The sequence below is a fragment of the Erythrolamprus reginae genome, chromosome 3 (genome assembly GCF_031021105.1).
Source record: "Erythrolamprus reginae isolate rEryReg1 chromosome 3, rEryReg1.hap1, whole genome shotgun sequence".
In the NCBI taxonomy this organism is placed as follows: Eukaryota; Metazoa; Chordata; class Lepidosauria; order Squamata; family Dipsadidae; genus Erythrolamprus; species Erythrolamprus reginae.
In genome coordinates this window covers 154,579,679-154,688,862 of record NC_091952.1, presented here as the reverse complement: position 1 = coordinate 154,688,862, position 109,184 = coordinate 154,579,679, and the positions used below count along the sequence as shown (strand labels likewise).

The 109,184-nt window shown below is 39.3% G+C and overlaps 4 protein-coding genes across 9 annotated transcripts in view; 2 read left to right on the top strand and 2 right to left on the bottom strand.

Moving 5' to 3' along the window:
* The first annotated feature begins 8,347 nt into the window (after positions 1-8,347).
* Positions 8,348-20,502, top strand: SNRNP48 (small nuclear ribonucleoprotein U11/U12 subunit 48). 2 transcript variants are annotated; one of them, XM_070747073.1, is made up of 9 exons: positions 8,348-8,713; positions 9,943-10,056; positions 13,287-13,347; positions 14,352-14,417; positions 15,276-15,464; positions 15,911-16,032; positions 16,905-17,026; positions 17,859-18,017; positions 20,346-20,502. In XM_070747073.1, exons 1-9 carry the CDS (start codon positions 8,645-8,647, stop codon positions 20,377-20,379), a joined length of 936 nt encoding a protein of 311 aa, XP_070603174.1. In that variant the 5' UTR covers positions 8,348-8,644; the 3' UTR covers positions 20,380-20,502. The 2 variants fall into 2 exon arrangements, with proteins under 2 accessions (XP_070603174.1, XP_070603175.1); XM_070747074.1 differs by lacking the exon at positions 8,348-8,713 and adding an exon at positions 8,914-9,003.
* Positions 20,503-22,654: 2,152 nt separating this feature from the next.
* Positions 22,655-35,493, bottom strand: ROPN1L (rhophilin associated tail protein 1 like). Of its 2 annotated transcripts, none has more exons than XM_070747072.1 (6): positions 35,044-35,493; positions 30,731-30,897; positions 30,103-30,226; positions 27,035-27,196; positions 24,173-24,348; positions 22,655-22,857 (listed from the first exon to the last, which is right to left on the bottom strand). In XM_070747072.1, exons 2-6 carry the CDS (start codon positions 30,859-30,861, stop codon positions 22,797-22,799), a joined length of 654 nt encoding a protein of 217 aa, XP_070603173.1. In that variant the 5' UTR covers positions 30,862-30,897; positions 35,044-35,493; the 3' UTR covers positions 22,655-22,796. The 2 variants fall into 2 exon arrangements, with proteins under 2 accessions (XP_070603173.1, XP_070603172.1); XM_070747071.1 differs by having other exon boundaries at positions 35,310-35,493.
* A 1,467-nt stretch (positions 35,494-36,960) lies between these two features.
* MARCHF6 (membrane associated ring-CH-type finger 6) lies at positions 36,961-101,474 on the bottom strand. Of its 2 annotated transcripts, none has more exons than XM_070747070.1 (26): positions 101,306-101,474; positions 87,090-87,186; positions 82,418-82,491; positions 78,148-78,291; positions 76,492-76,564; positions 74,383-74,551; positions 68,930-69,122; positions 68,301-68,362; positions 67,543-67,575; positions 66,622-66,673; positions 65,737-65,795; positions 64,702-64,782; positions 60,940-61,008; positions 60,730-60,804; positions 59,843-59,977; positions 56,834-56,953; positions 53,524-53,624; positions 52,436-52,573; positions 49,644-49,845; positions 48,408-48,477; positions 46,373-46,554; positions 44,233-44,367; positions 43,179-43,268; positions 41,205-41,337; positions 39,392-39,527; positions 36,961-39,069 (listed from the first exon to the last, which is right to left on the bottom strand). In XM_070747070.1, the coding sequence occupies exons 1-26, from the start codon at positions 101,322-101,324 to the stop codon at positions 38,979-38,981; spliced, it is 2,733 nt and encodes a 910-aa protein (XP_070603171.1). In that variant the 5' UTR covers positions 101,325-101,474; the 3' UTR covers positions 36,961-38,978. The 2 variants fall into 2 exon arrangements, with proteins under 2 accessions (XP_070603171.1, XP_070603170.1); XM_070747069.1 differs by having other exon boundaries at positions 64,711-64,782; positions 101,306-101,421.
* Positions 101,475-108,102: 6,628 nt separating this feature from the next.
* The window catches only part of LOC139164656 (carboxymethylenebutenolidase homolog), a 10,422-nt gene continuing 9,340 nt past the window's right edge, over positions 108,103-109,184 (top strand). Inside the window, exon 1 of one of the 3 annotated variants that reach the window (XM_070747066.1) lies at positions 108,103-108,236. Coding sequence is in view for 1 of the 3 variants with exons in the window: in XM_070747065.1 (XP_070603166.1) it covers positions 108,399-108,425 (27 nt within the window). In the remaining 2 variants the exon portion in view is untranslated. Of the gene's footprint in view, positions 108,426-109,184 lie in introns of all 3 variants that reach the window. The other 2 variants (XM_070747065.1, XM_070747068.1) reach the window with 2 other exon arrangements.

Sequence of the window (109,184 nt, the reverse complement as noted above, 5' to 3'; positions counted from 1 at the left end):
ACGTTTCGGCCGGCCAGGAAGGACGTCTTCGTGATGTCAAAGCTCCACCCATGGAATTCCCTATTGGGATTCCCCACCTCCGTTTGAGCCTCCTGACTGGCCCAACAGCTCCAAGGCTCTTTTGCAAAGCTGACAGCCGGGCGGCGGGGCTTCTCAGCGTCCTCCTGAACCCGAATGCCCAACCCAAACTTTTGCCGAACTTCCGGGTTCGGCGTTCAGGAGAACGCTGAGAAGCCCACCGGCTGTTTCAAAAGACGACAGTCAGGCGGTGGGACTTCTCAGCAGCCTCCCGAACGCCGAACCCAGAAGTTCAGCAAAAGTTCAAGTTTGACATTCGGGTTCAAGAGGACGCCAAAAAGCCCCCCCCCCCGGCTGTTTCAAAAGGCGACAGCCGGGCAGCGGCGCCCAGCAGAGCGCCATTTTGAGGGGGGGGTTCTTGCACGCATTAATTGACTTTACATTGTTTCCTATGGGAAACATTGTTTCATCTTACGAACTTTTCGCCTTACGAACCTCCTCCGGGAACCAATTAAGTTCGTAAGACAAGGTATTACTGTGTTTGGATTCATTGGTGTATTTTTTTCAATGTTTAGTTTTTTCTTCAAAGAGATTTATTTTTTTATTTTTTTATTAAATTTGTATGCCGCCCCTCTCCGTAGACTCGGGGCAGCTCACAACAGTAATAGAAAAAACAATGTACAATGCAAATCTAATAATTAAAAGTAAAAACCCATAATTTAAAAAACACGCACACAACATACCATACATAAACAGTATAGGCCTGGGGAAGTTATCTCAGTTCCCCCATGCCTGACCGCAGAGGTGGGTTTTAAGGAGTTTACGAAAAGCAAGGAGAGTGGGGGCAGTTCTAATTTTAGGGGGGAGCTGGTTCCAGAGGGTCGGGGCCACCACAGAGAAGGCTCTTCCCCTGGGACCCGCCAAACGACATTGTTTAGTCCAGCGTTTCCCAACCGGTGTGCCACGGCACACTAGTGTGCCGCGAGACACGGCCAGGTGTGCCGCAAAGCTCCTAGGGAAGCTCCAGCTGGGCGGGGCGCTGCTGGTGCAGACCTGGAGCTCCCGCTCACAGCTGTCCCCTGGCTCCTGCTCGATGCCGCGGTTTTCGGCGCTCTCCTGCTGGGCTCCAAAGAAGGAAGGCAGGAAGAAGGAGAGCTTCATTCTTCGCGCCTTTTTCTCGCTTTCCTTCTTTGGGGCCCAGCAGGAGAGCACCAGAAACCACGGCATCAGGCAGGAGCCGAGGGACAGCTGCGAGTGGGAGCCCCAGATCGGAGGCACAGGCAGCGCCCCGCCCAGCTGGAGCTTCTCTGGCGTCGGCGGCAAGTGTCCTTTGGGGCCCGGCGGGAGGGCACTGGCGGTGGGAGGGTGTGTGTGGCTGCAGCAGTCGCGGGGAGATGGCGGCGGCAAGAGGGAGCTCCAGGCAGCGGCGAGAGGGAGCTCTCTCTCTCTCTCTCAGCTGACTGCAAGCGGGAGCCCTGACGGTGGCGGTTGGACGTGCTGCTGGACATGCTGGCGCTGCGGGCCTGGCATATACGGCGTCCAGCAGCACGTCCAGCTGCCGCCGTCAGGGCTCCCGCTTGCAGTCAGCTGAGAGAGAGAGAGAGAAAGAAAGAGAGACATATAAGAGAGGCAGAGAGAGAGAGAAAGAGAGACATAGCAAGAGAGGCAGAGAAAGAGAGACAGAGCGAGAAAGAGACAGCGAGAGGCAGAGAAAGAGAGAAAGAAAGAGAGACATAGCAAGAGAGACAGAGAGAGAGAGAAAGAAAGAGATAGCAAGAGAGGCAAAGAGAAAGAGACATATAGCAAGAGACAGTGAAAGAGAGCAAGAAAGAGAAAAAAGAAAGAAAGAGATAGCAAGAGAGACAGAGAGAGAGAGAGAGAGCAAGGGAGAGAAAAAGACAGATGAAGGGAAGGAGGGAGAGAGAAAGAGAGCAAAAAAGAGAGGAAGAAAGAAAGAAAGAGGGATGGAGAGAGAGAAAGAAGGGAAGGAAGGAAAAGAGAGAAAGAGGGAGAAATAGAGCAAAAGGGAGGAAGAGAGAGGTTTTTTTGTCCAAACCTTTCTTTAGCCCGTTCCCCCGCCCCCCCCTTTCAATGTTCCCCAGGATTTTGAAAATATGAATAATGTGCCGCGGCTCAAAAAAGGTTGGGAAACACTGGTTTAGTCGACGGGACTCGGAGAAGGCCAACTCTGTGGGACCTAATCGGTCGTTGGGATTCGTGCGGCAGAAGGCAGTCCCGGATATATTCTGGTCTGATGCCATGAAGGGCTTTATAGGTCATAACCAACACTTTGAATTGTGACAGGAAATTGATCGGCAACCAATGCAGACTGCGGAGTGTTGGTGTAACATGGGCATACCTTGGGAAGCCCATGATTGCTCTTGCAGCTGCATTCTGTACGATCTGAAGTATCCGAAAACTTTTCAAATGTAGCCCCATGTAGAGAGCTTTACAGTAGTCGAATCTTGAGGTGATGAGGGCATGAGTGACTGTGAGCAGTGAGTCCCGATCCAGATAAGGCCGCAACTGGTGCACCAGGCGAACCTGGGCAAACTTCCCCCTCGCCACAGCTGAAAGATGGTTCTCTAATGTGAGCTGTGGATCGAGGAGGATGCCCAAGTTGCGTACCCTCTCTGAGGGGGTCAATAATTCCCCCCCCATGTTATGGATGGACAGATGGAATTGTCCTTGGGAGGCAGAACCCACAGCCACTCCGTCTTATCCGAGATGTTTCAAAATGTTCTATTAATCAACTATTAGGCAATCTATTGTCTCATTATTTAGTACAGTGATCTCTCGGTTAGCGCGGGGGTTACGTTCCAAGACCTCCCGCGCTAACCGATTTCCGCGTTATATTGGATGCGGAAGTAAAACCACCATCTGCGCATGTGCGCCATTTTTTTTCATGGCTGCACATGCGCAGATGGTGGAGTTTGCGTGTGGGCGGCGGGGAAGACCAAGGGAAGATTCCTTCAGCCGCCCAACAGCTGATCTGCTCCGCAGCGCGGAAGCAGCGAGGAGCCGAAGATGGGGTAAAGGCAAAGGGGAAACCCCATCTTCGGCTCCTCGCTGCTGCCGCGCTGCGGAGCGGATCAGGTGTTGGGCGGCTGAAGGAACCTTCCCTTGGTCTTCCCGCCAGATCACTTGCCGCTTGCCGCTTGCCAGTCCACACACGCCCCCCTGGATGAGCGGCCCCGCATGGCCCCAGCGCCGGACTCCATTGCCGAACGGCGAAACCGGAAGGGGCGAGGTGGGGGAGAACGGGAGGCTCAGCATTCCGGCAGTCGCAGCGCTGGCTGTCAACTTTTCTTTTTAGCACTGGGGAGGCAAGTCAGCTCCTGCCCAGTTTTAAAAAGAAAAGTTGACAGCCAGCGATTGTTCCGCTGCCGCCAGCATGGAGCCCACGGGGGATTCGCCTTCCTCCCACCCGCAGCCGAGACTGATCGTGGGCTCCTTCGCAACCTCGGAGAGCTTCCAGGGCATGAAAGCTCACGAAAACCAGGAAGCTCTCCGAGGTTGCGAAGGAGCCCACGATCAGTCGGCTGCCGGCGGGAGGAAGGCGAATCCCCCGTGGGCTCCATGCTGGCGGCAGCGGAACAATCGCTGGCTGTCAACTTTTCTTTTTAAAACTGGGCAGGAGCAGACTTGCCTCCCCAGTGCTAAAAAGAAAAGTTGACAGCCAGCGCTGCGACTGCCGGAATGCTGAGCCTCCCGTTCTCCCCCACCTCGCCCCTTCCGGTTTCGCCGTTCGGCAACGGAGTCCGGCGCTGGGGCCATGCGGGGCCGCTCATCCAGGGGGGCGTGTGTGAATGCCACGGGGCTGGGCTCGGCTCCCCCCTCGGCTCCCCCCCTTACCAGCCCCGCCGCGGAAGGCTCCATTCTGTTCCCTGCTGGCCCGATTGAGCGGCCGGCGGTCTCCATTCAGGGAACAGACGTCCACCCCCTCCTCGGAGTCCCCGGCACGCAGCGTCCCCACGCCGCCTCCACCTCCCGGTAATGCGCCCGACCTCTGCCTCTCTCTTTCTCTCTCATATACCACGCCGGCAACAGGGAGAGAAAGAGAGAGAGAACTAGCGTGGACTTATTTTTTATTTTTTAATATTTTATTTTTTTAATTAATATTTTTTGAAAAACCGCGTTGCAGCGTTTCGCGCTAATCGAGAACGCGCAAATCGAGGGACCACTGTATTGTATTCTACTAAGCTCCTATAACTCAATGAGGATCTTGATAACTTCAGGTGGATCAAACTTTAGGTTTCTCTAGAACTTCCTATTTAATTCAATCTCTGAAATGTCTGTAACTTCTCTGCATTTTGATTCCTACTAGGAGGAACTCCAATGCAGATTGCCGTTTTGCTTTAAGAAAACAATTCCCTTGACAGATGTGGGAGTAACATTTCCAGATGTGGCCAATTCTGTTCATCCCGCAACTGCTTTGCTTACATCTGCTGCACCCCATTTGGGAAATTACAAGAACATAAATATTACTCTGAAGTAGCAAGAAATCTTTAATATATTTTTCAGTGGCTACTGTAAAACCATTAAACAAGAACAGAAATTAATTATCCTCATGAGTAATTAATTCTGAAAAAAAGAATAACAATTTCTTTCCAGGCAGAAAGCTAGCTTTATTCTTACTACAAATCATTTTTCAGGTAATGAAAAGCATAATATTAATTTCAACATGTAAATATGGTTTCAGGGGTTTGAATAAATGATTCTTGGCAGATTTAATTTTGTGCAGACTGTGTTGTAGACCTGCAGATTTTCTTATATAGGATTTAGAATTCACACCGGTTCTCTTCTGTTTACATAATTTCTTGATGTACCATTGCTTTTCAGTTTATCAGTTAGAATATTTCATTATTCCTACCCAAACATTCATAGATATGATAGATATTCAATATCAATATCACAGATATTCAATAACAGCTCTGTATATTCACCAATTGAAATCAATTCCATTGGATTCTAACACCAATTACAATTCCACTGGAAATTAAATACAAAGCAAGAGTCTAGCTAGATAACACAATTGTAAAGGATTAGGGTAGGACAGTTATAAATGTTGATTCTAAAGTTACTTAGCATATTTGAAACTTTGAATTGTTTGTAGACATAAAATAGAAACCAGTGTCTTGTAGGGTGCACAATATTGAAACTTTCTTAGAAAAGGCAGTCACCCCACATCACAGCAATTTGTGCCAATTGAGAGGAATGTCCACATATCTCATTCTTCAAACTAGCTGAAAGCCAGTCATGATTATTTTCACTTTTTTTGACAGGATAGAATAATGCTATGCTAGCTAAACTTCTACAGAATAGTTAAAAGAGAACTGCACTGAGGAAAGATTTCCCAAGACAAAAAAACCTCAGAAGCTCTGCAGAACTGTATCATTTCAACTTTAAAAAGCCCCAGTTTTACTGCAGTGTCAAATAAGCCTCGGCCAAGCCAGCTAAAAATGGGTTCAGACGATGCTGTATAAAATACTGTATTGTAGATTCAGAACCGATTTTGGACAGGCTTAAAGATTTCATTCCAAACTTCACCTTTTATAGGCAATTCTGCATAAAATATGTGAAAGACAAACTTTAGACGGAGACGCTAGAGTTGCCCTTGAATAAATAGCTCAGGACTGAAATTTATTTATTTATTCATTTGTCCAATACACAAATACATAGGAAGAAAAGTAGACATGTAGTAATATATATAAGGGTAAAGTGAACTTAGAGGAAAGGATATATGAAAGAAAGAAAATATACATGATAAGTGAGAGAAAGGAAAGACATTTGGACGGGATGAAAGGCACACCAGTGCACTTATGTACGCCCCTTAGGAACTTGGAGAGGTCAATCATGGAGAGTCTAAGGGAGAAATGTTGGGGGTTAGGGGTTATGTTGAAATGATGTTGTTGGGCGTTAGGATGATCATTCCTGGGATAAAAATAGTATTAGGACTGGAATTATTGTTCATGAAATGAAATACCGATGCTAGACCTGAAGGCCTAGCATGCTGGAGCAGGCTTGTGAGAATCAATCGTTAAATTTTCAGCAATTTCATGAGCTGCTTGAGAGCACAGCTGAGTCGTGATGCCCATTGTGCTGATCAACTGTTTTGAAACTTGTGGCACATAGTGGAAGTGGTTGTTAAACATTTATTAGCAGGGCTTCTGGAAACAGAAAAAAATGGACAAGCAAATACCTATCCGTTATATTGCTACCTTTTGAGCTGAACAATATTATGAAAGCAGTGACCAAAAAATGGAGATAAGAGATAGACAGGGAATAAAACTCAAACTACTTTACACCAGTGCCATTCACAAGGAGGCCATTGAACCCACGATTATTTCCAGAGGCTTGTTGCTCTGTTTGCACCATGTTGGTTGATGAAGCTGTTGCCAAAATGCCCACCTGAGGAAACAGGGAGGGCTTCCTTCTCTCGCAGAGGCCATATTTCTTTTGGGGACTATGGACTGAATGATTTACAGACTGGCAGCTTGTATCTGATCTGTGGAATTTGCCAAACCATACCATTCACTCTACCTTTTCATTCTTTTCTGCACATGCAAACTATTTTTGGTTCCAGGACATCAAAGTATATGTTGCCTTTGGTTTTTTAAATATCTCACCCCTTTCTCTCCAGCATTTCATCAACTTTATCCAACCATGATTTTCTCAGTTGTCCCCTTCCTCTCCACCAGTTCATTCTCCCTTCACATTTTTGTTTTATCATACATATTTCATTGATTCCTTATATATGACCAAGCCACTTCTTTTTCACATCCTTTTCTTACTCGAAAATTAAATCATCTGCTAAGCATTCAATTCATTCCAGAGATGCTTTACTTCCATAGTTTATCTCTCTTATTGCTTTTGGTCATAGGCCAGCTATTAGATAATATAAATCACATGAGAAATTAATACTTGTCATATACTCAGGGTATAAAGCTCATACCTTCACTAATAAGGTCTGCCTTAGGAATTTTTTCCTGATTCATTCAGCTGGACTTCAAAGATTATCCTTCCATCTTCCAAGAGACCAGACTCTAGCTTAACATTTAGAACACATAAATATTCTAGCTAATTAGAAAGTATTTCAGCAGGTGTCATATATTCCATCTCAATTGCACAATGGGAGTAAGCTTCCATTACTTCCTAAAGACATTTTCTTTTCCTCTCACTCATCATATTGTTCTTTTGTGTGCAGAAGTGCAATTTCCTCATCTCCAATTATCAAGCACCCTGAGTATATGACAATTAGGTACAAGTATATTGCCCATGTCAAAAATACTATAATCAAAATAATATAATTCTCCATCTGATGCATTCCAAATAGATAGATAGATAGATAGATAGATAGATAGATAGATAGATAGATAGATAGATAGATAGATAGATAGATAGGTTGGCATTGTAGACAACTCAAATCTCTTGGTTTCTAGCCTGATGCTTTAAACATTAGCTCTCTTAGTATTACGTTATACACTGGTATGATAACATATTAATTCATATCTTCTGTTTGTCATGGCAATATGTGTTGTGCAACTATTTTGGATTCTCTCCCTGCACACACATACGCACACACACTATGCTCTAGAATTCAGTGAATGTAATTTGCATTTTTAACAAGATGCTGTTAAACATTCATTGCCTCTATAAATAAAGGAGGGGGAGAATTTAGGCACCAAGCATAAACAAGAGGATTGTATGAATCCGGCAGAGAAATACAATTTAGAGAAATAATACATGTATTAATCATCTTTTTGAAAATATATTTTGACCATAAATTTGCTTTCATTTATAGTCCAATAAGAAAAAAAAAGTATGAAGAATGGATATTAGTTAAGTAGAAAATGGTTATATTCAATCTCAAAGATCTAGAGAAAAAATGTTTACTTTTGATATTTTATTTATTTATTTTGTCCAATACACAATACATATTGAAGAGAATAGACATGAAGTATTATATATAAAGAAAATATATAAAAATAGAGAAGATATATGAAAGGAAGAAAAGATATGATATATGAGATAAGGAGAGACAATTGGACAGGGGACGAAAGGCAGGCTAGTGCACTTATGTACGCCCCTTAATATGCTTTTTTGAGCGTATTTCTCAACGGTTAAAGATACCATAAGAAAACAAAGAACAAGCGTTAATCACTAGTGGAATTAAACCCGTTTAGATCTCAGGAAAAAAATCGAGCATTTAATGCATCGGAAACGCTTGACTTGCCAATGATCATTATTAACTCTGCTCGCTTGTCTCACTTGCATTAATTTAGTCCTCCGACGGGGGTTGTCCTTAAGAGGGCGACCTTCCGTTTCTCTCACGGTCGGGCATAGAACAGAAAATATCGCGAGACTCCAACGCGGAATGTTTTGAAACCGGGCAACCCGAAGCTTTGCTCGAGGTTTCTTAGTTATCGAAGTTGCCTTCTGTTTAAACGTTTTTTTAAAAAAAATAATAACGGCCGATGGTCTCCTAGACATCTCTAAAAACGATTCTCTGTCTCGACCTAGCAAAGCTTTCCAGGTTCAACGTAGGACGTTATCATGCCAGAACTGAAGATGGTGTCACCTCTTGAATTTGGGCGAAATTGAAGCGAGAGTGCCCTATTCCAAAATGGCTGCCGAGACAGACAGCCTGGCGGAGAAGCCTATTCTTTCGTGTTCGCTGTGGTTTGGGACCCCGGTAAGGTTCTCTTGGAGCGGCGGTAGGTCAGGGTCAGCAATGAGCCAAGTCAAAGGTAGTAGGCAAAGTTGGCTCTTCTATGACCTGTGGACTTCAACTCCCAGAATTCCTGAGCCAATCACGCTATCTCAGGAATTCTGGGAGTTGAAGTCCACAGGTCATAGAAGAGCCAACTTTGCCTAGCCCCGAGCTAGGTTAACCCTCTGCCCGGGGAACGAGCAAGAGTGCACATTCAGCAAGAGCTTTTATTCAGTTGCATGCAGCACATTTTTGAAAAAACCTATTACAGGGTTGGCCTGCGCAGTTCTGATCTACTCCGAGACAGTTAAAGTTTTGCTGTATCTCTCGACTGCCATCGAGGGAACATTCAAATTTTTTGCAGTACAAATAAGGCAGTGTTGTATTGGGGCATTTCTCGTGTGATTTTACAATGTTTAATGTTACTATATATAACAAAGAGCCAGTTTGGGGTAATGGTTAAGACACGAGGTTAGACAGCAGGAGTTCTAGACTTTTAGCACAAAGGTGGCTGGGTGACCTTGGGCAGATATTAAGTAAACCTGCAAGACAAACAAAAATTCCTGAAATTTAACAGTGGCAAACCATTTATGTATTGTTGCCCAGAAAACTACCTAGGTTTTCATCAGGAATTTTCAGTTCAGTTAGGAACCATCTGTTTAAGTGTTTGTTATCTTAAAGAGGAAAAGAGAGATAGCTAGGAAATGCTTGTGAACATTTCATTCATCGAATTGGAACTTGCTTTCTTTGTTTTCTGGAAAATAATTATCCTGCTAGTTTTAATATTTATTTTTAGGGTGTAGAGATTGTGCCTGCAAGTCATTGTTAACTCATGGCAAATCCCTGGACTAGTCCCTGCAGATATTTGGCAAAATTTGGGAAATGGCTTGCCATTGTCTTCTTAGTGCTGAGAGTGAGTGGCCAAAGGACAGCCACTGGCTTTCTGCCTAATAATATATTCGCTCCTGTTTGCCCTACAAATAGCAGCTTTGTAAGGAAGATTGGGCCGAGAGAATGGTTGGTCCTTTCATGCCTAAGGAAGGATTAGATCTTGCAATGTCTGGGTTTTAGTCTTGCACCTTAATAATTTCATCAAATGAGGCATGGGGAAAATGAAAAATTGAAAACCATGTTTTATTGTCAAATTTGCCTACTGTTCTAAAGTCTTGCCACTGCTTAGTGCTAAAACCTATTTTCTTTTTTTTCTCCAGAGTGAGAAAGTGACCTGTCCTTATGATGCTAATCATCAAATGCCTAAATCATCCTTGGAGAAACATATGATATCCTGTAGATTGAGGAAACTAGAATATTCTAAAGAGGAAGAGGTAATACTTTTCTCTTTTCCTCCTTTTAAAAAAGTTATTCATATTCTGAATATGGGAAAAAAACATTTGCTCTTCTTTTGAAAACAAGGCTGGCTTTAGATTTTTGAAATGGACACCAAAAGTTGTTACTGCAAAAATCTGTTAGAGCTCCATTAGCAAGTTAACACAGATACTAAAATCAAAGTCATTGATGAACAACTTGGGTTATTCTACCCGCAGCTCATTGAGAGCTCCCCACCTCTCATTGTTAGCTTTTTCCAGCTGATGGGGGGGAAAGGATTTGATAGCTGCCAATGCAGAATTCCAAAAGACTTCCAATAGTCTCAGAAACTTGCATTCATAAACCAGGTTCTAATTTGCTATATTGTGATTCACTTTTATATACGGACACATGACAAAACAATTACAGTAATACCTCATGATACGAACTTAATTGGTGCAAGGAGGAGGTTCGTAAGACGAAAGGTTTGTAAGACGAAACATTGTTTCCCATAGGAAGCAATGTAAAGTCAATTAATCTGTGCAACAACAAAAAACCCCCGCAAAAAACCGCTGCCGCCCGGCAGAAGATTGCTCTTGCCCGGCTTCCCCGCGAGGTAGCAGGTCAGCAAGAGCGATCTTCTGCCGGCCATGGGCGACTCCCCGCCGCTCGCCCATGGCCGGCAGAAGATCGCTCTTGCCCGGCTTCCCCGCGAGGCTTCCCCCATCCTCGCCCGCCGCCCGCCCGTCCAGAATGCTGACCTGATGCCTCGCGGGTAAGCCGGGCAAGAGCGATCTGCCGGCCATGGGCGAGCGGCAGGGAGTCGCCCATGGCCGGGATGCAAAGTGCTGGAGTGGGGGGGTGTCCTGACAGCCCCCCCACCCCAATGCGAGCGGCGGGGAGTCACCCATGGCCGGCAGAAGATCGCTCTTCACCGCGAGGCATCAGGTCAGCAAGAGCGATCTTCTGCCGGCCATGGGTGACTCCCCGCCGCTCGCATTGGGGTGGGGGGGCTGTCAGGACACCCCCCCACCCCAGCACTTTGCATCCCGCCGGCTAAGAGCAATCGGGCAGCAGCTTCTGCCGGACACGGGTAATGAGCGGGACAGAGAAGCGGGGAGAATCAGGAGGCTCCTTTGGTGGCTGGAGGCTGCCTGGCTTTGTGTTTTTGGCTGGGGGAGGAAGCAGTAGGACCTTCCTAACTCCCTCCCCCCCAGCCAAACCCCCAAAGCATGTTTGCTGCCACAGGATTTAGCGGCGAAGTGACGTGGATGGATGGAAAGCTGAAACCGGGCTGTTTCAGCTTTCCATTCCTTCACGTCCCTTCGCCGCTAAATTGTGTGGCAGCAAACATGCTTTGGGGGTTTGGCTGGGGGGGAGGGAGTTAGGAAGGTCCTACTTCTCCCCCCCAGCCAAAACCCCAAAGCATGTTTGCTGCCACACGATTTAGCGGCGAAGTGACGTGAAGGGATGGAAAGCTGAAACAGCCCGGTTTCAGCTCCCCATTCCTCCACGTCACTTCGCTCCTGTCCTGGCTAAATCGTGTGGCAGCAAACAGGCTTTGGGGTTTTGGCTGGGGGGGAGAAGTAGGACTTTCCAGCAGCCTCCGAACTTCGAACGTGGAAGTTCGGGTTTGTTCGGCTTCGGGAGGCTGCTGGAAAGCCGCCCGGCTGTTTTAAAAGGTGACCGCCGGGCTGGGGGGCTTCCCAGCAACCTCCCGAACCCCGAACCCGGGTTCGGGGGGGGTGCTGTCAAGCCCCCCAGGCCGGCTGCGACCTTTTAAAACAGCCGCACCGCTTCCCATCTGTCTCCTGAAGCAGAACGCGGAAGTTCGGTTTTGCCGTTCGGCTTCAGGAGACAGATGGGAAGCGGCGCGGCTCTTTTAAAAGGTCGCAGCCGGCCTGGGGGGCTTCCCAGCACCCCCCCCGAACCCCGAACTTGTGCCGAACTTCTGGGTTCGGGGTTGGGGGGGTGCTGGGAAGCCGCGCCGCCCGGCTGTCACCTTTTAAAACAGCCGCGCGGCTTCCCAGCAGTCTCCGAACACCGGTTCGTAACTCGAAAAAAGTTCGTAAGAAGAAGCAAAAATTTTCTGAACCCCGGGTTCATATCACGAGTTGTTCGTAAGACGAGGGGTTCGTATCTTGAGGTATCACTGTATAGGCAGTTTTTATTTTATTGTTCCCTTTGGTTTATTCTCTCACAATTCTTTTACCTCATTCTAGCATTTCTGCTAGTTTCAGAGAGTGTTTTAGATTACTTTCTTAAAGATGAAGTTTTACTTTAAGTACTTTCCACAGTTTATATTGATAAATGTTATTGCATTATTGGATAAGGGATAAACATCATGCTTTCTGTAGATACCATTATACTATCTTAGTCCCCAAAGAACTTGTCTCACCTTTTTAAAAAAAATAAATAAAGATAATTAAAATTAGTTTCTAACACAATCTTTACTGGTAAGAATTTCTTGGTTCCACAGCCACAGATGTTAGCATAGAAAATTAATGTCCTACATTGCTTAAAGTGGCAACCTCCTCTATGCAAACCATCAATAAACTGGTTTTGGACTATTTTTTTCATGTTTCCAACATTCTTGTGTAGTTTGAAGTTGGGAACATGTTGTTTTAGTAGTTTTCTTCATCCAGGGTTGATGCCAGTAGGTGAGAGGGTTGTCTCCCCCCAACCCCTCTTGTATGGGGTGCTACAGCTGCCTCCCCACTATTTAATATCTGCATGAAGAATCTAATAAATAAATAAATGAAGCCGCTATGTGAGATCATTTGTTGGCACAAGTATCATCAACATGCTAACAATGCTCAGTAGTATATTTCCACCTCTGATCAGCCAGGAGGTTTGGCCTTAGTGCCTGAAAGCTGTGGGGTCTGGATTGGGAAGAACAAATTTGAATTCAATCCCAATAAGATGGTGGATTTAAGTTTTAGGCCTGTCTGGAACTGGAGAGATGTTGTACACCAGTGTGAAAAATTATAAAGGATGTGAGAAGTGAACAGGATTCTACTACAATTTTGGAGCTGAGATGTCAATTTTAAAGATCTACAAGATGATTTATGAGGATGAATTAGGAAATTATTTTATTGGGGAAGTCCAATATGGTGTGTTTGTTTATCTGCTACTTTTATATCTTTGAATATTATCTTATCTCTTATCTATTTTCTATTAATTTCAAAGGCTGGTGGCTGATCAGTTACATTTCCATTTGATATTATTTTCCATATATTTTGCCTCCTAGGCTGAAATGTATGATTCTACTTTTTTCTATGACAAAGGCAAAATTCCTAAAGTTCAAATGGGTGAGTACAAATTAATACTAAATACTAAAGTACCAGTACTAAAATGTAACATACAGTACTAACAAGTGCTAGTTGATATTTTTAGAAACAAGAATAAAAACACCAGATCTTGTATCTGCTATCAGTATAAAACATTGATGCTATGCAGAGATGAAGTATGAATATATGTTTAAGAGCTGTCTACTAGTAGTCTTTAAATTACAAAGATTGCTTAGTAGCTGTTCAAATTTATACCATAGATTTCTAGAGGATTATGTATAACTAGGAATTGAACACATATGTCCTATGACTAAGCTGAGCATTTTGGATGGCCTGTATTTATAACTGTTTGCAGCATCCCCCAGGCATCTGAACCATGATTTACAATTTTTTTGCTGTAAATTGTTGTTTACTTCTGGTTTTTGATAAAACAACAATAATACTTATTGCAGGCAATGAATTTGTTTAATAACTGCAGCATTTGTTTAATAAAAATGGTGATTCGCTTAACTCTTACCACAAAAAAGGTCATAAACTCAGATGTAGTCGCATCAAATTACATTTTTAAAATGCTTTTATTTTCAAGGGTTGGAATTCACCATCTTCTGAGGAGTTATTTGTATTGTAAAAGAGATAATTGTTGATTATTTTTTATAACTTGCTTAACAATAATAAACAAGATATAATTAGCTGCTTCATAATAATTTTCATAAGTGAAAACTAACAACCCAATCATAGATAAACACTGTGACTTAACACAATATATGAACAATATTAGTTTATCTACCCCAATTCTTATTTTTTCAAAGTCTTGTAATTTTTCTCTTAATTTTATAAGAATCAATGGGTCTGGAATACTAAACAGAATAAAAAAAGAAACACATGATTTCCAATCGTGCAAATTTATGAATATATTGTTAACATTGCTCAATACTGCAAAGTATAGCCTTTATTTTTCAGGCACTACATTTAATGATTACAAAAGTATACTTAACATTCCTGTATTATGTTTTGTTTTTCTACAGACAAAGATTTGCAGTTTGACATTATTAAAAAAGCCATGGCCAAAGAATGTGGGAATTATTGCCCAGGTAAATTAAAGCTAAGCTTTTTCATTGGGAAACCCACAAATATCCACTTGGTATAGAAACTCTAGTACTGACTGAGATTCTGAACACAAATTTGATTTTTATTTACTTGCCTTGCATATGCTGAATAATGGTCTGATATAAAGAATTATTAAATATCTCATTTTCTCTTCTCTGGAAATTTACTTAAAACATTTGCATTTATAGGGCTCAGTCACTCTGTTTTGCCTACATGCAGCCTAATTCCTAACTGGGAAATCATTCCCATTGCCAAATGCAAAGTGAGGGCTGTATTTTCAAATATATTATTAGCCCTGCTGAGACAATTAGATGTACTATAAAAAATAGTGAGAAGCCCAGTTTTGTAGGACAAGAAAACTATGTTTTATAAAAACACCTTGTAGTCCCCAATCCTCAAGAAATTGCTACTGAAATCTAAATTTTAATATGAGAAAGGAGGAAGTTTAATAAAGACATGGGAATAATTTTTATTTGAATGTAATATTAAATGTAATATTTAATCTCATCTTAGTTTTAACTCCCATTTTTCTAAGTGTGAGCTCAGCATCACATTTAAAGGTGCAGTGGAGCCCTCAACCCACCCATCCTACTCCCAAATTACATCTCACATTCTAAAGTTATGGGCAATTCCTTTTTCTAGCCAACTGCTAGTTTGTCCTTGGTGTAAATAGCATTTTTGAGTCTAATTATAGTAATAATAGGTCAAATGAAGTCAGTACCTTCATGGAAACACCACAAATTGCCATTGGTCTATATCAGGCCACTTGCGACATGAAACTTCAGAATATTGCTGTTTGTGTTGGTTTTAATTGATAGATTCAAACTGTTCTCACATTTTAGGAACTTATTCATCACAGCCTGCAGAAGTTCCACAAAACCACAAGCGTTACATCTGTGATTTGACCCAAGCTGACCGTCTTGCAATTTATGATTACGTCCTTGCAGAGACAAAGAACCAGAGGTCAAGATCTCAACCGACAGAAAATGACAGTGATCTGTTTGTAGATTTGGCAGCAAAAGTCAACCAAGGTCTAGAAGAAAATTTTATAGCTATGCTCTTTTATATCTAAAAATTACAAAACATGTAAAATGTCTCTTGCTGAGGGATCCTTTTTTCTGTTAAAGGGGGATGCTAATAGTATTCCGTTTTCTTGTAACACTGGCATTCCCAGAATAATGAATTTGAATTAAAATTAATAGGACAGAAATTAGCCTGAATTGCACCCAGTAGCTATTGCCGGTTATCAAAATAGGTGATCAACCCCTTTCCTCCATTGCTGAGACAGATTATTGTCACAGCAATGACATTAATTTACTTTACTTGTTATCTTGAAAAACCCCTTCTAAAAGTAAGTCTAGATTAAAGGTGTCTGTTGAAATTATCTATCATATATAGACATCGTTTCTGTTCTTCTATTACTGAATACATCTACTGGAATTATTGTTTCTAACACAGCACATTTTTTTCCTTTTAGATGATGGCCAGAAAGGTCCAAAATCTCATCTTGAAATTCTTGCAGAGATGCGGGATTATAAAAGACGGCGGCAATCGTACAGAGCTAAGAATGTTCATATAACAAAGAAATCTTACACAGAGGTCTATATGATTTGGAAGTCATATTATCTCAAACTATTTTCTTCTTAATTTAAAAACATCCGTATACAAAATAACTTAAATAGGCAGGAATATTTAAATTCTTGTTTTCGAAAAATATTGTTGAGTTGAAACTATCAATGTATACATGCTGTCATTGTAGTTAATATACTGCAGTAAGTAAAATTTGCCTGATCTTAAAAAGTTTATAACCTTCAATACTTGGTGTCAATTATTGTAATATTTAGCTTTACTCCAATTCAAATTTTTACTATTGCCAGTTTAGTTGGGATATTAACTATAGTCAGCACATGGTGAAAAATAGGAAAAATATTTGCATGGATAAATGAAGGACAGGCCTGGTGATTATCTTTTTTATGCTATTTTTAATATTTAGTTCTTCCTTTGCAGATATTTACTTTCACTTTCAAGTTATGCATTTTAATTGCTTAAATTAAATGCATTAACAATATTAACAGCTACATTACCTTTCCATATGCTTTTTTTCCATTTGTTTAATTTTGGGCCAATTATTTTACATAACTTTATAACAACTGGAAAACAGTAGTGACCAAAAGAAATGAGAGAAATGGGTTAAAGGAATGAATATACGCAAGGTACACATAGACCAGGAGTGTGAAACTCGCATCATGCCGTTGTCATGTGACATATCGCAATCCCCCCCCCCCTTGGCTAAACTGGATGTGGGCAGTGCGTGATGCATCCAGCCCGCAGGCCACAAGTGTGACATCCCTCTGACATAGGTCAACATATTAGTGACATTGTGTATAAGGTGACTTTCCACCTGAATATTATTTAGCCTGTTCTGGCATTTCTTAATATTTTATCTAATTTCTATATTTCTGAATATTCAGGTAATCAGAGATGTGATTGGGGTACACATGGAAGAACTTACCACTCAGTGGCAGGAGGAGAACAAAAATATTGGGGTTCATGAAGATGAAAAATCCTCTTTTTCAGCAAAGTCATCAGGAAGGTATGATTATTATTGCCAAATCTGTTTTCTAAGTTGGCAGTAACTTAAGAAATTGTACTTTTTGTTCCTGTGTTAATTCAAACGAAACTGGAATTACTGACCTGCAGATTAGATCTGCATATCATGGTATTGTCCAATACCCAGTGTCCAATACAGTTTACTTTTACTCCTTCCAGTGCCTATTTCCTTTAATAATGTTATTGACTTCATATTTTGTAAAAGTTGTAGAACATCTATTCCTTTGTAGCTTAGAGCTGAATTGTTGGCCAGTTATTGACAACAAATAAAATTATCATTTGATAGTTGTTAAATAATCAGAGAAGTTATGAATGCATTTTTGAGAAGTAGGGCTTTGTTTAAATATTGTGTCATGTTGAGTGGCAGAAGCAGGTTGTCTTTGCAAAGCACAATAGCATTCAGAAAACAGTGTTAAATATCAGTTGTTAAAAATAATGGTTTCCTCCTTGAAATATTTTACAGAAAGATTTTTCATAATTTAAATTTCACTAGAAATACAACTTTATTCACTGTCTAGCTTCCTAAGCATTGCTATCTTTAAATGGAAATACAAAATTCAAATGATAGCAAACAATACAGTAGTTGACATTCCCCTTGATTTCCCGTTAATTGATAGCTGAGATCTGACAGCAATGGTGATGCAGTAATTTCAGCTGGGCTAAGTTTTGAAACCCAGTCCTCTCTTAAGATGATTCTGTGCAGTAATTGTTTTACCATTAGTGGCAATTTTCACCCAGAGAAATTAGCATTCCTTCCCTCCCCCAATATTAATGATCAAGACTGCTGCTACTGTCTTTTACTGTCTTTTCTTTAGTAAGGAAGAGCAAAGATCTGCATCAGCTGATTCAAGACAGTCTTATGGAAGTTCAAAAGATATGGATTATTCTCGACATAGGAGGAATTCCAGCAGAAGTCCAGGCAGACGGAAAAGAAGTCGAGAAAGAGAGAGAGATTCCCAAAGAAAAAGAGATAGGTAAATATTGTCTTTGATTTTTGACTTGTGTTGAATTAGAGTGATATTACATCAAAGGTTGGGATTTAGGACATGTTTGTAGGAAAGAATTTCATAGTGATTTTCATCCAGCTATTGGCTTTAGGTCTCCCTTTACTTGCCCAAGATATTAAATAAAAAGATGTATCAAATTAGTAATGATACCAGAATCAATTATAAACTCAACCATGTACTTTTTAAAAACAAAGTTGATTTCATAATTGTTGTGGTTGGCTCTGGCCCAGCTCCTGCCGCAAGGAATGTGGAGGTGGAGGTGGGGGAAACATGTGGATGTTTGTTTTGCTCCCGATAGAATCTCTCGACGAAGGCTCCTCTGACGAAGGAAGCATGAGTAGCAGGGAAGGGGGGAACAATAATAATAATAATAATAATAATAATAATAATAATAATAATAATAATAATCTAAAAGAAATAACAATATGGCATTTAATAATTGCAGTGATTCACTTAACAAATATGACGAGAGTCATAAAATGGATAAACAAATGTTTAACAAATGTTTCATTTAGCAACATAAATTTTGGGCTCAATTGTGGTTGTAACTTGAGGACTACCTGTAACTTTTCCCCCCATAAAACCAGGGTGAATAAATGTAGCTTTTAATAGGGAATTGTTTTATTCAGTGTAGGATTAAATCTTAAATGGTAGAAAGTTTTTTTAAAATAACAAAGTCCAGTTGCCTCTTCAAAAGCATGTTTGGAACAACCATGACCTGGATGACTGAGAATCTCCATAGACATTTTTAAAAATGAGTTCTTTACTAGTCTGTTACTACAAACCTGTTCTATGACCTGGGTAATTAATCTACTTAGATAAGTTGCTAAACTACTTTAAAAAAAAAAGAAAATATGCAATATATAAGCAACTAGGTTGTATGAATGTGAAGATTAGCTGTTTTGATACTGCTGTACTTTGGGGATAACTGAATCGATTAGCTGTCTTAATGTTGATTAATATACACAGTGTGCAGAGTAAGATATTACTTATACATTACCATATTAAAAATAGTCATCATTTGCTCTTGTAGTAGCAGCATTATATAGGATGTGTTCACACAACCAAACTAAGCCAAAATGTAATCTTCTTATCTGTTGTTTATCTCAGATTGCTTTCAAACAATAGTTTGAAATTATGAAAGTCTTGAAAAGGGTGCTTTACATCCTGTAAAAAATTGTACAGACTATTCCACGCCCTGCTGCCACATAATCATGACCGGAGTGTCTGGCAATGTATTCGCACTTATGATTGTTAACAAATGCCCCATGATCATGTGATTGTCACTTGCAATATTTCCTGCTGGTCTCCCCAGAACTTTAATGGGGAAGCTGGGAGGGAAGGTTGTAAACTGCTGCAGCCTACCAAGACAATTCCCTGTTATCATTGAGGTCCCTGTCATTTTGTGCTTGCTTAGATTTTAGTAGCCAAAGTTCAATCACGCATGGAGCCCAAAATCCCTCTTTCCCACCCCTGCAGAGAGCTCTGCAAAGGTGGAGAGAAGGATGCTCAGCTCCATGCCAACTTGTACCTTGGCAGCTGAAATTCCAGCATGAACAGAACCCAAATGCTTCCATGGGCACAGTCTCTATTCATTTAACAGCTGATGAGATCATTTGATGACCACAATGAGGATTGTTGGATCATGGTCATTAAGTGAAGCAGTCAGGTGGGTCATTTTGTTTAACAGCCCCTTCACTTGATAACAGGTACAAGAATTCGTTTCCAATTATGGTTGTTAAAGTGAGGACTACTTGTTTTATAAATCACACTTTATGAGTTCAGACATTCTGTGACAGCTTATTTAGTAAATTGTAGCTTTTAGTATATACTAAAAGAACATATTTACCATGAGTGCAAGAGAAGGGATAGAAATTTTTAAAATCTTCTCTATCTCCTTTTTGCATATTGGTGAAGAATAACAGAAGGGTCTCAGGAGAAAGGAGAAACTGAAAACAGGAGATGGAAGAAATGCTGTAAATTAATTAGCCTTTATACAGCTCTGCATCACACTTCTATTGTGATGTCATTCATTTTGTGCAGTCCAGTTAAATTTAAGATTAAGGAGGAAATATTTATAATATTCCCTCAAAGTTTATATATTCTAAGTAGCTGATGAAAAAGGTATGAAAAGATAAATATCTTTGCAACAGCATGTATTTCAATTTCATTTCAGTATGCATGAGCATTATAAGAATAAGCACTAGTTTCATGAAAATATGAATTACAGTATTTATTTTTTTTTTAAATGGCAGGATAAGCTCTAACATAATACTGGCTTTCATTTTATTTCAGAGATGAAGGAAAGCATCATAAAAGAAGAAAATAATACTTGCATTTCTATTACAAGAGATGTGGAGCCAAATCAAGTTGTATCTGTTTAATTCCAGTAACTTATCTCACTGACAACTAAGATGTTAGCTACTTTAATAAATATCATTTGAAATCTCTATCACACTTGTAAACTGGATTTTTGCTACTGAGAGTCACTTTGGATTGTGAAAGAAATAACATAAAAATTTAATAAATAAAATAAATACATTTAATTATTCTCATAGACAATTACCATCCTTTAAATCTATTGTTGTTGGTTCTAATACTATTCTTAAAAAACATTCATATTAATAACATTCATCAAAATATTCTGCCTTTATTTTAACAATAAATATATTTTATTGTAAAAATAAAAAAAAATAGTACAAATAAAATTTTGCTATAAATATCTAAGTGGCGAACATATTCAAGGTGAGTTGGACTGAGAGAGAGTAAGTGGCCCAAAGTTACCCAGCTGGCTTTCACGGCTAAGGTGGAATTTGAACTCCCACTTTCTAGCGTAGTGCTTTAACCATTAGACCAAACCAAATTATTTTGACGGTGGCAATAAATATATGATCTTCAGTGATCTCATGATTTTGCTGATAGTAAATTGATACCATATTATATTCAAATATGGACAACTGTAGATCATCATTTTTCATTTATATGATTGTTGCCCAGACATTTTATATAAGGAACTCAAACACAGAAGGAGAAATCTAGAAGATACTTATTAAATTCAGAGTCTGAAAGAAGCCCTGGGAGAACTATATAGTGTTCCCTCGATTTTCGCGGGTTCGAACTTCGCGAATAGCCTATACAGTGGTACCTCAAGATACGAACCCCTCGTCTTACAAACAACTCGTGATACGAACCCGGGGTTCAGAAAAATTTTGCCTCTTCTTACGAACTTTTTTCGAGTTACGAACCGGCGTTCGGAGACTGCTGGGAAGCCGCGCGGCTGTTTTAAAAGGTGACAGCCGGGCGGCGGGGCTTCCCAGAAGCCTCCCGAACGCCGGTTCGTAACTCGAACAAAGTTCGTAAGAAAAGGCAAAATTTTTCTGAACCCCGGGTTCGGTTCGGGAGGTTGCTGGGAAGCCCCCCAGCCCGGCTGTCACCTTTTAAAACAGCCGCGCCGCTTCCCAGCTGTCTCCCGAAGCCGAACGCGGAAGTTCGGCTTTGGCGTTCGGCTTCAGGAGACAGCTGGGAAGCGGCGCGGCTCTTTTAAAAGGTCGCAGCCGGCCTGGGGGGCTTCCCAGCACCACCCCGAACCCCGAACCCGGGTTCAGGGGGGTGCTGGGAAGCCCCCCAGGCCGGCTGCGACCTTTTAAAAGAGCCGCGCCGCTTCCCAGCTGTCTCCTGAAGCCGAACGCGGAAGTTCGGCTTTGCCGTTCGGCTTCAGGAGACAGATGGGAAGCGGCGCGGCTCTTTTAAAAGGTCGCAGCCGGCCTGGGGGGCTTCCCAGCACCCCCCCGAACCCGGGTTCGGGGGGGTGCTGGGAAGCCCCCCAGGCCAGCTGTCACCTTTTAAAACAGCCGCGCGGCTTCCCAGCAGTCGCCGAAAGCCGTTTTTTTTGCGAGGTTTTTTTTGGTTGCACGGATTAATTGACTTTACATTGTTTCCTATGGGAAACAATGTTTCGTCTTACGAACCTTTCGTCTTACGAACCTCCTCCTTGTACCAATTAAGTTCGTATCATGAGGTATTACTGTACCACGTTTTTTCAAAAAATATTAATTAAAAAATACTTCGCGGTTTTTTTCCTATACCACGGTTTTTCCCATCCGATGACATCACACTTCATCGCCAAACTAATAATTTTTGCAAATAAATAACCAAAAAAATAATTATTGTTAATAAATAATTATGTTTATAAATATCAGGATCACTAAGTGCCTTATTCAATGGTGAGTATCAGTAATAACGGTGAGTAAATGGTTGTTAAGGGAATGGGAAATGGTAATTTAGGGGTTTAAAGTGTTAAGGGATGGCTTGTGATACTGTCCATAGCCAAAAATGGTGTATTTACTTTCACATCTCTACTTTGCGGAAATTCGACTTTTGCAGGCGGTCTCGGAACGCATCCCCCGCGGAAATCGAGGGAACACTGTACTTGATGCTACATGACTTAGAAAGTTCTCTTCATTGAATGGATGGCATAGCCAGGTTGGTTCTGGAAATAGATGTTTCCATTCATTTAACTGCTTACTGATTAGATTTTCTACTTTAAATACTGCTTGTTGAAGGAGCAATCAAGTCATAAAATACCATGATCTGATTTCAGACAATTAGGTGGTACAAATTTTATTGGTAGTTCACAAACTGAAAAGCACATTAGTGATTCATTAATGAAAACTCTAATTTTATTACACTATTTGACATGGCATTTTGCTATGTACTAAAAATTTGTTACTTTCAAATATTCCTATTTTAAGACATCAATTTTACAGTGGAGAAATCTGCAGTGCCAACCATATAGTCCTTACGTGACCTAAATGAGAAAATAATTATTTTTCATTACTATTATTGAAGGAATCAATATTATGCATCAAACCCATCTCACCAGGCATGCAATTTATACATGATGGAAAAATTCTAAATTTCTTTTGTTAAAAAAATACATTTCTATCATACAAGATAGATTTCCAATCTGAAGCTTAACTTTATTTACAACATCTGTAACATCTAGGTGTCCAAATGAGACAGGAAAACAAAGACAAAAGGGGAAACTAGTAATAGGATCCTATCTATTCTTTTAAATAAGGAACATTAAAAGGTAAGCTGTATTGACAACATCCATCATTTACAAAACTACATTTAAGATGGACAAAAACATGGTTTCGTTGTCCTTTCCTCTAATCAATATATGTAGAATAAATATTACATAAAAACTAGAATTTATAAAATGATTTCATTTTGTATTAAAGACTCGTTATTGGCTCAGCCCCAAATATATATTTTTTTTAATGTGGCCAAATTTTGTTATACAGTATGCAGAATTAGGCAGATTCTAACTACCCATTGATAATTGTGATTGTAATTGTGATACACTACTTTATCTTTTTTTATTTTTGTTTTTTATTATTAATTTTAATGCTTTTATTTGCAATGCTGGTCTGTGACCATAATAAAAATTGATTGATAATTAAAGCCTTAGAGCAGGCCAGCACATCTCAAAAACATGCTGCTCAGAATGTTGAAGTTTTGTTACTAGTTTGCATGGCTCCACAGGTTTCGTAGCCATAAAACAGCTGCTAGCATTCTTAAGCATTTCTTTGTGGCCCAGAAGGATTTTTCATTTATCAACATGGCATTTTCCCATCAACAAATTGGGCATTCCTGACCTAGATCAAGCTAATAATTTTCTTTCTTAGATTATCACACTATTCTCCCTAGTTTTACTTTTCACCTTCGACCATGAAAGTTTTATAAACACAAAATTTTAAAAATATATTATGAAATCGCTTTGTGAATCCTGGTTAAAGATAATATAGATATAGATGCATTCTAACTTGTGTTGTAAAAAGAAAGTGAAAATTGCATAGCTTATAGAGCAGGAAACAAAGCACTGTACTGGATTCTCCTTTCTCTATTACACTTCTCAAAACTGCTTCAGAGAATTATACGGTCCTTTGGAGATGTAAGAAAGGAGAATTAGTGGAGTGCTCTGCCAAACTGATATAGACTTTGAAGTATCATGATCAAAAGGTTCTGGGCATTTGGGATGAAGTAAGAAGAGGTAAAAACTGATGTTCAGATTGCTGAGGAGAAGGGAGCACAAAATTCATATACCCATTAATACTTACACTTGTTCTTTAAGAGACTTGAGAAAAGACTCAGACACTTCCTGTGTTATTTCATCATCTAAGCTAGCCAAATAGGAATAGAGAAATTGAAAAGTCTCATATGGAATACGGGCTGGTCCACCCTCTGGATCCTCCGTCAGAATTTCACATGCATGCTTCATTGAACTGAGCAGGGTCTTTAAAAAGCCAAAACAACAAACAACTATACCTAAGAACACAAGGCAAGTACTAAGATTCACTTGTAGCTATTCTAATACTGTATTTAATTAGACTCATAGCATCTCTTTCCACAGAAATGTAGAATAACAGTAAAATGTCACTAGGGCAGCAAATGTGGAAAAGTAGCACAGATTTTTATAAATAGCCCCAGAATGAAAAATGCATTTATTTTGGTTTTCATCCCAGGTGCATTTATAAAATAAAATAAATTGGGAAAGACTATAAAATACCCAGAAATACCACTTCAAACAATATGCAGTTCTTAGTGAAAAGCATGCAAACCATCCACAGGTTTTAATGCATGTTGATTGCACATATTTAGTGAGGAAACCAGAATGTTGGCAATTTCTCATGGTTACAGCAGAAAATGTCACATATAATACTCCATAGGAGATTTATGTATTTTTCTTTACCTCTGCATGAGGTTAGTTCTCCATAATTCACCAACAGAAAACATGCTGACACTTAGGAAGAAATTTAGAACCATTCTCTTCCATCAGGCTTTTGATCTTGGGGGTGGCTATTTTATTTTATTGTATTGCTGGGTGCATTTATTAATTTTATCTATTTGTTCCAAATAAATGTTCTATGGCTTTGTGTTTTAAAGACTATAATCTGCCCATAACTATGCTTGGGGTGGAAAACAGATAGTACAAAACGTTTTAAATATCTCTTTTTCAGTCGAAATGGAAATCACAAAATATTTAATATGAAATGCTAGCAAACAGGAATTATTCAGTTTTAACACTATATTATTCATTTATTTTTATTTTAAATTTCTATCCCACCTATCTCACTATTAAGTGATTGTGGGCTGCTTACAAAAACATAAATAACAGAATAAAACAATTTCTGAATCTGCACCATGGCGCCCAGTGGCCCTATTCAGGATCACCTAGTCCCTCAATTGGTCATCTTTGGGGCAGAACAGAATAATTTGTTCGACACCTGGTGGACAAAATTTTAATGGTTTTATCAGTTTGAATCCTAAGTCATCCAGAGTGGTCACTAGACAGGCTGGGTGGCATATAAAACTAATAAATAAAATAAATTGAACCCATGTCATAAAGAACTTTAAAGGTGAAGACCAATATCGTTTTCAACACTTCCTCTAAAAAGTAGAGGTAAGAGTCTGGATAGAAATTGTTCAGAAAGATAAAATTTAAAGTTGATTTTTAAAGAAGGGGATATACCAAGGCCTCCTGAAAAGGTTACAGTCCCTTCTTGCAGTGATGCATTTTTTCACTGCTTGGACCCACATGCAGTTCCAATCCTGGAGGTTTTCACAACTAGGAGGGGCAATGATCAAGATGGCAGATTGTTGTGCTCATGGCAGAGGATCCTGTCCACGTCATCAGATCCAGCAGGACCAAACTATTCCCAGATAACTAGGCAAGACACTTGCAGACATCTCCAAGGAACTTGCTTAAGACTTAAGACGCCAATTGGGAATGAAGCCAAGCCATTTTGTCTACGAAAGGTTCCAGCTCCCTCCAGAGATTAGAATTGCCCCCACCCTCCTTGCCTTTCGCAAGCTCCTTAAAACCCACCTCTGTTGTCAGGCATGGGGGAATTGAGATATTCCTTTCCCCCCAGGCCTATGCAAGTTATGCATGGTATGTTTGTGTGTATGTTTTGTTTTTTAATAAGGTTTTTTATTGTTAGATTTGTAATATATTGTTTCTATTATTGTTGTGAGCCGCCCCGAGTGCAGAGAGGGGTGGCATACAAATCTAATAAATAATAATAATAATAATAAATTCCTCCACATGACCCTCAAGATGATCACCCAAGCCCTCCTTCCCCAGGAGGAACCAGGTGACCCTGAATAGTTCCACCAGATGACACTCTGTAGATGTAGTAAAAGCGGAGAAATATGTTACCATTCTTATCACGAGGTAGTCCTTAATAGTAACTCTGACCCATGTCCAGTTGGATTGATGCCTGGGTTTCCTCCAGCGGTATTCTAAGTTTGTCTGGGTTCTTTTATATTAGTTAGCACTAATAAAGTGGATTTCCATTAAATTCCTCTCAATTTCGAAATTAAAGACTTAAATAATAAAAACCCCTAGTATAGGTAGTCCTTGACTTGCAACTATATTGGAGTCTACCTATCACAGTCATAAGCCATTATGGGCGAAAATGAGTCAGTCATGTGACTGAATCAATTTTACAACCTTTTTTCTGGTGGTTTAGTGACTGCTATGGTTAAAGTGAATATCAAAGTTATTAAGTGAATCAATAGTTCGCTATGGCTGTAGTTTTGCCAAAAACTGGAAGGATGGACAAAACTCATAAAATGTAGTCATGTGACTGCAGGACCCTCAAAGAGCATAAATGAAGCTGAGCTGCTGAGCTCCAAAAGTTCAGTCCTGTAATCTGGGAGAGGTTTCCATTGTAATTTTGAATCAGGATTGTAAGTAATCCCAAAATAGGTCCATCATAACTTTGAACAGTTGCTAAATGGATCTAATTTGATCCAATTAATATTGTAAACGTATCACGGATCCTATCTTCTGAACCTGTTTTTTAAAATTCTCTTCCTATATTTAATTAAAAATAAAAATTATCTTTAAACACTTCTACTATTCATTTCAGTAGAACAACAATTCTATACAAGAAAGGCTTTTATATCTTACATACCCCACCAAGTGCACTACAGCAAAGGGCAAAAAATTTCATCCATTCTATTCCATCTTCAAAGATGTCTAATCCAAGAAGATTGCGCAGTTGTTCTAATGGTAAGCATAAAAACTTCCACTTTTTACGGAGATCTGTTATATCCACAGTCTTCTTATGAGACAACTATAAAAGCATATACATCATAAAGAAAATGTAAGAAAATTGGAAATTAACTGTTAATTAGCTAGTTCAAAACTAGTTGCTACCAGACAGACATGATTGCCTCCTGGTCATGAGCCATGGCCCATATGGAAATTGCCAAATAGACTGTGCGCCAGGATAATAACATCAAAGGACAATCTAAGAAAATGGGTCTTACCTACAGAAGATACAGGCAAGAACAATCTATCTTGCATATACTACAGTACATAAGAGCCATTCAATATCTATGGAGGAAAACCTCATTTGGCAAGAGAAAATGCTGTCAATGTGACCTGATATAGGTGAATATCATTTAGCTTTAATCTTATTTATTTTTCATACTTCTTAAAATATGCTTTATTTCTGTGACCTATTTTATATTTATTTTACTTGCCCAGTGTTGAATGTTATATGCAGGGCCGCCATCAGGAATTTTGGGACCCCATACAGCCTAAGTGTCTGGGCCCCCCCCCTCCCCGCCATTTTAAAACTACTTTATTTTGCGACATACCAATTATGTATGAAATTTACCTTCTTTGGGGAGGGGTGAAAGGGGAGAGTAAGAGAGGAAGGAGTGAAAGAAGGGAATGAGGGAGGAAAGAAGGGAGGAAGGAAAAGGAAAGCAAGAAATGGAGGGAGGAAAGGAAGGAAGGAAGGAAAGAAAGAAAGAAAGAAAGAAAGAAAGAAAGAAAGAAAGAAAGAAAGAAAGAAAGAAAGAAAGAAAGAAAGAAAGGGGGAAGGGACAGGAACAGAGGAAGGAAGCAAGGAAACTTATGAAGCAAGAAAGAAAGAGAATGAAAGAGAAATAAAAATAGAGAGGGGGAATGAAAGAAATGGAAGGAGGGAAGGAGAGAAAGAAAGAGAAAGAAAGAAAGCAAGAGAGAGAAAAAAGAATGAAAGAGCAAGAGAGCAAGAGAGCAAAAGAAAGAGAGAAAGAAAGAAAGAAAGAAAGGCAACTTCAAAGAAAAGCTCACTGAGCATCTCTCACTCTCTTTCTATCCCTCTTTCTTTCTCTCTCTTCCTTTCTATCTCTCCTCTTCCTTTATCTCCTCTCTCTCTCTCCCTCTCTTTCTCTCCCCCCTCTTTCCCTCTCTCCCTCTCTTGCTATCTCTCCCCCCTCTCCCTCTCTCTTTCTCTCTCTCCCTCTCTCTCTCTTTCTCCCCCTCTCTCCCTCTCTTTCTCCCTCTCCCTCTCTTTCTCTCTCTCCCTCCTCTCCATCTCTCTTTCTTCCTCTCCCTCTCTTTCTCTCTCTCCCCCCTCTCCCTCTCTTGCTATCTCTTTCTCTCCCCCCTTTCTCCCTCTCTCTTTCTCTCTCTCCCTCTCTTGCTATCTCTTTCTCTCTCTTTCTCCCCCCTCTCTCTTTCTCTCTCTCCCTCTCTTGCTATCTCTTTCTCTCCCCCCTCTCTCCCTATCTCTTTCTCTCTCTCCCTCTCTTGCTATCTCTTTCTCTCTCTTTCTCCCCCCTCTCTCCCTCTCTCTTTCTCCCTCTCCCTCATCCATCCCGGGGGTCTTTTTCGGACTTCCCAATCCAAGTCACGCAGCCTTGCGGAACTCCTGGTGGTCTCTCATCCCCGAATCAGCCAGGTAAACACGGCCCCCTCTTCCCTGGCCCGAAACCAGCGAAGGTCGGGGGAATTTCTGCGCAACCCCGGCCACTTTCGGGGTTAAATTCCTCTCCCCGCCCTCTCCGCACCTCCGAAGGGAGCAGGGCAGCGTTGCTGGGCTGGCCAATTCTGGGCGGGGGGCGAATTCCTCCTGGGGGGGGTGGAGGTGTGGATGTGTGCGTGCGCCCGGAAGGCGTCCGAACTTTGCCCGGCGGAGCTCTGCAAACGGGAGGGAGGGAGGCTGTTGCCCGGCCAGCGGGCACCAAACAGGGCAGGGCTCCATGGGAGGGGGCGCCCCGCGTGGGACCCCCCCGGCGGGCTCCGTCCGGTCGGGAAAAAGGGGAGCAGGGGTTTCTCGGCTGGGGCAGCGCTGGGGGCGCTCTGCACACGCTCAGGGGGCCCGAAGCTGTGTGTGAAAGGGAAGGGGAGGGGGCACCTCGTGTGGGACCCCCGATGGGCTCGCCTGCCTGCCCTGCCTGCTAGCCCCCTCAGGCGGCATATTCGGCTGTGGCTACGTGGCCGGCTTTGTCCCACGGGCTGGCGCTGGCAGAGGCGACAGTGACGGATTTAGGGGGGAACGGGGGCGGATAGACAGGCTTGGCTACCTCCCCCCCTCGCCTTTCTTTTCCTCAGCCAGTTCCGCGGCACCACTGAGCAGCCCCCGGGATCGGGTTGTTCCCGGGTGCGCCTTTTTTTTTTGGTAACCCCCATAAACGGGCGTCTCCTGGGGCTAGGGGGCCTCTGTTCGGCAGTCCACCCGTTTTTCTCGCGGAGTGCCCCCCTCCCCGATACTCTGTCTCCTTACCTGGCCAAATTGGCGCCTCCCTCCCTCGCCGGAAGAGCTGCCCATCTAGCAGTCCCGCTGCCCCATTGCCCAGCAGGGGATGATGGGCAAGGGACGCCTCGGGGAAGGAGGGCGGGAAGGAAAGGAGGGGGCTGGTGGGGGTTTAGGAAAGGGGAGCCCGCCGGGCACGAGGGAACGCTGGCCGCGCAGGGCTCTGAGGCCAGCCTTGCAGCTCCTCGGCGGGAGGAGCCGAAAGCCACCGGGAGAGGACTGGGCTCAGCAGGAGAAGCGCCGGGGGCCCCCCCCATTATTCAATTTTCCCGGGCCCGGTATGCCCCTCCCAGTAATACCCGTCTATCGGCGGCCCTGGTTATATGTCTATAATTCGAAGGTGCTTTTACACAAATAAAGAAAAGCTAGTTCAAAAATCATTTTAGTACAAATCATTTAAAAATCTATAGTGTTATTGTATTGTATTCTGCTGTTTAAAAATATTTTACCTGTTTATGCAAAACTTTAAGGAGGCCAGGGGTCAAACCAGTATCATTTTTCTGAGTGGCAACTGGCATTTCAACACGATCTTTTACAGGAAGAGGCTCTCCTCTTGACAATGCATAGAAGTACCTATCAGAATGCCATACCAAATACCGAAAAACAATTCAAGTTAAAAACATGATGCTAATGTATTAAGTTTTCAAAATCAATACCACAACTTACACTAAATAGGAAAAAAAGTATATTTTCATTTACTCCCTTCAGCTAGGGTTTGACAGGGATCAACTCTTGCTCTCTCAAACAGCTTTCTATTTAAGTGGATATATTTCCAAATAAAATAAAATAGTGCAGCTATCACCAATTTTAGGAATATCTCTGTAGGCTTAAAGGCATTTTTGAACACTCAGTATATCAGATTTCTTAAAATAATTTTAAATATCAAAACATATTGTAAAAGTCATGTGGGGCAGGAGGCTAGTTCACTTAAACAGCTATCTGTGAACAGACTAATGATATCTGTCTATGGTGATGTGTGAACACTGACATAATTACTCTGAACACAGATATACGTGTGTGTGTGTGTTTGTGTGAAATCTTCTTAATCAAGACACTTTACTTTGGTTTTCTATTTACCCATAAGACCATTGGAGAACATCACGTGGTTGGGTCCTGATAGCTGCTTTGGTAAATTGTTTCATAATATCTGGCAGTTCAGGTGGAACATGAATCTGCTGTGCACAGAACATAACATCTGGAACAGGCATGGTTATTCAAGATTCCAAACTAGAATCCTATGAAAACTAAAAAAAAAGTGTTCATTAACTAATATATTCTAAAATAAATGTGAGATGTATAAAGGCTTAATATATGTTAATATCATTCTTTATCACATACACTTCACTTTTCTCTTAACTGCTGTTCTGTTCGGGTCGTATGTGACCCGAAGCCAAGTTTGAGTCCCTGTAAAAGTTTTTCCCTGCATATCTGAAACTTGAAATTTCATGAGTTTTCATCATTTCAGGTGTTCTCTCTATGAGAATTTTTTTGGGGGGGTGGGGGGCTTAGTTTTTGCTGGGCAAAAAAACTTCCTAATGTTATGTTCGGGTCACATACGACCCGGACCGAAAACTCTTCATTTGAAGTGCTTATGTTTGGTCAATTTGAAAACTTTTTTCACTTGGAAGGTAGTCTGAACATTTCTGCACACAATGATATGAAAATTGAAATGAAAAAATTAATCCTTATTGGTTTATTTTGCACATAAATGTGTCTCCCCCCCGTTTTTGTGAATTTTTTTCAATTTATGGATAGTTTTGCTTGCAAAATCCATTCTATTTTACTGGAGTTGGTGTGGGATTGGTAGCTTGAACATTTCTGAATATAAGAAAAATATAAAGGAACTGAAAAAAATGATTCTTACTGGTTTTTTAACATCAGAAATAAGCCCCCCCCCCTCGGCTGCTTGCAATCATTTTCACTTTTTATTTTTTTATGCTCCAAATCCGAAATATTCTTTAAAATCTTAGGCATTCATTTACTCAATTTAACAATGCTGATCATCAAAAAATATTTTTGGGGTGGTGGCTAATTGTTTTCTGGGCAAAAAAAAATCATAACTTCGAGTCTGTTTCTGTTCGTATATGACCGGACCAAAAATAATTTTTTTAGGTACTTGAATTTGATCTTTTTGAAAACTTTTTCAACTGGAAAACTAGTTTGAACATTTATGAACATAATGATATGAAAATTGAACTGGAAAAATTGAGACTTATATTTTTATTTTGATCAAAATGCCCCTCCCCCCATCCTTTCTGAATTTCGTGTCAATTTCTATTTTTTAAGGCTACAAATCCCTAAGGAATTTCCCCCCAAAAGGTTTGATATACTAAATTGAACATTTCTGAATATAAGAAAAATATAAATGAACTGAAAAAAATGGTTCTTATTGGTTTATTTTTGCCACAAAAGGGACCCCCCCCCGGCCTTGCTGTGTGCCATTATTGTCACTGTTTATACATATTTGTCTAGAAATATTTGGAATATCCTTTCGAAAATCAACCACATTGTAGCCAGATAACTAATTTTATGAAAGAAATCCATTTTACTAAAAAAAAGTATGTAAGTTTGAAATTAACAGCATAATTTTTATATAAATTGAAATAACTTTATATGCAAAATAAACCAATATGCATCAATTTTTCCACTTCAATTTTCATATCATTATGTTCAGAAATGTTCAAGCTACAAATCCCACACCAACTTTAGCAAAATTGAATGTATTCTGCTAGCAAAACTATCCATAAAGTGAAGACTATGTCACAGAAACGGGGGGGAGGCACATTTATGTGCAAAATAAACCAATAAGGATTAATTTTCTCAGTTCAATTTTCATATAATTGTGTGCAGAAATGTTCAAGCTACCAATCCCACACCAACTTTAGTAAAATAGAATGGATTTTGCAAGCAAAACTATCCATAAATTGAAAAAACTTTCACAAAAACGGGGGGGGGAGGCACATTTATGTGCAAAATAAACCAATAAGGATTAATTTTTTCAGTTCAATTTTCATTCCATTGTGTGCAGAAATGTTCAAACATGTTTCCAGGTAAAAAAAGCTTTCAAAAAGACCGAATATAAGTACCTAAAATGATCAATTTGCAGTCCGGGTCAAATAGACCCGGGAACATAATATTAGGCAGTTTTTTCGAACAGCACACAAGGGTTAAGGAGTTAAAGACTATCCAACTTCACAGGAAATTAGTAACATCTCATAACTTTGGGTAGACTAAGGAATTATTTTTCCCAAGGTGCCCAATAAGCTTATACGGCTAACAAAATTTACTTTTATATTTTATTAAGCATTATCCCATCTTTTATTAAGCATTAACAAGCTGGAAATCCTTTTTCATATTATAACAGCTTACTCTGAAAATATATAAGCGTAAGCAGCACCTATTGATAACTGAAAGATGGTTATATACACAAACATAATTCAAAAAAGTCTTCTGATGATAGATTTGGTAGCCAATAAGTAGTAATAACAAAAACAATGCCAAATTTTCTAGTACAAAATTTAAAACTATATTAGGCTACATCTAAATTACAAAAGGAAACATTTGCTTGTATCAATATATCACTTTTGGTCATTTGCACATATTCAAAATGTTTTCCAGAACAATCCTTCCAACTTCCAGATTATAGGAGGGGAGGGGGAAAAGTAAATACAAACCACTATAAGTAGGTGATATATGCTTTGGTGGATTAGAATATCACTTCATAATTTGAGAGTGGATTCTCACATGCACTTGTTGCTCTGTCACAAAATATTTTGTATGTGTTCTAGTTCCTTTATTCTATCTTCCCATATCTGGCACTGATTATTATTGTCTTGTTAAAAATCAAGATTCTGGTAGCATTTGTCAAGACTAACAGATTAAAAGGCATTAGAAACAATTTATTCCTACTGTTGCTTAAATTTTAAAACCCTCTGGTAAATAGCCAAGCCTAGGTGTAACATGCTCCAGAATTCCCTACCTGAGAATTCATCAACCTGAGAACTTTCATTAGTAAGATGGGATTGCCACACATCATTAGATATCTACACCAGCTAAGCTATGCTGGTGTTTGTTTGTTTTGTCATTTTTTGTGATATTTTCTGAAGCAACTAGTAGTTACATAATTGTGTACAGAAGTCAAAAAAATATGCATGTAACTAGGTAAGTCAAATTGTCTCCCATTTGTTTTTCCATACCACTATAAAAAGTATTTTGAAAATAAATAAAACCTTAGAATAATGACTGCAATGGTGCCTGGTAAATCAGGTTTTAAATCTGTATTTCGTGAAATCAGAATTCTTATATTAGAATAAACATAGATTTAAGTTCTGCATATTAATCAAATGATTCTCAGGGAATTTAGAAAAAAATATATTGTTCTTAAGAATACAATTTTCCAGCAATAATATCCAGAGCCACAAATTAACGTTTTTCTCTTCTGAGGGGTCCTTGGTGTTCTCTGAGCTTCATTGTTTTCTTGCAGGCATTTCTTGCATTAGCACTGATGATGTTACTTAGTTTGGATAATGAAATGTCTACAACAAAACAACGGTGCTCAGAGAGTAGGACCCCTCAGGTACAAATCTCTTTTATTGATTTTTCTCTTCCAATATACAGTTTAAGTATCTACTAGATTACAGTGCGTTACATACTGCTATTAGTTTAATGCAAAAGTGCAGAGCATAACACACAGCAGAATAGTTTTCAATATACAAAATACTAAAATTACAATTAATGTTCATAGCAGCCTTCCACATCATCTTTGGTGGACAATATATGTCTAGGAAATACACTTTCTCTAAGGTAAATGTGATGAGATTGATAGTTTTAACATAGTAGTTCTCAAATATTTTGCTCTCAGGACTCCTTTATATTCTTTAAAATGTTTGAGGATCCCAAACAGTTTGGATTTATGTGAATTTCTCAGAGATCCCCCCCAGATCCCCACACCACACTTTGATGAAATTATTGATCTAACACATCTAGTTTAGAGAAAAAATAATTTATAGAACTTGATTTATAGAAAAGACCTTTGTGTGTGAGGAAAAGCAACACTAGCCAAATAAGATGATTTGGGGGGCAATTGCAGAAATACAAAGGCTTTCTTGTGAAGAAGGTCCTTTATTTACATATAGACATTTCTAAATCCACTCCCTTAAGGAATTCAGTTTTATTAAATACATTATTATTTATTAAATAATATTTAGGCTTTTACTTTTAGGTACTGCTCGCCTATTTAAAACATTGCTAGCCTAAGATTCTCTTCTGGGTTTTTTTCGGTGAATAAGATTAAATCACGAAGTGCAGCCTTGACTGCAATTACTGTGTAGGTTCTTTTAAATATATATTTTGCAGTCCACCATGTAACCCATACAGTATTCATAACTCACTGTGGGGGTAGCAAGTGTAATTCTACTTCTCAGATTTGTATTGAATAAACGCGTTTTCAGCTGATAGCGTGATGTAACTAACAATAAATATTCCGGATGGACAGGAGCGAGGGAGTCTAGTTTAAAAATCCTTTCAGGTAGGAATTTAACTGGGAGGGTGGTGGTCAGTCATTCATAAGTATATACACCTCCTCTCTCTAGTTGCGGGACATCATAAAAAGGTATCCTAAGCACTCTATAGAAAGGGGAGCATAAATGTACCGTACCGCAAATAAAGCAGTATCCCCAACTAAATACCCCTCCCCAGTCCCACGCTTGAAATGGCAGCTTCGTCCCCGTCCTCCGGCTCAAGCGGCTCTTCTGCTCTAACGGCTAGTTGCCGTTCAACGGAAAAAACAATTGGTGGAGGCGCCGCTACGCCAAAGGCTTCGTTTCTCCGCTTGAAAGGTCTGAGCTAGTTAGGTTGCCATGGCAACGCGCGCGCGCCTATCCCGTAGCAACGACGAAAAGAATCGAGAATTGACAGCCGTGAGCCGCCGTTGGTCGTCCTATTTCGCCGAATCTCTATGGTACTTCCCCCCCCTCCCCTCGCCTCCTGCCCTAGAATTTACATCAACTGTCGTACTGTAGTTTCCTGCGCCGACTTACTTTTTACGTCAATCTCGGTAACACGAGGCCGCGCGACCCTTGATGACGCATGCGTAAGCTGAAAACGTGGCGCCCCCAAGCAGGCGCGGTTAGCATTGCACAGCGCTTCCTTCGAAACTGCTCAATATTTGAGGAGGAACTTGTTAAAGATGTCCTCTGGGATAAACTTTAAAGCACATTTTAAAATGCTGTTTAATCTTTAATTTTAAAAAGGAGAGGGTAGATAGGAGAGCGTAGATACACGGTAAATTTTTCAAAAGGAGAGCCATAGCACACTTTTAAATATTACTTTTATTATTAAAAGCTTAAAGTATTAAAGCCAAAGACCCAAAGATTGTACACCAACATATGAATACCAGATGTTGGATATTCTCTTTGGTTAAATAAAGGGCTACAACGCAACACTGTTCGGAAAAAGATTATTCTACTGGAAGTTAGAAAGCATGCCACTTAGTTTCTCTGAAATGCTCATAGAAATAAATTGTACAGGAGAGACTTCTTCAATGAAAAAAAATCACACCTCTATATGGAAACAGGGATGCACCTTTGTACAGTATGTCTTCTCTTAACAAACAGCAAAGCCTGCTTGAAAAGGAGATGTGTCTGTATTAAAACGCTCACTTCTAGACCTACAAGGAACTAGAAAAGGTTTAGAACTGCAACACTTGTCAAACTACAGGCCAAATATTTATGCATATATGTAGCTATAGAAACTTAATATTCTAAATACTTACACATATATGTAGCTACAGAAATTTAATATTCTATTAGAACAAATATTTTAAGAAATTAAATTGATTACAAATGAAACAAAGTTAAGCACAATTGCTAATTTCCAGCAACTTTGGACAGATACAGATTTTCTAATAATATGTACTTTCCTTTGGCAGTTTTAAACATATTTTGCAATTTAATCACAGCAGACAGACTTCAATGTTTGGCACTGTGGTTAGGATTTGTATGTAAATTTTCTGGATCTTGGGGCCTAAAAGAAAGGCACAAAAGTACGGCATATACACAAGAATGTAAAAAATAATGAAGTGAAATGGAATAAAACGTATGTTACATACAAGTCAGTTTCTATCACTGAAATAATACAGTATACAATTCACCTTTTGGGCAAACCAGGACATGTTAAATAAAACATTTTGTACATTATTTTAAGTTATCAAATACACATGAAGATGATCAAGTATAAAAGAAATGTTATAAAGCAAACTATTTATAATTACTGTTAAATAGCAGCAAAAAGAAAACAAGTACCAATACTTTTTCTTAACAAATTTTAATAATCATTGAACACCAGGTTGTCTGGGATAAAAACACAAATTACAAGTTACCACATTTCTGCAAAATGCTACAGGAAGAAGCACAGCATTGCTGGCAATATCCTAGTGGAAAAACTGGACTGCTTTGTCTTTTTTTAAAAACAAAGATGTCAAGGATTAATTTTGTGCAACTGAAAGTTTGTCGCTAGAAAATGCTGTAATTGTGGGCAAACTATACTCTTGCACAAAATACTGAAATTGTAGTATCTGCATTTCCAAAAGAAATAGATACAAAAACTCAGAAGTGAGATCTGTCTAAAGTACAGACAGTTAAAAGCAAGTGGAGGATTTTGGCTATCTTTTCATTACTATGTTTTTTACTATGTTTAACAGCAACAAAATAAAAAAGCATTAATCCTTGCTTTACTCAAACTGCTAAAATAGAGGTAATGCTCAAATTGTCAATAGTGGAAAAAGAACATAACCCCATCTCTGTACTTTAGCAGTGTGCATGAGTATAAATTATTGGAAACCTAGACTCCTAATCTTCACCCCCATCCTAAAATCATGGAACCCAAATAACTCTGTTTAGTACAAAAACATGCTGAAGACAGCAAGCTATTTGATAACATAATTTAACTACATTATATTCAGGGGTGCAGTCCTGAGTGGTAACACAGGTGCATAGCATTTTCTGAATGCAATAAATCTAAAAAAACCTCAACATTTTTGAATAGGATATTGCATTTTCAAGCACATAAAGAAATCGAAAGGTTTCATATTTCATCTTGTGTTTCAGAAGTAACGACATTAAAATATATTACTTGCATAAAAGAATTATACATATAAAAATAACTTGACTTGGGGGATACTTTTGGTGCAATTACTGTAAAAATCAACTGATTCTTTAATGTTTCTGTTTCTTGTACTAGCTGTTAATACTATAGTATTTAGATTCCCTCCTCCATACACAAATTCATAAATCCTTTAGAATTAATTGCCATGCAGAATGCTGACCATTTCTAAAATTGCAGATGCTCATTTTTAATAAAACGGAGTATCAGCTCCATGGTATACTTTGTGATTTTGGTTGCAATAAAGTTCTAGCAAATCAGAAAAAGTTGTAACATTTTTTTATCATTTACTTTTTCTGTATTTGGTAAATAAGTCAAGAGCCATTTCTTCTATATTCAAATGTAAATAAATTTATGCACATTTCAATTCATAGTAAAGGAAATATTGACATACACAATGGAAATAAACTCTTACACAAACTTCTCAATTAGCTGGTTTAGGTATTTATGTCACTTGTAATGAATTATAAGTGCATAAAATTTCATTAAAATTCTGTCTTCCAGTTCCAAAAAATTAATGCTTCACAGCCAAGCAATTAAAATTGTCTGAAGGAGAAAATTTGTCCTGATCCATTCTTCTGTACAGTATTAAAATGAAGTCACATGAAAAAAAAATCAGGCAATAGAAAATGTACAACAGCTTTGATGTTATACAGAAATATTTTTTAAAAAATCAAATGAAATTCATGTTTTCTTATCACAGCCACTTCATTGCTGACTGTAATGGTTATTTCATTTTCATATCCTTGATAAGCTAGACATTGCTATAAAAATGCAATTGATTCTTTTGAAATATATATCTTGCCTACAGCAATATTGTTTTGTGGCACATGTCAACAGAACAACAATCCAAAATAAAGTGACAACTAGATTTAATAAATTAATATTCTTTAAAGATGTACAATGAACATTCATTTTAATCCAAGGTTGTAGGGTATTGGGATATTGCTATTTACACATTTACAGATCTCAGGACTGGTAAATTCAGAAATTGCAGATAGTACACAGCCTTAACTGCTATCTGAATGCCATGAGAAAAGAAGCCAAAATTAAAATATAAAAACCCAGCTGAGAAAATAGTTTGGAAATACCCAAATAATAATGACCAGTCTATGACAAAGAACACAAAGGCAAAGGAGGATCAAGTAATTCCATGTGACCATTTCTATTCTTGTGAAGACTGAGGAGGTGACGGTGATGTCCCTTGTTTCCCAGTTTTTCGTTCATAATTCACAAGTCGTTGCCCAACAAGATATCTAGGATTTAAAAGAGGGTTTTTAAAAAAAAAAAAAAGTCTTCATTTCAGTTTGGTTCTGAAATGAAATACTAACTGAAGGAACATTTCTTCATTTCACTGTAGTTTAAAAAAAAGAAACTTCCATTGTTTTCAAGAGATACAGGAAGGCAGCATTACCACTATAATCTAGTCAAACCACAATAATAAAAAATTCTGACACTATGAGTGATACTATGAATGTCAAGAATTCTGTCCATGGTTCCCAAGTATTCCAGCTTCCTAAATATTTAGAAGATTGTCTCTTTACTCTGGGGTTAATAAATGTTAACTAGAATACTTACTTATCATTTTTAATATGTTCATAAAGGCGCTTGAATTGACGGACCTGAAAGGATAAGATTCCCATCAAAACTACTACCATGAGTAGAAAAGGATAAATCCGTCGTTGTACTAAATTTTGCATCTCAGGAGTGACACCTGTAAATAGTAATAGAAGAACAATGAAAGTAAAGATCAGATTAATGCAAATTCTAAACTTTTCTATTACTAATGTGAAACGTTAATGTTAATTACCTTTTCATTTGTAATAATCTATAACTATAAACAATTATAAAAATATTACATTTCAACTAATGCATTCTTTTAAAGTAAAGGTTATATGTTTATCTTTATTAATGCCATTAACGTATTTTGAAAAAGCAGTTAATACCTGTGACATAATAGCATATTCTTAAAAATTAAGAAATTGAGGTTAACCCAAGAGCTCAACAACTAGTCTCTTTTCTATTCATTCAAAATTGATTCTTTACTATTTCTCCCTTACTATGGATTCTTGGTAACACCAGGACCTTTGTGTAAGATTCCATTTCCCTGCTGAGATCCAAAAAGGCAAACAATATCATTTGCCTTCTTTATATTAAATTATTTAAAAGTTTTTATTTAATATGCTGGTTCTGGTACTTGAGTAACCACCAGACCATATCATAAGATTATCAGGAATTCACAGCTGACATATATCCCTAATGAAAATTTTAAAGGGTGTATGTGTCACATATATAGGATAGATAGGTCAAACTGATTTTCATACTGGTATAGCAGCTACATTCTAGACCAGTGATTTTTAATCTTTTTTGAGCCGGGGCTCATTTTTTACATTTACGAAATCCTGGGGCACATTGAGCCGGGGGGAGGGTGGGGGCTAAAAAAAGTTTGGACAAAAAAATTCTCCCTCTTCCTCCCTTTCGCTCCCTTTCGCTCTATTTCTCTCTCCCTCCCTCTTTCTCTGCCTTCCTTCTTTCTCTCTCCATCCCTCTTTCTTTCTCTTCCTTCCTCCCTCTCTTTTTTGCTCTCTTTCTCTCTCCCTCCCTACCTCCCTCTAAGTCTTTCTCTCTCTCTCCTTCCCTCCCTCTCTTTCTCTCTCTCTCTTGCTTTCTCTCTCTTTCTTGTTCTCTTTCTCTCTCTCTCTTGCTTGCTTTCTCTCTCTGAGCTTCGCGGCACACCTGACCATGTCTCACGGCACACTAGTGTGCCCCGGCACACTTGTTGAAAAACACTGTTCTAGACTGATAAGAGTGAACAAGTGAAGCAGACTGTACTGTCCACTGAATGCCAGCTATGCTTCCAGTCTTCAACTTCCCAAAGGAAATTCAACAGGTTCTTGGTCACCTGCTGGCCAAATTCATAGAAATTAGAACTATTAAAACTATGGCATATTTGATCCCTATTTTATATTGATTTTTATATTCATTCATCTCAAACTTGCTCCAGATTCAGAAAACACTTGCAAACATGATAGAAGCACAAAATAATTTTCTATATTCTATGAACTCTCATTTCAATAATCTATTGAAATCAACAGTTGAAAAATAACTGAAGTGATTATTTTGGGGTTGGTACAGATGTTTATGTTGTGATTACTGAACTTATACTACTTTGTAATAATTTTTATTATAATGCAAATATGACTTGTCTTGAGGTAAGATAAATAAAGCTATACACTTTATAAATAAATTTGAAAAAAATGTCATCCCATCAATCTTTCGTTCTATCTTTCTGTCATTCATTTAAATTGTACCGTATGAAGATTTGATATTTTAATATAATAATGATAATATATTTACACTGTAAATCTTAACCATTGCCATTTGCACTTACCTAACAAAGGTGTAACACCAGAAGCTACAATATAAGGTACACAGAGAGAAAGCAGTAAAACTGAAATAACAGGTGCTGCAAGCTTTTGGATTATGAAGTGTAAGTCAATATTTCGAATTCCATTTGCATAAACCTGAAATATAAGATTAAAAATATATGAATGATTGTCCAGCAAGATTATATTTGGTGCAAAGCTTATATTCATAACTGGAAGAGACTGCCAACATAAACACAGAGATGAGAGGTGCATTTCATTTTTAGCTATATTGGTTTTGGCCTCCTATCAAACATGGATTTTACCAATAGCTGCAAAAAAGAGGTAAAGATTAGGAATATAATTCATATTGTTAAGCAAACAGAATGACCCAGACAACACAATGTTTATTAAGCACTAATTAAATATAACAGTAGAAAATTAATAACACTTTATAAAACATACATATTTTTTCTTTCCTAGGGTTCCTATGAGAACTCTAAGATGGGCTGAGAAATAATGATTGTGATAAGCTTCCCAGAATGAGGACAATATTTCACTGCCTCAAAAATACCTAAACAAGGCCACAGTAATCATGATCTAAATTAAGGAAATGAATGATTACCATTTAGTTGATTTGCAAACAGAATATTAAAGTCTTTGGAGAGGGGCAGCATAGAAATCCAATAAATAAATAAAATAAAGTACAATATGTCTCAGAAGTGAGTACGCCCCCACACATTTTGTAAATATTTAAGTATATCTTTTCATGTGACTACATTTAAGAAACAACACTTGGCTACAATGTAAGTAGTGAGTATTCAGCTTGTACCCTGTTTCCCAGAAAATAAGACAGCGTCTTATATTAATTTTTGCTCCCAAAGATGTGCTAAGTCTTATTTTCAGGGGATGTCTTATTTTTTTTCAATGAAGAATTCGCATTTATTGCTGAACAAAAAAAAGAACATTTATTATATACTGTATAGTAGTCGTCATCACAAACCATCACGTAGTTGATGATTTTACGATATTGATTATGTTATATTAATGTTTTTTAAATTAAATTTTTAAATTTTTTAATATTAGATTTGTATTGCATTGTACTGTTGCTATGTTGTGAGCCGCCCCGAGTCTTCAGAGAAGGGTGGCATACAAATCTAATAAATTAAATTAAATTAATAAATTAAACCAGCATAACCAGATAAACTGTGAATCCTATCAAGAATTTCTTACTACTACCGTACCATTATTTCCATGTACAACAAATATATTTTCTTCAAATATGCGTTATATATGTTCTGTTCGGGAATGCTGCGAAATGAAACGTCTCCTGCGTCTTACTTTCGGGGGATGCCTTATATTACTACGAAACATCTCCTATGTCTTACTTTCAGAGGTGACTTACTTTCGGGGAAACAGCGTATAACAGTATAAATGTGCTGTTCCCTCAAAATAACACAACACACAGCTATTAATGTCTAAGTTGATGACAACAAAAGTGAGTGCATCCTTAAGTGATAATGTCCAAATGGGGCCTAAGTAGCTATTTTCCCTCCCTGGTGTCAAGTGACTCATTATTGGTACAAGGTCTCAGGTATGAAAGGGAAGCCACAATTGTGAAGTAAATCTGGCTTCCCCATTGACTTTGCTTGTCAAAAGATTAGACCCTGCAACTGTCATAAATGAGAGTCAGTTCCCAAAAACATTCATGTCCCTTTTTCCAGCGTCACTGTAACTTCGAACAATCACTAAATGAAGCGTTGTAAGTTGATGACTACATGTATTTTCTCCTTTCCTTTTTTCCCCTCCCCTCAGGATACTACATGATCTTCCAAATTGGCTCTGGAACAGAATTCACGGATGTGCAAGAGAAAAAAATTATCGCCACTCAGTTTTCCGAGGAAAACAATTCCAACTAAAAAGAAATGCCATTAATTATATCATACATTGATATATTCCATCAATATTATGGTCACTAAAACAAGGTAAATATTTCTAACCTGTTCAATGACTGTTTTCAGCCACCATTGTGGCCCCATTAAAGTTATGGCAGCAATTATTTTAGCATGCAGAACACCAAGGGCCCAGTCCTATTTAAACAAAAGCAAATATTGTAGCTATTATTTCAATAGAGCATTTTCTCAGTCTAATTAAGTTAGTTAAATTAGGAAACAAACGTTGTGTGAAACATATTTATCATCAGTATAGGAATGTGAATTCAGAAATTCCCATAAAAACAATTTTTCAACTTTTGATGAAAATCCACACGGAACATCTACCTGATTTGCCAAGTGGCTGTCACTTAGTTATGATATTAAAATTGTCCAGATTAATGAAGTTGCTGATCCTATTTATAATAGATTTCTATACAATATCAAAAGTGATTACATAGGAGGCTATTATTATTTTTTTTTAAATTGCCAATCTCTTCTAACACTGAAGATAATGAAATGTCTGCAAGCAAACAACCAAGCTCAGAGAGTACTAAGAATTCCACAGGTAGGATTAGAACTGAACACAATTATGTAAGCAGACATGTACAGAGATGTTTGGTGAAAAAAGCTAAAATATTTTATGAAAGAATAGAAAGCAATTTTCTAAGTCCATTTTCAATATTATTATTTCTGTATGTTTTGAAAGATACATTGATTTAAGCCTAAATTTAGGATCAGAATGTCTCAAGAAGAGCATTATCTGAAACATATTATTTGGCACCTTGAAGTTTTCTTTCAGGGTTAGCCATCACATAAAGTAGATAAAGAGTCAGCATAAGGTCTTCTCAGTTCTGAAATCTAGAATATGAAATAGCCTTGAAAGGAGGTGTATTTTGAATGACATAGACTATTTCTTTAAGCAGACTTTTTCAGAACCTTAATTGCATTATATGCTTTGCTGCTTTTAAAACTCTACATTTTAACTGCTATTGATTCTCCTTGCTAGTTTAAATTTTTTGATCATATTTTAATTTCATAAGATATTGCGTTCACAAGGTAGACCCTTTATGTGTCTACCTTCAATTACAGATTAGCGATTATAGAAGCAGCAATAACTGACCTGCCAGGGGTAGAATAGCGGGGTCTGATCCAAGGGAACTCTTAGGGGAGCAACAATGACTAGCTCAAACAAAAGTCCAAGCAGGAGTGGAACTACACCAGCCAGCAATGCAGCAACAATTAATGTCTTCATTATCTAAAGAAGAAGAAAAGTTTCATTTATTGAGAATAACATAATATGCTGTTTTTAAATAGATAAGTGGGTACATAAATAACATTAATACCAAGATAAACTCAAACATATATAAACTTTTGCAGATGCATAAAACCAGAATTAAAAGAGACATATTTTTTACTTAAATCAGATGTGTGACAAAATTAGCATGTCAGCTGGGTGTCAAAGCAATACCATCATGTCATCAAAAAGGGTGTATGTTTCTGTTAATTTTTAAAATGTCCTTTCCCCCCTCTATGTTAAGCTTACTAGACTTATGACTAACAGTGACCCAAAATTGTGAAATGATTTCTGTTGAATTTCAGAATTCACACAGAAATTCAGCAAAAGAACTCCATTGTTTTGGATTGTAGTTCAGAGAGGAAGAGTACCGAGGCAAGCTTGATATTTCTTGTTGTTCTGCCTTTTTTGCCTGGGAAATTAGATAAAACTGAAAAAATACAGACCCGGTGAGATGTCAAAGGGTTGAAAAGTATCACTTTTGTGCCTGTTGTTGTCTGTCCATCCAATGTTTTCGAATTTTTTTAAATGATTGCAATAGTCCTTATTTAATGACCAGTTGCTTAATGACCATTCAGAGTTATGATACCCTTGGAAAGGGTGTTTTATGGCCTGAAAAACACTTCTGACTGTCACAAAATATTGTAAATCCCGCTCCCATTACATCATTGCAATCTGGACACTTGGCAACCTGTTCCTCCTTATGTCTGGTTGCCAAGCGCACTATGGTCACATGATTATCATTTGTAATCTTCTCTACTAGCCTCCATAGAAAGTGAATGGGAAAACTAGCAAGAAAGGTTGCGAGCTGATGCCCACAAGCTGAAAGGATTTTGTTTCATTGCTGGAGGATGACTGAAAGAGCTCTGTTCAAGCTGTACCTGTTTGGATCTTGACAGTCAAAATCCAAACAGACATAGAACTTAAAATCCTTCTGTAGAGCTCTCCGCAGAGCTGGGGAGAGAAGGATCCCAAGTTCCATGCATACTTAGATCTTTGCTGCCAAAATTCAAGCATGCACAGAACTTAAAATCCCTTTTTTTTCTACCTGTATTCCACAGTGGTGGGGAGAGGAGAGTTTTGCGTTCCATGTATGCTTGGAAATCCAGGCAGAAATGGAGTTTGGGGCAATCATCTCCTTCCCTCCGCAGAGAGCTTTGCAGAGGAGGGGAGAAAGAGATTTGGGATTCTGGGCATGCTTGAATTTTTGCAGATCCAGACATGTGCAAATTTGAGAGCGAACAGACTGCTTCTGGGGAGAGGAGGAGCCCAAACGCTGTGCTTGCCTGAACCTTAGCAGCCAAAATCCAAGCATGCATGAAGCTGCAAATTCCTATCTCATCATGGAGAGCCCACAGGGGCAAGAGAGATGATTGTAAGCTACAGGCACAGAGCTCAAAATTCCTCTCTGCTTACAAAAGCCCCACAGGCATTTTAAAAAGTAAAACACAAAAAAATATTTTCTAGGGGTTTTTAAAAATATTTTTTCTTTAAGATTAAAAATTGTCTTGTTAATTATATAGGTATAAAATAAATAAGAAAATAAAAAGAGAGAACTGTTCTTTTTCTGATGCTCAACTGGAATTATATTAACTGCTAACATTCATAAATTAGAGTAATGGAGAATATCCATGGCAGTTGTGGCAAGTGGGTGATCAGGAGCATTTAATCATTCATTTAATGGTAAATGGATATTGTCTCGTCAAATCCATATCGGCACTGATTTTGTGAATGAACAGCTTATAAGAACTTCCAAAATTATACTCTTACAATTCCAATATTGTAAATCCTTGCATTCAGACTGTGTGCTTTTTCAAATTACTAATATTAATTTTCTTCTGTAGCTTTCCTGTTTCCAAGGAAACATTTGTTATAATTATAGCATGATCCAAGTGACATGGTCTCATTGCATTTATTGAATTCTCTTCCAAATTAAAAAAAAAGAATAAATGTTCTAACAACTTACCATGAGGGACCATTCCTTTACCTTCTGAAAAATCACTTGACGACCTTGTGGCATCCAAGCAACAAGTACCGTCACAGCCCTAATTGTTAGCCAGCAAACATACAGTCCACAAGCAGCTGTATATAATTCATGGATTTTAGCAGTTCCTGTCCAAAAAGACATCAGCCAGCGGCCAGCAAACACTAAAAGCAAAAAAATATTAATTATTGCAAGTAAGAAAGCTTTGTACTATCTTATGGTCATAAAATATTATGGATCCAAAAAACTTTGTTTGTTGGCTGCAAATATTTAATGTAATTGAAAACAATTTTTAATATTTGGGAATCCATTGTTTAATAAAGGAATGGATGGATGAAATTCTAGCAAGTTATTGTAAAATTACTTTTTATTGATCCAAATAGTATGCATTGCAAGGGCATTGCACAGTTGCATTACCCAAAAAACAATGGGTGGTTACAAAAACACTTGTCACTCTTTGTACTACATTGTCCGTTTCTTATAAAGTCAAAAGCACACTGAGTTTTTTTCTAGGAAACTGAATTGTGTACCAGATAGATTATATATATAATTCGGTATATTATGATTTACAAAGCTCTTGGAGGTTTGCAATAAAAACAAATTTAAAATCCATACATTTAAAGTAAAACAAGTGATTAATACTAGCAATTAAAATCAACAGCTAAAATGCTGAACAAGAAAATGTACGTATTTTGAAGGCCTTTTTAGAAGCCAATAAAAATGTTAGGCCCTTCAACTCTGCAAAAGCAGCATTCCCAGGACTTGGAGTGGCAACACAGAATAACTTGATTCCAACTTGCCACCAAACTAGCAACTGTGGGGAAAACAATAAATGCTGATATTCATAAACAGGCATTCTCTAATATAACTTGGGCTGGCATTTATGTCTGAAGAAAGATTCAGAAATAATTCAGTTTCTATTCTATCACTCTAACTACTGAATGTATTGGTTTCTATCATTTTAATTATTTTTACCACTAACTTAAGACAGCAAACATCCAACACAGCTTCTCTACAACATCAGCCCTGTGAGGTGGACTGGATTAACAGAATGTCATTGGTTCCAGGTTGCCCAACTGGCTTTCATTACTAAGGCAAGAATAGAACTCATGATCTCCTGCTTTCTAGCCTGGTGCCTTAACCAATAGATCAGTTGCAGTTGGGAAATCACCTAAAACTGATAAAAATCTTTTGTAGCCATTGCCTCAATTGAGGTAAGTAGATTTCAAATGTAATGAAAATTCTCAATGTATTTGCTTATGAAAAAATAAAATCTGATTCAAATAGGCAAATGGACTATTTCTCTGGAATTATGGTGTCTCATAATAAGCTCCTGGATACCATTTCAATATTCTTATTTTGGTACTGATTGCAAATACTATTTTCTGACAGCATTACAGAAAAATAAATATGGGTATCAGCATATTAAAGCACTCAGCTCCAAATTTTGTTGATGATTTCCCCCAATAGTTTCATATAGATAGTGTAAAATATTGAGAGTTAACGGAATCCTAAACACAATTTAATAGCTCCCATTTGAAATAAAAATTGTCTCTGACCAATACAGTGTATTATCTTAAGTCTGACTATGGACTAGGAATGGAATTATCATAAAGTAATGTCTTCCATTTCCAAATTTCTCTAGGGTTTCAGAAATATACCATAATTAATGGCACTTAGAATTGCTAATTAATCAAGCAAAATTAATAGAATTACATCTCTAAACAGAGATAATTTATCAGATTCGCCAATGTCCACTTAGGGATGTAGTCTTCCACAAAACAAGTATGAAATGGATCATGAAATCTGCTTCCTACAGGACTGATTCAATTAAGAAGCCACCACACTTCCCAACATTGTAGTTTAGAAATTTGTCTAAAGTTGTGCATCTCTGAGGGTTCAAAAGGAGGCATCTTAAGAAGAGGCCTCTTATCATAGAAAGCTACATAGAATAATATGCAAAATTAATGAAAAGTTAAATGATAAAAATGGATACCTTTTATTGTGCAATACATACCTGGTAATGTAAGGCAGATAAGACTTGCAATTAGGAGTGTTATACACATGAAAATGATCAGCAAAAATATCTGAAATATAGAAATAGTAACAATTTAATATAGGTATACAAAAAACAGTATTAAAGAAAGTGATCGTTATCTCACAAATCTTATTATTTCAAAGTGACAAATCCCTGTAAGCCCTATTAGTGTGATTTACTGTCTGGATAAGTATGCCTTAATTTATAAATCAAAATTATGTTTGATTTTATGAATCAGATCATTAAAGTTTGTTCCATAAACCATGACTGAGCAAACTGTGCTTAATCTGTTGTATGATTTTAGTTGCCGTGAACTACTGTAATTGTCATGTCTGATTATCTGAAAATCCAGAGCATAATTAATTCATTTTATCTTCACTACTGCAATTTCAGCGTTCCATTTCTACATATTATATTCTCCCAGCATTCAAAGAATCAAAGTATTTTTTCATACAAGAAGGATGGCAAATTTGAAACCTTGTCAGAAATACATAGACACACTGATTAATACAAGGTTAGAGGATTAAAATACTATAAAATATGATGCAGGCTTTTTTCTGTGTAAGAAGCCAATATGAACTACCTAAGTGCTATCTTAGCCTATAATTTTGTTAAGAAGTTATCTAGATTTTTCAAGCCCAGTTCTTACTGTCTCAAGATAGAAATAGTAAAGTTTATCCTATCCAGTAGGGTCCAACTGAAGGTCATCTCTGTTTCTTAGCCAAGGGATCTAGTGTCGTCTGAAGAGTCTTCTGTGGTCATGGGGCCAGCATGACTATATACACTGATATGCACGTAATGCTGTTACTTGCCCCCTGAAATGATATTTATATACTAGCATTTGTATGCTTTCGAACTACTAGCTAGGCAAGAGTTGGGACAAGTAACAGGACCTCATCCCTTAGTGTGGTGCTCAGGTCTGAAACCTAGACTGTCAACTTAACCCAAAGCCTTAACCGCTGAACCACTGCACCCCTCAAGACAGAAATACAGTACTCTCTTTGTAATTGTTTCATTATATATCCCATAGAAAAAAGGCCCAGCCAATGATATTGTATCAGTCCTATCACAATGGGATTCAAAGTGAACATAAGCCAAAGAGACAGATATTATACCCTCTTAAAACTGCAACCCTAAGAATTAGTTTCTGCGGATAGGAGAAAGACAGAATAAATTAGACAGTAATTAGTTATTTTAGGTATTAAAATATCCTACCCTGAGTGGAAATTTTAAAGGCCGGTGATAAGGCTGAAAACCAACAGGTCCTCCTTGTTGTAATATGGCTTGGTGGGCTGCATGCAGACCTTCTCCTACAACTGGAATGGCATTATTATTGCGAGCTGGTTGGTTATTAGGCTGCTGGTTTGCATTGTTTTCATTCTCTTCCTGGTCTCCCAGTAAGTAAGAATGAAGATCCCTAATACAAGATTTAATAGTATTTAATTGAATATATTAACATGAAAAGAACAAGAATGGCAGCAAGCAATAAAACATGAATAAAATATTTTCATATCAGATTCAAATATATTATATTCATTTATTTATTTAATTTCTATAGCAATCCATCTCAAATAAGTGACTATGGACACCCAAGGTATCAGCTTAATTAATTAAGTGGAATGTTTAAAAAAAGCAATGTAAAACAAACAATAACAAAAAAAAAGTAAACTAAATGTATGTAATATCAGGAAAGCACGCCCGCCCCTTTATTTTGTGCCTTCAAGTCAATTTTTTACTCCTGGCTATTGCGTGGAAAATCCTTTGCGGTTTTCTTGTCAAGATTTCAAAAGTGGCTGCCACTACCTGTTTTCTAAGGCTGAGAAAAGGTGACTGGCCCAAAGTCATCCACTTGCCTTTGTGCCTAAGACAGAACTAGAACTTATGATCTCCCAGTTTCTGTCCTGATGCCTTAACCACTATACTAAGTAAAGACATGATCAAAGAGATAAACACATGAGATTGCTTCTTTTTACTTCTTAAGATCAAAATTACTAAAGTTGCCTAAGTCTGCAACTGCAGCACCACACAGGATAATAAATGACTCTAGCCATTAGCATTCAAATAGTTTTCAAAAATTGAGCAATATATGCCCAGTTATATTCCATTTAAATTAAACAAAATGTTGCTTTCATTAAGTGAAAGTAAATGAAAGTTGCTTAACCTTTACTGGGCCAACCTGAAGTCCAACGCACAAACCAGCAGTGGTTCCCAACCTTTTTTTGGCCATGCCCTATCTAAGCATCTCTAAACTCCTGAGGTTCCCCCTCCCCCCCAATAATTCTTATTATTCAAAAAGTGAACTACTCACGCGGAAGAAGCCTAAAAAGTCATTAACTAGATTTAAACAAGGTTCCAGTTGCCCCCATTAAAAATGAAATTGCCTCCATGTGGAGCGTGGGCCCCACATTGGGAACTAGTGCATTACAGGCAGTCTTTGACTTACAAATGAGTGCAAAATTTCTGTTGCTAATTAGGTCTTCGGAAAGCAGCTGGTTTGTTGCTCATCCTTCCCACACAGTGGAGGCCATGTGTGCCATCCTGAAAGCAGTTGCCATTTTGGAAACAGCTACATTGTGGCCACTCTGAAATTGCACCCACTTCTGGGATGGCACCATGTGGTCTCCACTGTGTAGAAAGACTACACGGGGGGGGGGGGGGGGGGCTGCTCAAAGATCTAACACAAAGGTGATGGTTTATGATGGGGAGGAGTGTGTAGGACCTAGCAAAGTGGGAAACAGGCCCAAAGACTACAGGGACCCAGTGAGAGGAGAAAGTGGAGCACAGGCTGCCTCAGAGTTGGGGGAGGCCTGGGCCAGGGCATGTGTGAACTGGAGAGGTACTGCAGTGCTAGGCCTCCCGGGGCCTCTCCACTCAAGGTACCCCATCTGCACAAGGACTGCAAGAGGAAAAGCGCAAATGGGGTCATTAAGCAACCCAGTCACATGGGTGCTTTGTTTAAAGATTGTCAAAGCCTGTGACCATAAATGGGCAAGCTCCATTATGGTTACAAGTTAAGAACTGTCACTCATGCCCTTATCACCTCGAGGTTCGACTACTGCAATGCTCTCTACATGGGGCTACCTTTGAAGAATGTTTGGAAACTTCAAATCGTTCAAAATGCAGCCACACGAGCGGTTATGGGCTTTCCAAGTCATGCCCATATTTCGTCATCACTCCGCGGACTGCATTGGCTGCCGATAGATTTCCAGACACAATTCAAAGTGTTGGTTATGACCTACATGCCCATAGGACCAGACTATCTCCGAGACTGCCTTCTACTGCACAAATCCCAGCGACCGGTGAGGTCCCACAGAGTTGGTCTCCTTAGGGTCCCGTCGACCAAACAATGTCGGCTGGCAGGACTAGGAGAAGAGCCTTCTCTGTGGGGGCCCCGGCCCTCTGGAATCAACTCCCCCTGGAGATTCGCACTGCCCCCACCCTCCTTGCCTTCCAAAAGAATCTAAAAACACATCTTTGCCGTCAGGCCTGGGGACATTAGACCTTCCCCTGTCCAACGAATGTTGTTAGCGTGATTATTGTGTGAATGTGAATGAATGTTTTAAAATTATAATTTTAAGAATTCTTTTTTTTTTTAGCATATTAATTGGACAAACTATTGTTATGCATTTTGGTATATGTTGTGATCCTCCCTTAGTCCACGAAGAGGGGCGGCATACAAGTCCAATTAAATAAATAAATAAATAAATAAATAAATAAATAAATAAATAAATAAATAAAAATAATAAATAATAAACAAACAAACAAACAAACTGCCTGTACTTATCCTCAATGTATATTTTAAAGGTATAAAACAATTTCTCTCTTGCATAAACTTAAAATATAATAAAAATGCTGCTTCATTTTTAACACATGCTAAGGCCTTATATGTATGTTCTTTTGAGTTGGACTGTAAAAAGATAAAGCAGACAAATATTGAACGCTCAGCTTCAATTATTTAAGTAATAAAAGGTTTAACTCAATAATTTGAAAGGACTCTTCACACTTACAATAAGTAGCCAGCAGTAACAGTCCATCCTCGTACAAGCCCCTTCAGCCACTGCCTTGTGTGCCCTTGTTCAAGCAAAGCTGGCAGAACCACTTGAAGCAAAAGTAATTCTAAGGAAAGTTCACTCACAGGAGCATCACTGTGGGAATAAAAGAAGCTGACATATTTTAAACAAACTCACTGTTACTGATGCAAGTCTAATTGTACTGATGCAACTATATCATTAGTTGCATTTTTTTCTCCCTTCCTTTTCACTTAGCAGCAAAAATATGTTACATATGTAGATTATAGTTTGTTCGGCTATAAAAAAAATATCTGCCTTGCATATTGTCCCTGGTGGGACTGAGAGACAAAAAGGAAAGCAGTATGCTTCCTCCCATATTTGGGTATACCAGGTTGATTCAACAGAAAATATATATATATACGTACACACATACACCCACCCCCACACACAAACACACAAGCATCAGCCTGAAGATGAGTGGGATCTCGTAGAAATGTTGCCAAGATTCTATTAAGCTTACACAGGAAAAGACGTGAATATGCCAAGACCTACATACATATACCTATGAAAATCTACGAAAACAAACATACATACAAACATACATGGGTTATGGCTAGCTGATGAGAGCAAAATAAGCTTGAAATAGATCTATACTAGTCTCCCTTTTTTTGTTATCAGCAAAAATATGTTACACACACAAAAAATATATTTCATTAATAACTGTTTGGGTCAAATATAATGTTAATTGCTCATTGGAAAACTTGAGTTTCTTCTTTTCCTTGTTTTCATTTTGGTTTCAATTAACCACATTTAGGCTTATATATGATTTAGTGAGAAAGCCAAGATCAGAAATCATGATTTGAAGAGTTGCCTAAAACCGCATTTTGTTGTGGGAGAGATTATGAAAGGGAAAACAGATGACTCTGAGATCCATTCATATATTATTACATCCACATTTTATCATCCATCCAAACTAGATAAATATTAATTATTTCACTGTTATCAGTTCACAATTATAATACCAGCAGTTCATTTCAAATAAATATACAATGTTATCAGCTATCGAATGAATTAGTTTTTCTTACCTGTAGAGCATTACATTATATGGTAGAAAGTGAGGCAGCAGATATTTAATAATTCGTATAGGAAGCCAAAGCATGAGCAAGACAATTGAACCAAAGACAATCTGAAACAACAATAAAAAAAGATTCTGTACTAACTTTTTTTTTTAGCTTCAATTCAAAGCAAATTAAAAATGAGCATAATTCGTACTATGTTTGAAGATAGCAAACTTCTTTTTCCTTTCTTTCTTTCATTACCATATTTTGCCCTGACTTTAATATTTAAAAAAATGTTTGATAGATTTTAACAGAATCAAAATCCTATGCTAAATTGTAATTTATTCTTTTTAAAATTTAGAAAGACAAGTTTTAGCCATACTATCCTTTGCAAACAATGTTTAGCAATGGACAGAAACTAATTAAGAGACGAAAAATGTAAATGCACAGTGAGTTTTCTCTAAGAATTTCAAAAACTATCAAAATCCAGGTATTAATCTGTTATTTATAAGTGGTCTGCTCATATACAAAGCCACATTTATGAACCAGTAAGAATTCAATTATTATTATTTTGACTTTGAAATCAGGTTCCCTTAATTTTTAAAAAAGTTACTGTTAGTGTGAGACTACTCATATAAAACACAAAAAAGTCAATGTAGTACCGTATTTTCCGGCGTATAAGACGACTTTTTAACCCCTGAAAATCTTTTCCAAAGTGGGGGGTTGTCTTGTACGCCGGATATAGGACAGTGGCGCCTATTTGCGATGGCTGGGAGGGGCGAGAACACCGCCTCCCAGCTGGGCGAGCCTGAGCCGAGCGCAGGCCCGCCCACACGCTGCCTTTGGCAGCACAAGCGTGCCTGTCCGGCCGGGGAAGAATTGCCCCGGCCGGACCTCAGTTTCAGCTGGGGGGGGGGCGAGAACACCGCCTCCCAGCTGGGCGAGCCTGAGCGGAGCGCAGGCTCGCCCACACGCTGCCTGTCCGGCCGGGGAAGAATCGCCCCGGCCGGACGTCAGTTTCAGCTGGGGGGGGGGCGAGAACACCGCCTCCCAGCTGCGCGAGCCTGAGCGGAGCGCAGGCTCGCCCACACGCTGCCTGTCCGGCCGGGGAAGAATCGCCCCGGCCGGACGTCAGTTTCAGCTGGGGGGGGGGGGCGAGAACACCGCCTCCCAGCTGCGCGAGCTTGAGCGGAGCGCAGGCTCGCCCACACGCTGCCTGTCCGGCCGGGGAAGAATCGCCCCGGCCGGATGTCAGTTTCAGCTGGGGGGGGGGCGAGAACACCGCCTCCCAGCTGGACGAGCCTGCGCAAAGCGCAGGCTCGCCCACACGCCGCCGTCCGTGCCTCGGTTCCGTAGCTCCGCCTCACAGCTGATCACCCTGCTGCCGCTGCTGAGAGAAAAAAAGAGGGGGAGAGAAAGAGATAGCAAGAGAGGGAGAGAGAGGGGGGGTTAGCAACAGAGGGACAGAGAGAAAGAGAGAGGGGGGATAGCAACAGAGGGAGAAAGAGAAGGAGAGAGAGAGAAAGAGAGAGGGAGAGGGGGCAGAAAGAGAAAGAAAGAGATAGCAAGAGAGGGAGAGAGAGAAAGAGAGATGGAGAGAGGGGGAGAGAAAGAGATAGCAAGAGAGGGAGAGAGAAAGAGAGGGGGGGAGAGAAAGAGATAGCAAGAGAGGGAGACAGGGGGTTAGCAAGAGAGGGACAGAGAGAAAGAGGGGGGATAGCAACAGAGGGAGAGAGAGAAAGAGAGGGAGGGGGGGGAAAGAAAGAGAGAAAGAGATAGCAAGAGAGGGAGAGAAAGAGAGAGGGAGAGAGAGAGGGAGAGAGGGGAGACAGAAAGAGAGAGAAAGAGATAGTAAGAGAAGGAGAGAGAGGGGGAGAGAAAGAGAGAAAGCAAAAAAAAAGAGAGAGAAAGAGAGATAGCAAGAGAGAAAGAGAGGGAGAGAGGGGGGGAGAGAGAAAGACTTTGATCATTTCCCCAGGTATTTTTGTACCTACTTGACCAACATTATTAGTGGTTGCAAAATTGAATGTATGAACTTGTTCATTTCAATAAAAAGAGCCAGGGAAATGATTGAATGTTAAACTGGATGCATTTATTTCTGCCTGTTTGTATTTGTTCTTATGTTTAACCATTGAAAATGTACTTTTCCTCCAAAAAGAATCATCTTTTCATATTTCTTAGGCAACATTTTAAAATAACTTTAAAAGCTGAGGTCATATTATTCACCCTGCTCTGTATCATAGCACACTGCACAGTACTGAAAATTGGCAGGGTCACTAATTAAACCCGACAAGTTAAAATCTGTTTAAGTGACATTGCAAGAGGATAAAGACAGAAAGTGCGGAAAGAGGAAAAAATGGATGGGCTGTTTGGATTGCCATATCATGATATTACATACAGATTCTCATTCCATAATAGATTCTCACATAGGTGTCAGCATGCTGCATGTTAGACTGAAAGATACCTACAGAATAGATGGTAGGAGAAAGGAAAATAGCCAGGTTCACCTTTTTGTGTTGACAAATTATGATGAGTTATAATAATAAACTTAATTGTGGTGAGGAGAAATATGAGATGCAGACAAGACAGATAGACAGAGACATATGGAGAGATAGACAGAAGAGTGCTCCCACTTGGCTCTCTCTCTCTAAATAATTCATTCATAATTTTAACAATAAGATCTTCATCATTAGTAATTAAAATATTGTGTTATCATGTTCAGAAATGATTTTTTTCTCAATGCAAGTACATCATAGACCTAGACTCAGTTTTTGACAGTCAGAAGAGGGGTAGTCTTATACGGCGAGTATATCTCAAATTCTATATTTTAACTGGAAAAGTTAGGGGGTCGTCTTATACACCCAGTCGTCTTATACGCCGGAAAATACGGTATATACATTGTTAAAGATGTGGATTATATTGAAAGAACTGAAATTATCTATGAAAGCTTTTGTCAAGTTCTATTAGTGTAAGGTACAAAAATGAACCAGACTACTGGTGATTTACAACACTTTCCCCTAGAATAATACAAAAAGACAGTTATAAACACATATATATAACATTTATCACACTGAATTCCTATAGATTCAATGTGACAAAAGTCAAGGTATTAGCCGCCCCGAGTCTACAGAGAGGGGTGGCATACAAATCTAATAAATAAATAAATAAATAAATAAATCATCAATGCTTATTAAAGTCTTAGTGTAATTACAGTTTGTTAGTTGACATGCTGAGCATAAGAGAAAAACATATTTAATTATTTAAAAAATTTGAATGCCCAGTTATGTGTTACAATAAGAAAATTAATACTATAAAGAAAATGGAAATGTAACTTTACCACTGACAAAATAAACCTCCTGAGATGTCTATAAATGGGCAAGTGAATCATTTCTTGAACTGGATTAAAATCTGGATCATTTAAATTCCTCAAAAACCAGAGGACACCAGGTCTCAGTACCTGAAAAGGAAAATTAACACTTCAATGTTTTGAAATTTTTGAAATAATTTAATATACTAGAAACCTGTAATGCTCCATATTTTCAATATAATAATAGCACCCTCAATCTGATGAAAACAAGTGAGACAGTTTTGCTGCTAATCAAAGATACCATGTTTTAGGAAAGGGTGACAGATGATTCTGATGTAAAAAGCCTGCTAGTTGAATGTCATCTTCAGGAGTTGGAAAACACTCAAACAGCTGAGGCTGACTCCACTAGGAAACATCTGGAATAGTTGGGTTACATGTTGTGTGTCCCAAACCTGAGCAGACATAAGTCTCTGAAAGAGTCACAAACTTCAGAAAGTTGAAAAAGAGTTGCTTGATGTACTTCTTCTAACAAGGCAATAGCCCCATACAGTAGATAGAAGGTAACCACTAGCCGGCAGCTCTTCAATGAGAATAATTTCTCCAACTTAGATTCTATGTACAGTACTCATGTCTTGTAGGCCATGTATCCTGGACTTCTGTTTCTCAGATCCTGGGCCGACTGGTAATCCTCACAAGAACACTAAAATTTGGATCATTATCTTATTATGCTACCATTTTGCTGCTCTAACTTTGGACTTCTTCACAATCAACCTCTTGCATTTCTGTAAACTAGTGTGTGATCAACAGCCTGTTTTGTGTGCCATTGCCTGTTAATTTGTTTGTAATACAAAGTGTTACACATTTATTACACAAGTATTAAACACACCTCTATGTGCATGGTTGGTCTGGAAGTCACGTTTTCAAGAATTCCCTAGCACTTTTGGATTTAGCTTGGTCCAGGATTCTCAGAATTTCCCAGTTGAAACTATAATTGAGTCTGTCCATGTAGTATGATATAAAGACGTTTTCATTGAGTTTTCTGACTGTTAGTTGGTGTTCATGGATGGGCTCTGATAATTTAATGCTAACTTCTTCCAGCAACCAACATCCAGATAAGCAAGGATTAACACCACACAAATAATCAAGCAGAAACAATAACTTAATCAAAAAACAACCAAGGAGAAAACTACACTCCCACTAATACTGGCAGGGCAGGTCTATCTTTTCGGACTGGTTTTATAGAATCATTAGTGACTTGGCTGCATGGGTTGCTGGAATCGGCAGCAACCCAGGCCTGCCATGCCCCCAAGCCAGTTTTCTCAGCATTGCCTATGGCACCATCTTGTTTTTTTGCTTCTGCGCATGAGCACCTGCCTGCTGGATCCCGGAGCGAACTGGCAGGATGCAGGAATCCTGCAATGTATTATATATAAATAGGGAGTAAACCCACACTTACCAGCACTAGTTAGGTAACAAAACATTTGCAAGCAAACAACCAAGCTCAGAGAGAACCAAGGACAACTCAGTTGAATCCTCAGCTATATATATTATTTTTATTGTATTTATTTTAACAATGATGCTGCAGTTGTGGTTTACTGTATTTTGTTGGTTGGCCAAAAATATTTTAAAATTCATTGCAACAAAGCCTAGTAAAAATTTGACAATTTGGAGAAGTCTTACAACAATGGAGTGGGAATCTGAGCAAAAGATTGTTTAAAAAATTATGATATTCATTGTGCAGTGTTTTGTAATTATCATAGTGAATGCTGATATTGAAAGCAAGCCAGCAAGCTATTTCAAAGGTTCCAGGATTTCATCAATGGTATGATGGCAAAAAAGATAATGGTAGACACTTCAATCAACGCTAGTGGCACTCTAGACTAAAATTAACATCCAAGAGCTGGTTACCTGATAATTACAATTTTACATAAATCTCTTGCAGTCTTAAAATTCTAAGCTATGGCAATAGCCGTAACTAATGGAATATTTATCAAATGTCACTGACTCAAAATGTTTGTATTTCTTGTCAATTTCAGATTAAATATCTACCTGATTAGCTTCACTGTTCATTTACATTTAATTGGGTGGGAAAAGAACCACTAATAACAAAGTAGTACTTTTTTCTCTCATGTCCTCTAGAGTTTTCAACATGTTTCCCCCTCACACCTATGGCAGCTTTAAAATGATGGACAATTTATTATACAGGGAATTTCCCCATTTAATATGATTAACTTGACTATCTCCCAAACCTGAACGACATATTTAAAAGGAACCTTAAAATTATTCTTTAAGGATAATACGATGTTGGAAAAATCTATTCTTTTCAGCTGCAGTCCCCAAATCCAATTTAAATTAGGATAGTGCCCGAATTGAAAGACATTTGAAAAATTTTATACATGCACTGTGTTTGTGATTAATGTCTAATGTAATCCATGAAAATATATGTGCATATAAAATAATAATACAACTACTACTGCATCTCGCTCCAAAGCTTTGTATAAAGGCCTATGACTTACATATTTTAAAAAATATAGAGTTGAAATTTAAATAAATACAAATCCAATACATATACAGAATCTGCTAGCTCAACTGAACCACTAATCCTACTTAGTTTAGAGCTCTATGAATTGCTTTTCTTCCATCTGGCAATTTAAAAAATTGTCTCTGAGCTTGTTTACCCCCTCCACAAACCCCTTTCCTCTTTTCTTTTGTGCTCTTTCTTTTCAAAGTGTAAAATTATGGACTGGGATTTTCTTGCTTTACTCATCTTACATAAACTGGCTTGGGAAAATGTTCAATTGAACATAATAAATGGTTTACACGATTAAATCTGAATAATATTTAGCCTGGTTATTCCTGATCCCAATATATTCTGGCATGAAAGGCTTGCTCAGATTGTTCGTTGTTGTGTATGTCCTTTATACATTTTTAAACAAAATTTAAATTAATTTGAACATCCAATAGATTTTTGGAAAGACAGAAATGAAGAAAACTTTTATTATTTAATGCCCAGGTTTTCAATGCATTTTCAATACTTACTTCTCTCAGGAGGAGGATGAAGGATGCAAAATAGAAGACATATACCATTCCGACTAGCCAATGTAGGAACATTGTAGTGCCAGGGGCAGACTGAAAGCTTAATTCTCTATCCTTCAAAGTAGCATCAAACATTTCCTATGTAAAAGACAGCAATGATATTTTTATGCCTTTCAATCTGGGAGTGACTCAGAGCTTTACAATGACAGAAACTGCAAACCTATCACATGTTCTCATAATAAGAAAACACCTGTAGAATCTCCATTATAACACTGGTTGGCCTATCAATTATTTTGCATAGAAAATTGCAGCACTCCATTGTATGTGAAAAACAAATCTATAGTAATAAACAATCTTCACTATCTAACATATAATATGATATTAAAAATACAAACTCTTCAATTTTTCAATTCTAATTTATAAATGCAGGTAGTCTGCTACTTATTACTACAATTGAGCCCAAACTTTATGTTATTGAGACATTTGTTAAGTGAGATTTATTTTATGACTTTTCTTGCCACAGTTATTAAGTGAATCACTGCAGTTGTTAAGCTACTAACAAGTTTGTTAAGTGAATCTGGCTTCCTCACTGACTTTGCTTGTCAGAAGATCACAAAAGATGATCACATGATACTGGGAAACTGCAACTGTCATAAATATGATCCAGTTGCCAAGCATCTGAATTTTGATCATGTTACCATGGGGGTGATGCAATGGTTTTTTAAGTGTGAAAAATAGTCACGAGTCACTTTTTTCAGTGTTGTTATAACTCTGAATGGTCACTAAACAAACTGTGATAAGTTGAGCACCACTTGTATAACTTATGTCAAGTCAAATTGTCACTGCATAATAAAATAAAGCAATGGTTTCCCCCAAAATGCTAGTCTTACCAGCGAACAAATGTCCAGCCACCAGCCACAGATAAGAGGAAAAACACCTATTTCTACCACAACTAATAAGGAAACCTGCAAAATAAAAAAGTCGGATAGTTGTTTGCATAGTCACAAGTACTGAATACATACTAAATTCACATTTATTTTTATAACTTTCTGCCAACAGAGTCAATTTTATTAAATATATGATTTTTTGGATTGCCTTACCTTGACAACTATATAGCACACACCAAGCAAGCGACGTGATCTCTGAAATTTTACAAGCGCTGCCACACCCTATATAATATAGTCAAAGAAATAGGTATATTTCATAGTGTAATATTACTTTATGGATGAGAATGTTAATTCACAGAAAATCATTTCAGTCTACAGGACATTCTGAACCCCACACAAATAGAGTAGGTAATCCACTGTGCTTCCAATACTGCACTACAGAGAGAGCCTGATGCTAATACAGTGTTCCCTCAATTTTCGCGGGTTCGAACTTCGCGAAAAGTCTACAGTATACCAGTTTTTTAAAAATATTAATTTAAAAAAAATTCACTGTTTTTTTCCCTATACAGTAATACCTCATGATATGAACTTAATTGGTGCCAGGAGGAGGTTCGTAAGGTGAAAAGTTCGTAAGACAAAACAAAGTTTCCCATAGGAATCAATGGAAAAGCGATTAATGCGTGCAAGCCCAAAATTCACCCCTTTTGCCTCATTTCCGCCGGCATTCGGATTTTGTTCGGGTGTGGGTGAAGGGGGGGAGACGGGGGAGACAGCGCAGGCTGCCCGGAGGGAGCCTCGTGGGTGGATTAACGGAAAAGTCAACAGTTACTGTCCGGCTTGCAATGACTGGAAGGGAAGGGAGGGAAATGCACGGGCGGTTTGTACGTGCATCTTCTCTGATTTCCTCCCTCCCTCCTTCCCCCTCTCCCTCCTGGCCTCCCTCCTCCTCCTCCTGTATTCCGCCTCCCTCCCAGCCTCCGGGCCACCTTCTCCGCGCCGCCAGCCGGCTGTCATCTTCTAAAGAAGCAAGAAGAGGAGGAGGAGCTGGGCGCCGGTGGTGGTGGAGGAAGGCGCCCAGCTCCTCCTCCTCTTCTTGCTTCTTTAGAAGATGACAGCCAACCAGCGGCATGGAGGCTGGGGATGGTGTGCGTGTGTGGAAAGGGTCAGCGGGAGAACTGGGGGGAGCCGTGGCCACTGCCCCGTGGAAGGGACCCGGCTGGGAAGCTCCCGAAGGTGTGGGCTGGGGTCTTTCCGGGAGAGCAAGCAGCAGGCGTGGGCTGGGGTCCCCCCAGTTCTCCCGCGGACCTCTTCCACACATCCTGACTCCTGCAGCCTCCGCGTTTTTCTTTCGGCTTCGGGCTGGACAGGAGGAGTTAAGCCAGCCCAGCGGCATTGATTCCTCCGGCCGCTTAGCTCCTCCCATCCATCCATAAGCCGAAAGTTCTGGCCTTTGTTCACCAGCCTCCACGTTTTTCTTTCGGCTTCAGGCTGGACAGGAGGAGCTAAACCAGCCCAGCGGCTTTTTACATTGGGGAGATGTTACCAGCCCAGCGGCACTGATTCCTCCAGCCGCTTAGCTCCTCCCATCCACCCAGAAGCCGAAAGTTCTGGCCTTTGTTCACCAGCCTCCATGTTTTTCAGGTCTGCATACTGGGCGGGCGGGCGGCGGGCGAGGAGGCGCGACCGAGGGGGCCGGGAACATCAGCATGGGAGGCAGAAGAGGACCAGGCAACCGGAGCAGTGTTGCCGCTGCTCCCGGCTCGGCTTCCCTCGCCGCCGTAGGCAACGTGCGCTGCGATCTTCCGGGCCGGCGAGGCTCAGTGACGGAAGGCAGCTGCCGGGCCAGGCTTGATCCGCTGAGCCTGGCCGGCCCGGAAGATCGCAGCGCACGTTGCCTGCGCCCGCGAGGGAAGCCAAGCCGGGAGCAACGTCGCCGCTGCTCCTGGCTCGGTTTTCCTCGCCGCCGCAGGCAACGTGCGCTATGATCTTCCGGGCCGGCCAGGCTCAATGACGGAAAGCAGCCGCCGGGCCGGGCTTGATCCGCTGAGTCTGGCCGGCCCGGAAGATCGCAGCGCGCGTTGCCTGCGCCGGCGAGGGAAGCCAAAACGGGAGCAACGTCGCCACCGCTCCTGGCTCGGCTTCCCTCACCGCCGTAGGCAACGCGCGCTGCGATCTTCCGGGCTGGCCAGGCTCAGTGACGGAAGGCAGCTGCCGGGCTTGATCCGCTGAGCCTGGCCGGCCCGGAAGATCGCAGCGCGCGTTGCCTGCGCCGGCGAGGGAAGCCAAGCTGGGAGCAACGTCGCCACCGCTCCTGGCTCGGTTTCCCTCACCGCCGCAGGCAACGTGTGCTGTGATCTTCCGGGCCAGCGAGGCTCAGCGACGTAAAGCAGCCGCCTAGCCCAGGAGGCTCGGCCGAAAGGGGCCGGGCTTGATCCGCTGAGCCTGGCCAGCCCGGAAGATCGCATCACGCGTTGCCTGCGGCAGCGAGGGAAACCGAGCCAGGAGTGGCGGCGACGTTGCTCCCGGCTTGGCTTCCCTCGCCAGCGCAGGCAACGCGCGCTGCGATCTTCCAGGCCGGCCAGGCTCAGCGGATCAAGCCCCGGCCCCTTTCGGCCGAGCCTCCCGGGCCAGGCACCGCCTTCCGTCACTGAGCCTGGCCGGCCCGGAAGATCGCAGCACGCGTTACCTGCGGTGGCCAGGTAAGCCAAGCCGGGAGCGGCAGCGACGTTGCTCCGGTTGCCTGGCCCTCTCCTGTCTCCCACGCTGATGTTCCCCGCTGCATCGGGCGCTGCCAGCCCCGAGTCGGACGCACCCTCACCGCCGCACCCAGCCGCTGCCCGCCCCGTCCTAGCCGGAGCCTGAGCCGGGTCCGCTCGGTCGCGCCTCCTTGCCCGCCGCCCGCCCAGGATGCAGACCTGTTGCCTCTCCCCGCGCCTGCCGCCGGCCCGATCCTGCGCCTCCTGCTTCGCCCCCCAGCCAAAAATACAAAGGCGGTCTGCTGCCACCCGCGGAGCAATGGGAAGCTGAAGCCGCTGGCGGTTTCAGACTCCCTTTGCTCCACGCTGCTCCGCCCTGCCTGTCATGCGGCGGCAGACCGTCTTTGTGTTTTTCGCTGAGGGGGGGGAGCAGGAGGACCTTCCTGACTCCCTCCCCCAGCGCCGGACCTCCTGCCCTCCCTCCCAGCCAAAAACCCAAAGCGGCCTCCCGAACGTTTTCCGTCTTACCAACCTGCTGCCGCCGCGGCGGCAAAACCCCGCCGCCCACCTGTCACCTTTTAAAACAGCCGGGTGGCTTCCCAGCAGCCTCCCGAAGCCGAATGCCAAACCCGAACTTCCGGGTTCGGCTTCGGGAGGCTGCTAGGAAGCCCCCCCAGCTGTTTTAAAAGGTGACAGCCGGGCTGCGGGGCTTCCGAGCAGCCTCCGGAATGCCGAACCCGGAAGTTCGTGTTTGGCGTTCGTAAGACGAAAAAAGTTCGTAAGAAGAGGCAAAATTTTTCTCAACCCCGGGTTCGTATCTCGGGTTGTTCGTAAGACGAGGGGTTCGTATCTTGAGGTACCACTGTACCAGTTTTTCCCGCCCGATGACGTCATGTGTCATCGCCAAACTTTCGTCCGCCTTTAATAAATATTTTTTTAATAAACTTTAATAAATAAACATGGTGAGTAATAATCTAAATAGTTGCTAAGGGAATGGGAAATTGTAATTTAGGGGTTTAAAGTGTTAAGGGAAGGCTTGTGATACTGTTCATAGCCAAAAATAGTGTATTTACTTCCGCATCTCTACTTCACGGAAATTCGACTTTCGCGGGCGGTCTCAGAACGCATCCCCCGCGAAAATCAAGGGAACACTGTAATCTAAGAATGGAATACAATTAATTGGCCTTTTCCACCCCAAAATAGATAAAGCAAAATCTGCTAGTATAATGACCAATCAATGTTCAAATATTGAGATTTATACAAGTATTTAAAAGGATACATGACTGACAATTAATGAGACTGCCAGCAGTACATAGCCAACGATGGTTGTGATTAGGCCTTCAAAGTGAGAAGCTTGAACCTAAAATCCATAAGCACACAACATGTATAAATCAAATAAATCACTTTTGTAAGAAGACCTATAAAACATTGCACATTCTATGGTTTATTATAAATCAATTATCAGATTTTCTATTGCATGTATATTTCATTCCTAAATAGATTTTAATTTTAACACAAATTTTCACACTGATGATGCTGATATTTATTATTTTAGCTGACTGAATAGTACAACTGCCTAAATATAAAAGGTTAATCAAACAGTTACAAACAGATACTAGATTTATATCCTGCCCTTTTTGTAGAGAAACTGAATTAGGCACATAGTGTCCCCTTCCTATTTTCCTTCCGCAACAAATCTGTGAGTTGGGTTTGGCTGAAAGAGAGTGACTGCCTCAAAATCATTTACTGAAACATCTACAGCAGAAGGTAAAGTGGACTGAAAATCCCAATCAATATTCATTTGATGCCCCACCAATAATCATAATCATCCTCCCACCCAAAGTAGCGCAGTGAAAGATTTTTATCAGGTAGGAATGTCCTTCTTCTGGCCATGCTATGGTTTGTAGCTACCACTTAACATTCCCTTTCCCAAAAATCCTGGAATGTACAGGTAATATGGGTTTAAGAAGATTATTTGCTTTTCAAAAAGGAATAACTTCTTTCCTTATCTTGTGTGTTTCTGCTAAACATGGAAACAGAAAATTCTGTCTAAAAAAATACCTATTATGAGAAAAAACGGGTGTCATCTCACCATATTACAATTTTTACAGAAAGGAAAGCTAAAGGAATTGCAGATACATTTCTTTCCTATACAGTATTTGTGGTGGAAGTTGTGTTTGGATTTCATATATAAACCCAACACACTGGATAAAAATCACTGTTCCTTTACTCCAGGAAACATGGGAAACCAGTATGAAAAAAGGATGATTCAATTCATAAGTAAAACTTCTGTGGGATTAACAGAATCACTTACATATTCTTCAAAGCCAAGGCCAACTATAGAGAAGTGTCCAATGTGATAGGGGCAAAATGCTAGGAGAGAAAGAAATTGGTGACAGGTGGCTCTTTTTGATAAATATACATCTTAAAACTAACCATTAGATAATAAATAGATGTAAATAACTGGGTTTATAAATTTGCTATATAAACATGCCTCACGTTATGTCAAATAACGATTTAGTGAGATGAAACAATTTAATGCAAAAACCTTTTCAGCCTGAGTCTTTTGTTATCTGGATTAAACAATTATGGTCATGATTAGCTGTAATTGGTTAAAAACAAGTTAACTTCAGCATTAAGATGACCATAATTACAATTAACCACAGTTCTTGATTCAGAAACGTGATGGATTAAAAGCAGAAATGAAAGTTATCAGCCTCTTCTAGACAAGAAGAGCCATGAGCCTAAGTCTCTGTGTAGACCAATTATATTTGGGTGAAAATACAATTATTCAATAAAACAACCTTTGATTAATACTATCTGGATTTTAGAGATTTTGTAAAAATCTCAAAATGGCCTCAAAATGATTAGTTTTCATAGCAAAATTATTTTTCTACAGTTTCAGCTTGCATGGATTATAATTGGCATGTATTAGAATAAAAATCAGGTGCAACAAGTAATTGTATGAGCGCGTTCATGGGTAAAAAAACCCATTTGCCGCTATATATAAAATTATAATTATGCAGTCACTAAATTACATGCAGGCCTACTATAGAGTCAATTTCCTTTGAGAAACATAAAAAAGCTATTTCTTTTCCTAACAAAAACATATAATTAGTAGTTAAAATTCATGCAGTTCTAGCATAATTTGTACCATATGAAAAATTATTCTGAAATAATTGAAAATACAGTAACTTACCAAAGACAAGTATGAATAGTGTGTTTAATGATACCACCCAAAACACATGTTCCTGAAGAGGTAGGGAAAAATGAAAAGTAACCATACAAAGCTAACTGATAAGTAATATTATCTTCTATTCTGTTCTTGTCATTCTGCTACTAATTTCTTTTCTAATTTTTCTACAATGCAATGTAGGGTTCTCTGTAGCTGCACATTCACATCATAAGAAAAGTTAATGCACTGTATTTGTTCAATTTGTATGACTGCCCATTTCAAACAATGGGCTCTAAATGGCAAACTATCATAAAATTAATTAAAACAGTTAAAATCACCATACAAAATAAAAAGTAAAAACATATAGCAGTTGAGAATTATTATAATCCATATATGTTGGCATAGCTAGGACATGGACTCTTTTCAGACATTTGGGACCCCAAACCTGGGCACATAAGCAGGCCTTCAAAACCTTCTGAAAGGCTGACAGAGATGGGGCCCTAATAGTTGGAGGGAGAGTGTTCCAGAGAGCAGGCAATAGGCAAAGAAGACATACAAAGGAAGATAAACAGTCCTTGGTTGACACGGCACAGAGTATGCCTATCCTGCTGGAACAGATTGGACTGGGAGAAACAACTGGGAGAAGATGGTCTCTTGGGTAACTTAGTCCCAAGCCATGAAGGGCTTTAAAGATGAAGTGCATCCAGAAACACTCTAGAAATCAATGCTTTTCATGAAATAATGGGTATTATATATGCTAAGTAATTGCTACCTGTGCAGTAAATATGTCACACAAACTATTAAGATTTTTTTTAAAAAAAACTTGGCATTTCTAAAAAATATGTGGTACATTAGCTGACACTGTATTCAAAGATTTAACATATTTGGATTCTACTTGCTAGATCAGAATGGCAGTAATGACAATAACCATTACAATTCACTTACCAAAAAAACTAGGGATCCATCAAGTCCAAGCATCTATAATAAACAAGAAATAATTTTGAACATTAACATAGCCTATACTACAGCATTCAAGCAGTTGCTAAATTTTAAAGAATTGTCAACTAATTGGAAAGGTGCAAAAGTGGGTTAAAAGTGACTTATCAGGTGGGTGATGCACTGTGCTCAACCATTAATTATGGTTTATAAATCAAAATGGCTGAGTTCACATATTATGCTAATGGAGCAAACACTGTGAATTAGTACAATATGTGCAGCCAACATATGCTTGTCTCTGACCATAATAGTTTGTTTTGATTATTCTAGTATTTTTACAAAGTTATCATAGAAATGCATATCTTCTATTGTTATTTTCAACTGAAAAAGCAGCTTCAAGATTTAGAGAAATAGTAAAATGGAAAAGGATACTTTATAAAGCTATATTTTATAATTTTCATGCTGTAAATTGTTTCAGGACTTTTTACAAAGTATATTTTCTCTTTTAAATATGTCATTTTTATCAACAATATTCTCTCTCTTCCCTAAAGTGCTATTTTTTTCTACTAAAGGTGTGGGGAAACTCTTTATTATTATAGGTTATTTTGTATCAATTGTAACATATGGTTTGATCAATATAAATTGGAAAACGAAACTGACAAAAAGGATGCAGCATAGAAAACCATCCCCAATGCCAAGCAGATTAAACTCAAGCTGTTGCATGACTACAGGGATATAATATTTCTGAACATAGAGGCCATACTCACTCTCTCCCATGTAAGTTCTTCTGCTGCTCGATCCCATTCCAATGCATTCCAATTCATGTCATCTACACAGAGTATCAAATATTGTTAAAGGGGGGAAAAGTCCAATTTAAAAGCACTATTTTTAATGTGAGCCAATCTTATATGGCTTGACTCCAGAAGCTATTATCTTCAGATATAATTTATCTGGTCTATGCCTACATGCAGAGAGTGTATAATTAGAGACCTGTCCTTATGTAAATTCAAGTGCAAACTGTCAGGTTTGACCTTGGCAAAGAAGTATCTGTAACAAATAAATAAATGAAGCATAACAAGCTGTTCAATTGAATAATCTTCTTATAATAACATGTAAAGAAGTGCAAATATTTTGGTAACTATAAAGGTGATCTTTTTCAATATTTAGGCAGATATGGCCAGCTGTTTACCAGAATTCAATGGAATAATTATTATAATTTACTTAATTATCAGAGAAATCTGAAATTACATTATACTTGCTGTATTGTTACCATAATACACAGTGCAAAAATGCACAAAGCAATGCTTTTAAAGTATAGTAATTGCATTTAGTAGTATTATATCATCTGAAGAACACCGAAGTATAGTAAATGGGCCACAATATTTAATCAGTATACCTTGTCCTCCATTGTTTGCATCTGCTGCATCTTCAACTACAACATCTTCTTCATCTTCATTGTCTTCTTCTTCTTCATCTGCCTGTTCTTCTAGAATTTCTGGATTTTCACCTACAACTACATTCTCAGCAGGCTGGTCCACAGGCTGATCAAGTACAGCATTTTCAGCACCAGCATTTCCTACACCCTGAGCCTGAATGCAGAAAAAGCAACGAAATTTCAGCTGAACTAAGATGATTTTTATCAATGAAAATTGTTTGAAATGTAGAACAAACAAATGTAGAAACAAACTTCTTTTTAACAAGGTCTTGTTGCTATAGAACTGGGATGTCAAACATAGGTGTCGAAACTCAATTTCATTGAGGACCGTATTAGAGTTTTGGAGTCTAGGTGGGTGTGGCTACAGGGGGCATGGCCAGCACAACATCACTTATGTTGGGGGCGCCTGTGGGTGGCCTGAGTGCTGTGACAGCCTTCCCAAGCTCTGTTTTTGCTGGCAAAGGCCGGTCCTTTGCTGTTTCCAGGTTGGCCCTAAGTATTTTGGGAACTGAATCTCCAAAATTGTTGTTAATGAGTGAATTTTGAACAGTTTGTAGATAATGTAGCAGTTCAATCTTTTAAGATCCAGAACTGCTCTCCACCCCCTCCCCTCAAAACTTTCGGTACTGTAAAAACAGTATCAAGTAGAAGCCCCGTCCCCATTGTTCCTGTGGACCTAAGTTGATGGTGTGGATATCCATCAAATGCTGAATAGCCTTCATCATGAGGAGTCTCCTAGATGGAATACGGGAAACAGGGCAATGGAGAAAGAACCTCGGTGGGGTGGAGAGGAAGTGTAGGGAAAGACCTGATTTCATTGTCTCCTGAACCAAAGCATCCGAAGTGGACTCTTGCCATTTGTCGGCAAAATGAGCCAGACGACCCCTGATGGGATGCTCGGATGTGCACTTGGAGGTGCCAGGTGGCACAACCTCCTCCTCGAAAGGGACATCTGGCTCGAAATGGATGACTCCTCTCTGATCTAGCTTGTCGTGGCTTGATCCATTGGCCATAAAACCCTGTGACCATTGGAAATAGGCACCTGTGGTAGAGTTGATGTCTGGGGTATGGGATCGGCCAATAGTCAGAGTGTTGGGTGACCGCTGGAAGGATCTTCTTATGGCCTCTTGTTCTTCCGCTTCCCCCCTCCCCCCATGAAGCATGAGCAGCTCCAGCTGTCTCCCCGAGCAGTCAAGATGGAACAGACTCACATTGGGAAGACAATTCAATCCGAAACCTCTGTTGTTTTAGCAATAAGTTTCAACAAGGCACTGCAATTAAGGAAGGCTGTAGCACAATGATCCTAGCTGAGCAACTGGGAAAGTAAACTGCAGCCAGGAAGGACGTCAGCAACATAAATAGAAGCTTTGGCAAACTTAGTCCAATCACTGAGCAGACAGGATAATACCACGCATGGCTCTCCTACCCACCATGAGGGAGAACAGTACAACAGCACATTCTGCTTCCCAATAAAGGAGAACATCTTTCTTTTGTTGCATCATCAAATACCCATATAGTAAAACTATTTTGTGCTGAGACAGATAACATTTATTCAGAAAATGCCTAAGCTTTCTATGATAATTTCATGAATGACACTACTTGGATGCTAAATTTCAGATCAATTCAAGTGGGGCATTCAATCCTGAAGAATCAGGAGTTGTGGGTTAAGGATGTGGACAAAATGCTTGAAACTTTCTGATTATTTACTCCCAATCTGTTCACTGTGGGTGTTCTAACTGCTAGTGCAATGGCCCAGACAGTAGGTCCAGATTAAAATAAATGTCATTCAATAACCATATTAAGTCAGTAGGAAGAATCATCAGTAGAGTAGAACAAGATTTAATTACAGTGTCATTGACATCAGCTTTTCATCTGTTATACCAGAATCAGAAAGGGCGATCAATATTTAAGTCAGTGTTTGGAACATGACAAGTAATTTGAATCTTCTAATAAGATTGACGAAGCATCTTTAGCTGAAGAAATATGGTTGATCACTTCAGGCATGAATTAGAAGCCTCAATCCTTGATATCATAATACTGTACACTCTGTAAATCATTTGAAACTATGGATAATATATCATGTAGCTTGCTCTATGGTTCACCTAGTAGAAAAACTGCATTAGCTGCCACTCTTATGCCAAGATTAATCTAAAAAAGTAAGTTCTAAGAAATCTGGGGAAAAAAGCCTTTTCAGATATTAGAGGCCTTGATGGTTGTACCATAATCTCTAATTTAGTTGCCAACATTGCAAGGATTGAATAACATTGCATGTTGTTGTATAATGATAAGTGATCCCCCGATCATTGCGAGGGTTCCGTTCCAGGACCCCCCGCAACGAGCGGGTTTTCGCGAAGTAGCGCTGCGGAAGTAAAAACACCATCTGCGCATGCAGCAGGAGCCGAAGATTGGGGGTTGGGGGGGTGCTAGCGAGCCCCCCATGTCGGCGGCGACGTTTTAAAACACCCGCGCGCCTTCCCAACTGAGCCCTCAAGCCAAGCGCCAAAGGCGAACTTCTGCGCTTGGCTTGAGGGCTCAGTTGGGAAGGCGCGCGGGTGTTTTAAAACGTCGCCGCCGACATGGGGGGCTCGCTAGCACCCCCCGAACCCCCAACCCGGGTTTGGGGGGGTGCTAGCGAGCCCCCCATGTCGGCGGCGACGTTTTAAAACACCCGCGCGCCTTCCCAACTGAGCCCTCAAGCCAAGCGCCAAAGGCGAACTTCTGCGCTTGGCTTGAGGGCTCAGTTGGGAAGGCGTGCGGGTGTTTTAAAACGTCGCCGCCGACATGGGGGGCTCGCTAGCACCCCCCCGAACCCCCAACCCGGGTTTGGGGGGTGCTAGCGAGCCCCCCATGTCGGCGGCGACGTTTTAAAACACCTGCGCGCCTTCCCAACTGAGCCCTCAAGCCAAGCGCCAAAGGCGAACTTCTGCGCTTGGCTTGAGGGCTCAGTTGGGAAGGCGCGCGGGTGTTTTAAAACGTCGCCGCCGACATGGGGGGCTCGCTAGAACCCCCCCGAACCCCCAACCCGGGTTTGGGGGGGTGCTAGCGAGCCCCCCATGTCGGCGGCGACGTTTTAAAACACCCGCGCGCCTTCCCAACTGAGCCCTCAAGCCAAGCGCCAAAGGCGAACTTCTGCGCTTGGCTTGAGGGCTCAGTTGGGAAGGCGCGCGGGTGTTTTAAAACGTCGCCGCCGACATGGGGGGCTCGCTAGCACCCCCCCGAACCCCCAACCCGGGTTTGGGGGGGTGCTAGCGAGCCCCCCATGTCGGCGGCGACATTTTAAAACACCCGCGCGCCTTCCCAACTGAGCCCTCAAGCCAAGCGCCAAAGGCGAACTTCTGCGCTTGGCTTGAGGGCTCAGTTGGGAAGGCGCGCGGGTGTTTTAAAACGTCACCGCCGACATGGGGGGCTCGCTAGCACCCCCCCGAACCCCCAACCCGGGTTTGGGGGGGTGCTAGCGAGCCCCCCATGTCGGCGGCGACGTTTTAAAACACCCGCGCGCCTTCCCAACTGAGCCCTCAAGCCAAGCGCCAAAGGCGAACTTCTGCGCTTGGCTTGAGGGCTCAGTTGGGAAGGCGCGCGGGTGTTTTAAAACGTCGCCGCCGACATGGGGGGCTCGCTAGCACCCCCCCGAACCCCCAACCCCCAACTCGCGAGCAGCGAGCGAACGGCGGGTGGCCGGGCGAAGGGCGGGCGAGCGGCGAGCGGCGGGTGCTGGGGGGGCTTCTCGCCCTCCCGCCAGCAAGAGGGGGAAGACCCAGGGAAGCCGCCCAGCAGCTGATCTGCCCGGCGCCACCTACGCATGCGTGGCCATAGAAAAAAAGGCCACGCATGCGCAGATGGTGTTTTGACTTCCGGGTTGAAAAATCGCAAATTAGCCTGTTCGCAATGGTCGGGAACGCAATAACCGGGGGATCACTGCATATGCCAAAGAAAATTAAAAATTTTAAATATTTATGAAATTTTACAAGAACTAGTGATCCCAGAAAAAATGAGCCATTTAAAAAAATATATATGTTCTTTTATTTTGGGAGCAATGGATACCATTTGGAAGTGTTCCTGGTAACATGGTACTAAATAACCAGTTCTTCATTTAGAGCCATAGATTAATCTGCATAGGCCATTACATTCAAAATGTATTTTGATCCTTGTAAAGTGCTGTGAATTATTACATGATGAAAGGTATGTAAATATTTTAACTTTGTTTTAAAAGTAAATGTGCACTTATTCATAAACTATTATTTCAAAACATGTTTTTCAGGTGTGTAAAACAAGTCTGAAGTTGTTTTTCCAACAGCGGAAGTAGGTAATTCACAAAGCTGCTTACTGAAACTCATTCTTATAATGCTAAACTATGATTTAGTAATATGGTTAAACATAGCCTTTTTGTGACATTTAATAAGCATAAGGAATAAAGCATCAGTGTTCAACGTCATTATAAACATACCACACTTTGGATTAATCTCAAATTAGAAACATAGAAACATAGAAGTCTGACGGCAGAAAAAGACCTCATGGTCCATCTAGTCTGCCCTTATACTATTTTCTGTATTTTATCTTAGGATGGATATATGTTTATCCCAGGCATGTTTAAATTCAGTTACTGTGGATTTATCTACCACATCTGCTGGAAGTTTGTTCCAAGGATCTACTACTCTTTCAGTAAAATAATATTTTCTCATGTTGCTTTTGATCTTTCCCCCAACTAACTTCAACTAACTTTAAGCTTATGCTAGAAAAAAAATGTTTTATGCAACAAATTACCGTATTTTTCAGAGTCTTTTTCTCCCCTTAAAAGGCTGAAAATTTGGGTGCAAATGTAGCTTTTACTAAGCTTTTTTCAGCCCTAACAAGGTGCTAACGCAATCTTCCATGTTTTGCTAGCTAAGCAATCTTTCCTTTGCCTGTTTTTTTCCCCTTGCTGTTCCCTCCAACAATCAGCTGGGCCTTTTTTCAGCTCCAACGATGTGCTAACAAGTGAAGCAATCTTCTGTCCTTTGCTAGCTAAGCAATCTTTCCTTTACTTGCTTTTCTCATTGTTTCTCTCTCGGAAGAGAGAGGGAAGTGAAGAGTTTTAGAAACTGTTTTTTATCTCCAACCAGGGGATAAAAAGCAAGCACGTGCGCTCAAAACCAGCAAACTAATGTGCTGAAGCTGACCAGACTAAGGACTAGCTAGATGAATACCTGGGAGGCAGATTATTTTTTCCCTCTTTTCCTTCCCCAAAACTAAGATGTGTCTTATACTTTGGTGCGTCTTACACTCTGAAAAATACGGTATATGAATAGATCCAACAGTGTTTATAAATACTTCCAGCTTTTCAACATAGGAAAAAGAGAGAGAAAAGGATTATACAGTATGTATCAAAAAAAAATTCAAACTAAATGTTACTGCATATAAAGTAAGCAGTATGTTACCTCATTCTGTTGCCCAACACCATTAATGGCTTGCTGATGATTCTGGTCTAGCCACTGTGGTGCACCTCCATGGACAATTTGTTCACGTAACCATACAAGGCTGATAAATGCACAGAGTGTGCATGTCACAACAAAACAACCTTGCAAACAGTCTGCCAATAAATTCTCTCTGTTGAAGAAATATCCAACACATTATACAACAGTTGACATAGTCTTTAGTGTAAATCACTGTTGTTGATTGCCTGTACTATCAAGCACTCATAAGGCAAAAAAACATACTTTGGTAGCTTGTAGTTATTTCAGCTTCAATCTATTCTATCAATTTCTTTACTCTGCCATTGCATAAAAGTCATTATCAGCAAGTTTCCCTCCAGAATTTTATTCTACTTTATATTAATAATCGTGCTAATTATGGTTTATCATACCAATTAAAATAAGAACTCCTTAGCCATTAATTTTCTACAAATAATTAATATTTATTCATTATTACACTTGTCCCCCATCTCACCCTGGGGCTACTCTGGACTGCTTACCACAGTAGAATGCAAATTATAAAATATTATAATATTAATATCAAATAATAATTCATATTTATACTTCCTAGTGGTTTTTGTATCTGACAAATAGTGCATGCATAAGGTATAAAATTGGAATTTAGATGACAAATCATTGCAGTTACTTTCCCCATATTATTGGACTCCAGCATTATTATGTAATACAGTGATCCCCCGATCATTGCGAGGGTTCCGTTCCAGGACCCCCCGCAACGAGCGGGTTTTCGCGAAGTAGCGCTGCGGAAGTAAAAACACCATCTGCGCATGCGCAGATGGTGTTTTTACTTCCCAGCAGCGAGGAGCCGAAGATTGGGGTTTCCCCGCCGCCCACGCCCACGTTCGCCTTTGACTTCGGGACTCAGTTGGTAAACCGTGCGGCTGTTTTAAAACGTCACCGCCGGCATGTCCCGAAGCCAAACGAACCCGGGTGGCCGGGCGAGCAGCGAGCTAACGGCGGGTGGCCGGGCGAAGGGCGGGCTCGCTGCTCGCCCGGCCACCCGGGTTCGTTTGGCTTCGGGACATGCCGGCGGCGACGTTTTAAAACAGCCGCGCGGCTTCCCAACTGAGTCCCGAAGTTCGCCTTTGACTTCGGGACTCAGTTGGTAAACCGCGCGGCTGTTTTAAAACGTCGCTGCCGGCATGTCCTGAAGCCAAACGAACCCGGGTGGCCGGGCGAGCAGCGAGCGAACGGCGGGTGGCCGGGCGAAGGGTGGGCGAGCGGCGAGCGGCGGGCAAGCCGGGCGAAGGGCGGGCGAACGGCGGGTGGCCGGGCGAAGGGCGGGCGAGCCGGGCGAACGGCGGGCGAAGGGCGGGTGGCCGGGCGAAGGGCGGGTGGCCGGGCGAAGGGCGGGCGAGCGGCGAACGGGGGAAGACCCAGGGAAGCCGCCCAGCAGCTGATCTGCCCGGCGCCATCTACGCATGCGTGCCCATAGAAAAAAAGGGCACGCATGCGCAGATGGTGTTTTTACTTCCAGGTTCAAAAATCGCCATATAGCCGTTTCGCAATCATCGGGAGCGCAATACCCGGGGGATCACTGTATTTCCTTTTATAAATATTTTAGACTAAACTGAAGTAATTTTTATATCCAGCTTAATGTTTAAAGTCTGACTCTTACTTTATTTACAATTTTAAATAATGATCTGATATTCTGTCACAAGATTATTAATGTGGCTTATTAATATTAAAATATATATTAAAGTATGGTTAAAATTAGACTGATATTCAATATTAATTCATCAGGTTTTATGTTTGGGGGAGCTATATAATGATAGAACTGAAGAATTTTGCTGCATTTGCAGGTAAAGAAGCCCAATATGCTTTTATCAAACCAAAAAAATACCATATTCATATACTTTTCTACTAATAAAACAAAGTTAATTGTGAAATTTCATAGTATACGTTGCACTTAATGAATATGTAACAACAAATTTATACTGAATTACACAATATGGATACTAACATATACAAATGAAGCCACCGTCCATAAAAGAGAAGAGTGACCTGTAATTTAGAAGCAGAGATGACCAAAACACCCCCTTTTTTATTAATACTTACGTTGATAACATATCTAATGGCAGCGTCAGTAGTGAGCTCACAGAGCCAGTAAACAAGCACTTGTAGATACGGCCTAAAGAGCAGAGAAAGTAAATACAATTTCTGGTGAATATCTTGAGTGTTATCAAGATATATCTGATAAGAGTACATTTTGACAGCTTCTTCAGGGTTATTTTAATCTCACAGCATACCTGAGGAAATGAATCAATTCAAGCTAAAAAGAGCAAGACATATGTTTTCCCACACATCAATCTTTACCCTTTAAATTTGGATTGAGTTATATTTATGTCATGTTTCAAATCTGAACACTTAGAGACTTAAGGAAATCTGAATAATATCAGACTAATACCTAGTAAATTAATTCCTTAGGTATGTTTTTTATTACCCAATTAACAATAGAAAATTGCCCCTGAAGTTTCTGGGACAAGACATAGTGTACAAAAATTAAACATTCATATAACTAATTTACAGGAGATTAAGCTGCTCTATATAAAGATAGATAAATGAAAACATAAAAACAAAGATTGGCATCACAATGTGCTGCTTTCTTATAATTTGGTCTAGTAGTTAAGGCACCCAGTTAGAAACCAGGAGTTATATTCACGCCTTAGGCATGAAAACCAGCTGGGTAACTTTGAGACAGTCATTTTCTTTCAGCCTATCTCATCTTACAGGGTTGTTGTGGGGGAAATAGGAGGAGGAAGAAGTATTAGAGCTGATCACCAACCTGAGTTATTTTTAAAAGTAATAAAGACAGGAAAAAAAGCCTAAAATATAGATTAAAAATAGTCTTTCTACCACTATTTATGATTTTAGCATGATTACCCAAAAACCAGGGTAAACTTATTACAGTGGTACCTCTACGTAAGAACTTAATTCATTCTATGACTAGTTCTTAAGTAGAAACGTTCCCAAGTAGAAGCAATTTTTCCCCTAGGAATCAATGTGAAAGCAAATAATGCATGTAAACCCATTAGGAAAGAAATAAAAGCTCAGAATTTGGGCAGGAGGAGGAAGAAGAAGAGGAGGAGGAGGACAGTCGCTGCCGAAGGAAGAAGGTGAGGTGAGGGAAATAAAAAAAATTCAAAACTTTAAAGCTTAAAAAAAAGAGGGACTCTGAGGCAGCAAGGAGGAGCACACGCCTCCCTCCGTTCACTCTGGGCTGCCAAAGCCTCCTTAAGCACCACCGAAAGGCTCCTCTGGCAGCCCGAGAAAAGCCCGAGATGGCCGGGATTAAAGGAGGAATGGCAGGAAACTGGCCGGGCCTGCGTGCCACTCTCAAATTTCCTGAGAAATTTTTCCAGGCTCGGGTTTTTAAGTAGAAAATGGTTCTTAAGTAGAGGCAAAAAAAAAATCTTGAACACCTAGTTCTTATCTAGAAAAGTTCTTAAGTAGAGGCGTTCTTAAGTAGAGGTACCACTGTATTATGGAATGCTTTAGAAGGCAGCTTAACACATTTAAGTGTGGCCCTGTTCTCTGTGCAAACAGAGAGCTATATAGATTAATCTTTGAAGAATTGTGCATGCAACTCTAGCAACTGCCTTTTCTATAATGTATGGTCTGATTTTTCTGATAAATTCACTTCCTGAGAGCCAACTGAAAATATATTTTTCCTACTGCCTTGTACTGCCTATGTATATTGCATTACATACTTACATGCTGTAAGAGGTACAACTCCTAACCATGCAAAGGCCACAAGAGTATAGTGAAACCAGTATCGTATTGCTGTGCCAATACTTGTAACCAATCCTGCAAATATATCTTGGATTGGCAGCCGAGAAGGCATATCTGGAGAATAAACTTTAAGAAAAGGAGGAAACCATGAAACTTTTATTGTTTTAATATAACTAACACATAACAGAACTGCTCTTAATAATGTATGTGACAAAAATAAAGAATGGCTAAAATTAATGGGGAGAAAATCAGATCAGTAAGTTTTTTATACCAAGTTGAACCATTAAGTAAATTAATGAATTAAGTATTTTTATTATTACATTTTTATATAGGAAAACTAAAAGAAAAAATGCACACAAAGAAATGGAGAAAGAGGGGAGCAAAAAAGAAAATTAAAGCATCAACTGACTAAATGGAATTTATCAGCATTATAGAAAGGTTAACATTTCCCATATTTCATTAGTTTTAAATGTGAATAATGAAGCAAGAAATATGTCTGGACTGGCTCTTGAAAAACTGGTTGAAAAAACACTGCTCTAGTGGATAATGCATCAGACTGGAAACTAGGAGAGTGAGTTCTAATCCCACCTTAGCCATAAAAAACCCACCTGGGTGAGCCTAATTGCATGTAAATCAGATAGCATTTGTTTTATTTAACTGTGACATATTTAAGAACCTAAACGTAGCATCAAACCACACCAAAACATAGAGTTGTCACAATAGAGCAAAAATAGAATACCCTTTTCCTAAGAGTAATTATCATATGTACCTAATAGCTAACTATTGTTCTACACAACTATCTATGGTTCACTGCTAAGAACACAAAATAATGGCTAAACGTTCAAACCATTGAAATAAATATTGAAGTAAAAAGGCAAATCGCCTTGATGATTAGTTTAAAGATTATCCTAAACGTTAAATTGGGGTTGTCTTACATTTTGGAACCATCTTCCTAAGAGGCACATAACAATACAGGTAGTCCTCGGAATACAACTGTTCACTTCGTGCCCATTCAAAGTTACAATAATGGCACTGAAAAATGTGACTTATGACCATTTAACGGTTATAACTTTTGCAGCATACCCATGATCATGTGGTCAAAATTCAGATGCTTGGCAACTGATTCACATTTGACCACTGTTGTGTCCCAAGGTCATGTGATCCCCTTTTGTAACTTTCTGACAAGCAAAGTCAATGGGGAAGGCAGCTTCACTTAACAACTGGGTTAGTAACTTATCAACTGCAGTGATTCACTTAACAACTGTGGCAAGAAAGGTCGTAGAATGGGGCAAAACTCACTTAACAAATGTCTCATTTAACAACAGAAATGTTGGGCTCAATTGTGCTTGTAAGTTGAGAACTACCTGTGGTAATTCTCTAAAAACTATACTAACGCTAAACATAAAAATCTATATAAAAATATGTCTCTATCTTTAAAAAAAAGAATGTTTTTTCTTTATAGAAAAAACATTTATGGCATGAAACCCCTAAAAATTTAGAAAGGCATATCCTCAAATAAAGCCCATGGACTAAACAACACACGTACACCATTAAAGAAAGCAAAGCATATAGAAACCTATAGAAAAAGACCTACAAAAACGTAGACGCACAAAATAATAATAATAATCCTGCTTAGATCAGGAGTGTCAAACTCAAGGCCTGGGGGAGGGTGCAGATCCGGTCTATAATGCTTAACTCTGGCCCACAGGGCTTCCCTGGAAACAGCAAAGCACTGGCCTGCAGTGCCACTGCGAGCAAAAATGGAGTTCATGAGGACAACCCGTGGCCCTCATGTGCTCCGTTTTCACTCGCAGAGGATTGAAGGAGGCCATCACAGCCAAAAATGAAATTCAGGAACCTGTACTTTCTGGCAGAGCGCCCCCAATATGAATAACATCAAGCTGGCCATGCCCATCCTGGCCCTCCAAGGTCAAACACAATCCTGATGCAGCCCTCAATGAAATTGATTTTGACACCCCTGGCTTAGATGGTTAGGATATCATCTGAAGACTGGTAAAAGTAGATGCAAATAAACCATGAACTGACTAAAGAAATCATGATTACTTTGGATCTGGTCTGTTGAAATGATCTTAAATCAAGTAAATTGTGACTTAATATTCTGTTCACTGGAGTATGAATGAAATAAAGAAAAGGGAACTTCTGTTTTCTTCTTGACCTTCCTATTGCTTTTGATTTCTTTCCCTTGTAGCATTTTTCCCCTGGAGAAATACGGTAATGATTCTTCAATATTTCCCATCATAACGAATTAGAAGTTTGCAAATTAAAAATTAAATTTTTTACCACATCTAATGGCTTAATGACTCTAACCTATAAATTGGTTAAAACCAGTGTGACTTAAAGCTACAGCATTCAGAAAATTTTATCTTTGTGATATATCATATAATACATGTTAGAAAATATTTGTTATATATTTATGTATCAATAGTTGTTAGTAGAAAGATTGCTTGCAAAGAGAATTATTTGGCATGTATGTACTGCCTCTCCCTGAGCTAATCCAAGGCAGTACATACTTTGGTATTCAACTGCTTTGAAACTCATAGAATTTGGTACTCAACACTAAATGCCCAAACTAACACTTGGCAGTGTCAGCTGTCTTGTGTCTCAGTATATTATTCTTTATGGGAAAATCTGCTTGGTACTCATCATTTTGTACTCATTCAGTGTCCCAGAACCAATTATCTTTTATCCTGCGATGAGGTGGAGGAACCTGCTGCGGGAGAGGCCCTCGGCACCTCCACTGTTTCCATGAACATTTTTGGAATGGGAATGACATCCACCTCTGGTCTGGTCTCTGAAAATAGTGGATTCTTCTGATCCCCTGTGGGAACTAGATTGGAAGGGCCCGAAACCTTGATTCCTGCCACTGCACTTGCTTTGAACAAAAGTGATTTGAAAGACTTGGAAGAAAGAGGCCTAAGCTTCTAGGGAAGGAGGTTGGTCTGCTGACAGGCCCTTATCTTCTGAGAGTTTTCACGTGGAATCATCTTCCACATAATATTCCTCTCTTTTATCCATGATTCCCAATCAGAATCCTTAGAACTATGTTTCTCTGTAGGCTGCTTCCGCTTTGATGGGGTCTTGTTTCTGGTCTTAATTGAAGATGCAGAGGAAGAGGGAGTGGAAGATCCCCCCCCCCAAAAAGAGCCTGGTTTGACAGCACTTACTGGAGGACCTCTTCCATGAGTACCCTAAGACTGTCTGGTCAGCCGTTTGATACCTGTGAGAGCAGTTATGCCATTTGTTTGATGCTTCCTGCTTCCACCTCTCCTCTGTCTCTCTCTCTCTCTGCCCTTTCCCCCACGTGCTCAGCTGGCACTGGAAGCGTTGCCAATAAACGGCTGTGCTTGGACTCCAGTCCTGAGAGAGAGGAAGTTGAGTGGGCGCTGCAAAGTGTCTCAGCTGCTGCCAAATTCCAGCTGGTAGCCCTGGGGGTTTCAAGGTGGCAGCAGCCCTATTTCCTGGGGGTGGGGGGAAATGCCTCTTATGCTGCCCGATACCCTGAAAATCGGCGGTTTGTGGGAAGGCCAGGGAGAGGGGCGGTGATGATGGTGGGGGCGACCAGTTCTGAAGCTTCCGAAGGCGTCATCTGTGGAAACACCATCTGCACTGGCTCGGAAGAAGGAGGGGGGAGCTGTTGGCTTTTCCAATGGTGCTGGCTGGCTATGTCGCTTGTACCAGTCTACTTGTTTCTGGAACCTAAGTAATGCATCCACGGGAATTTTAAAAACATGGGACTCTGGGCAAAAGGCAGAAGGAGTGAGGTTGTTTCCTACCTGATCGAAGCTTGTTTCCTGAGCTGTCCAGCCATTGGATTTCCATGAGCGTGAGCAAAGCCCTGAAAAGGGCTGTTGGTTTGAAGCAAACAATCCTACCCTGATATACAGCTCTCTGTTCATATAGTGTCTAATTATTTGCTATTAAAGTCCAATTAATTCCTCAAATAGGTCTAAAGGAACTTCCATTAGGAAGGAGCCCAGCCACAACCTTTCCTCTAAAGGAATGAATCAGATCTGGGCTGTATTAGGTGGATCCTGGCAAGCATGCAACCATTTATTCCAAGGGGCTACACTGACTTGGTTGAAATGAAGCCAATTGCAACACATGTAAATTCACTTCTTGGAAGCAATTATTTGAATTTTCCAATCTAGCTAAATAATCCCTTACAAGAAACATAAACCTTAAAATAACCATTTAATGTACACTTTTATATATATTGATGTCACATACTTACTTGGTGTGAAAGCAAATCTGTGTTTACATAATTCACAGTATTCTTTTCTGCTGTGTTTGAGCCATTGGACTAAGCTGCAATTAAAATATATGGTAATAATGGATTTTCAGAAAAACATAATATTCAGGAGTTCAGAAAGTATCTAATAATTTTTTAAAAGGAAAATAGTAATATTTTCCTTTTTAAAAGAAAAAATTCCAGCCCTCTGGAATCAGCTCTCCCCAGAGATTCGCACTGCCCCCACCCTCCTCACCTTCTGTAAAGGTTTAAAGACCTATCTGTGCCACCAGGCCTAGGCTGACAAGTGTAGAGTGTAGTAGGTGTGAATGGGAGTGAATGATTTTAAATATTATTAGAATTTTTAAAGTTTTTTAGCTATATTCAGTGGATTTTAGCTATATTAATTGGATTTTTAAGATATGTACATTGTATATTGTTTTGATATGTCGTGAGCCTCCCTGAGTCATTGGAGAGGGGCGGCATACAAATCCAATTAATAAATAATAAGTATTTTAATAACTCAATTTATATTTTATAATTGAATTATAATATAACTACTCAATTTCTTCAATTGCTTTTGTTAAGAATGAGAGTTTTGAATTGAATAAGCAATACACTGGGTAGTACTGATTAAACCAAAGTATTAAAATTATTTTTTTAAATATAAATGATTGAGACATTTTGGTTAACTTGAGATACAGTGGTGCTTAAAGAAAAAGTTTATAAACCTATTTAAATTTAAAAATGGGTTTATGAAGCTACACTGAATCTTCAGTATTTCTGAATTAATATGAACTAAGAATATGATTCAAGCCGTCAAATAAACAAAATCATCCCAAGAACAAGATGTGTAATATTTCAGGAGGTCTCAAAGAACCCCAAACATACATCCAGGGTCTTTTTTTGCCTTGGCAAATGTCAATATTCATGAATCGAAAAAACAATGATGTATGTGGCAAGGTTGCAAGGAGAATGTCACTACTCTTCCCAAAAGAACATTGCTACCCCTCTATATTTTGCAAAAGACCATTTAGACAAACTAGAAAGCTTTTTGAAGACTGTTCTGTGGACAAATTAGACCAAACTAGAATTTTTCCACTTAAAACTTACATTAATAAAACAAACAAATTTGGACATAAAATAAACACAAATATTTAAATGAATATACACTGCTCAAAAAAATAAAGGGAACACTTAAACAACACAATATAATTCCAAGTAAATCAAACTTCTGTGAAATCAAAATGATTGACAATCAATTTCACATGCTGTTGTGCACATTCAACTTTGTACAGAACGAAGCATTCAATGAGAATATTTCATTCATTCAGATCTAGGATGTGTCATTTGAGTGTTCCCTTTAATTTTTTTGAGCAGTATATAAGCAAAATAAAGGCTCAAAATGCATACTGTTATGATTATTTTTGTTTTAAAAAATGAATTCCTCTATAGTAACAAGCTACTATTTTAAATCCCACTAAAAACTACTTCTATAACTAATGCTACACCAGAGAAATCACCACGCCTGCCAAGGTAACTCATGGCAAATGTAACAAAATAAGAAAACAATGTAAAAAGATGCATATAATGGAAACTTTTATTACAAAATGTATAATGCCCATTAATCATTAATACATACTCTAATGGACATTTACAGAATTCTTGCATAATTTCAAAAGGAGGATTTAAATTGTATAAACAGTTTCAATTCCGATCTCACATCCAGAATATGTTTTCATAATTAAGCATTTTCACATGTAAAAACATATTTAGCCCTCTAATAATATATTTTTCTTTAGTTTCTTGGAGGAAGATTTGGAAATGAACCTCAACGTTGAAATGATAGAAACAAAAACTCTTGATAAAATTAGTATTGATGGGAATATCAAAAAGAGCTTTTTAGCTAAGGGTAATCAACAATGGAAATGAAGGCTTTGCGAGTACAGTAAAAGATTAGTGAATTCATCTGAAAGACTGAACTCCAAAATCAACTTGGAAAGTATTCAAAACATGAAACCATACAAAGGAATGAAGTAACTTAGATATTCATAAAAGACATCACTAAATTAATAATTACCCACTAAATGATAGGAGTATTTCTAAAAAAATTAGTGGATATCCAGTGAACATAAACGTTAAACAGATGCTACTTATACAATGTAGCATACTATAAGTGCAGGGGTGAAAGACACTGAAGAATTCTATGGCATGCTGAAAGAAGTGCTAAACACATCACCCAAGGAATGTATGATTAGCTATTTCCAATTATAATTGGTGACTGAAAATGGAGAGTCCTAGAATTATTGGAAGATCTTGATTAAATAGATTCAATAATGCAGGAAAAAGAATTTTGTGAAAAAATATTTAATATTGACAACTACTTTGACTCTACAATTATTATTGTATTATTTCCTAGAGAAATACTAGCTTCCTAGAATCAAATAAACTACCTAATAAGGAAACCGAAGATGGAGAACTGCATTCCACTTACGGAAACAGATTATTAAAAATACCATAAATTATGAGGCCAGTAGTGTAGGTTTGACTTAGAAAATTAAAGTGAACCAGCAAGATTAAACCTGAAGAGTACATAGTAAAAATATAAATCAGATTAAGAACAGATTTTGTATAGTTACCTATGAAAAAGAGAACCTGAGAATCGATGGAGAAATTATGAAAAGTGAAACCAAAAAATTATGAAAGATAATATAAATTATCATGCTAGCCAAAGATGGAGATAAATAACTTGGACAATAGAAAGATGCACTGAATGCAGACTTTCAACATCAACCAAGCAAGTCAAAAGAAAGCTATCTCAATGTAAAACATCAAAACATGAAAATGCCAAGAAAAAAGGAGATCAGAAAAATTTGTAGTCAAAATAGGAATAAAAATAATTATTAGAAGAGACTAAACAGAGGCAAAGGATGTAAATGAAGTTTGAAAGATTAAACTAAAAATCTTTACAAATCATAGTGAAGAACGACAAAAGCACTTTCAGGGAGAGAATATATTAAATAAGCAACTCTAAGAAACAGAGGCATTATCAAGTAGCTGGAGAAAAAATACAGGTGTAAATATAACACCTTCTGAAACTAGTTAAAATGCTAAAGATTCTAGAACACACAAGCATGAGGTGTGTTTTTGTGGCCTTGAGATTGGAAAAAAATGTACAGTTAAAGTTACAGTTATGCCTAATAATGTTGCTAAACAAACAACAGAAATAGTATTGCCTAAAGTTTACAATATATATATGGATGTGTTTATCATAATAACACAGTAAAGTTATCATCCAGACTATTTTGTATACAAGAACCTCTGTTATTTTAGTATGGTGTCCAGATGAAACTTGATCCACAAGATCAAAGTCTACTTACGGTAAGTGGGGTTCCATTAAATCAAGATTACAACTTTTAGCTATGCTGAAAAGGGCAAATGCGAGATAATGTAAATACTGCATCATTGGGCTAATTTCTTACACAAGCAAGATTTATCTTCAGAAATTCTAAATAAAAATAAAATCATCCCTATCTATACAGAAACATGGCAAGTTCAAAAGAGGCAGAGAGTTATGAGATCAAATAGGTAATATAATAATGAAGACAGCAACAGATTGTAATAAAAACCTTGAATATGTCGATCATGCCAGAATGTGGAATATATTTAGGGCAATAGAACATATGAAGAATTATTACAATAAGGAAGAAGATGCTATAAGAACTGAATTTGAAATGATAGTAGTTCAGAAAATGAGAAGTAGCTAGAGACAGAAGACATGTTGCCCCTTTATCTGTTTAATTTATAAAGCAAATAAACAGTATTAAGAGATGATACCTAGAATCAAAATAGGAGGCTGAAGAAGCATATGTTGAGATACATAGACAACACAATTTTATTAGCTGAAAGTAAAGATGATTTAGAAAAGCTCAATATAAAATTAAAAATGGAAAGTGAAAATCTGGGTTAATGTTTTAAATATTAAGATGACAAAGATAATGTCAACCAACATGCTTAGTGAACTTACAGTTGAAGTTGAAGATGTGAAGATGGTACATAATTTGTTTTCTTGGGCTCAAGAATAGATAAAGGTGGACAGTAGGCTGGAGAAGTAAAGAGAAGATTAATCCTAGGGTGGAAGACAAGATCTGTCAATAGAGCAAATAGTGGAAGCAGTGATCTTTTGAATGGGAATAGTGTATATTGCTATGAAATCTGGATAATAAGAGAGTGAGAGAAAGACCCTTTCAAATTATGGATCGGAGATGGCTACCCTAATAAAGTAGTATCAACGACAAGAAACACCAATCAATGAAACCTAGACAAATCTGAGACTAATAGCCTTACTAAGGAAAATATCAGCAAGAAAAATATCCACCTATTTCAATGATGACAATTTAGAAAAACTATTCTTGGTGAGGCTGAAAGCTCATGGATAAAGTGTGTGGTCATTATCAACATTTATATGGCTGGTATTTGGGAGGATTTACAAATTATTAAAGAAGCAAATATTTGTAGAGGGTTAACACAAGTCAAGTTAATTAGTGCTACTTAATTAATTCACTCTGTACTAATATCTAGTATACTATCATTTTGAAGATAACTTATTGTATTGTTTCTGTGCACAAATTGTAGAATGCCATGTATAGATATTTCAAATGAGAAACAAACTTACCATTCTTGATGAATGAATTTAATACTGCCAGTACATACACATGGATGATAGAGAGGCTTTTCAGGAGTTCCTTCAGATCGACATACTCTACATATGTCTGTTGACAACAAAGAGAATTGATATAGAATAAAGTAAATATCATTTTATTTTTTAAAGATATTTAAAAGTGGAAATAGAGAAAAGGAAAAAAGACACGACATGAAGTAAAAAGTGACAAAGAATATTTAAGAAATTACAGAATATAAAAATTACATAAGAATTTATGAGATGCAAAATGAAAAAGAAACAGTATATTTAAACAGATGTAAAGATATTCATGTTTGGCATTTTAAGAACTAATATTACTGGTAGTCTTTGACTTACAATTGTAATTGGGACCAGAATTCCAGTCGTTATTATAGTAGTAAATTAAGACAACCATATGATCAGAAAGAATTTTTCAGCCTTTTTCATGGTGGTTATTAAGCAAACATGCTGGTTATTGTGCAAATGCTGTCATTAAATGAAAACATTCATTTGAATGGGGAGGAGCTTTGCCAGAAACCAGCAAAAAACATCGTGAATTGTGATCATGTGATTATGGAACATTGTGATTGGCCATAAATCTGATCAATCCAACCTGCAGTCACATTTATGACAGACATTTTGTGGCCATTGTAACCAGTGATGGGATTCATTTTTTTTTACTATCGGTTCTGTGGGCATGGCTTAGTGGTCATGTGGGTGAGTGGGTGGGTGGGCATGGGCAATTCAATGTCACTCCCACCCAGTCATATGACACCACTTCCCAGCCCACCTTCCCAGGTTTTGTGGCTCCCCGTGTTTTCTGTGGGAAGTGGGTCATGTGACTGAGTGGGTGTGGCCAACTTGATTGGTTTCACCATTAGGAAATTTCTGCTTAGTCCAACTCATAATAAAATAGCAAATAGCAAATATTTAGAATAGTATAGAATAACAGAATTGGGAAGGACCTTGGAGGTTTATAGTCCAACCCACTGCTTAGGCAGGAATCCCTACACAAATTCAAACAAATGATTATCCAATCTCTTCTTAAAATCTTCCAGTGTTGGAGCATTTACAAAGTTCTGTAGGCAAACTGTTCCACTGATTTATTGTTCTGTCAGGAAATTTGAGGGGCTCCTACAAAATGAGGGAGTCAATCTATTTTCCAAAGCACCAAAAGGCAAAACAAGAAACAATGGATGGAAGCTAACCAAATATAAAAGCAACCTAGGACTAAGGGGAAATTTCCTAAGGGTGAGACCAATCAGCCAATGGAATAGCTTGCCCTTAATAGTTGTGGGTGCTCCATCACTAGAGGCTTCCAAAAAGAGTGAGGGAACTACACCCCAAAAGCCATTCGCTCTTTTTAAAAAAAAAAAACCAAAGCAACCCCAGCAGCTGAGAGGGAAACCAGGACCTGTTGCTCAGGCTAACTGAAAGCCTGGACATGTTGACAAAAGCCATTAACCCTTCCAGCTCTATTATTTGATGTTCCCTATGTTCTAAATTGAATGCAGAAGCAATACAGCTGGCTGGACCGCACATGCATTAAATTCACATCCTGTACGGTCAAGCTGCATTATTGTCCCCTCTTGTATCTTTTCCCCCAGGAAAAGAAGAAATAGCCAACACTGCAGGAGCTATAAATGATCTTGGGTAACTCCAGGGGATATCAGATGATCACAGAGGTGTTACTTAATACTCTTTACGATGACAATGTTTGTAATCTCATTATTTCTTCTTGAAGGGAAGAGGTTAATCCCATCCTTGCCCTAATTCTGTTAATTTATGTTGTTTATTGACCTGATTTAGTCTATATCGAGCTGCAACTGTTAAGTGGACCTATTAACTGATGGGAGAGAGAGGAAAAAACCCTCTCTCTCAGTTTATTTTTAACCAGTTTTTCGAACTGCATAAGCAATTTACTAATAGTTTAGTAAGAACTGTTGAATCTCACTTGTGATCACAACCTTGAATCAATCAAAATAATTAATTTCTAACTACACTGGAAAAATCCATCCTTAACTTCATCACAATCATCAAAGTATTTTAAAAATTTACATTTTAAAAACCCCGTAAATCCTTCAATACTTTTTAAAGTGTTTTATCAATGAAGGAATTCAACCAAGATTAATGATATGAAAAAAGCCAGAAAAGATTGATATATGTCCAACAACATAAACCATTAATCCCTAAAATTATTTTTATTTTCAAATCTCCAAATCTGATGAAAGATTTTATTTAAAGGGTATGGTTGAAAAGCTAATCCTATAAATGAGAAGTGGCTTTTCAGATGCTGACTAAAGAAGATACATTTACTCCGCCTTAAGTTTCACGATAAAAGACAGTATATGACCTATCTGTAAATAAAATCAAGGTCAAGTATTTTCCTTTATTTATAAAAAGATGTAAAAAAACCTGTAATTTAATGAGATGCTTTAATTATAATGTATCTTAAAAGCCTATGGAGATTCTCAGTCATCCAGGTCATGGTTATCCCAAAGGTGCTTCTTCATCTCTGACTGGATGGTGGGGAATGGAAGAAAGGCCAGTTTGGCTCCTGAAAAAGCACCTTTAGGACAACCATGACCTGGAGGGCTGAAAATCTCCATAGACTTTCATCTATGCACTTTGGTATGAACCCCTTTTGAATGGTTTGGGCATATGAATGAATTTCTGGAAAAATTAAGGACTGCAGGAACTATTGGTATTTCAGTTTGAGATTCAGACAACAGATTCATCCCCCAAAAACCTGCACCTGTGTTCAGGATGGATAAAAATTGATGATTAAAAAACCTCCAGATTTTTAAATTTTAAATTGAATTTTTTTAAATTTAAGTTGGATTTTTAAATTTAAATTGGATTTTTAAAAAATCACATTTATTTTAATAAAATGCTTTTGGAGAAAAAAATGACCTAAAGATAATTAATTTATATTTAAGATACATTAATAATTTAGTTTATTCAGCATGAAATGGAGATCAGTTATGTAGCATGAGGCTGTATAATCTGCAATATTTACATTTTTAAAAACTCATTCAGCGAATCCAAGCTCTCCAGCTCTTTGGCACCAGCAGTGCTTCCTTCCAACCTTCACCCAAAACCCCACACCAGGGGGCTGAAGCAGATCCCCAAGTTGGAATTTCTGCCCCCACCCACACAAAAAACCCCAAACTACAGCAACACAAGCATTCATTGCACATAGCTGGCCCAAGGGCCGTAATTTGAAGATCCCTAATTTAGTGCAATATAAAAAATATAAATATTCTTTTCTGTGGACCACCAAAATTTTCTCGCAGACCACCAGTGGTCTACAGACCACCAACTGGTGACCACTGGTCTAGATCACAGGTGTCAAACTTGCAGCATCAAGCTGCCATCACATGACATTTTGAGATATTTTTTCCCCTTCACAGAGCTGGGGCAGCGCATGACACATCCAGCCAATGGGCCACCAGTTTGACATCCCTGATCTATGGACTTGAAATGGGATTTTGAAATAAATTGAATTAATCCTTCCCATGGGGGAAAAAGCATGTCTTCTATTCTGATAGAATGAGACTTTGAAAACTGGACACTAAAAAAGAGCAAAAAATGAAGTAAAGATTACAATTACAAGACTATTTGACTTGTTAATACAGAATTTAAGGTTCAAAAAATAAATAACAGGTTTCCTGCCACTTTCAGCCACTTAGCAGCCATACTAACACTAAAAAATATTTACTAAAATTAAATGAAAGTTTAGATCTCCAAAAAGATCATGTCTATAAAAGTCTGCCATAAAAGCTGTTAATTCCTTCTTTTCTTGATGTTGGGTGGCTGAAAAAGGGCCATGCCAAAGTCCAAGCATGATTTTCAATTATGAAGCAATTACAGCCCATGGGGAGAGGCAGCAGGTAGAGGTAAGGAACATAGGGCGCCTCAGGAACCCTCCTGAAGAGGAACCTTTAGGAAGTAACTTGTCTCCCACTCAGACTGAAAATCTTCGATATCAGCAGGAAGGATGTTCAGCTTCTGACTTGAGACTTACTTCAGCCCATGGTTTCCACATTCCAAGATACTCTTCTCTCCTTTCCAGGGATTGTCTGCTTAACAACCCACAAGATCACTTAACAATTGCAAGGCAGAGGGGAACTGATAGAATATTCACTCCCTTTTTTGAGATGTACAAGTCTTTTTGGGAGTTCTTTGGCTATATTGCAAGTTGAGATCCCTCATAACAATACAATTGGGCAAAGTGGTTTATTGAGGTTGTGTATTTTGGGTGTGTGTGTGTGAATCCATTGCTTGCTGTGTGGATGACTGAATAATAGAAATATTAATTATTTGATATTAATAAATAGATGAAATGAAATAAAATTTAGTATTTGACTTGGCATAGCACTATAGGTGTAGCACTCCAGACAATTGCCAATCTAGTTCCCAGCTCAGAAACACTTGGATAGCCCTGCTCTAAACTACATAATTAAATAGGGTGAAACCAATATACCATTTAGTAGTACTTTATATGGTACTCTACCCAGTACAACAGCAACAATAAAAACACTCCAAATTAATTTCTATACATATCTCTATACAATTTTAAGAGCACTGGTTGTTAAAATTGTTTAACCAACTGAACATTTTCCCAATCTCAAATGTCATTATCCCATAAAAACAAAAACAAAACCAGACTGTTGTTTTACACATGTATCTTGGCAGCAGGAGTCCCAAATTGAATTCTCAACTCACAAATCAACAATTAAAATTGCTTCATTGTCCCAGATGCACTCAAATTACCCACTTGGGGTAATTATACAGTTTAAGAACCACTGCAGTAAAGTAATACAAGGGCCAGTGAGCCAATATCCCCAGACTGGTAAGTAAGGGCAGATCCATTTTGCACAGGGAATTTTCTGAAGCTTGCAAGATATCAAAATGCAATAGTACAAAGGTTTATGAAATCTGTGAACCGTATATACCAGTGATGGCTAACCTTTTTGCTGTCACATGCCTAAAGCAGGAACACGGGGGTCATGCCAACACCCATAATTTAATGTGTCCTGCGCGCACAATCCCATGCTCCCCTGGTTTTAGGCACGTGATGGCATAGTGGGTTTTTCACTGTCCCTAGGCTCCAGAGGCTTTCCTGGAGGCTGAGGAGGGTGAAAACTGCCTCACCAATCCCAAGAGGCCCTCTGGAGGCCAGAAACACCCTCCCAAAGCCTCCTTTACATCAAAACAGGCTGTGGAGTCTCCTGGGAGGGTAATGGGCATGGCCAGTTGAAAATTAGCAGAGCTGATCTATAGCATTAGCTCCCGTGCCAGCAGAGAGGGCTCTGTGTGCCACCAGTGGCACGCATGTCATAGGTTCATCATCCCAGGTATATACAGTGTATGGGGTGGGGGACTTCTTAAACAATAATTATCAACATACTGTATATGCAATAATTTTATTTAGGTTAGCACTGTATAGATTTAGGAAGAAGACATTGAAAAATTGATTGTCTAATAGTCAAGCTAGATGTGATAAACACTGTTACCTTTATTTTAGAAAATGGGTGCATAATTCTGTAAATGAATATCATTATTAAAGACAAGCATCTCTAACTTTCCATTCAGAATCATGCTACCAAAATGTTCAGATAGCAGATTCCCAACTATCTTGGTTTGTGTCGGTGTTACAGTTTGTTTCTTAAAAAGAACCAGGAATTATATCCAAGTAAAAGTGAATTCAATTTACAGAATGACTGTAAACAAATACAGAGCCCCAAATCATTTTGATAGGAATATCTTCAATGTTACAGTGAGATTTTTGTCCCATTTTAAAGCAGAGCCAGTGACTAATTAAAGCATTAAAATGGCAAAACAATATAGATGTATAAACATGTATAAAAATGAAGTGCACAGTCATTTCAAGCAAATAGAAATGTGTTAGGAATAACCAATCTCTCAATCAGTTGGAAACTAAATGGACAGGCTTGTGGTAACTACTCCAGAATCATGAATGGTGCTGAAAATGAAAAGCCAATTTCTAAGCACCCACCTAATTTTTTTAATTTTAATTTTTCATTTTTCAATATGCATGACAATAAACATTTTAACAGTACTGTCATATGTATCATACAATTATTTACATTTATTTCTATACAGTACATTGTTATTTCTCTGTTCTAACCACTTATACCACCTATTCCACATAAAATTCTGTTTCCTCTTTGCCTTTCATTTCCAATGTGAGCCTGTACATCTCTGCACATTCCAGTATTTTATGTATTATTATTATTATTATTATTATTATTATTATTATTATTATTATTTATTAGATGTGTATGCCTTTATAATCCTTTCATCACTTTATGTATTTTCAAGTTTCCAATATTGATTGTATACAATTCTTGCTGCGGTTACTATTTGTAAAATGATGTACTGGAGTTGTTTCTTAATCCGTTTGTTAATGATTCCTAATAAAAATAGGTTTAAGCTCTATTTGTTCTCCTGTAATTTCTTGTAGCCATCTGTCCTTAATCCATTTCCTATACTTCTTCGCCTTAGGATATTGCCACCACATGTGATAAAAAGTTCCTTCTTTACTTTTTGCATTTCTAGCAATCTGGTTTTATATTCACTGGCCATTATACTAGCTGATTTTAACAAAGGAAAGAGCTTCCAACATATTTTCAGCATATCAATTGTCTCACCAGAGGCAAGAATACTTTAGACCACTGCTATATAACACTAAAATATGCTTATTGGTCCTTACCACGAAAAGCTGTGTGCACCCTGATCATTGCATGATTCCCCTTGTACCTGTTTATAGATAAAGATTTAAAGCCACAAAACAACAATTAAATCAGTGAGGATTGGAATTTTCCCTACCGGTTGTATGGGCATGAAGATTGAAAATCATCATGGATCTACTGTTAGACCCCCCTGCAATTTGCATACCAAGCAAACAGATCAGATACCTATACAATTAGCACAGCCCCCCCTCTCCTGGCTGTGTACTTTCACCTTTTGTCTATATATACCAGTGAGTGCATCTCAAACCATACATTAAAACTACTAGTTTACAGATGATACAACAGTGATTGGTCTTATTCGAGACAATGATGAACCCGCATAGAGATGGGAGGTTGAACAACTAGTTTTATGGTGCAACTGGAACAATCTGGAAGTGAACACACTGAAAACCATAGAAATGGTGTACCGCCTCTTACAATACTAGACAACACAGTATCAACAGTAGAGACATTCAAATTTCTAGGTTCTATCATATCTCAGGACCTAAAATGGTCAGCTAACATCAAAAACATCATCAAAAAAGCACAACAAAGAATGTCCTTTCGGTGCCAACTCAGGAAACTGAAACTGCCCAAGGAGCTGCTGATACAGTTCTACAGAGGAATTACTGAATCTGTCATCTGCACCTCTATAACTGTCTGGTTTGGTTCTGCAGCCCAACAAGATAGACACACACTTCAGTAGATAATCAGAATTGCAGAAAAAACAATTACTGCCAACCTGCCTTCCATTAAAGACCTATATACAGCACAAGTCAAAAAGAAAACTCACTTAACAAATGTTTCACTTAGCAATGGAAATATTGGGCTCAACTATAGTAAATCAAGGACTAGCTGTATCCAGTAAATAACCTAGACACCATGAATCCCACTTCAAGACCTGTGACCACTAAGCTAGCTCTTCCATTTCATTATTTGCAAATACAGTTCCAAGCAAACCCAGATAGCATTCAATATGAATGCTAAGTCAGACTAATATATCTGTGTAGGAAGAAGGTTGAGTTAGTAAAAAATATTCCATCTATTTAGCAATGTATCATATTGGCAATATTTGATAAAAAGAACATTCTTTTGCTAATACCATTCCGTATTCTAGTTCTCTAAATCAGGGGTCCCCAACCACCGGGCCGCAGACCAGTACCGGGCCGCGGGGCATGTTGCACCGGTCCGCAGAGTCAGCAGCTGCCGGCCCTCCTGCCGCCCCCCCCCCTCCCTCCAGTGCTTCGCCTCCCGCCAGGCAAGAGGCCTTGGGAGGCAGGTTCTGCCAGCCACAGGGTGATGGATGGGACAGAGGGGCGGGAAGGACCGGGAGGTTCAAGCCTCTTTTGGCTTCTGCTGCGGCACGCCTTTGTGTTTTTGGCTGGGGGGGAGGCAGGAGGGCCGGCCTGACCCCCTCCCTCCAGCGCTTCACCTCTTGCTGGGCAAGAGGGCTTGGGCCGCAGGTTCTGCCGGCCACAGGGCAATGGCGGGAAAGAGGGGCAGGGAGGACCAGCACCCCCATGCTTAATCCCGCCCCCAACCACACCCCTTTCCGCCCCCACCGGGCCATAGAAAAATTGTCTTGCTGAAACTGGTCCCTGGTGGAAAAAACGTTGGGGACCACTGCTCTAAATGACCTAATACAGCACTAAAAGAAAATAAATACCGGTATCCCTGGACAATCCAGTGATATTGCTTCTAAGATTTGCAGTTTTCAATCTACACAGATAATAAAAATGTCATGTTTAATATTAAAAACTGACAAGGTATAGAAATTAGCAGGTGTATTTTCCTTGTGTCTTTCCTGTATACTATAAATCTTGCACTAGGATAAGCAAGCTGCCAAAGAAAACGTTGAAAGTGACATTAATATTAAGAATCAAATAACTTTTATTTTAATGGTTTTGTTTTGTAGGATAGGCTTAAACAGTTTCCCAAAATTAAGATGTCTGGTATAAAGTTGAATAGGTGTATGGCAGGAGAAAAGAGAATGTAGATACACAGTATGTTTCAAACTGAATAAACTAAGTATCTAAAGCAGAACATTGTACTTAAATATGTAGGGTACTGTATTTAGTAAATTTGTATCAACTATCTCATAATAGTTGCCAGAAAAGAGGTATAGCATTAGAAGGCTTGTTACACTTGAGAGTATTGTTTTAAAATAATGCTGGGAGCTACCTAGAAGCTAAGGTGCATTTTTTCAGACGCTGTGTATACTGCAAATATTATTTATAAGGATATTTTGGAGATTAATAGAAGAAATATAATGATACTTTAAAAGAGCAGTAAATTGTAATCCAAATCAAATCTTGGTTAAACATAAAAAACGTGGCTTCAGTTTCTAGCAACATGAGAGAACTGATGTTCTTTGCTAATGATTTAATGTTCCCTAAAGTCCAAACATTCAAACACTCTTTAGAATTACAATATAATATCAATATTATAATTTCAAACTAGAATCAACAAATTATGTAAAAAGGTAAGGAAAATATTTATATGAAACTGCTGGGTGAGATCATCTGATGACACAGAGTAAGTTACCATCAGTACGCTGATGACACCTAACTGTACATCTCCACCCCGTGTCAACTCAGTGAAGCAGTGGAAGTGATGTGCCAGTCAGTGTTTGGAGGCTGTTAGGATTTGGATGGGCTTTGACAGGCTCAGGCTCAACCCCAAAAAGACGGAGTGGCTGTGGGTTCTGCCTCTCAAGGACAACCCCATCTGTCCACCCATTACCCTGGGAGAGGAGCTCTTGACCCCCTCAGAGAGGATTCGCAACTTGGGCATCCTCCTTGATCCACAGCTGTGGCAAGGAGGACATTTGTATGAGTTCGCCTGGTGCACCACTTGAAACCCTATTTGGACAGGGAGTCTCTTCTCACAGTCACTCATGCCCTCATCACCTTAAGGTTTGATTATTGCAATGCCCTCTGCATGGGGCTACCTTTAAAGAACGTTCGGAGACTGCAGCCATACAAACAGTCATGGGCCTTCCAAGATATGCCCATGTTTCATCATCACTCCACGAGCTGCACTGGCTACCGATTGGTCTCCAATCACAATTTAAAGTGTTGGTTATGACCTATAAAGGCCTAAATGGCTTAGAACCAGATTACCTACGGGACCATCTTCTGCCTCATGTATCCCAGCGGCCGGTCAGGTCCTACAGAGTTGGCCTTCTCCAGAACCCGTCAGTCAGGCAATGCCATCTGGCGTGGCCTAGGGGAAGAGCCTTCTCTGTGGCAGCTCCAGCTCTTTTGAATTAACTCCCTCCAGAGATTCGTACCACCCTCTCCCTCTTGGCCTTTCGCAAGGTTTTAAAAACTCACCTTTGCTGGCAGGCTCGGGGCCGTTGAGTGTCAACACCTTACTCCGGACGATGATGTGAATGAATATTATGATGGTGTGGATGTGGATGACTGTTTTTTAAGTACCAGGGTTTTAGATTTGTTTTAGGTTTGGATTTCTGATATATTCTATTTTTGTATTTATTTTGTTGTGAGCCACCCTGAGTCTATGGAGAAGGACGGTATAGAAGTCCAATTAATTAATTAATTAGGAGAAAAACATTCAGACTTGCATCAGGGTTTTTTTTTTTCATTTTTGTTGCAGCAAAACAAAATTTAGATACCACATAGGTGGTAATTTCATATCTGAGAGGAAAGTCACAAAAATTACCTAACTTGAAAAACAATTCTCTCAGCCCAAGAAAGTTAAGAATATGTGTGTTATCAGTAGATTTTAAAATAAGTTTGGGATATGTGCAAGCTAAAGAAATTAAAATTGGATTCTAAAACAATACCTCGGAACCTGCAAAATAAATATTTTTATTTTGTATTATTTTAGAATCCAATTTTAATTTCTTTAGCTTGTACATATCCCAAACTTATTTTAAAATCTACTGATGACGCACATTATGCTATTTTTCATTCTACTGTAACTTCCCAGTTTGAAGAATAACTGTTAACAAAAAAGCAATAATAATAATTGGAAAAATAATGGATCATTATCTATAGTAGTGATGGTGAACCTTTTACACACCAAGTGGCTAAACTGTGCATGCGCACATGGCCAAACTGAAAGGGGCGAATACACTCATTTGCGAGCATGCATGAATGTGCGAAAGTATGGACATGCACGAACATGCAGACATGTATGATAGAGACCTGAAGACCTCCTGGCTGGCAGGAGGCGGAGCAACCTAATACTGGCTGCATGGCAAGAGGTAAGACTTTTTTCCCCGCGGCTTCTGTTTTGTTGTTTGCAGAGACAGAAGCTCACCCAAAAAATGCCAAAGATTTCCGACATGGGGTGACAGTGTGAGTGCCAGCAGAGGGTTCTGTGTTCCACCTCTGGAACACATGCCATAGGTTCCCCACCACAGATCTATAGCTAATAGTCAGTCTCTCAGCCAATATTCAAATTTTAGATATCCTCATCTCCGATGTGAGCTGGGCATTTGTTTCTTAGAAACAAGTACAGAACTTAACAATTTTGTTTACATTGGCTATACTGTATTTTTCCAAGCATTTTGTAAGGGACTTTTTATTTAAAGAGTTTGAATACTGCCAGTATTAACTTTATTTTTTTTAAAAGAACAGTTGGTAGTGGACAAAGATCTTGAGTCAATTAGAAGACATATTAATGTTATGCATTCCAAAACCTTGGAATGGAAAAGTAGTACAAAATAAGAATCTATTATAGATTATGATCCAACCTTGATGTCTGGTTTTTTTTAAAGCTGGTGGTTTGGCTGTTGTTGTTTTTTGCCACAAAACATTCTTAGTAGATCCTTCTCTGTATACATGTTATATCAGACAACAGCCCCTTCTGGATTGCATTTCACATATTACAATATACTTTCTGGATTTTAAAGAAGCAGTAAACATATTTCTGAGTTTCTCTCATGAAGTGATTATAGTAAATCAAAATACAAATCTTGCTTGTAACTTCCGGGAAGGTGAAAACACTAGGATGGCCTTTACTGAAATCTTAAATTACGTCTTAATGCTCAGAAGATGAGAATATCCTTTAAACCTACAAATCAAATTCTTTATGATTTCTGCAACTGAAAAAGTATGTTAACATTTACTATCTTTATACTCTAATGAACGGGTATTAAACTGGCAGCCCGTGGGCTAGATTCTTCCTGTGCAGGTGGAGCCCACCCCAGGAATGGAAAAATATTGTAAAATGTGACACGGTGAGTTTGATAGCTATACCTGAGTCCTTGGACTGGCCTGCTGTACTTGTTCCAGCAGAAGAGGCCTGGTGCAGACGTTAACAGTCAAGGAATTCTGGCTTTCAGGTTCCAGGAGAAGAAGCTCCTGCCCTGTGGAACATTGTGCCCCTTGAGCTGAATTCTGTCCCCACCCGCTTAGTATTCAGGGAAAAACTCAAAGCTGGTTCTGCTGATTGATTGACCATGGATTAAAAAGAAAATCCCACTTCCACTCCATTGTATATTGATTCCAATCTTAGTTAATTTAATTTTAATTTTCAGTATTTTATATTATCATTTTTATCAAGCTGTAAGCTACCCAGTGTCACCTGATATCAAGATGGGCAGCATATAAATTGAATAAATAATAAAATAACCAAATAATTCTGCTTCTAATTATGTTGGCACAGATCACAGAGTTGATAAAAATGTTGTATTTAAGTTTTTTTTAAAAACTGGATGTATTTCAGAGGTAAACGGATAAAACAAATGAAAGAAAGAAAATGTATTTTCTATAGCAAGATGGCTAGGCAATGAAGATACTTCTCATTAGCTGTATCCATTATTCCTCTGCATTTCTCCAAGGTGGAACTGGATGTGCAAGTATTTTCATTTAAAATTCTGATCTCTAACCTCCAAAGATGAAATTAAATACATTCTAATAGCTATAGAATTCATACATCTATCTTTTTTCTCAACCTGTATATCATAAAAATGTAAGGTATAAAACTGGATTTATAGGAGCTCACTCGGAAAATCAGTAAAGAACAGTGTAAACTTAGACTTGATAAAATACCTGCCCCTTCAGCTTTTATAGCCTGATTCCTCTAGCTGCCATTGCCCCTATCATTGTCTATACGAGGTAACTGCAAAATAAGTCTACAAAAGACAGAATTCCTACTTTTGGACTTAAATTCAGCTCTTTGGCCAGAAGCATTTTCAATTATATTATTAAAAACATATTTTCCCCTTTTTGTGCCAAACTTTGTAGATTCAGGCTTGTGAACAAGGACATCTGCAAATCACTACAGGGACACTTTTTTTAACTAAAAAAGGAAAATAATTTGCCTTCAATCATTCTCAATAACATTTTCTGGATGATCTTGAATGCCAGTATCATTTATCAGTTTCAATTCAACTCATTCAAACTAAGGAAGTTTAATTTAGAATGACCAAAAACAGCGTATAGCAAGTTGTACACTGTGTTATATTAATAAGCAGCTTGTTTGTTTATTCTTCCCTCATGGAACCCAAAGCAGCTTCACTTCAGTCTGTTTCTTGCAGATGTTATTCATCTGCATGACTTCTCAAAGATTTTCAAAGCACAAGATGTGATGTAAGCTCGACATGCACTCAATACTCTGTTCTTTAAACATGGAGTTTGTGCTGCTTTGAAAAATAATAATAAACGGGTGCAAATGCTCTTTTGTAATCTATCCCATTCCTCTTTTCAAGCAGAAAATAAGAGATAGAACCCAGTCCAAGAACTCTTTCAACTGTAGCTGCTGTTAACTGCAGACTACCTTTCCAAATAATTACATAAGGGGCACTGAAAACAAATGGGTAACAGCTGGCTTAGTCATCTCTTTTTCTTTCTTAATGCCAAAATCGGTGTAACCCTTTAGGCATACTTCTCCAAAACACCTGCATCATGTTCCCTAATCCAGGCCACAACCACCAAATAAGCCGAGACAGATCAAGCCCCGTGGTGTAAGGTTTCCTGCCTAAGCAGGGGGTTGGACTAGAAGAGCTCCAAGGTCCCTTCCGACTCTCTTATTATTAAGGCCCCTCCAGATGTGTCATATTTTCAAGCAAGGCAACTTCCTTCCCATTCTGACCCAGTACTCTCTTTAGGAATAAGCAGCACGTACCACCACCACCACAACAACAACACGCACGCAAGCACCCACACACAGGGTTTACTAAACCGTCTCGGCCACATGCCTCTCAATATGTACACCTATATGCACCAACTCCAACCCGCCAAAGTCTTTCTTAAGTCTTGTACCCAATTTACACTGTGGAGCAACTCACGACATCTGCAGGCGCCCCAATAGGCCTCGGACGGGCAGGCACTGTTGTGTGCGTGTGAGCGTGTAGAGCACGAATACAGTCTCGGAAGGTGACCGCCTTTCTCCGGCTCCCCAAGACCGCCTCTCCCACCCTCGCTCTGGCCCTCGCCTTGGCCTCATCCCCGCGAACGCGAGTGGGCTCTAGGACGTTACCTTCCTCGGCGGTCTCCATCTTGTCCGGGTGACGCAGTCCGGCCGCGCAGGCGGGTGAGGTGTGATGCGAAAGTGGGACGGCTCGGAGACGGAGAGCGCACGATAGAGAAGAGGCCGAAAGAAGCGGTGTGGAGCAGGCCCAGCTGGCTCCGGTAGCCTGGGCCCCTTGCGGCCTTGCCGCGGGCTCCCCCTAAAGGTTTTGAGACGTCGCTACCTCCAACTGCCGGGGCCTCGCCGTGAAACGTCACAGAGAAAATGCAGAGCGTAGGGAGGCTGCTAAGCCGATGCGGCGGGAACGCCGTCAGGAAGGCAATCACACAGTGAGCCGCCCAACGCTGCATAACTCCTACCCTGCAGAGCACTGCACACCAAGACAACTAGACACAACAACAGTTTTTTCCCGAACGCCATCACTCTGCTAAACAAATTATTCCCACAACACTGTCATACTATTTACTAAGTCTGCACTACTATTACTATTACTTTTTTCTCATCATTCCTACCACCCATCTCCTCCCACTTATGACTGTATGACTAACTTGTTGCTTGTATCCTTAAGATTTTTATTAATATTGATTATTTCTTCATTGCTTGTTTGACCCCTATGACAATCATTAAGTGTTGTACCACATGATTCTTCAGAAATCTATATTTTATGTACATTGAGAGCATATGCACCCAGACAAATTCCTTGTGTGTCCAATCACACTTGACCAATAAAAAAAATTCTAGTGGGCAATGCTTATTTAAAGCAATACATGAATCCCTTGAGCGATGGATGTCATTTTCAGGCCGCTGCAACATCTACACAAACGCGTCCAACAGACTGACCAAATACATCTCACCCTGGAGGAATGCAGGAATGAAGTTTCCATTAAAAGGGGGTGTAACTGATCAGATGCACGTGTTTCTTTTATTTATTTATTTTGTCAAGTGCGTATTTCATAATATACATAATGTTATTTGAATACATAAAATGGGGATAAATAAAAGGGAACATTTGGACAGGGATGGTAGGCACCCTGATGCACTTATGCACGCCCCTTACAGATCTCTTGGGAATGAGGTGAGGTCAACAGTAGACAGTTTAAGATTAAAATTTTGGAGATTTGGGGATGTAACCACAGAGTCAAGTAGTGAGTTCTAGGCATTAACCACTCTGTTGCTGAAGTTGTATTTTCTGCAATCGAGTTTGGAGCAATTCACTTTGAGTTTTACGTATGTGCTCGTATATTGTTGTGGTTGAAGCTGAATTAGGAGTTGACAGATAGAACATTGTAGCAGACAATTTTACTTTATGCCGAAGGTGATGTAGTTCTACATTGTAGCAGACAATTTTACTTTATGCCGAAGGTGATGTAGTTCTACATTTTCTAAGTCCAGAATTTCAAGTCTGGTGGCATAAGGTATTCTGTCGCAAGCAGAGGAGTGGAGGATTCTTCTCGTAAAATATCTATGGACATGCTCAATTGTATTAATGTCCAATATGCAGAGTGAGTTCCAGACAGATGAGCTGTTTTCAAGAATTGGTCTAGCAAATGTTTTGCATGCTCTGGTTAATAGTGTAATATTACCGGAGAAGAAGCTATGCAAGGTTAGGTTTAAACTTTTAATGCTTATTTGGCAATGTTGTTACAGTGGGCTTTGGCACTTAGATCATTATATATGAATACTCCAAGGTCTTTGACAGAGTGGGAGTCATCTGCAAGGTCGTGTCCATTCAGCTTGTTTTTAATGATTCTTTTGCCAATGTGTAGGACAGAGCATTTGTTGGTTGAGATTTGGAGTTGCCAGTTGTGCTACCATTCTGACACAAAGTCAAGGCTTTACAGAAGTCTGTAAATTGTGTCTATTACTTTGTCCTGGTCAAGTTTTGAAGTCCGTATATTTTTACAGGATAATTTTTTCCTGAAACCAAATTGTTTCTTAGAGAGTAGATTGTTTTATTCTGTGCACAGGGTAATGGATTGGGTTATGATTGATACTATGACTTTGCTGGTGACACTGTATAAAGATTGGTCTGTAATTTTCAACTAGGCTGAGGTCTCCCTTTTTGAAGATTTATTTTTTATTTTATTTATTTATTTATTTATTTTGTCCAATACACAATACATATTGAAGAGAATAGACATGAAGTATTATATATAAAGAAAAGGGTAGAAGAAAAGATATAAAAATAGAGGAGAAGATATATGAAAGGAAGAAAATATATATGATGTATAAGATAAGGAGAGACAATTGGACAGGTGACAAAAGGCACACTAGTGACCATGGCTAAGGACCATGAGTTTGGTAGGGAAGTTTTTCTGATGGATTTTTCAAAGATTATGCTTAGAGGTTCAGCCATAGCAGTGGAAAGCTTTTTTAGGAAGTACAGTAATATCTCGTCTTACGAACCTAATTGGTTCCCGGGGGAGGTTCGTAAGACAAAAAGTTCGTAAGACGAACTTTGGAAACAATGTAAAGTCAATTAATCCGTGCAACAACAAAAAACCCGCAAAAAAACCGCCGCCGCCTGGCTGTCGCCTTTTGAAACAGCCATGGGGCTTCCCAGCAGCCTCCCGAACGCCGAACGCCAAACCCGAACTTCCGGGTTCGGCGTTCGGGAGGTCGCTGAGAAGCCCCCCGGCTGTTTTTAAAAGGTGACAGCTGGGCTGCGGGGCTTCCCAGCGGCCTCCCGAATGCCGAACCCAGAAGTTTGGCAAAAGTTCGGGTTCGGGTTTGGGAGGCCGCTGGGAAGCCCCGCAGCCCGGCTGTCGTCTTCTAAAACAGCCTCCCAGCAGCCTCCTGAACCCAAACGCCAAACCCGAACTTCCGGGTTCGGCGTTCAGGAGGCCTCCGAGAAGCCCCCCGGCTGTGGTAAAATTAGGGAATGTTGGGCATGAGCCATTGCTGTTTACAAAGACTGAGCTGAAGAATGTATTGAAGAAGTTGGTTTTAACTGTTTCACCATTACATTTTTTACTGCTAGCTCCTTTTAGGGGTGGAATGGATTTCAAGTCCTTAAGTTTGTTGTTTACAAATTATGGAAGGCATGATTGGGTTTCATGTGCAGCAGGGTTTCCTCTTGTTTGATAGTTGGAGCATTCAATCTTTATTTGGTAGCATATATGTTTGTAATGATTTTTAAGGTTTGTTTCAATTTTGTTTTTCTGCCAGAGAGTGGGTTTTATTTGGGATTGGAGCTTTTTTATTGATATGGGCAGTTTGTTTTTTTGTTATGGTAGTTATTAGTGATACATGTAGTTTGATAGTTCTTTTGACTTTAAGCAAAAAAAATGTTATAATGGTCATCGGCAGTGTTACAGCCAGAGAACAGAGTTTGCCAATCAAGAGATGATAGGTTGGTGTCTATGAGGTCATAGTTGGCTTTTTTGAAGTTGTAATTGGGTGTCCCATCTTTAAGGTGATTTTTGTAATGGTGTAAATTGAGACAAAAGTCAATCATGCTGTCCTTTCTGTTAAAAAAGAGTTCTTTTATTTGTAATCCATAGATTAAGCTTAAGATGTTACAGAAGATGAGATCAAGGCAGTTGTTGAGTCTAGTGTTGTTAGTTACTAGTTGATCAAGTCCCCGATTAGTAACAGCATTGTATGGAGTTGCATGGATAGTTTCAGTCGTACATTCATTTATGGTCCAGGTAGATTGAGGTCACTAAGAGAGATAAGAGGGTATGGGCAGGAGGCTGCCCATGTTAGCAGTGGGATTTATTTGTTCGCATGTGTGAAGTTGTAGTCAGGGGCTCTATAACATCATAGGAAGTGAAGTTGGTATTTAAGGACAGTTTGCAGACGATGGTTTCAGGAAGAGTGAGTTCATGTGTAACTTGAATATTTTTTAGGTTTAGTGTATTTTTGTAGAAGACTACTCCGCCTCCTCTGTGGGTTTCACAGTCAGACCGGTAAACAGGATACTGTGATAATGGAGTCTGGGAGGGATGTGTTCAGCCATGTTTTGAAGACAAATATAATGTCAAATGTAGCAGTATTTAATAAAACAAGTTCATGCATTTTGTTTCTAATATTATTTTGTTTCTAATACTAGGAAAATATTAGAGATTAGCAATACTTTTGAGACCTCAAACTTTTTTTTTAAACTGATGTGCACATTTGCAATTATAAGAATGTGGTGGTTTTTTCTGAGGTTGGGAGGAACTTGAACAAATTGTCTGCCATTAAGGATCTAAAGTCTAAACAGTTGGGAGGCACCAGTTATCAAGCTAGATTTTCCCTTCCTAGTATACTGACGTATCTTTGTTTTCCATATAAGAGGACATAAAGCCAAATAAAACATGGAACCCGCCCTTCATTTATGCTATCTTATGTAGCTTTTGGAGCCTATTTGCGGTTTAGAGGCATTCTTGGAAAAATCCTTCAAAAATAAAGCATGAAATAAATTAAGGCGCTTGGCAAATTCTAAAAACTATAGAGCAAGAAGCAAAGCACTGCTCTATATCTAATAAACTCAATTTGCAAGTCAGGAAGATTCTCCACTACATATCTAATAATGTCTCTAAGTAGATATATGATTCAACCACATTTTCCCATCCCACTCCCTTTTCCCCATCTTGACTCATCAAGACTGACATTTAAGAGCTTGCAAGGATTTTCATTTGTCTAATTAAAGCATTTTTTAAAAAGCATTAGGGTACTCTCCTCCCACTATGCATGACCAAGTCGCTTATCATTGTATTTTCTAAAAATGCATGTTATTTTTATGTATATTTGGAATGTTCAATATATACTGCTCAAAAAAATAAAGGGAACATTCAAATAACACATCCTAGATCTGAATGAATTAAATATTCTCATTGAATACTTTGTTCTGTACAAAGTTGAGTGTGCACAACAGCATGTGAAATTGATTGTCAGTTGTATGCTACAACTACAATGAGCTACAGGTGAGAGCTGAGTGACAGATGAGGAACAAAGGTGAACAAGCTGCCCTAAAAGCTGGGAAATAATACACTGTAACTAAATCCTTTTAATTTTATTCTGCCAGTTTTTATAAAGCCACTTTTATACAAAATGCACTTTATATTAGACATCTCAAATGTGGTTTCAACTATTATTTCAGAACGCAAACCCATGTAAGTATTAAAAAGAACAGTATGTGTAGGATTTGAAATTAAATTCCTTCTTGGGATGAAATCAACTGAGGTTTCTTTGGAATGGCTGTCCACTTCTCTTCATTTGGAGGTAGCTTGGAAAAGGATTTGTTCCCAATAATGCATCCTTTCAAACTGAAGCATCTCTATGTTTTGCTATCAAGAACAACCCGCTAGAATAGATATTATCATAACCTAGTTTCCAAGTGGTAAAGGCACAATTTGTGAGCTCGAGGCAGGGATGGCTTCTAACTTACCTCAAATGAACTCTCTGCTGGTTCATTTCCTCCAGTGCTGCATGGGTGCATCTCATGGGTGCAGATGCATGCGCAGTGCTGAAAAATCAGGGGGGAAAATAAGCGAAAAATAAGATGGCAACCACTTGCACAGTCCCCAAAACTCAGCTTCTTCACATGTTCAGAAAAAAAGTCAACAAAAAAATCTATTAAAAAAAACACCAAGATGGCAACCGCAGGCACACTGCAGGAAACTTGGCTCCTGCACATGCTCAGAAGAAAAGAAAAAATCAAAAAAATAAAATAAAGATGGCGGCACCCACGGAGCAGCATCGAATAAACCTGTTCTGTGATGTCATTGTGATATCACCAGTGGGTCACTACCGGTTTGGGTGAACTGGTCTGAACCAGGAGGAATCTGGCTCTAGGCCAGAATTGGAAAACAACCCAGAGATTCTTTGCTAGATGGAACTGAGCCCAGGCATTGAAGCTGCAAAGTCCAAAGCAATATTCATATCTATTTATTCATAAGGTTTGGGGGTATCCACAAATGATCATGTGACCGAAGCCCCACGATTTTATACAGGACATTGTGTTAAAAAGGGTGGGATTTTGAATTGTGTGATCAGAACCACTGCCTTTTTAAACTCACCTACCCCTTTGTATGTACATCTCCATGCATTTGCAAACTGGCATTTTTTTTGAAAAAATAATTAAAATAAGAAGATTTTTCTTTCAAAGAATGCACGGTATATATTTTGGTTTATAATGTAGGTAAATACAGTGTTCCCTCGATTTTTGCGGGTTCGAACTTCGCGGGAAGTCTATACCACGGTTTTTCAAAAATATTAATTAAAAAATACTTTGCAGGGTTTTTCCCACCCGATGACGTCATATGTCATCGCCAAACTTTCGTCTGCCTTTAATAAAATTTTTTTTAATAAACTTTAATAAATAAACATGATGAGTAATAATCTGAATGGTTGCTAAGGGAATGGAAAATTGCAATTCAGGGGTTTAAAGTGTTAAGGGAAGGCTTGTGATACTGTTCATAGCAAAAAATAGTGTATCTACTTCCGCATCTCTACTTCGCGGAAATTCAACTTTCGCGGGCGGTCTCGGAACACATCCCCCGCGAAAATCGAGGGAACACTTGTATAAAGGAAATAGAGGTCTGTTAATCTTGGATGTTCTATCAGAATCAGCAAATAACAGAGTTGGAAGGTATTTTGGATGTCTTCTAGTCCAACTCCCTGCTTAAGCAGGGGACCCAGAAGTGAAATCCAGTAGGTTTTAACAGGCTCTGGAGAACTGATAGCAGAAATTTTGAGTAATGCGGAAAACCAGCAAATACCAACTGTAGCTGGCTCCAGAGTGGGGCGGGAATGAAGATTTTGCAACATCCTTCCTCCCCACTTTAGAATAGAGTTACAGTCTGTCAACCTTTGAGCTCTTTTGTAATAAGCAAATATTTCTGCTGCCTTTTCAGTGGAGCTGTATCAAGCAAGGTGAAAGAAGCTGCAGCATTCCCCCGCCTGCCTTAAAGAAACAGTTTTCAAACCTCTGAAATTGACTTCAACATTCCAGGTACTGTTGAAATCCGGTATGCTCCATCATATTGTTTTCTGAAGAAAGGTTACATCAATAGCTGAAATGCTGACGCTTCTTTATTCTGCCATGTTGAATAAAAGATAATAAAAACCATGAAAAAACTACAGGAGAATTACTTTCTTAAGGATACCAAGGAAAATGTTTGGCAGAGTTCTGAACAAAAAGGTATGAGAGGTAACAATAAGAAATTTTGGAAGAGCAATAAAGATTTCTGCTAGACAGAGACTGTGCACCCTAGATTTTCCCTTCAGGAGATCATAACCAAATTTATGGAAGGGAGAAAGAAAGTTGATTGTGAGTTAGAAGCATATTATAGCTTCATTTATAGAATGTTTTGCACAGTAAAAGACAACTGCTGAATGTGATAAGATGCAGAATGTGAACAAAAGGGTATATGAGATAAATAGAATGCTTAAGAAATAGTCCAGGGGACCATTTATTAAGGAGGAACTAAATCAAGAGGTGTGATGTTTTTCCTTGATATTGTAATGTATTTATGGATAACAATATAAGGATCGTGTTGTGTCAGAGATATGTTAACAACAGCTATAAATACTTTAATGCATAAAGGTGATGCCTTTTTGCTGGCGAAGAGAGATTCCAAATAATTTGCAGTGAATGTTAGACAAAATGGCTGATACAGTGAGAAATCTGGATTCAAAGATTATTTATTTATTGGATTTGTATGCCGCCCCTCTCCGCAGACTCGGGGCAGCTAACAACAGCAATAAAACAGTATATAACAAAATCCAATACTAAAAACAGTTAAAAACCCATTATATAAAAACCAATCATACATACAGACATACCATGCATAAAATTGTAAAGGCCTAGGGGGAAGTGTATCTCAGTTCCCCCATGCCTGGTGGCAGAGGTGGGTTTTAAGCAGCTTTTGAAAGGCAAGGAGGGTGGGGGCAATTCTAT

Coding starts and splice junctions, on each gene's coding strand:
- MARCHF6 (XM_070747070.1), bottom strand. Junction 78,292..82,417: donor CAGATTTGCTTTCACACCAA/GTAAGTATGTGA, acceptor CTTTTCTTAAAG/TTTATTCTCCAGATATGCCT. Junction 59,978..60,729: donor GGCTGGACATTTGTTCGCTG/GTAAGACTAGCA, acceptor TCTTTTACATAG/GAAATGTTTGATGCTACTTT.
- ROPN1L (XM_070747072.1), bottom strand. CDS start 30,861: ATGCCTGTTCCAGATGTTATGTTCTGTGCACAGCAGATTCATGTTCCA. Junction 30,227..30,730: donor GTTCTCCAATGGTCTTATGG/GTAAATAGAAAA, acceptor GCATTCTGATAG/GTACTTCTATGCATTGTCAA. Junction 24,349..27,034: donor GCTGTAGTGCACTTGGTGGG/GTATGTAAGATA, acceptor GGCTTTTTAAAG/ACCCTGCTCAGTTCAATGAA.
- SNRNP48 (XM_070747073.1), top strand. CDS start 8,645: ATGGCTGCCGAGACAGACAGCCTGGCGGAGAAGCCTATTCTTTCGTGT. Junction 13,348..14,351: donor AATTCCTAAAGTTCAAATGG/GTGAGTACAAAT, acceptor GTTTTTCTACAG/ACAAAGATTTGCAGTTTGAC. Junction 18,018..20,345: donor TCCCAAAGAAAAAGAGATAG/GTAAATATTGTC, acceptor ATTTTATTTCAG/AGATGAAGGAAAGCATCATA.